The sequence below is a fragment of the Equus caballus genome, chromosome 15, assembly GCF_041296265.1.
Source record: "Equus caballus isolate H_3958 breed thoroughbred chromosome 15, TB-T2T, whole genome shotgun sequence".
NCBI lineage: Eukaryota > Metazoa > Chordata > Mammalia > Perissodactyla > Equidae > Equus > Equus caballus.
The window spans coordinates 59,047,428-59,191,606 of record NC_091698.1 but is presented as its reverse complement, the minus strand read 5'-3'; the positions used below and the strand labels follow the sequence as shown (position 1 = coordinate 59,191,606).

Below are 144,179 nucleotides of genomic sequence, written 5' to 3'. Positions count from 1 at the left end.
TATAGTTGTATGGAAAGTAGAAGTTGTGAGTGATGAACTTGGATATTTAGCTGAGGAGATCTCCAAGTAAAGCAACTGAAGATGTGGCCTAGTTTCTTCTTACTACTTATAATAAGATGTGAGAGGAAAGATAAAAACTGAAGGATGAACTGTTAAGCAAAAAGGAACCAGGACTTGATGATTGATCTGGGAAATTCTCAGATTATCCAGAGTTGAAAAAATGCTAATATTAGGGAATTTATTGTCAGGAATTCATGCTCTGGAGAGAAAGCCAGGAATATGGCTAGGCAACCTTTTGCTAGTAACTGCAAGGATTAAAAGATGAGAGTATTTAGTCACACTGAAGGTTTTTTGAAGAGATAAGGTACATGAATCATGAATTTCCTCAGTAATCTCAGCAGAAGCCAGGAGTAGTGATAGGACAGTCCAGAAAGATCTGAGGAGAAGCCTCATATCTAATAGAATGAATCTTCACGACATATGGGGGAGACCATCAAGGTTCTTGAGAATGTAATACCAGCAGAAATGCTTGGACTGAAAGGGACGGAAAGAGGAGATGTGACTGTAAAATCAGAGGTGAGATATGCAATTACAAGGAAAGGAGTGTCAACAGCCTCTGGAAGCTGGAAAAGGCAAAGAACAGATTCTCCCTGAGAGCCTCTAAAAGGAACGAAGCTTGCCAACATTTCTACGTTAGCCCAGTGAGACTGATTTTGTACTTCTGACCTTCACAACTGTAAAACAATGTGTGCTTGTGTGTTTAAATTACTCATCTTATTATAATTTGTTACAGCACCAATAGGAAACTGTTAGCGATTTTGATTCATTTTGGAATCATTGTTACACAGATAGACAAAGGAAAGCTTGAATGGGCCCTTAATAGTGGATTCCTGGTAGCTTTTCTGGGAAAAACATATTGCTAACAATTATTTTTACATAATGGCATCAGGTTCTTTTGCCAGGTTATTGTCAAGAACATTCAATCCTTATTAGCATGTAAACTCTATGGGGGGAAGGGCTCTGCCTTTCTTATTCTTACTTTTCTCCAGCACCCAAGAGTACCACTGTCTGGCCATGGTAGGCACTCAATAAATAGTCATTGACTGGGATATATGAATAGATGAATGAATGAATGAATGAACTAGTTATTGTATCTTAAAATTTTATTTCACTCTTTTGTCTTAGCATAAAACTTTCATTCTTGCTTACCCTCTAATGACCTCATATCTTAATAGAGTTCCATAATAATTAGTCCCCACAACTTCATTCCCCTCTATTCTATCCTCCTTCTAGATTAATCTTTCTAAATCAGAGCTCAGATATGCCACTCTCCTGAGCAGTAACCTGAAGACTTAATGACTTACCCATTAATCATAAACTTCTTAACTTGCCTTCTAATCTAAGGCCATCTGAGTCTAGCTTCACTATGTTTTTTCTAGCCTAAACTCACTGCCCCCTTATATATATTCTCTTCCAACTACTGCTTCCTTATCCTGCACTTCCCCACCTCTCCCTCTCATTTTCTTGGAATGCTTTTTCCTATCACTACCACCTCCACCTGTCAAAATCCTATCTAACCTTCAAGTATTTCCTTTAAGCTGCCTTTTTAATCCCCTCAAAAGACATCTTTCTCTTCTTTGAACTTCCAAGATGCTTTTTGTGCCTACGGTAATTTGTGTGTTATTTCTCCATATTGTCTTCTCTCCATTAGCTGTTAAGCTCCTTAAGAAAGGGAAGGATACCTTACTCATCTTGTTATCTTCCGAGGTACTTAGAATAGTGTGTTCCTAGATTTAAGAAAAAAGATAAGAAAAGAAAAGAAAAAAGTTCAATCCTGGCACATCCACTGATTTTAAGAGTCTAAATTCTGCCAATTTCTCAGCTTCTCAATTAGCCTATTAGTACTTATCCAACATGAGAATTACCTTTATTTTCCTGTCTTGGCGGGGGTGGGGTAGGGTGGGAAGCTATGGCAGAGGAGGTAACTCTCAGAATAATTGACAGCTTAAAATTTTTTTAAGCTTGGAATCAACATTTGATGAAGTGAGGCCTTCCACTTCGTGCTACTGTTTTATCATCATGAATTTCAAGCATTTTAGAAATTCGGGATTTAGCCATGTGGTCAACCAGATGTTGAGACATCATAGCACATTGCATGGAGTTAGTTCTAGAGCCTAACAAGACATAAGGTATTTTATCCAAAATCATAACCTGAGGTATTACATTGGATAGTCTTCATACAAATAAGGAAAATTTCCATACCCTTTAGACTATGGCAAATTAGATTGAAATTTAGAAAAAAATAATCCAAAGTGGGAATCTTAGTGTTATTGATTGGAAATCAAGACATTGAAATAATTTAGGTATATGGATTTTGACAAACTCTAGGGGTTATTTATTTTGAAATTTACAAAGTTATATTCAGTGGTTTCAAACCTATAATGTTCACATGGTCACTCACTCAATAAGAAAATCAAACGTCACACAAGTTTAGCATTAAGTAGTTTTTTCATTCTTTCTCAAACTACTTTGACAGCAGAGCCATTTGTAAGAATATCCTATAGATATTGACTTATTAATAGAGCATCTTATTGAAAAGTATGACTTTATATATAGAGGGATTTTTTAACGTAATTGAATTAGATCCTTATATCTTATAGTTAAAGGATACAGTTTTGTCCTGTCAGTTGGTCCTTAAAGCATATTTGATCAAAGACCCTATGCATAATAGTGAATACAGTTTAATAATAATAAAATGATTATCTCAATATGTTAAAGCAAATTTTCATTACATCAGATCTTATCAAATAATTTGGAATCAAATAATTTGTAATTTCGTTAGGTACTGTGTTGATATTTGCCTTATCTTGTGTTACCCATAAAAGGTGGTTATAAAAAGAATAGAAATCCAGTGTAGAATGAGAGGGAGCAATTTGATATATTAATTTGTTTTCAAGCACACGAAATAACATGGGAAATTCCCAGGCCCTTATAGTGAAAAATTACAAGTGGAATGTTGAGGTCTGACAGCATTTTGAGTGATGATTCTTTCTATTTCTCTAGTATAAGAAGGCTCCAACACAATAAATTACATACACAGGTTGTTCTACATTCTGACAAGTTTAAACTGTCAAATTATTGTGAATCAGCTGGGAATTTTAGCTTATTTATAATACTCCTGGATGCATCATTTTGTAAACACCAGCTTTTCTGCAGGTAGATTATAGGAGACAGCCTTTGTTTATGTCCCTTAAAAGCCTTTGTTAGGCCCCGTAAAAGCTCTTTGACCTTGACCAAACCCCATTATTTATCTGGGCTCACTTTCCTCATTTGTATTACATCTATTTCCTTCGAGATATGTAGTTGCACAACTTGAAGTAATCTAAAATTGTTTAGAGCTTTCCTGAATTCTAGTATTAATAATCAGAAACTGTGTACAGATTCTGTGTTCTTTAAATGTTTGTACCGTCTTGGGTACAGTTAACTTCCCTTTGAAAGAAATCGTAGTAGGGAAGAAAAAATTCCAAAACATTTGTAGTTACTTTGCCTCTGTCTTAATCCAGCAATAGGAGAGATGATAAACACAGAATAATGAGATGCTGTGATATGACCGGGTATACAATATCCCCGTGAGTTAGGGAAATGATATAACAAGCTGCTGACCACTAGTAAGTACCTACTTTTTCATTACTTTAACAACATATTCCCTCAAAAATGATTAGTATTTCTATGTGAGATAAATGCAAATAAAAATAACCGTAAGCAGAAAGGACCATATAAGATGGTACATGCTTTACAGGCAACAACCCTGTATAGCTTATTATTATGTATTATTATTCCTATTTGACAGATAAGGGAGTTAGGGTTGGGAGAACCCAAATGCGTTGCTCACATCACCCAGCTAGTAAGTGGCAAGTCTGTCTTATCTCAATGCCTGTGCTTTTATCACTATGTTACGACACTGCCCAAGAAATGTATTGGCATGAAAGAAAGTAAAATATTGTGTACTTTGGATGATGGATGGAGCATATTATTAAAGAGACAGACATATTCTGCATCTCCTTAGCACTTTCTGTAATAAATCTTTCCATTTTGTAATAAAGTTTCCATTGTCTCATGTTTTAAAATATGGCTTCTTTTCTAAGACTGAAATTTAAGAAAATATTGCCACCCTGAGTGATTTACCTGCTGAAAAAAATATATAGTGCAACTACAAAAGTCAATTATTCGTTTTTTAGGTTTTCAAAGCTCCCAAGATTCTCAGAAATCGTATTTTTCTCTGATGCTATTCAAAGATCACACATGAGAATATGTAGCAATCTCTTTAGTTTATTAGTTTAATTAATTAGGTAAAATGGAATATTCTGTTATTTGCCCACTCACTTTAGGAAATGGGTGGGCTGTAAGTTTTGTGCATCAGAGTTTGCTGTTTTACAGTTCAACTAACTAAAAAATTGGTATGATTAAACGAAACACATAAATAAAGGAAACATTGGTGTAGCCTAGGGAAGACTCCTTCACTGTTATTTTTCTTAGATTTTCACTGTTTTTTAAATAGTGAACTTACTTTTATGATATGATTCTACCCTTGAGACTAAGAAATGAAATATTTTCATTTTCCTATATTAAATCTGCTATCAGTTAAACCAATACTCAGCATTTATAGCTTTGAAATAGATGTTCTGCGTTAAAACTTTCCTGGTTTTTGTGAGTTAGTAAATCTCCCAAATTGTTATATTTGTATACTTTTATGGAGCCTATCATTATTATGCCTTTTGTGGATTCCATTTGGAAAACAGTTATTTACTTGTAAAAATACATATTACTCATATTTCAAACTGAAGTACCATGATAAAATGGACAATAGACCACAAGATTGTTTAGTCACTCACTCTTTACTAATGACCTAAATAATCAAACTGATGTTTGAGTGACCAATGGATCACTAATTGGGTAGATGATGAATATCGCTGGTTTACTTTTTCATGTAAGATTATAAAGCATATGTATACATTCATGGCAACTTTAAAAATAATGAAACAACAATTTTAAGCTTCTGTCAACAAAATCTCAATGCTCCCTCCTTTGTAGACAAGGATGGTTGTTCAGTAGCAAATGAGGTTATAGTGGAAGAGAAGTTTGACTTTGCTTTGGGGAAATGTCTTCCTGGTAACATATTCTACCTGTTATAGACAGCTTTCCATATCTTGCAGTTTGCAGAATATGTTCCCTAAATGAATAATGGAATATATCTGCTATGACAGAGAGTTTCTTATGAGTCACACATTGTTTATCAGTATTTTTCTTGCAGAAAAATGATTTTTTTTAAAGCCTGGCTGGAAAGGGAGTAGATTTTTGGATATTGTGTGTGGCTTTAATTTTATCCGTGTGGTCCAATCTGGGTAATAGTATAATAATAATGTGTAATAACTATACACTCATCTAGGTTCAGATTAAAGAGTGTAATGAGAAGGAGACGTGATGCCCAGGTGCTCTTCAAGGAAAGATTCTTGCCCCAGTAGCTATGAGTGCCTGCAGCCTCTTCTGGAACTGCCTCAGCTGCAGCGAGCTGCCTTGCCCGAGTTCATACCCTTCTAAGAGCAGGCCACAACCAATAACTGCTTGAGTCATGAGCGTTAAGTCTTTCGGTGATTTGGGCCCAATGCAGGACATTTCTGAAGATCCATTTCTGTACCACAGCTTCCCATGGGGTTGGTTGAAGCCACAGGGCCTGCACTGTAACATACTTCTCCCTTGGCCTAGTATTCATCACACACATTCAACTCTGCCTGAGATTCTGCTTCCCTGGAGAATCATTCAACCTGCAACACAGCGATCAGAGAGCTCAGGGAGCTCAGAGGAGACAAGAATCCTATTGTGGAACACACACACGCGTTATTAAAATTATTTATCTCTCCTTTATCCCCCAGCATTGCACATATATGTATGTATATGTGTGTGTGTGAATGTGTGTATGGTTTTAAGCAAGACTTTTAAAAATTTAACATTATATGTGAGCATTTTACGTGATCAATGAGGATTCTAGACAATTTTGTGTGATTTTTAGAATAGTCTCAATACATAGCTGTGCCAGTATTTATTCAACTACGTCATGTTGTTTGGCGCTGGCTTTTTTTCCTTCAGGTTTCCCTTATTATAAATCATGTTGCAATAAAATCCTCTTTGTAAACTTTGTGCATAAGAGTTTCCCTTTTACCCTCTTGTGACAATTCTGACTTTGACAAAATTGAATTTCTTTTGTAATTTTAAAAAGTGAAATAATTAAATACGTCTTTACTTGTAGACGGAAGAACTGCATTGTTTAATACAAGCTGGTGCGATGACGCATTAACGAAGAACAAACACTGGAGTCTGAATAAAATTTAATTTATTGCAGTAGGTTTTGTGAATTATTGTGGGTATTAAATTAATCATGAGCTTTTTATCTAGGCCTTTTGTTTTGGGAAAAGTATAGAATTTTATCAACTGAATCTTTCTTGCCTTCAATTATTTGTACTCCACTTTTTTTTTAATTGAAATTAATGTGCCTTGGAATCTATAAAATTAAGGCAATCCTTTTTTCAAACTGTTGAGTTAATTCTGCCCTATTAAAATTTTTCTTACAACTCATAATTGGCTTCACTAGATTTTATTGTCATCTGTAATACTCAAACAGTTTATAACTAAATGTAACGATGCTAATCTGCTTTTCTGGATGATGTGTACTGCCCGTGATTGCTGGTTATCTAACACCTGTTAGACAGAGTTACATATTTTTAGCCCCCGTACCTTCTAACCAGATGACATCACCTTGGTAGCAATTATGTAATACTGCCTTTTTTACTGCACCTAATAAGTTGCTGATGGAAAAGTCCAGGTAACTTAAATAGCTAAGTCCACAAATACAGGTGGATCATGAAAGTAAAGTTACTTCCAATAGATGCAGAAAACATACGCCTGTAAAGGAATCTCTAACTCAAATACCCCAAATATTCTTTCTTATTTTAATAGAGTATTTGCTATATGTGTACATTCAAACTGGAACAATGTGTAGAAATGTTTTGCCAGAAAGCATTTGTCTCATTTACAACAATCTTATTATCATAAGTGTTGAATTATATCATACACTAGTAAAGTAACTGCTAATGTGTTCTTTTTGTGCTTTTTAATTTTCTTAAAACAACCTACCCACCTCCTAGCAGATCTTGCATTTAAGCTGTGATCACTCAGCCGAATACCTGGGGGAAGGGTCTCAATCCTTAATTAGCAGTTAGAGGCCAGTGTGTCCGAGACGACTCGGAATCTCACACACCTGACAGGTAATTGTTTTCTACTTTCCTCAGGAAATGTTGATATATTCATAATCTTAGAGGAATACTGCCCAGTTTCTCACCCATTATATATACTCTACATTTTTAGAGCAGTTTTAGCCTCTCAGCAAAACTGAACAGAAGGTGCAGAGATTTCCCATACACACCCTGCCCCACACGTGCGTAACCTTCCCCATTATCCACAGCCCACACCACGGTGTTACATTTGTTACAATGAACGTATATTCGCATATCATCACCCACAATTTATGGTTTACATTAGGGTTCACTCTTTGTGTTGTATATTCCATGGGTTTTGACAAATGTATAATGACACATATCCACTATTATATTATCATAAGGAATATTTTCACTTCCCTAAAAACCCTCTGTGCTCCACCTATTCATCCATTCCTCCCCCCCAAACCCCTGGCAATCACTGACATTTTTACTGTCTCTATAGTTTTGCCTTTTCCAGAATGGCGTGTAGTTGGAATAGTACAGTACGTAGCCTTTTCAGATTGGCTTCTTTCACTTAATAACATGCATGTAAGGCTCTTCTAGGTTTTTTCATGGCTTGATAGCTCATTTATTTTTAGCATTGAATGATATTCCATTGTCTGGATGTACCACAGTTTATTCATTCACCTACTGACGGACATCATGATTGCGTCCATGCTTCGGGGATTATGAATAAAGCTGTTATAAACATCCATGTGCAGTTTTTTTTGTGGGCATAAGTTTTCAGCTCATTTGGTAAATACCAAGCAGTGTGTTTGCCGGATTGTAGCATAAGAATATGTGTAGTTTTGTAAGAAACTGCCAAACTTTCTTCCAAAGTAGCCATACTGTTTTGCATTCCCACCAGCAATGAATGAGAGTACCTGTTGGTCCACATCCTTGTCAGCATTTGGTGTTGTCAGTGTTCTGGATTTTGGCCTTTCTAAGAGGTGTGTAGGGGTATTTTGTTGTTTTAATTTGCAATTCCCTATTGACATATGATGTTGAAGATCTTTTCGTATGCTTTCTTACTATCTATACATCTTCTTTGAAGAGGGCCCCGTTCAGGACTTGGCTCATTTCATTTCTTAACTAGATTGTTTTCTTATTGTTAAGTTTTAAGAATTCTTTACAATTTTGGATAACAGTCATCTATCAGGTGTATCTTTTGCAAATATTTTCTCCCAGTCTGTTGCTTATCTTTTCATTTTTTTGGCATTCTTAAGTTTTTAATTTTAATAAAGCTCAACTTAGCAATTCTTTCTTTGATGGATCATGCCTTTGATGTTGTATTTAAAAAAATCATCATCAAATCTAATGTCATCCAGAGTTTCACCTCTGATTTGTCGGATTTTTGTAGGTGATATTTATTAACTTGAGAAGGCTCCCCTCTATTTCAAGTCTTTTGGTGGGGGGATTGTTATGAATAGATGTTGGAATTTGTCAAATACTTTTTTTCATCTATTGATATGATCATATGATTTTCCTACTTTCGTCTATTGAGGTAGTTGATTACATCGACTGTTTTTCAAACATTGGACCAGACTTGCATAACTAGAATAAATCTCACTTAATCACAGTGATGACTTTTATTTATTTACTTATTTGTTGGGTTTGATTCGCTAATATTTTGTTAAGAATATTTGCTTCTGTGTTTACAAGAGATATTAGTCTGTAGTATTTCTTTATTGTAATGTCTTTACCTGGTTTTGGTATCAGGATAATTCTTGCCTCATGAAATAAATTAAAAATTGTTCATTCTACTTCTGTTTTCTAGAAGAACTTGAAGAGAACTGATGTCATTTCTCCCGTAAATTCACCAGTGAAACTGTCTGAGCCTGATTTTTTCTGAAAAGTTATTGATTCAGTTCATTTAATAGATATAGGCTTATGCAGATTATCGATTTGTCTTTGTGTGAGTTTTGATAATTTGTGTATTTCAAAGAATTGGTACTTTTCCTCTAAGTTATCAAATTTGTGGGCATAGAGTTGTTTGCGGCTTATTGTTATTATCCTTTTAATGTATATGAGAGCATGAGTGATGACTGCTCCTTCGTTTCTGATATTGTTAATTGATGTCTTCTTTCTTTGTTTTCTTCATTATCTTTACTAGAGGTTTGTCAATCTTATTGATCTTTTCATAAACAAGATATTGATTTTCTCTATTGTTTTCCTGTTTTAAATTTTATTGATTTCTGCTTTAATTGTTATTACTTCTTTTTTTCTGCTTGCTTTAGGCTTAAAATACTCATTTGTTTAGTTTCCTTAGGTGGAAGTGCGGGTTAATAATTTTACTTCTTTCTTTTTTCTAACATATGCACTTAATGCTATAAATTTCCCTCTAAGCACTGCTGTCACTGAATTCCACAAAGTTTACTATGCTGCATTTTCATTTTCATCTAGTTCAAAATACTTCTAAAATTTCTCTTGAGACTTTTTTGATCCATTGTTATTTAAAAGCATTTTTAAATTTTTCAGATGTTTAAAATTTTTGAAAAATTTTATCCAGCTATTCTTTTGTTATTGATTTCTAGTTTAATTCTGTTGTGGGCTGCAAAATACTTTGTATGATTTCTATTATTTTACACTTGTTCAGGTGTATTTTTCAGCCGAGAATGTGATCTATCTTGGTAAATGTTCTTAATGAGCTTAAGAAGAATGTATAGCCTATTGTTGTTGGATGAAGTATTCTATAAATTTCAATTAGATCAAGTACATTGACAGTCACCTATATACTTACTGATTTTCTGGCTGCTCAATCTAAGTTACTGACAGAGATGTGTTGAAGTCTCTTTTACGGCATGGGATTTGTCCATTTCTCCTTGCAGTTTTACCAGCTTTTGCCTCATGTATGCTGATGATCTGTTGTTGGGTACATATGTGTTTAGGATTGTTGTGTCTTCTAAGATAATTGATACTTTATCATTATGTAATGATTCTGTTTATACTTGATAATTTCCCTTGTTCTGAAGTCTGTTTTGTCTGACATTAGATATTCTAGCTTTTTAAAATGTGTTTGGTGTTAGCATGATATATATTTCTCCATTTTCTAACTTTTATCCTATCTAAATATTTATACTTAAAGTGAGTGTCTTGTAGACAATATAATTGATTCTTATTTTTTATAATCCATTCTGGCAATATTTTTCTTTTAATTGCTGTATTTAAATGATTCACACTGAAGTGATTATTGATATATTTGGATTAACATCTATCTTGTTTTCTATTTGTTTCATTTGTTCCTTGGTCTCACCCTCTTCTCACTTGTTTTTTCTTTGGTATAAATTGAGCACTTCATATGTTTTCATTATATCTCCTCAATTAGCATTTAAATTGTACTTTTTATAAAAAAAATCAGTGGTTACCCTAGACTTTCTAATATACACTTATACTAACCTAAGCCTGTGCGCAAATGACACCAAGACTGCTTCCGGTGAACTGCAGGTACCTTGTATTATTTGCTGATTCTTTCCTCCCATCCCTTCTGACGTTGGTGCAATTCATTTCACTTTTCCAATAGTAATATTTTTATTGTTATTACTTTAAATAAATAAATACCTTTTAGATCAATTAATAATAAGAAAATGGAATGTTCCATTTGCCTTCATTATTCTTTCTACAATACTCCTCCTTTATGAGCATCAGTTTTTGATCCTTATCATTTTCCTTCTCTTTGAAGAACTTCTTTTAGCATTTGCCAGTGATAAATCCTCCCAAATTTTGGTTGCCTGAGAAAGTCTATTTCTGTATCACTTTTGAAGGATAATTTCACTGGATACAGATTCTATGTTGATGGTTTGCTTTTTTTAACACTTTAAATACTTTATTTCACTCACTTCTTGCTTGTGTGGTTTCTGACAAGAAGCCTGCTGCATCTCTTCCCCTCTTTCCTTGATGTGCATTTGTCTCCCAGGGCTGCCATAACAAATTACTGGTCTCTGAGGGGCTTAAAGCAAAAGAAATTTTTTCTCTCACAGTTGTGGAGGCTAAAAGTCTGAAATCAAGGAATCTGCAGGGTTAACTCTTTCTGGAAGCTCTGAAGTAGAAACCGTTCCATGTCTGCCTTCCAGCTTCTGCTGACTGCCAGCAATCTTTGAAATTCCTTGGCTTATAGCTGTCCTCATCTTCACATGGTGTTCTTTCCTCTGTGTGTCTGTAGCCAAATTTCCCTCTTTTTATAAGGACATCAGTCATTGGATTAGGTCTTACCCTAATCCATTATATCTTCACTTTAACCTGATTACATCTGCAAAATCCCTATTTGCAAATAAGGTGATGTTAATAGTACCAGGAGTTAGGTTTTCAGCATACATTTTTAAGGAACACAATTCAATCCACAATAGGTAAAATCTTCCCCCTTTAGCATTATTCAAAATGTTCTCTGTGAGTTTTGCTGTTTGAATATGATATGATCATGTATAGATGTTTGTTCTTTTTAAAATTTTTTTAAAATTGATCTTGCTTAGTGTTTTCTGAGCTTCCTAGATCTGTAGTTTAGTGTCTAAAATTAGTTTTAGAAAGTTCTTGGCCATTATTACTTCAAATATTTCTTTTGCTGTGTTCTCTATTTTCTTTCTGGTATTCCAATTATGTGTATGTTTTGAAAATTTTCCACAATTCTTGGATGTTCTGTTTTTTGAGATTTTCCTCATTGTCTTTGCATTTGAGTTTAGAAAGTTTCTATTGAGCTAGTCTACTCTTAGTATCCAGATAGTCATTAAAATTACCATTTAAATGTTCTTATTAGTTTATGGCTCCAATGACTTCTGCTTCAGACAAGCAGATCTCAGCTGTGACTTTCTCAATCCTTAAGTCTCTCTGGATATCATGGTGGTGGACAGTTTGCCCTGCAACTTCATCTCCCTAATGGGTCACAGAAAAGTCATTGATTTTTAGTTTAAGTTTCTTCTTGTTTTAAAGACAGATGTGTGACTTTCAAGCGTTTTACATAGTGGAGCTGAAGCTGGATGTCTCCACTGTTAATTTTTCCCCCCATAAAACATTTTACTATTTATTGAATCTCTTTGAGTACTCATTATTCTAACTAAATATGATTGTCATCTTGCTCTTACAACAATTCAGTACTCAACACGTACTGCACATATTAATCTTGTTTTTCTTCTTTTTTGTTCCCACATTCCCCTAAGTGTATTTGTAGTTCTGTATAAATTCATCAGTTTAAGTCAAACTCTTTAGAATGCTCAAGTTTTCAAACTAAAGTGAGCTGTGGAAATTGGAAAATAATTCATTATAACCAGCCATGAATTTTTCATTGATGTAAAGGACGAGAAATTCCCTCATCCAATTCTCCTCCTTTTGCAAGAGTTCCCCGCAAACCAACAGCAAAAAACATCATAGACACAAAATGATAAAGTCAAACCATTTAAGTCAGAAGTGTGATAGGAATGCTTACTAGCATAATTACTAATCGACATTTTGAGATTCTAACTAACACAATATGAAAATAAAATGAGGTCATAATTTTAAAAGTGTTAATATAATTAAATTATTACATTATAAAATATTAATTAAATAATTACATTCTCAGTAGACATTATGATTATGTAATAATACAATCCTTTAGAAGTTAATGAAAGTTAGTAGAATTAAACAGAAAAATTGATGTCAGGTGGAAATAAGATAAATACACAAAAAACAATGATATTTTTGCCCCTCTTTTTAAAATAATCAACTGGAAATGGAAAAATTACTTCAATCACAATAACAATAAAAGATATGAATATTTAAGTATAAAATAAACCAGATAGAGCTAAAAGGACTAAATGGTAAAATCTATACAATTTTATTAAAGGAAATGAGGCCTTAAACAGATAGAGCAATACAGTATTTTCCTACAAGGGAAGAATCAATATCATCGCAATATTATTAATCTCTAAATTAATACATATAATTAATGCAATTACAATTAAAATCCAATCAAGTGATGTGTTTAACAATACAGTTTTAAAGTACATATGTCAAAAAAAGTATAAATAAAAATAAGGAAAATGATAAAAATGAAAAGTTATGAAAAGGCCTGGTCATAGAAGACATTAAAGCTTAAATTAAGACTAGTATAATCCAAAGTTTGGCTCAAGAACTGTCAAATCTTTGTTCATTGCCAAGGGAACAAATGAGATAATCCATAATCTGTCTATGAAAATCTAATACAAGCATATATGGTATTCAAAGTTGTAAAAACATTCATTTAATGAATGTCATTGGAACAATCGGCTATCCAATTGAAAGAATAGAAAATTGGACTCTTAAAAATTTTAAATGAAAAGAATTAGAACATAACTTCTCTAGTAACCAAGAAAATCCTTGAGACTATGAAGTAAGTGATAGACATATCCCTCCCAAATGTGTGCATGACAGATGCTGCAATAAATAAATGGAAAACTGAGACTGGCAAAATATTTGCAGCATATGTGAAATCTTACAAATTGATAAGAAACACAATGAACAAAAGGGAAAATTTTATGAAAAGACAATTATCAGAAGAGTAAATATGTGTAAGAGAAGATGCTCACTTCTCCATTAGTCAGGGAAATGCAAATTAAATCTATAATTACATTCATAAAGCCACTAGACCGTCAACTGAACTAATGCTGATTGTTAGCAGGGGTGTGAAAAAAATGTATCATATACATTTCTGTCATGAACAAAAGTTCTTATTCTCTGGAAAAGAGGGAAAAATAATTCTATATGTTTTATGATAGTTCAATAGAAGAAAAGACATTGCTAATTTCTAAATCAGATTATTTTGTCACTTATTTGATTTTCTTGGCTTCAATCAGACCAAGACACCCCTAATCCACAATCTTTAGTGAAGAAGATGTCTAAAATAAGAGTCTCCATCCAAAGAATCTTAATGAGTAAATAAGAGTAAAGACTTGGCAAACCACTTCTGCAAGATACGTTAGACAATATGGATCTTGCCTGTTTGTAGAACTATAGTCTGGAAATTCATTATATAAAACTTTGTTGAGGACTAACAATATTGTTTAACCCAGAATTGCAACTCTAGAAATTATGTTCAGTTATAATGATATATGGTTGAAAGGATGGTAGGTTTAGCTCTAGCTATGATGGAAAACTTTTTTTTCCCCTAATATATACAATCAACCAAAGCAATGACAAAAACTGCCGTTCTGTGTGTTTTGAAATATACAATGGGATGCTCCAAAAGCTTGCATGCACATTTTCTAAAGATGATGGGCAAAATGGCTTTATGTTCTGTGGAACACGTAGCACAAAGTGAGTGAGCAGTGCAAGTATGAGTCTTATATGAGTCCCTTCTCTGTCTCCAGGGAGACACAGGGGAGTTGAATTAACTGACGAGTAAAATAAAATATAGCAGTTGGCAAGATATCATAAAGGAATATGGAAAGTAAGGATCAAAGAACTTGCTATCTACTAGGAAAGGGAAAATAAAAATAAGAAAAAAAAATTAAAGTCCAGGTCATATGATGGTACATACAACAGATAAAGAAATCCCTAGGGTTGTAAGCGAATGGATGATGGACGAATGGAAGACAGTTCAATGATCACTGCCTCCTGTACTCACGCTCTTATGCGACTCCCTCCCCTTGAGTGTGGGGTGGACATAGTGACTTGCTTCTAATGAATAGAATACAGAAAAACTGATTTTCCTGTTTCATGATTAAGTTAAAAATTTGTGACTTCCATCCTACTAGGACTGTCTCTTGTGTTGGTGCTCTTTCTCTGTCGCCTTCACAGCTTGCTCACTTTGATGAAGAGGGCTGCCATTCTGAAGCAGTCCACATGGCAGAGAATTTATGGCAGCTTACAGCCAACAACTAGCAAGGGACTGAAACCGCTCAGTCAGTCAACCCACAGGGATGGGAATCATGACAACAGCCAATCCTGAGTTAGCTTAGAAGAGGACTTTGCTGCAGTTGAATCTTGAGATGAGTGTGGACCTGGCTAAGGTGTTGACTGCAGGCTTGTAAGAGACCCTGAAGATGAAGACCCAGGTAAGCCATGCCTGGCTTTGTAACCCACAGAAAATATGGAGCTACAAATGTCTGTTGTTTAAGCCAATAAGATCTGAGTAATTTGTTATGCAGCAATAGGTAGGTGATACAATATGTGTTGTTAGTTAAATACAAGAGGAAGTATTGTGGCATAATATGATTTAAGAAAGCTGTGTGAAGAAAGGGAATGAGCTGAATCTTAAAGGGGGACTAATAATAGCTCGTTCTTTAAATTGCCATGACTAGCTAGAAACAAAACTGCGAAGAGTTGAAAGAAGACAAGCGTTAATTGGAATGAAATGGTTAAATGGGACTGAAAGCAAGAAAAGTCAATTGCTAGTGAAGAGCTAGAGCCATTAGAAAGATTTTTAAAAATGAGAGGGAGATGGGAGAGGGAGAGGAGAGGGAAGGAGGGAGAGAGGAAATGAGAAGGCAGGGGGAGGGAGAGAACATTTTGATGTGAATATCTTAGCTTCTATATGCATGGCTTTTAAGATATTTTGCAATTTAGCTGTGAAAATAGGTATTTGGGCTACTATGAATGGTGGGTGGTTTATTTGAAGTTAAACCTTGGTAATCAGCCTATCTAAAGTGTGCAGGTATGTGTGTGTGTGTCTGTGTGTCACAAATGCTATAATCGTTACGAAAATGTTAGGGCTATTTTGCACCAGAAATCTTGAGAGCTTGAGAAGGAATCCAGAAACATTTGTGAGTGGATACTCTATACTCCTTCCCACTATCATGTGTGAAAGACAATGCATGTGAACTCCTTCTGTGATTAGTGTAAAGCACTATGCTCTGTTTTCAGACAATAAAAAAATGTCTCTATGGTGGTTGACTGTGGTTAGCAGAGGCAGAGGAGACAGCGTCAGCTATCCCTATGTCAGTGGTGGGACACCAGAAAAACCAGACTCTGGGGATACAAAGGTGTGAAATTTATTGACTGAAGTTGTAAACGTCTATATTAATTCATCTATATTTTCCTGCTCAAGTGTTTTCAGGTTGCTACATAGTTAACAAAAAGAGGATCGCTGGTTGGTCGATAATGTCTACCCTAAATGGCTATGCTGGAAAGATCCACGAATCTTATCTCACTAATCTACCTGATTTTGTCGTCCCAGTGTATTCAAACTGTATATCAGGCAGCAATGGGCTTTGCCAGCTGTAGGTCTACTCTGCCTTCAGTTAGCATGGCAATTGTGTGGACCAGCGTCATCCACACTAGACAACGGTGAGAATCATTTGGGGCTATTTATTAATGTAATAATCCTGAGGCCTCTTTTCCAGATATTCTGATTCTGAAAATTGTTATGAGTACTCAGAATTTGCACAGTAGATGATACTTATAATTAGAAAAGTTTAAGCAACACTTAGGAAAATGACTAGGAAGAAGAAAAGAATAACAGAAATTGTCATCCGAAAAATGCGTATATCCTTTGGCTAAATCCTAGAAATGCAGAACATGAAATATTACAAATAAATAAGAATGAAAATAATTTTATAAAATTTTATGCTTCTTGAACTTTGAATTTTAAAGCAGAAGAGCATTTTAAAAACAGATCATTTTGTTGCTTTTATGATCTCTGAATGGAAATCTAAAAAACTGATGGTAAAGGTTAGAGTCTCTGAGTAATTTTTCAATAAACAGTAGAAGCAGAAACAAACAAATAAATAAAACAAAGAGTAAGCCAGATTGGAGACCAAAATATCACCTTTATTTTTGGTAGAGGCTAAGACAGAGCATGTAACTAAGTGGCCTGCGAATTGGGCACTGAGTGAGGGCAACCTCACCTGGGAAGAGCCACCTCTTCAGGAGTGCTTCAACTCATGCTTCAGCCAAGTGGAAGGTGGACCTGGATATATATGTATCATTCCCAGTTTGGCTTCTCAAATTTACAAATCAGATCAGTCACTGCATCTCCCTGGGGACAGAATGAGGAAAGGGGCAGGGAGAGCATGACTGGGCTTAGGAGCAATCCCTCCCGGGGGAGACCAGGAATAAGGGAAAAAATGTTCCCTTAAGAGTAAACACACGGAAACTAGTCAATATCTTTACTTCGACCACTGAATTATCCCTTTTAGGTGTGTTTTTTTTCAATCATGATTTCTTCAGCTCCTTATCTCGCTAATTATGAAACGCTAAATCCGAAATTTCAGCCAGTCATGAGGACATAATTATATACACAAAGTGAGCATAACCTGCTAATTAAGATAAAATTATGTGACTAGACTAACATTCCTATTATTATCTCAATTATCTAGACTGCTACTGTGTATTATTGCGTTTTACATTGTATGAATATGTATAGAAGACAGAGTCTTTAACGATTGAATCAGAGTCATCATCTCAAGGAGATGAGGAGATTTAGAAATTATCTTAGAGAGTCTACAGAAGAGACACTGTGCAGCCATTGCAGAGGAAGCATAGTGGAGGAAATTATTTAGTACTCACAACTCATGGAAGCCCTTGGAATATTCAGGGAATATAGAGTAGCTCTTTGACAGGGCATGGGGATGGAAGGGAGGTGTGGTAGGAGAATAACTTAAGAGGAGTTGAAGCAATGTATTGAGGACAGATGGCTGAGGTGTCTATGTCATACTTAGGAATGATTTATTCACCTTGTAGGCTAGTGGGCTTCAAATTTTTTTTCATGAACACTTCTTTGTAAAATTTTGAGACTATAATGCTAATTATATATACATCTATATGTTTATAGATATAGATATCAAATTACATACATGTAATATTGTCAAATGTTTAATTAATTGCTTTTAGTGAAGTTTAATATAGAACTTTGGATTTTCTGGTTTAGGGAAGTTGATACAAACTAATAGGCTAACAACAATGGACAGTTTGTAGAGAGTAAAATATTTGATTGTTATAATCTTTATCCTCGTCAAGAGAACATTCACTTTTACACATTATCTTCCATTTAGAAGTATGCAATGCATTTTTGAGATATTGTCATTATAAATGTTTAAATACTAACTTTGGCACTTAAATGAATAAAGTATCTAGATATATAGTTACAAAAATAGTTACTTTCCTCAATGATGATGGATAAATGATTTGTTTCTGTCCCTTTAATTCTCCCTTAGAACTCATATGCAATTGAATTGTAATAATTATTTATGACACACTCTTACCTTTGTCCATGCATGGTTCATTTTAATTTATCTTGTTAATTATTCAAAATATGATAATAAGCAACTTCAAACATGCCAACTAAAATTTAGCTCTTTTCTATGATTTTTGCCACTGAATAGCTTAATATTTATAATCTAAATGAATGGCTGAATGAGGTAGCTGACTGCTACCGAATAATTGTCATGCTTTAGAGGAAATTTTTCTTTACTTTTTCAGACCGGTAACACTTTCCTCTTAAAAACTGAACACTTAGCTGCTTAGTGCCCACATGCCTTCTTTGTAATTATTTTAAATCTACTACTATTTTCTAAAATTGAATGGTTATACCATGACAACATTAGAGAATTTAATTTTTTATTCATGGAGATTCATACATAATCACATTGATTACTTCTACTTAATGCATTATACAATCTGTTGACTGGCGTAAAGTCTTCAAATGCAGAACATGAAAAATGATCAAGTCAGATACTTTCCTAGTTAATGAGTTCAGAAAACCATCTGACTTGCTTCAATTCTTTGGCCTAATAAACCTACTGATAGATATAAGCTTCACTTAGCGCTTGTTTTGCCTTTTCAACTAAGACATCAAATGTCCGTGTTTTTCTCTAAAATATAGTAATGAAACTTTCCTCTTTTTCATTTTGTTTTATTATTAAAGAAGCTGAAAACTGACCATAAAATAAAGTATTGAAAGCAAAATACACTTCAAATAATCTATTCTTTGAAAATTATTTTTATCTTTCCCATCTCCAATTATTTTATCCTTGCTTTCCTTTTTTAAATTTTTTGTGGCCCTAGCAACAGCTCAATTTTAGAACCAATTTTATATCATACGTGTTAATATGAACTCAGATTAGAATCTGCTTTATACAAGAATAAGTTTGAATAAGCTAGTTGTAAATTGGGTAATATTCCAGACTCATTTAACCTTTTCCTACCCTTCTAACATTAACTGAGTCTGTGTCACCCAAGCCTATGACATAATGGATAGTGATCCAATCTAGTAGACAAGTTAGCCTGAAAAAGAAGATGGGGGGAATAGAAACCAAATGCTTATTTTCTGACATTCAGATATAGCTTCTGTTTCTGTGTATAACATTATATATGTAGTAATAATATTTCAATGAGCGTAAATAGATTTTACAAAGTTCTGAAGTCTTTATTTTGGTCTAATTACTAATTCCTCCTCTCTCTCAGTCATGAAGTAAACCTTTCAGGCTTATCCAGTACCTAATAGAGATATATACTAACTATGGGCAAACTAAAGGGGAGGAACTAATTTGGCCTTTAAAGGGAAGAGTCAGAAGAGATGTCCTAGAAGTTTAATACTCAAATTGGTTGTAAATGATGAGTATAAAGCTGATAGACTGAGGTAAGTAAAAACAAATGTGCCAAATTTTAGGGGAATAAAAAAGCATGGTATATTTGGGAAATTTCAAGAATTTCAGTAAAGCTTTATATGTTTCAGCTAGAAATACTACATGCCCACTCCAATGACCCTTCTGCTCCTGTAGAATGTCCCTAAATGATCAGTGGAATTGGGTTGACAGCTACTGCAGGCACTAACTGTGAAGGGAAACATCTCTTAAAGATGGATATCACACAATATGGAGTGTCAACGGCACCTGATGGCCCTCACTGGGACTAATTTGAATGATCTGCAGGTGAGACCAATAAGAGAAAGAACATTCTCGTGCAGATTCAGAAACTATAGTGAACATCCAAGGTAATGTTAAATTAAACCATCACCGCAACCTCCTGTTACATCTCAACTGGATACTGAAGAAAATTGTCAGGCCCTGGGATTTGAGTCTCCCTTCCTGTGTGCCAATAAGGTAGCCTATGGTTACTGTTTCATGGATGCTGTTAGAAGACCTGAGACTCCTGGGTCAGAGGTAAAGGACTTTATTACAGCAGCTTGAGCACCATGTTTGCATTGGTTCTCCTTTTTCCATCAGTCCAATGGAGCCAATGCAGAGGGCGCAGACAGATGCTGCTCATGCAGTGAGTTGCATTACAGGAGGAAAATACGGAGCATAGAGAATTTACCAACCTAAAGCAGGCAGTAAGCAAGTCTGCTCATTTTCCCAAAGGAGCATATTATCTCATCCCTCAAGATTTTTCACTGCAGACACAACCCTGAGAAATGGCCCAGGTAAAATACTATCAGTGCCTGGCATTCTTGTTATGCCACTGAGACTTGTAGGCATGTGAAAGATTAGGAGGACAGTCTCTCAACAAAAACATAGGTGAGAATGTTGAAGTAAGTTCACATCTGGAAGGTCACCCCATTTAAGACTGTCCTACTTTCATTCACTTATTCAGTTAGTTTGGGGGAAATAAAACTTCCCTAGATTTCTCAATGTTTCTGTAAAAATCCTTATCCTTCTAAGGCATGGAAACATTTTACTCTGCACATACCATGAGAATTAGCTATTTGTAGCTATTTGTAGCTATTTGTCTAGTAAATATTTCTGATTTAAAAGGATAATAAAACTTCATGTATTTCCCCAAAAGGACCAATGATTACAGCCTGGAATAGGTCCCTAGGTTAAACTGCAGGGTGCCAAGGACGTTGCAGAATTATCTCCCTAGGTATTGACATTTCAGAAGGAATAAAGCCCCAGACACAGGGGACTATCTGGTTCTTGGAGAGATTTTTATTTACACACCAAAGGACTGGAGGTCTTTTCAATGAAGACCCTTTCAAGAAGGGAGGGAGACAGCTGCCTCCTTCTCCTTTATAAGCAAAGAAAAAGCCTTTCAGTTTGTCTGTTACCAGCGGAGTATTGGGCCACTCAAGTAGGAAAAAATCCTATCAGGTCTCATCATGCTGCCTGAAGATAGGGAAAGAGGCGTCAATGCATTTACTATTTACTGTGAAGTAACAGGAAGGCTGTCTCTAACCCAGAGTAGTAATTCTATCCTAAATGCTCACAGGAAATATTCTGGGTTAGAGACAGATTCATCTCTATTAATTTTATTCCAAATGCTCATAAGAGATAAAGATGAATATTTAGAAAAAGAATAATAGTCAGTTTTCAACAAATATCTATTGAACATCCAGTATGTGCCAGGCCCAGCTGTAAGGTCGAAGATCGAGTAGAGCTAAAAGGAGCATATTCCCTAACACATGGGGCTTGTAGTATAGTCAAAAGACATCCACTGAGAAAAAATTACTCTAATAAATGCACTATCATATATTCTTATAAATGCTACAAAATTGAAAATGAAGATAAACTAGGTTATTATGAAGGGGAAGGGGGAAAATCCAATTTAGATTGGCATCAGACAAGGCTTCTCTTAGAAATTACTTCACTGCACTTAATGTTTATACAGGTAAAGGTAAAGATATACGCACTTGCATTCTTTTCTCTCCTCCCTCTTCTGGTTTGGCCACTACTTTATCCCAGTGCCTAGGACAAGGCTTTATTGATATTAGAAAGTCAAGAAATATTTGTTGAATGATGAATAAATGAGTGAATGTAAAGAAGGCATTTAGTCATTTAAACTGAGCCCTGAGTGTAGCAGTTAGCTAGGCTGAGAATGGAGACGAAAATATTCCAGACAGAGGAAAAGGCATGTTGAAAAACCTCAGGGAAGGAGCAAACAAGAGCATATTGGCCATGTTAAGAATTTTGTATTTATTTCAAGACTGATGATAATAACTTACACATCTTAACAAAGGTACAACAGGACTCACTTTATATTTTTTAAAAATTCATACTGGCTGTTGAGTGCAATTTCTGAGGGCAAGAGGAAGTAGGTAGCTGACTTCTCAGTACCCCATTAGGCCCTGGCTGACAGGAAAGGAAGATGGCAGTGGACAAGGAAATAAGTGACTAGACTGAAGATAAGACTCAGACATAGAATTACCGAGACTCACTGATGGGGTTGAGGGAGAGGCTGGCGTCACCAATGGAGGTATGGAAACCACTTGGGAGTCCACTAACTTTGAATGTGTGGGGTAGTTCTGTGAGCTTTGAAAGGACTACTCAAGAATATATTCAGCATTCAAATTAAATCTGTGGAAAATAAGTGAAATGTAAGAAGCAATGGAGAGAAAATTAATCACCAAAATATTTGGAGAATGCTTATTATTTATTGTAGCATGTGGCTCATTTTGTAGGTATCTTTTAAAATGCTGGAACTAAATTTCCAGACAACGGTTTGCAAGCTGGCAGTGGAAGTATTTTAAGGATCGTTAAGCATAAGGTCCTTGGTGAAAAACTTTGGATTATGCTAGAAATACATGCAGTCAAATATGTATGTTGAAATTTTAATTACTAAAAATAAAACCTATAATATCCAAACTGACAGATGAAGTTTAAAAAAAAAGAGTAAAATGAAAAGAGAGAGCTAAGATTCAAAGGACTTAGAAGTTTACAAGGCTAAATGGGAGGATAATTTTGTTCAAACAGGAAAATGATATATAGGAAGATGAGACAAGTCATAAGATTTAAAAGCACAATTTACTACTTTATCAAGGGCAATAAACATCAATGTGAATTATAAACTTCTCTTTTCAAAAGTGCCATCGATTAATTGAAAAAAAGAACATTAAGACATGGTGTTTTCACATATGTAAATTCTACTAATTTCTGACCACTGGCTTTTAATGGAATGTGAATAAAAAACAGTGGACAGGTTGGGATTTTGCTCTTAGGAAGGCATTTCCATCACATATGAAAGGCAACCTTGTACCTGCAGGGTGAAAGAGAAGAAGTGTTGTTTGCTTTCTCACCCTTCAAGAGGGAAGCCAACAAACCTGAGTTGGGAGAGACTTCACAACATCTGAACAAGAAATATTGCTCTACGGCTCCCCCTACAACCCCAGATACAATAAAGGAGATGATAACCTTGATAGATACACGTACTCTAATTGCAAACTAGACACTTACGCAGGTACAATAGGAACACATGCCATAGAAGAGGGCGTTGTTAATAACTCTATTACTACATTTAGCAGAAGGAGATAAGTCCTCGTGTCTTCATCATGACCTTATTCTTTTTCATGAATTCCTTCACCGAGTTATGGGTCCCAAACTTGTTTCAACCTCATCCCACACTTGAGCCTAATTAATTTAAATGATAATAACCAACTATTTATAATTGTATTGTGCTTTATATTATTTTGTAATGAATTTGTATTTTTCACACAATCCTAAGAGGAAAGTTGGTGAGTATAAGAACCCCATTTTCCAGATGAGAAAGCTATGACTTGGAAAGGGGAAATGGCTCTCTTATGTTTACAAATCCTGGGAGGGGAAAAAAATTGGGGCAGTTCTTAGATTCTATAAATTCAAGTTTGGTTCTATTCTTGTTAAAACAAAGTATGTTTTAGACAATATCATATAATAAATGTTAACTGTAAAGTTGGTTTGGTTCAACTGATTTATAAAATAAAGGACTCAGAGCGTAATTACATGATTATAGTTTTAAATTAATAAAACCACACTATGCAGAGTAGATTTGATTTAAAATCTGTACTTAGAGAGATACGCATTAATAAAATATTTTAACAATAAACATGAATTTCAAGAGCTGAGGGAGTGAAGTCAGCATATGGAGACAATTGTTCTTAGAAGCCTAGTTAGCTCTAAGGGTACTAAATCTTTCAAGTGGGTAGAGATCTGCTAGTAAAAACTAAAGCTTTCTTTCCTAGTCTTTCTTCTTCATGTAGTTTGGTTCTTAACCCCCTCAAAACGTGGATCAGAGTGTAAAACAAAGGAGTGAAAGAATCAGCAACTGCTGCTGTCACAAGACCTGGACCATGTGGGTACCTAAGCCTTAGGCATCTGCTGCCACGCCTCTCCTTTGCCTAGTCGCCAAGGGTTCACAGGAGAGAAGGTGACCCCGCTCACCTCTCATCCTTACACTCTCTCCTGTGGGTCAGGCTAATAAGGAGATTACAAAATTAGGACTAATTTTTCACACAATCTCTAGAGTTCTGATTTACAAACCTGATTGTAGCAGCAGTCTCTCCCCATGAGCTATTTGAAAATACAGATGTGTAGTCCTCACTCCTTGATATTTTGATTCTCTAGGATGTGATTTGGACATCTGTATTTGTTTAAAAACCTTCCAGGTGATTTGGTTCTCAGCATGGGAACAACTGTTGCACTTGTCAAATATCAGCTTATGGGGCTGCATACTTGCTTGCACCCTCTGCTAACTTCTGAATTCTCAGCCCACCACTTTAGGAACACTCCAATCCCAATAGAGAGATAGCAGCTTGTTTTGTTGAACAAGGCTCAGGACATTTACTGGTCACATTTTGTTGTTGTTGTTGTTGTTTGAGGAAGACTAGCCCTGAGCTAACTGCTGCCAATCCTCCTCTTTTCACCGAGGAAGACTGGCCCTAAGCTAACATCTGTGCCCATCTTCCTCTGCTTTGTATGTGAGACGCCTACCACAGCATGGCTTGCCAAGTGGTGCCATGTCCGCACCTGGGATCCGAACCAGCAAACCCCGGGGCCGCCAAAGTGGAACGTGTACACTTAACTGCTGTGCCACTGGCTGGCCCCCTGGGCCACATTTTTATGGTGGATGTGGTTACTGTTCCCTACGGGAGACACTCCATCATGGCCTTGTCTACCTACTGCCTGGAACACAGTCATGTTTTGCATTTTCTGAATTCTTTTGAGCTTATTGAGTGGCTCACTTGGACAGGGCCTACCTTCTGATTCCTATCTATATCTTTTTCTCTATATCGCAGAATGCTCAATGGTAAAAAAGCATCACTGCTAAATATGCTAACGGTTCTGAGTTTTTATATCTCTCTCCTTTTCTCTTTAGGATACATTCCCTCCTAGGCCCTTCCATCCTTAAGAATAGGATTCCTACAATTTAAAATTGGATTGGGAGGGGGTAGTGGTCTGCTTAAGCTTGAAGCCTAACCCATGAACCCAGTTTTAAAAGAGGGCCCTGATTTGAGAGTTGTGGGGTTCGTGAACAATGATACACAAAGACTTACTTTTGATTCTGTTGTTCTCACAATAACCACTAAAATCCCGAAAGAATTTCAATTTTCCACAAACCGGTAAAATATAGACAGTTGTGTATAAGAGATCTTTTCAAAACTTATACTCACCTTTAGTTTTGAAACATGTTTAATTTATTTTGTTGGGTTTCACAATGCTGCAGTTTATTTCATCGAGGATGCATTGATAATGTTCCTCCAAGGTGTTCTTGAGTACACTGAGATGTAAACGCCAGGGAGGCAGAGATTGTTGTCAGTTTTGTTTGTGTCTGCATGGCCAGTGCACACAACGCTGTGCCTGACACATCACGGATGCAAAGTAACTATTTGTGTTATGACTGAATTATGGCATCTAAACGAAAAGCTTTCAGCATCTCGGCAGTCATCCACATGGCTGCCCAATACTTCATATTATAGGGTACCTTTATCTTCAGCCATCTTAAATATTTTTTAATGTCTTTAAACTACTTTAATGTCTAAAACTACTGGAAATATTCAGAAATTTGTCTTTATTCTCCTCTATAGCCACCAAAATGAGATAACACCCGCTTTCCCTATCCAGTATTGGTTCTGTATTTGCACACCATCGAGGTTGCTCTGAATAATATGAATAGTATGTACATTATTCTGTAATTCACTGTGTCTTTTCACAGTAATTATTTTTTCTGACCTTTCCTCATTACTATGATGACAAAAGTGTAAGAATTACAAGGCTAAGCAGCTAGCAAATAAGGTTACATAAGCGTTTAGAGCAGAATTCTGCTAGTTCCATTAATGATCACCTCTAAGATGGCTATACTTCAGATACTCTCTTCGGAATTCCTTCCTCCCTGTATGCCTGGGAGTATCTTTAGCCCCTTCATTTTGCCTCTGCAATTTTATCTGGGCCCTATTGCCTATGTCATGCAGTGCCTTCCACTGTTAAGAGACATTGTCATCTTTCTATGGCACTGTTGGTCTTATATTCACCCCCATATGTCGTTCTCTCATGGCTCCTTCCCATCTTTCTCAGGTCAGACTTCTGGTGTTCCCCACTCTGGAGGACTCGAGTAGAGAAGCAATTCCCACTTCTGTAAATTTTGCTCATTTAGCCCACCATCTGTACTTAGCTCCCAAGAACTGAAATTTTCTAAGTTTACTGTAACTCATTCACTTTCAAGTACATGTGTTTGCCACCAGGTTAGCAAAGTTGAGACACGTGAAAAAAGAGGCACCACAAAATATGCTGTCAGTTTTGCAGTTTATTACAGTTTCTTTGTAATATTGGGACAAATCTTCTGAGGAATCCCTTCTGTGTCTCATCAGAATAAATGTTCTGTTGCAAACCTCTATATCTTCAGATATGACTGAGATTCTTGTCCTAAGAGTCTCCATAGTCCCCGGGGAGGTGGGGGCGGGGAGGATGGGAATAGATCTGGTGGATATCAAATTTGGTAATGATATCTCAGTTATGACTTATTTGAGTCCCTTGCTATCCCGTTCAGTCCCAAGCACTGTGTAAAGAATAATATGTATACATACTTTCTCTCTATATTATCTATGAATCTATCTAATCTGTTATCTGATCTATCTATACTTCCTCCTTATGAAGATTTGCCTTTATTAGCTTTCTGTTATTACTGACCCAGAATAATGTGAGCTACATTGGAGATTTACGTTTAACATAAATTCTGTAGAATTTCTTATCCAGGCTCTCCTTTAAAAATATCTTTTTTAAATGAGCTGCCCAATGTACTTAATCTAAACATCAAGAAATAAAGAATCAGGTTTAACCCATTTAGAGTCTGAAACACAGTTTTCTTATTTAATGTGCGAGTTTTAACATATCTCAAGCTTTCTTATTTGATTTCTTAATCTTTGTATTAGGAATTATTTTCATTGAAGTATTATTGGTATAAAAATAATCATGACAATGATAATATAGAGATTAATTGTATATATTCGCATTAGTTAGTATAAGTTAATAAAATAGAATTTCCATACAGTTGGTTTTTTTCAACTGTGTTCTTGAGTATGACCCAATAAATCTGATTTATAAGGCAATTATAAAAAACTCTTTTTATTATCATTTTGGATTAAGAGTACTTTAGGAAATAATCTAATAAAATGGTGATTAAGCCACAGAATCTCCACCAAGTGGGATCATGAGAGCTCTAGCCTTTTTTCATTCTTACACTGTGCCCCAAGCATAGAGCTACAATGAGGGCTGGAAAACTTTCCCAGCCCCAAATGACTCTATCTGTACTAAACATATTCCTTCACCAAGAAAAACGTCTAGTGGCTACCAAGACTTTGAAATCCATTCCAATCAGATTCCCTGATTTGATTCATTTGACATCTGACTTTTAGAAACCATGCGACATATGGACAACAGAGAATCCTGCAGAATTCTCCTCTGTTCTGAGTCTCGAATGAGGGTTTGGACAAATTTGCAGGTGTCACTCAAAGGCTGTCTAGCTAAGGAAAGTGGGATTGAGGTTTGTTTCCACTCAGTGCAAACCAACTCAACTAGCCATCTTCAAATTGTATCTTTTCCTCTGGAAGTTTCCAGTACAAATGGCTTGGTTGGCTTGTGAACAGATCTTTGGGGACCCCATGTTACTCAGGACTTTATGCATCTGAAACCTCCTTTTTGTTTGCATATATTTTAAGATAATTTTGAAAATGTATGTACACACACATATTTTAAGATGAGTCAAAACGCTTTATTAAAATTTTAACTAGTTGGAAAGGATATATAATTTGAAACAATATTATATCAATCTTTTAAAAAACATCCTGTGGCGTAAGAGTACCATAGTTTTTGAGGCCTACTATTACACATTTAAATGTGTATAAACAAAAGTTTTAACAATCAGATATTTTACACTGCTCTTTTTTCTTCTTTAATATATTTCCTTTGCACTTAGTCCACAGATGTTTACTCCAATCTAATGTATTTTGACCTTGAAAGTCATCCTTGATCATTTATCTATTCCTTTGCAACAAAAACATGCATACAAACTTGAATGTAATATATTAATTGTGTGAACAAAAAGTTTTAAATGATTTTCTTTTTTGTTTTTTTTGTTTTTTCCTAAAGATTGGCATCTAGGCTAACAACTGTTGCCAATCATCCTTTTTTTTTTTAAGGATTGGCACCAGGGCTAACAACTGTTGCCAATCTTTTTTTTTTTTTTTTCCTACTTTATTTCCCAACACCCTCCCCGGTACATAGTTGTATATCTTAGTTGCAGGTCCTTCTAGTTGTGGGATGTGGGACGCCGCCTCAATGTGGCCTGACGAGTGGTGCCATGTCCGCGCCCAGGATCCGAACCCTTGGCTGCCGTAGCGGAGTGCATGAACTTAACCGCTCGGCCACGGAGCCGGCCCCTTGGTTTTCTTATGAATTGTTTCATCATTGAATATTAAAGCACATCTCATCAAATAACAGAAATATGTTAAAATTTTTTAAATAATTATTTAACATAAAAGGGAAACTTTAGGGGAAATGCATCTCTTTATGAGGTGGATGGAGAGTGATAAAAAATTGATTACATGTATCTGTGGACAGATGTTAATTTTTAATTGAATATCACATGGCTAAATATTCATTTTTTATATTTCTTTCATTTTTATAAACTTTGAAAATCTTGTCAACATAAATTAGTAGATAAGAATGGAATGGAGTTACATGCCAAATATTACATAGTTATCAATCATCAAAAATGATTTTTAATGATCTGTGTGCCAGGAGCTCAATTTAAGTCCTGCATCAGTCTTGTTGAAAATAAAACATTGAAACAACGTGCCATGAAAAATGATTTGTTAATCATTAGAGTTATTCACTTTCTCAACACTAACAACAATACTTTTGATTATTTCTTTTTGGCATTTCACAAAATGCCATCGGAAAAAAGAACCCATACCATGCCCTGACAATAGACACATTCTCATGCAGAACAGGTTTAGGAAAGAGACATATGGGAGTTTAAATTTTTGAATTTAATTTCCTTAAAACTCTCCATTCCCTGGATCCCCTAGGACAGTCTTACATATACTCCAATGGGTGCCTTAATCACATTTAAAACCACTGAAGTAGAGAACTGGCCTGCAAGATTTTTCGGTTTCAGGCTTATAAACTCTGAATTAAGAGAGGGGTAGAAAAGTCCCCAGAGCCATGAGCACTGGCAAAAGATTCTATTTAGGTTTCAGCTATTCACATTTCTCTAAAACACTGTTGCTTTCTATGTTCTTTGAACCTAGGGAACATGTTGATTCATGACAACCCACTTCCTAGAACCCAGCTCGATCTTGTATATACAGTCTGCAGATCAATAAAAACACTACACAACTTTCCTTATGCATCTAGTTAAGCTCAGTGGTACTAAATTCCACATTTGGTTTTCCCTTTCCTTAGAAGAGGTAGGGGAGTAAAGAGTTGAAAATTAAAAGAGAGAGAGGAATAGGGAGTATTGTTTTCTCGTAGCCAGTGTAATTTTGGCCTCAAAATGGACACTATTTCATAAAGAAGTTCAGGAATTTTTATTCACTTTTGTTAACAGATTTTATTTTTTAGAGTATTTTTAGGTTCGCAGTTAAATTAAGTGGAAAGTACAGAGATTTTCCATACCTCTGCCCTCACACATGCATAACTTCCTGTATTATTTTTCAACACTTCCCATCACAGTGGTACATTAGTTGCAATCAATGAACCAATATTGACACCCAAAGTCCATGGTTTACATCAGGGTTCACTCTTGGTTTTGTACATTCTAAGGGTTTGGACAAATGTATAAGGACACGTATCCACCACAATAGTATCTAAAAGAGTAGTTTCACTGCCCTAAAAATTCTCCCTGCTTCACCTATTTATCCCTCCTTCCCCCCAATCTCTGGCAACCAGTGATCTTGCTACTGTCTCCAGACTTTTACCTTGTCCAGAATGTCACATACTTGGACTCATACAGTAGGTAGCCTTTTGAGATTGGTTTCTTTCACTTAATATTATGCATTTCTGGTTCCTCCATGTCTTTTCTTGACTTGAAAGTTCATCCCTTTTTAGTACTGAATAGTATTCCATCATCTAGATGTACTATAGTTTATCCGTTCACCTGCTGAAGGACATCTTGGTTGCTTCCAAATTTTATAAATTCTGAATAAAGCTGCTATAAACATCCTGTGTAGATTTCTGTGTGGACATAAGTTTTGAACTCCTTTGGGTAAATACCAAGGACGCCAATCATACAGTAAGAATATGTTTAGTTTTGCAAGAAATTGTCAAACTGTCTTCCAAAGTTGCTATAACCATCTTGCATTCCAGCAAGCAAGGAATGAGAGTTCCACTTGCTCCACATTCTCACCAGTATTTGGTCTTATCAGTATTCTGATTCAGGCCATTCTAGTAAGTGTGTAGCGGTATCTCATTGTTGTTTTAGTTTGCATTTCTCTGAACACATATTACATGGGCAATCTTTTCATATGCTTATTTGCTGTCTGTATATCTGCTTTGTTGAGATGTATGTTAAGGTCTTTGATCAATTTTTTAATCTCGTTGTTGGTTTTGCTTTTCATAAGTTTTGAGTTCTTTGTATATTCTGGATAACAGTCCTTTACCAGATATGTCTTTTACAAATATTTTCTTCCAGTCTGTGGCTTATCTGTTCATTCTCTTGCTAATGTCTTTTGCAGAGCAGAAATTTTCAAGTTTAATGAAGCCAACCTTATCAACTATTTCTTTCATGGATTATGCCCTTGATGTTGTATCTAAAAAGTCATCACCGTACCCAAGGTCGTCCATGTTTTCTTCTACATCATCTTCTTTTTTTGGGTGAGGAAGATTGACCTTGAGTAACATCTGTTGCTAATCTTCTTTTTGCTTGAGGAAGATTGATGTTGAGCTAACTTCTGTGCCAATCTTCCAGTATTTTATATGTGGGACACTGCCACAGCATGGCTTGATGAGTGATGTGTAGGTCTGCACCCAGGATCCAAACCTGTGGACCCCAGGCTGCCACAGCAGAGTGTGAAACTTAATCACTATGCTGCCAGGCTGGCCCCCATACATTATCTTTTAGGACTTTTATAGTTTTGCACTTTACGTTTAGCTCTGTGATCCATCTTGAGTAAATTTTTGTGAAGAGTATAAGGTCTGTGTTTAGATTTATTTGTTTTCTCATGTGGATGTCCACTTGTTCCAGTATCATTTGTTGACAAGACCACCTTTGCTCCATTGTACTATCTTTTCTCTTTTGACAGAAGGCAGTTGACTATATTTATGTGGGTCTATTTCTGGCCTTTCTATTTTGTTTTATTGATCTATTTGTCTATTCTTTTGCCAGCGCTCTAATGGCTTGAATAATATAGCTCCCCTATATTCCTAGTTTACTGAGAGTTTTTATCCTAAATGGGTGTTGGATTTTGTCAAGTGCTTTTTCTGCATCTATTGACATAATCATGTGATTTTTCTTCATTAGCCTGTTAATATGGTGGATTACAGTAATTGATTTTCAAATGTTGAACCAGCCTTGCATACCTGGGGTAAATCCCATTTGACTATGGTGTAAATTATTTTTATTTACTTTTGGGTTCTATTTGCTAATATTTTGTTGAGGATATTTGCATCTATTTTCATCAGAGATATAGGCCTATAGTTTTCTTTTCTTGTAATGTCTTCATCTGATTTTAACGTTAGGGTAACGCTGGTCTCATAGAATGAGTGAGGAAGTATTCCCTTTGCTTCTCTCCACTGAAAGAGATTGTAGAGAGCTAGTATATTTCTTCCTTAAATGTTTGGTAGAATTCACCAGTCAACCCATCTGGACCTGGCGGTTTCTGTTTTGGAAGGTGTTTACTTATTAATTCAATTTCTTCAATAGATATGGGCCTATTCATATTGTCTATTTATTCTTGTGCGAGTACTGGCAGATTGTGTCTTTCAAGGAATTAATCCATTTCATTTAGGTTATCAAATTTGTGGACCTAGAGATGTTCATAGTATTCCTTTATTATCCTTTTAATGGCCATGGGATATGTAGGGAGGTCTGCTTGTTCGTTTCTGATAGTGGTAATTTGTGTCCTCTCTCTTCTTTTCATAGTTAGCCTGACTAGAGCTTATCAATTTTATTGATCTTTTCAAAGAACAGCTTTTGATTTCATTGATTTGCTCTATTGATTTCAATTTTTTTCTTTTTTTTTTGAAGACTTGCACCTGAGCTAACATCTGTTGTCAATCTTTTTTTTTTTCCCTTCTTCTCCTCAAAGCCCCCCAGTACATAGTTGTATATTCTAGTTGTAGGTCTTTCTAGTTCTGCTATGTGGATCACTGCTTCAGCATGGCTTGGTGAGTGGTGCTAGGTCTGTGCCCAGAATTCGAACCAGCAAAACCCTGGGCAACTGAAGGGGAGCATGCAAACTCAACCACTCGCCAGGGGGCAGACCCCATATTTTTAATTTTATTGATTTCTGCTCTGCTTTTTATTATTTTGTTTCTTTTGCTTACTTTAAACCTAATTTGCTGCTCTTTTTCTAGTTTCCTAAGGTGATAGATTATTGCTTTTAGATTTTCTTTCCTAATACATGTATTGAATGCTATAAATTTCCCCCCTAAGCATTGCTTTCACTGCATCCTCAAAACTTTGATAAGTCATTTAGTTCAAAATACTTTTTTATTTTTATTTAGTTCAAAATATTTTTTTATTTCTCTTGAGATTTCTTCCTTAACCTGTGTGTTTTTAGAAGTATGTAACTTAATCTCCAAGTATATGTGATTTTTCAGTTACATTTTTGTTATTCAATTATAGTTCAATTCCACTGTATAATGTTTGAGAGTAAATATTGTATGATTCCTGTTCTTTTAAATTTATTAAAGTATGTTTTACGGTCCAGAATGTGTTGCATCTTTGTCAATGCGCCATGTAAGCTTGAAAATGTAAAGAAGGGTGTAAAATCTGCTGTTGTTGGATTAAGTAGTCTACAGATTTCAATTATATTCAGTGATTTGTAGGACTGGTGAGTTCAACCCCGTCCTTACTGCTTTTCTACCTGCTGCTATGTCCATTTCTGATAAAAGGATATTGAAGTCTCCAAATGTAGTAGTGGATTCATCTTTTTCTCCTTGAAATTCTATCACTTTTTGCCTCACATACTTTAGTGCTTTGTTTTTAGGCACATACATGTTAAGGATTTATATTTATTCTTGGAGAATTAGCTCCTTTATCATTATTTAATGCCTCTTATCTGTGATAACTTTCTTTTCTTTTAAATCTAGTCTGTCTAAAATTAACATAGCCACTCCTACTTCATTTAGATTAGCATTAGCATGGTATATCTTTCCCCATTTACATTTTATCTATAAGTCATTGTATATTTAAAGTGAGTTTCCTGTATACAACATACAGTTGGGTCTTGTTTTTTGATCCAGTCTAAGAATCTCTGTGTTCTAATTTGTGCATTTAGGTCATTGGCATTGAAAGTGATTATTGATATAGTTGGATTAATATCTGCCATATTTATTACTATTTTCTATTTGTTGCCCTTGTTCTTTGTTCCTATTGTGATCTTCTGCTCTTTGTTTGCCTTTTGTGGTTGTAATTGAGAATGTCATATGATTCATTTTCTCTCCTTTCTTAGCATATCTATTTCACTTCTTTTTCTACTTTTTTTTTAGTAGTCTCCCTAGAGTTTGCAATATACATTTACAACTAATCCAAGTCCACTTTCAAATATGTCCTTTGACCCTGGTTCCTGACACAGGGCTCCTAAATCCCTTGAATTTGGGTGATAGGAGTGTCTTTTGTTCTAATAAAATAACTCTGGGTGTGCTCCCGGATGACTCCTAAATGGGGGCTGTTCACCAAAAAGTCCACGCCACCATCAGAAGCTGGGAAGTTTTAGCTCCATCCTCCATCCTCCAGATAGGGAAGAGGGGTTGGAAATGAGTTAATGATAGATCATGCCTACGTGATGAAGCCTCCATAGAAACCCCAAAAGTTCAAGGTTAAGAGAGCTTCCAGGTTGGTGAGCATATCTGCATACCAGGAGGGTGGCACACCACAACTCCATGGGGACAGAAACTACTACACTCAGGACCTTTCCAGACCCCACTCTACGTATCTCTTATCTGGCTGTTCATCTATTTCTTTTATCGTATCCTTTAATAAACTGGCAAACCTAAGTAAGCATTTCCCTGAATTCTGTGAGCTCCTACCAAATTAATGGAACCCGAGGAAGGGGTCATGGGACCATCTAATTTACAACCAATCAGTCAACAGCACAGGTGACTAACTGGACTTGCGGTAGGCATCTGAAATAGGGGACAGTCTTGTGGGACTGAGCCCTTAACCTGTGGTATCTGACACTATCTCTAGATAGTGTCAGTATTGAGTGAAATTGTAGAACACACAGCTGGTGTCACAGAGAATTGCTTGGTGGGGGAACAAATCCCACACATTTGGTGAGCAGAAGTGAAGTGTTGTTTGTAAATAATAAAGGAGACACATAGGAAGGAAAACTGTTTTTTCCCTAAAACCTATATAAACATTCACAATTGAATACATTGTTGCTATTATTATTTTGAACAAACTGTTATCTGCTGGATCAATCAAGAATAAGAAAAAGAAAAGATTTTATTTTACCTTTACTTATTCCTTCTCCGATGGTCTTCCTTTTGTAGATCTAAATTTCTAACCTCTATCATTTCCTTTTCTGTAAAATTCATCTTTTAAGATTTCTTGCAAGGCGTCAACTGGCAACAAATTCCCTCAAGTTTTGTTTATCTGAAGAAGTCTTTATTTATTCTTCTCTTTTGAAGGATAATTTTGCAACCTATATTTATAAATATATATTTACTTTATATTTATATAAAATATATATATTTATTTATATTTATATATGTATATTTTCTGCCTCTGGCTTCTTTCGGGATTTTTTTCTTTGTCTTTGATTTTCTGTAAGGTGAATGTGATATGCCTGGGTGTAATTTTCTTTTGGCTTTTATCCTGCTGGTTACTCTTTGAGCCTCCTGGATATGTGGTTTGGTTTCTGACATTAATTTGGGGAGATTCTCAGTCATTATTTTTACATTTCTACTGCTTCTTTCTCTCTTTCTTGTTCTTCTGCTATTCCCATTACACGTATGTTCCATCTTTTGTAGTTGTCCCACAGTTCTTGCGTATTCTGTTCTGGATTTTTTCTGTCCTTGTTGTCTTTGCTTTTAGTTTTGGAGGTTTCTGTTGGGATATTCTCAAGCTCAGAGATTCTTTCCTCAGCTGTGTCCAATTTACTAGCAAGCTCCTCAAAAGCATTCTCCATTTCTTTACAGTGTTTTTTTTTTTTCTCTCTAGTATTTCTTTTTGTTTCTTTCTTAAAATTTCCGTCTCTGTACTTATATTCCTGCATGCTGTCTACTTTATCAATTAGAGCGCTTAGCATATTTATCATAGTTGTTTTAAAATCCTGGTTGTATAATTCCAACATCTCTGACGTATGTGAGTCTGGTTCTGATGCTTGCTCTGTCTCTTCAAACTGTTTTGTTTGGGGGGTTTTTTTGCCTTGTAGTATGCCTCATAATTTTTTCTTGATAGCTGGACATGATGTACCAGGTAGAGGGAGCTGCTGTAAATAGGCCTTTAGTAATATGGTCATGGTAAGGGGCGGGGGGAAGGGAAGAATTCTATCATCCTGTTATTGGGTCTCAGGCTTTTCATGAGCCTGTGCCTCCAGACTGTGAACTTCACAAGTGCTTCTCAGTTTCCCCAGCCCTCATGTAGGTGGGGCAGAATGGCTACAATAGGCTGGAGCTGAGTATTTGCTTTCCTCCACTTGAAAGGCTAGAGCCAGTTGGAGTTGGATATTTCCCTTTTGTGAGGTCAGTTAGGCTCTGCTAAAATCCCAGCAGGTTAGGCTCTAGTTAAAGAGTTTCTCCTGAGGGCAGACTTTGTTAAGAAGAACAGAATGTTCTGGTGTATTTCAAAATGGTTCCTTTTACCCTCCCTTTTCTGGAAACAGAAGGAGATTTTTCTCTGATATTCAGTGTGAGAACTTGCTAGAGCTCCAGGAAGTAGAACGTAGGAAAGTTTGCACACCCGTCTCCCAAAACCCCATGACGGGGTCCCTCTGGAGCTTTTACTTCAGACTTGCCCACACTGAGCCTCCAGCAACTCGTCAATTAGAGTTCAGGTTTCCCTGTTCCGGTGCTAGTTCCCAGGGAGGTCTTTCCTCATGGCTTTTTGCTCTGGTAAGTTGTGACTCTCTGTATTTGCTAGTTTGTCTCTCTAATTCTGGGGGCAGTTGTTGGCCCTATGACCTCACTTCTCTTACATATCTAGGAAGAGTTGTTGATTTTTCTGTTTGTGCAGAGTTTTACTTGTTGTTGGGATAGAGTGGTGTCTTCCAAGTTTCTTACATACTGGACTGGAAATTAGAAGTCCTTTTAATTCATTGTTCACTTTTAGGAAGAAAAACAAATTTGTGTCTAATTATGGATAAAAGATAAAATTTTATATTTCATTTTATTTTTTTAATTTTTTAATTTTTTTTCTGCTGTATCTCTCCAAACCCCCCCTGTACACAGTTGTATATCTTAGTTGCAGGTCCTTCTAGTTGTGGGAAAAATTTTATATTTTATATTTAGTATATATATATATGACACAGAAATTCTAATTAGAAAACAAATATGAAAATAAACACCATAGGAAATGTTAAATTTGGAGCTACTTCCTAAACACACTTCTGTCCCTTGAAGGGTAGAGCAAAGACATCTAACTAGCGCCACCTGTGCCATTTGGGATCTAACATCTGTTTCTTTATCATGAAGGTTCATCTCTAAAAGAAACCTAAAAGATAAAAGTGAGTAGTAAAGGATCATGCTTTATACCGACAATCTATTGCACAGATTTATTGTTAAAAGTGCTAGCAGGGTGGGCTGGCCCCGTGGCCGAGTGGTTAAGTTCGCGCGCTCCGCTGCAGGCGGCCCAGTGTTTCGTTGGTTCGAATCCTGGGCGCGGACATGGCACTGCTCATCAGACCACGCTGAGGCAGCGTCCCACATGCCACAACTAGAAGAACCTACAACGAAGAATACACAACTATGTACCAGGGGGCTTTGGGGAGAAAAAGGAAAAAATAAAATCTTTAAAAAAAAAAAAAAAAAGTGCTAGCAGGGCATAAGAAACTTGTAGATAACTCCAAGTGAAATGAATGATCTTTAGACACTTTGACCAAACCTATTTAAAGAGAGAATTGAGTTTGGCAGGATGGGGTATATGTCATTGCCCTTTTGAGCACAATTTATCTCATCTAATAGTACAGTCAAGTCTATAGCATTCTCTTAGCAATAATCAGTGCTGAGTATTCCAGAAATCCCCGTCTCCTGTGCATAATTCAGGAAAACAAACGGGTGCCTTTAGATTTCTTTAGTGTAAAATCTAAATCTGGACTCACTGCTTTATAAACTCAATGTCCCCATTTCACTGCTATGTAACAGATACATTTATTTACCACCAATTCAAAGCCTAGGTGCTTTATCTTTTTCTTGTGTGCTTTCTCATTCTGTAGTACTTCTTTTATAGAAATGCCAATGTTAAACATAGATGGACACTCTAGATTTTATACCAATAAGCAGATAGATGGACACTCTAGGTTTTATACCAACAAGCATATTTATCTAAGTACTTATTGACACATTTAAAGTGAGGTACATTAAATTTTCTCTTCTAACGTAGTGACAGTAAGTCTATCAATTTCTTCACTGTCAGAATAGCATTGTAGACATACAGTAGGAATAGGATTTATTAAATCTGTTTCAAGTGCTGCTTATTACTGTTTGTTTAATCTTGGACGAGTTCTCGGGATCTCACTGTCAATTACGTTTTTCAACTGGCTAATTTTAGCTCCTGTGCTATTTAGCCCATAGGCCGATCACGATTTTTAAATCCTTTGAAAAAAAGTCAAAGCCTTTGCATTTGATCCTGAGCTTTTATTACTCTGTGAATTTATCCTAAAAATCAGTACTCAATCCCATGGTTTTGTGGGTCACTAAGGGTGTGACTTTTGATCATGAGTACCACTGGTTGCCTTCCTCTGTCCCTGTCTTGATCCTCCCCAGTTCTCCACTCCGTAGATTAACTACTTACCATGCTGCTGCCAAAACCTTGTGTTTGGCACCTTCCCTCTCATAGTTCTCTCATCCCCACAACACTGTAAGATGCTTGAGGCCAAGACACCAGGTGGGATAACCAATCTTCAATTTCCATCTGGAGGTGGGATGTTTTTCTTGCACATTCCTCATTGTCAGTAATCCTCTTATGCCCAATGTCAGAATGTCCATCAGGATGATTGATCTTTTTTCACTCAGGAAGAGTAGTTCTTGACCTCAACGGAGCTTTAAAAGTGCTGATGTCCACTCCCAGATTCTGATTTCATTGATCTAAGGTGTGGCTTAGACATGATAATTTTGTAAAGTTCCCCAGAATATTCTAATGTGCTTATAAAGATTAACAACCACTAATCTAGAAGATTTTAGAAAGTCTAAAAAAAGAGAGAAATTGTGTTACTCTTCCTTAATGAAGCTAATTATATTTTTTACATTTGCATAAAAAGTTCCAGTTTTCAATCACAGAAAATTATTGGAAGATGCCTACTATTTTCTCCATGAATTCAAGTAGTTAGAAAATATTTCATATCTTAGAAACTGTTCACCTTCTGATTTCACTGTAATAATAGTAATTAATTATAACTGCTATATACAAGGCAGACAAATATGTTATATTTTGGCCTGCTGGGACTTTTTAAATCCCTACAGAGAAACACTATATGACAGAAAGTTATTTCATATGCTACTGAACATGTTAATAGCTCTTTTTTGAAACTAAGGTAATATGCGGTATAATGCATACGTATTTGTTAATAATAATATTCTTTGCTGATGTGTTTGTTGGATATGATCAAGGACTGAAGTCTGTGAACAGATTTGGATTGAATAGTTTTCACCTTAGTTTTCATTCTTGTGCTAAAATACATTCAGTTCCTCATTGGTGTGTATGGCACACACATGATGTCCTTAGATAACAGATGTAATTGCATATAGGGCATGTGGCTGACTGTATGATGAGTTTGAGGAATGACAATAGTATATGATGAGTTTGTCTGGTCCCGGATACCCTTACTGTCTTAAGAAAAAAAAAATCCTGATATTGGGGAATTTCTACTTAAAAAGACTTTTTTTCATAGAGTTTCAAGGAGCAGATATGTACCATGTGGCAACACTGATTAATAATATCAGTACCAATTGTGACGTCAAGTTACCTAGCTTTCACCTAGTGGAACACTGGGATATAAAGGAATAGGACATGGTATGGAAATATTTTGATAGGGAGTTTGGATATAAGAAAGGTCCAGAATATAGAACATGCTGAGAATAGAGTACTGGATGTTACCTGATAACCTGAGCAGGGCAGGTGGGAGTGGGAAGCATGTCAAGGAGATGGGTAGGAACTCAGGGATCTGAGCAATCAAATCTCAGAAAAAGCATTGGGGTATGGAGTTGGAGAGAAGGAAGGGAAGAATAACCTCCTATTTTATGTTTAAAGATAGTAATGCATTGGGAGGAAATAAAAAAGAATGTAAAAGCTCATGATCTAATAATGGCTCCTGGTATCCATTAATGCCTTTAATAGTAAGAAAGAATTTTATGGCAAAGAGAGACTGAGATTGAGAGGTATTTGGAACTTTTCAAGAATAGTTGACTTGGGGTTAGCCAAAAAATTAAACTTCCCCTCAATTCAAAAATGACTTTGTCTCTCTTTTAACCAACTCTGGCCTCTCCTCGCCTGCTTATCACTTCTTATCCTGATGTCTGTTCTGCACGATACTGCATCCCAGCTCTAGACTCTGCTCTCCTTGAGAGCTGTGGCTTCTCAATCATCTTGTACTTCCCTGTCTTTACACAGTCCCTGACATATAACAGGCTTTCAGTAAATACTGACATTAACTGAACTGAAGGCACCTATCTCCACCTTGATCTGGTTTTCTAAATTGAGTAAAATTAGGCATAATCATTGTTTCACTATAAAAGCACAGACAGCAGTACTTCAGAGCCTCAAGCAATGCACTATCGTTCCACAAGGAGACAGCATTTTGGTTACAAACTGCATTTACATCTATCAATTCAAGATGGCCTAATTAAAGTAGCAACTATTTTTGAAAGCATAGTGGAGTGTTAGCCATGAGTAAGTCTTTTGCTTCCTGTCATGTTGATAGAGAGAAAAGGAGAAAGCATTTTTTTTCCTGAGATAAAATGCTTGATCTCAGTGTCAGTGGTTTCATGTATTAAAAATATTAACATTAATATTGAGAAAAGAGCATCATTGAGTCTATTAATAATCTGGACCACAGGAGAACTTGAAACTTGCTGTTAAATACATGGAATGTTTTCATAATTATAATCAGCTAAACTACTTAAGTGAGTGATGCTATTTCAATTAGGAAATTAAAAGTTTGAATTATTTTTTCTGAAAATATGCTACTGCTTCTTAAGGAAGCTAAAAGCTTGTTGGATGCCAAAATTCTCCATAGCCACTGATTGTATGCTGTTTACAATCAATCTACAACTTGCTTAGCTGCTTCCAATAAAATATTCATGCAATCAAACCTACACTGTTTTCTTTCCCATTCATCTTCTTATCCTGGGTCAGACTATAAAGCTCTTTTATTAAAATGAGCCAAGCTGTTTAACTGCACGTATGTACGTTTGGAAATCTCATCCTAATGCATTCAAAAGATTTTTTTGAATTGGGACTTCATTGTCTCTAACTATGATTTTCAACAAAGTATTTATTTTTGATACTTTTATGTCCTAGCACAGTTGTAATAGGCAAGATGTAGATTACCAAGGGGTATAGGATAAAATCTCTGACACTGCAGTGTGATTTTGAAGACAATAATACATGTACAAAGAGTAAGAATACAATAAAACGTGTTCTCAAAAGAGTGCTATAGGCCATCATTTCTAAAGAGGAGTGGTTTTCATTGAGAGTCTGGGGTAGTGTCAGAATGCACAGGGGGAAGAGCATGGCAAGAAACGGAGGCAGTAATGTGTAAACACTCCTCTCCTCCAAGTGACTCTGATCCTGTCCCTTATTCAGCTTAAGAGGGAAATCTCATTTCTGTTGAAATGGCCACGTATCTGGTTAAAAAATTTTGTTTTACTTGAAGTTCTTAAGGCTGGAAATTGGACAGATGGAAAGCTAAAAGGCAAGGCCTTTCATTGAGCGGCAGAAAAAGGAAAACAAAAATAAAAACAAAACAAGATAACAACAAAAGAAGAACACAGTTTTGGGAATGATTATGACCTAGAATAAATTAGTAGGAGTAAGTGAAATAAAAATTATGAAAGTAGTCCTGCACAAATGGATTTAAAGCATTTTTGAAATTGAAAGATAAAAAGAGTTTTTGTCTCAAAAATAAATCCCATGAGGCCTAGATGGTGATGGTGGAGCTTTGATTCTCAGACATCACAGAGATTATACTGGGCCTACAACTTCTTATCCCTGGATGTGACTAGAACAATCCTAAACTTCCTTGATGGTCATCAGAGATTCCACATTTAGTAGCAAGAGAAGCCCAAAACTCACTTCTTACTGTGTCCTGCCATGTGTGATGACTCAATGGGGTTACTGACTTCACCGTTTTAAGCAGCTGATGGATGACGCCAGTTAAATAGCTTCTCACTTCATTTAAACAAATAGTGTGATAGATTCTGATGCAAAAACTAATGTCCTGCTAAACATGTTTTTGGTTTATGCCTCATGTCGAATCAAAATACAAAGACAACCATAAGTGAGTAAACAAAGTTGAGTTCAAAGATTGTTGGGCAAAGAAGAACCGCATCGCTTAAGAAACAAGTTTTGTGGTTCTCCCTGAGCAGAAATGTAAAGCGCTGGCTTAGGGTTTCTCAACAGGGGCGCTACTGACATTTTGGACTAGACAATTTTTTGTTGTGATTTTCTGTGTGTGTGGGTGTCCTATATATTATTAGGATGTTGAGCAGTATCTTTGGTCTCTGTCCACTAGCTGCATGTTACCCCACCCTGCCGGGGTGTGTCAATCAAAACCATCTCCAGACATTTGCAAATGTCCTCTTGTGGGAAAAGTCACCCGTGGTTGACAATCACTGGGCAAGGTAAAGGAATAAAAGAAGAATACCAATTTAGGCCATATTCTGAGTTTAAGTCTTTGGTTGACTTATGAATCAGGTTATAAACTCTTTTTTACAAATGGTCTTTATATGCTCTAAGTCTTGAAAGGAAGGGTCAGCTCTCAAAGAAGTCCAGGATGAGATAAATAAGGCTATAACAGGATTTGGATGTGCATGAGAGAGGCTTGAAAAATTTTTGTTTAACAGCCCACTTTATGGACCCCTTCTGTCCCTGAAAAAACAGAAGAGGACAGCATTGGGTTTCACATTAACACCCTCCAGGTCTGCACCACTGTAGACTTTATTGTAAGCAGATGTTCTACAAAGTGGACTCAGATGAATGTTCTAGGATTCGATCTGAGCAGAGCAGAAGCAGTTTATTTTCCTTTTGTTGAAGAATGAGTTTTTGTGCCGTCTGACATGAAAGCAGTTATGCAACATCATTTAAGACTCGAGAGACCAGACACCTGAAGACATGAGATGAATAAGAATAACTACAGTCATATAAGACGGGACTAGAAGGCATCTCAGAGCCAGCACTGAAGATCCCCAAGTCTTGACAAGGAGAACAGTTCCTAGAGGCCTCCAGGGTCTATTTTTAGCAACCAAAGTTGCTGTTCCCTTTAATTTGCATACAGATTATTCAACTATCTCTGTAGTATTTCTCCACGTGCAGCAGGAAATGTTCACAATAGCATATACTCTTCCTTGGCATACCAGTAGGAAGACCGGGCCAATCTATTATCCAAAGCACCTAGGCCAACGCACTCAGTCTAGTTTGTTGTACCTCTAGGGCTTATGCAGTGGTATTTATCACAAGCCAATATTACAGTAAATTTTGGATTGGTGATTTTCCTTTAATATCCTGTATTTTCCCATTCATGTATAACACCACCATCTTGATGAGATAAGGAAATATGATATAAAAATTAATATAATATGCAAAACTGACATTATGAATTTCTCTACTCTTTGAAATGATGTCATGATAAATCTCAATATTATAAAGGGATTTCTGGATGTGTCTGGTTTAAATGAAGTCTTTTTGTGAAAGGTGAAATGGCTTAGTGTAGGATATCATCTGAAAATCTGATTTAATCCCTGCCTACTTTTATATACGGACACAAATTTGCATATGCAATATATTTGCATATCTCCATAGACACTGTAGAAATGGTTAAAATGGATTGATCGACATATTCTTCCCTTCTTGCTAGTATATCTGTTATCTTTAACCTCCTTCCCAGTGTCCTGCATCCAGTCACCCATCTTGGCCAGCCTAACATAAGAACCACCATTGACATCTGTCTTCTCCCAAACTTCTACCTTTGTCGTGTTTACCTTCCTCCTTTTAAAGACATGCTACCCTCGTCTAAATTCCATTCAACCTAAGGATTTCTTTCTTCATGCTCAAACTCCCCTTACATCTTCCGTCTCTTCCTTAAGTGGCCCCTCACTTCACATTAACAGATACTTGACTTTCTCCCTTGAGGACATTTCCTATTGAGACTCTGGCAAGAGGAATCTCATTTACTTCTCTGAACTAATACAGAATTTTATTGTTACCCATCTAAGTTTCTGGTTTTGATATTAATTCATTTACACCATGCTTTCCACATTCTTATTGTAATCACACCCAAACTTCAATGAATAAATCTATTTTAACAATTTGTATGAAAAGGAAAAATGTTCTACCTTTTTTTATTATAAATTTAATAGAAGCAACAATTTGGAATTGCTACTTCCATAAAGCTAATTTGTTTGGAGATTGCAAAAATAGATAGAGATGTAGAGAAATAGGTAGATTTTGGTTCCCAATTTACTTTGCATTTCAATGTCTGAAGTTGTTCAAGCTCTGACAACTACATTTTAAAGAACAGATGTCAAAAGCTCAAGACTAGAGAGGAGGAGAGCCAGAATAGTGGATATGTGTGGAAAGTATGTCAAATAAGAAAGACGTTGTATTCAAGGGTTATGCTTTTTCTATTTAGTTATACTTCTATCTATTAGGTCTAGATATGTATTTCTCTGTGTATAAGTAGGAAAGAGAACTATGAATAGTCAGGAAGAAAGAAGAAACTGTATCAAGGTCAGGAAGGAATTAACAGGTAGCTAAGCATAGTAACCCGGTGGAAAAAGGGTCCAAGAAGGAGTTCCAATATGATGGATTGACCGCATGCAATAAAAGGAGACGTTATAACACAGATTCAGTGTCTCCTTTACTGAGAGATAAAGCCTCTGGATGACTGCCAGCAACAATGCATTGCTAATAAGTCACACTGACTCCGGGGCAACGTTCTGTGGACAATGCTTGCTGGATTTAGGGAGATTCTGGGGAGGCAGCAAGAAAGAAGTTGGAAGTGACGAGAAAAGTGAACGAAAGGCCTCCTAAATTTTGTGCTAATACTTGGAACCTTGTGGTTGTCTATTACTTACTTCAAATTACAGGTCATGTTGTAAAGCAAGTATTTTCAACAGAAGAGTTGAAGACATTAGCCTTGGTTAGCAATGAAAATAGAAGACATTAGTAGCCATCATCAAAACTAAAGGACTGACTTAAAGAACTGAGATTAGGGGCCGGCCCGGTGGCGCAGAGGTTAAGTGCACACATTCCGCTTTGGTGACCTGGGGTTCCCCGCTTCGGATCCCCGGTGCAGACATGGCATCACTTGGCAAGCCATGCTGTGGTACGCATCCCACATATAAAGTAGAGGAAGATGGGCACAGATGTTAGCTCAGGGCCAGTCTTCCTCAGCAAAAAGAGGAGGAATGGCAGCAGTTAGCTCAGGTCTAATCTTCCACAAAAAAAAAAAAAAAAAAAAGAAGTGAGATTAGAGCAACTGGTACCATCCTTAGACCCATTCAAGGGATTCCCCTGCTCTGCACCATGCGATACAGGACGCCCTGCATATCACACATGCACACAAAATAAATGTTCTAGAGAACACTCAGGTACCTCTGTCACTCAAACTCTGGCAGTCAGTGCTGGCACAGCTCAACCCATAACCCAAACATTTGTTCTTGTGACTAAGTCTTTCAGGCCTCTAGGAAATTCTTCACCACATTTCTTGCCCTCCATCTTTGAAACAAAAGGCAACTGTGTGTGAAGGTTTTGCAGGTTTGAATTGTGCTGCTAACCCCTTTGGAGGTCTCTGCTTTGAGCAAGAAGATGAATTTCCACAGTGGAAACATTTGCGTAAGAGGAGAAACAATATAACTTGTGAATCCTTCCTCTCCAATCACAAGAATGCAGTACAGTCTTGCAAAATGGAGTAGCTTTGGCTGTTTGTGGTAAGCATTTTTTTGCTTGCCTCTCTTTTTCCAATCTGTGTTTCTGGAGATAATCACCAAAATAAAGCAGTTAGATTTATTTTAGACAAGACATGAAATGCAATAGGAAAAAAAAGTGAAACAAGAGTGATCTTCAACAAGGAGGAAATCGTGGTCTTTGGCAGAAATTAAACAAGTGTGATTTGCATTATCCACATGACTTGGTATAAACTGTCATTTATTTTTAATAATATGAGTAAAAGCTTAGCAAAAAACAGTTAATGGATCTGACTGCAAAAATTGCAACACAAGTAGCATTCAAATAAAAAATAAGATAATTAGAACAAGGAAATGAACGCCATACCCATGACTGCGAAGAACAAGATTTATGTGCAAATAATCTCAACACTGATTTCTACAAGGAATAATATTTTCTGGCAAGTATGGACTGAAGTATGTGAAGAGAAATTGGAACAAATTGGGCACCATACTGCTATTTTCATTTTCTGCATAATATCCTAGCATTGAAAAATTTGAAACAAGAACACAAGCACTAATCTATGGAACTATATATTGCCTTACGAGATGGTGAAAATGGCAATCTGAGATAGCAATTTCTAAGGTGATTTTAAAATATTTTGTAATATTTTCTGTGATGATGTGACTTTACTACTTGCTACCCCATTACAATGTTTGAACATATTATTTAAAATCTATAATTTCTTTTTAAACCTTTCACTTTAAGAATTTTATTGACAATTCCAGTGGCTACTGTCTCAGTAGGCTACAATTTTCCTTACTGAAATTGTAAGATAACTAAGAACGATAATAACTCAATAAGAGCTGTTGGGGGCTGAGGGTGGTGGGAGGGAATTATCTAAAGAGCATGAGGGAACTTCTGGGAGTGATGGAAATATCAAATAACTTCATGGTTTGGGGGTTTTCATGACTTTAAATATTGGTAAAATTCATCAAGTGTACATCTAAAAAGGGTGAATATCATGATTTTTAAAGTATACTTCAATAAAATTGACTTTTAAAAAGGTTGCAACATCTGATCTTTGAGCTCTAATGCATAATATGTAATAATACACCACTATTTCAATAAATGATCTAAAAATCATTTGATTGTTTTTGAAAGTTGTCTAATTCGGTATTACTGTCAAGAAAACAAAAATACATTAAAATTGTGATTACAGCAACAATCAATGATGTTGCTAAAATGAAAGCTAAGATTGCATAGAACAAATAATAATTTATGAATTATGTCAGTCTTAATTTATTAATCATCCAAACATCACTGACACATTAATATTGAATATCCAGATAAACACAACGAAATTAATTTATTTACTGTTTACATTTAGCCATATTTTAGTCTACTAAAAATGGCATCTTAATGCATAAATTTCCATTTTTTTATTATGTAGTCATTTTTAAGAACAGGAAAATAGAAAATATTTTATGTATAAATTGTGCTAGTTTGATTGTAACTTTTAGACAAAGGGTATGTGATCCTCCATGTCCCAGGAGGTGCCACAAATGTTAGAAGGGGTTCTGAGGCCCCCTTAATCTATAAGGCTATTTATTAGGGAAGTAATTTCAGTTGTAACATAAAAAAGAACATGTTAGCCATTGGTGCTGCCCCAAACCAGAATGAGCCAACTCCTTAGGCTGTGTATGACCCGTAACTAAAAGGGTTCACGTTCAGGTTGAACAGCTGCCGGAGAAAGACACTGTAGACAAGATTTCTTGCATTAGAATAGAGTTGATAAATGACATAGTGAGGTATTTCAAACACTAAACTACCTTCTGAAGACATTACTATTTACTATTTATTGAGTACTAGATTCTGTTGTAAGCACTTCTTAGATCTCAACTCATATAAACTACAAATTTTAAGGTAGGTGCCATGTTCTCTGTTTCATAGATAAGGAAGCCCAGCCCGAGAGAAATTAAAGGATATTCTCAAGATCAGCCAGCCAGGATATTCAGTCTGCATTTGACTTCTGGTCTCTCAGCCCCCAGTGAGTCACCAGAAGTCAGTGTGATTATTCATTAGATGATACTGCTTTTCATTTATTTCTCATTTTTAAAAGGATGTTTCTTCTAGAAAATGTTGTAACATGTGTTGTCAATGCCTTACCATATCCTCTGAGCACTTAGTTATTCCCTGCATTTCAGCCTACCTTCCAGCACAGCTTCCAAAATCTAGCAGCTGCATCTTGTTGCCAGAGGACTTTCTCTGAGCCAGAAACTAGCCCTGCATACACGGCTGACAGATTAGAAACAGCACGGAACTAAGGGTCCCTGGGAACAGCTCCTGGCCAATGACAGATGGGAACTACACCGTAAAGACCCTACCCCTTTCCACTTCAACTGGGAAAACTCTGAGGTGTATGTCTCCAGTGCTCCCCAGTAGAATTGAGTTCCCTTCAATTTATTTGGAGAATGATACAATATTAGTTTATCTTATATAATAAAACATATTCTATAGAATGTATTACAAATATATAAATTTGATTTCATTATATAAAAGCATATTAATTAACTGGTCAATTCATATCATACGGTTTCCAGTTGGAAACCCAGGTAAAGCAGCAGTGCTTCAAGCTATTAATTTCTATTGTCAGTCTACAGGGTGTTCAGGACTATTCAATATAGAATCCCCAACAATTCAAGTTAAAGTTACTAAAGAAAATATTTTATAGTGTCATAAAAAAGTTAAAGGTAGCTTAAGTGAACAATGCTTAAAAATACAAAGTTGGGTATAATTGAAAATAAGTCTTCTGTCTAACTTTTCAGGCTTTGTCTGAAATCTAATAATAATTGAATGATATTCATTCTCCTGTATTATAGGTATTGCATTACAGGATTAAAGATTTTTATTTCTTCTATGGATAAAATCATTTACCTTTCAAATATTCAGTATTAACTAACTCTGCATGATTATCAAATAATCCTTAATTTTCTTTTTTTTTTTCGTGAAGAAGATGAGCCCTGAGTTAACATCTGTGGCCAATCCTCCTCTTTTTGCTTGAGGAAGATTGTTGCTGAGCTAACATCTGTGTCGATCTTCCTCTATTTTATATGGGATGCTGCCACATTGTGGCTTGATGAGCATGACTAGGTCCGTGCTCAGGGTCCAAACCCGTGACCCCAGTCTGCTGAATTGGAGCACATGAACTTAATGCTACCCCACCAGGCCAGCCCCAAGTTGTCCTTAAGTTGTAGAATAAATGAAATAGCTTGAAGTGCTATCATAGTGCTTGTTACAAGTGGGTGTTGAACAATCATTACCTCCTTTCCCCCATTTCTGCTGATTAGTTTAGTGCCAGTAAATGAAATTTTTTTTAGAAGAATCACACTTAGAAAATGTAATTATGTAATAAACCTTAATTGAATGAAATGATCTTTATATTTGTGTGCTCAGGGATTTCAAAAAGAGAGGTGCTGATAGAATCAGAGGATTAGAGGTTGTTGCAGTGGACCCAGTGATTTCTCTTTTTCCTAAAGGAGAAGATGCAAGGTTCGCAGCTCTCCGGAGGTCCAGACAATGGCATGGGGACCACAGGGGGCTCTATGGAAGCTGGATGTATTGGGAGAACTCCAGATGTTATGATCCTTCAATTCTCAGTGCTCACCAACACGCCTCCATGCTGAAAAACAGATGTGCCTCCTGGTTAAGACTAGTTATTTATTTACTTTTTGTTAGACATTTTAAAATGTATCCTTTTAATGGTATGCTTTTAATTGCTCGCATATTCATTTTTTATAAGTATGTTTGGAGCAATCACCTTGGGATTTAGCCCAGTATTTTATAAAGACTTATATACTGTGTTTTGGGGACTCTCATTCTGTGGTATGTGAATAGAATCACGAGAAACCAAAAGTTTCTATGGACACGTAAGTTAGGAAATGCTGTAATTAACCAATGTCAGTCAGTCTGTTATTTAGTAATTGTAATGTGTTGAGAGGAAGATATGAAACATCAGCAAAAGGGGGGGGGAACAAAAAAGAAAAAAAAAGAAAACAGGGCCAATATTGAACAGGAATATCACTCAAGACTTGGGCTCCACAGACCATACCTACATACGTGTACTAATGCTTCAGCATAAGCTTTAGGGTAGTGTGGTAATTACCTTGGTTTCCAACTTTTTACTAAAGAGGAAATGGAAGAGCAAAAAGAAAGAAAAGTATTCTTCCTACTGACTATATTTAGGGAAGGAATAACTAACAAAATTACAGGCTGTGTCTCCATGCCCTCAAAATTCTCCAAAACTGAGTTAGAAGGCCAAATCAGGACAATGTTCACAACAGTTCTGAACAGTACAGCGTGGAAACAGTGTCAGGATCAGGAGATGATAGAGTAAAAGCTTTCTGTAAAAATTAATCATCAGGCAAATATAAGCGGTGGCTACGGAATGTTAGGAATAAGAAAGCTAATATATCTTTAAATTAAAAGGAGAATAACTTAAAAATAACCATAGAACTACCTAGGGAAAAAATCTCACTACATAATGTGGTATTTACCCTAAGAAATTTATAGTTTTTAAGACATTTGCAGGATTTAAATGTTAATTGTTTTCATGAATGTTCCATGTCATGAATATTCATGTTTAAATAACTTTGGGAAGGAAATACAGGTAATAAAATCAGGCAGGGTATCATTTATCCTACCCCATATAATTCTGTGCTACCTGGTTGGAAGGGATTAGAAATGTATGTACTTATTCCTGTGGTATGAAGAACGCAGTCCCTTCCTCATGGTGAGTACTTTGTATACATCCTGGATTTGGGCTCCAGAGCAGCTAAAACCTCACTTTGGGGGAAAGTTATGTTGCTCTAAAGAAAATGAATTTCTCCATCTAATACTCCTTTTTATGAGTTTTTTTATTTCAAGTTTATAACAGTAAGCTACCTAAAACATCTCAAAGGATGTTACTTATGGTGGCTTTATTTTGCTTTTATTTTATGTTTTAAAGATTGGCACCTGAGCTAACAACTGTTGCCAATCTTCTTCTTCTTTTTTTTATTTTTCTTCTCCCCAAAGCTCCCCAGTTACATAGTGTATATTCTAGTTGTGAGTGCCTCTGGTTGTGCTGTGTGGGATGCCACCTCAGCATGGCCTGATGAGTGGTGCCATGTCCCCGCCTGGGATCCGAACGGGTGAAACCCTGAGCCACTGAAGTGGAGCGCACGAACTTAACCACTCGGTCACGGGGCCAGCCCTATTTTGCTTTTAGTTGTCACTCTACAAATGTTACTAAAATTGAATTGCAGTGGTAACTATTTTTAAAACAGGCTGACCTAATTTCAAAGGAGTAACACAAATGTTAATAACCACGAGAAATCGGAGTACTACACAAGCACTGGGAAAAAGTAGAAGGACGAGGTGCTTCTACCAAGTCTTTAATGATTAATTGGTATTATAATTAACACCTTAATCCATTCTTTCTTTGTAATGCTGGATATTTAACCCTTAGAATCTATTTCTCTACTCTAAACACAACACACATACACACACGCACATCTGCACCCTCCCCCACATTGAGAGAAAGGAAATATACATGCACCAAGATAATAAGAGAAAGTCTAGAATCTCTACAAGGCAATAGTTTTTGAAGCATTAAAAATATCAAACGGCCAAAAAGTTTATATCCACAGAAAATTATTTTGATTATATATGTGAATAAAACCAATGAATGAAGTTGGTTGAGTATTCTCTTTGAATTTTGTGAAAAATCTGCTTGAGTAGTAGTATAGACATGAAGATTAAGAAGCTGAGATAGAATCTGAAAAAGAACAGCAGAGCTGATCAATAAGAAAAAAAGTACAGGCACTTGAGAAGGGCACTGACTAGACTGAATTGAATTTTTTCTCAGCCTAATAGAGTAATAAAAAAAAGTCACTCCTACAGTGATTATTACTCCCATCACCACCACCGCTAACTGCAGTGAATGTAAACAGAATGAACGTGGAATCTCAGCACTAAATGATGCTTCTGCAAATCACAGTACCCTTAATTAAAGCAAGGAAGCAATTCTATATACTGAGTGCACCACGTAATTTGTCATTTAATCTGCACAACAACTTTGTTAGGCAGCCTTCTTATCTGCTTTCAAGTCATGAGAAACCTGAGGTGACTGGAGATTCCCAGTCTCCCATCATTTGCAGGATTGAAGGTGTGTGTTTATTTGCCTATTTGTGGTTGTACATTCAATGGATCGATGGAATCAGGAGGAGAAAGTTTCTGTTCCTCAATGACTTTTTATGGATGTGAGACCCAAAATGAAGTTGAGAGAAATGAGAAAGTACAAAATCCTAGTAGGATTAACATGTAAAATAGATAGACATATTTAATATTCCCAACAGCTCTTTCAGATTCGTACGGTTGTTATGCTCATTTTACAGATAGGAAAGCTGAAGTGGAGAATTAATAAGCCTAGAAATCAAGCAAGAATAGGGAAATTTAAGGAAAAAAATAGATGAACAACTTAAATATTCCAGAAGCGGATATTTAATCTATCAAACTGGCTTCTTCAAATTACAGATAACTTCAGGAACTTGTAAAATTCTGGAAAGCATCCTTATAATATTTTCCCAGAATTGGGAGAATGTCTCCTGGAAAGGCGGTCCTGGTTGCCACATGAAGGCCTTTGGTTTCAGCTAGCTCAATGTGGAGGAGCTATGCACTGCCCTGTAGACACCGCTATGAAGTTCTCTGACTTTGCATATGACAGTGAATGCTACACACGAAAAGATCACATGGGATCCAAAAGGCATTACTTTGCCTAAGATGAACTTTTCTTCTTTCTGGTTATTTTTCACTGAGCCATTTCTCAGGGTGGAGTTTGGATTATAGCTGTAGAAACGAGGGGATTTAGAATAGGGTGTTGTCACATCCTTCTCTGTTATTTAGAGGAAGATGTCAGAGCAACAGTCTATAACCAAAACTAAAATGAATGGTCTATTCCACTGGGCCTCTGTGTGTTCATATTCCATAGTGCTATATCAAAGCAACATACGACATTGTCATGTCCCCAGATTTTTCCTTTAACTTCCCAATTTCATCCCTGTGTATTCTTACCACAGGGAAAACAGGTAGAGTGCTATCCTAGAAAAGAATGGAAGAGAGAATTTAAAATAAAAGGATGTAATAATAATGCCCGAAAGCTGACGAAATTAAAGCAATTCAAAACTAGGAAATGTCCGTTAAACTTTAGTATGATGTCATTGGTGATTTTGAAGAATGTAAAATCAATAAACACAAAGACTAAGGAGAAAGCAAGAGATGAAGATGAAAAGATAGATACCAAGTATATATTCTTTAAAATAATTTTGTTGAGGGGGTGGGGTGAGATGGAGCCCTAGCTAAAAAGGATAAGAAGATTAAGTGTGGGGATTTTTTGTTTGCTTTTTGGTTTTTAATGTTGGAAGAAACTTAGGCATAGAAGTTGCAGAGCAAAGAGAGTGATGAAGACAGATAGCGAAAGGAGGGCGGTGGGGATGTGATCCACAGCAGAGTTGCGGGGTAAGTTTGGATGTGAGGAGGGGCATTTTCCAAGGACTCCAAAATGAAGCAGAGAAAGGCTGATTGGATGGAAATGTACAGGGATGTTTGTGAAAGTGACAGAATTTAAGGGACTTCACACCTACGGGACTCAGTAGTCATTAGGAAATAGGAGCCAAGGACATTTGCTGAACGTGAGAAGAAGGTGGGGTGGCAGGGCTGAAATGAGCAGCAGTGATATAAATTACCAATTGAAGGGAAAGATTTCTATGAAAATAGAGCATTCAACTAAGGCTAGAGATAGGAATGTGTAATGACTTCAGGATAAACAGTTGTGAATCTTTTGTCTAGGACTTAGCAATTAGGGTGTAGGGACTGGAGAGATGAGCAGTGAGATTTATACAAGGTTGTTCCTCTTCTGGATACAAGTGGGTAAGTGTTTTTAGATAATTTGTGCTAAATTTGATAAGGAAAATGAATGAAAAATATAAATTCAAAGTATCTGTAGCTTTGGTTTCTGCTGAAGGATTTTGGGTGAGGGGCTGTGTTGGTGGAGCGTTCCTAGCCTCTCTGAAGTCACACTTTGCACCTGTGTAACTAACAAGCCAGAATCACAGAGTGGTTACCTGCTTGGGCACTGTACTCAGAATGCTTGGTTTCGAGCCCTGCCTCTGGTACTTTCCAGCTGTGTAATACAGGGTCAGTTTCTAAATTGTTCGGTTTCCTTACTTTTAAAATGGAAATAAAAGTAATTGTACAAGCCTCACGAAGACTGATTAAGCTAATACCTAGAACAGCGTCTGCCTGGTCACATTAAGTATTCTATAAATGTTGGTACTAATTAGACTCTGTGGCAGTCCCTTCCTCAAATTCAATGCGATCTCCCAGTGATAAAAGCAGAAAGTTTAAAATATGCAAGGAGTGAAGCCAAGAAATGCTTATTTTATTTTTCTATTAATGTTATAAATAATATATGGAGTGTTCTATCTTTCAATTCCATTAACTACTGAAAAAGGATAAGGTTCAGGGTTAATTTTTAAAAAGAAGTTAGTTTGCTCCAGTAGTGACAGAACCTATTAACTTATTGCCACTTACTCCATTTCTTTACACATGAACGGAATCTTAATTCAACTCTGAATATAGCTGTTCCACAGGCTGCGAGTAGTTTTACCGCCAGATCGTTAGAAGATCACTCTGAAATTTCCTGCTGAAATATATTTTAATGGCAAAAGGTCGGCATATGCTAGATCGAGCAGGGTAGTGAAATTTGAAGAGAACGCTCTTTCTTCTCTACTCAGAGATAATGAGGTGCTTAATTAAGGATGATTGGCACATCCTTATACATCCATTCATACGGCAAGAGAGTAAACAATCAATTCCTAAATGCCTAGTATTCCCCTCTGTTTTATTTGATCACTAATCTTGGAAAAGTCTATGGGTCTAAGGCAGGTTGAGGTGAACTTGCACAGACACTATATTTGGCAGTTGTGCTCTGAGTAATTGCACCAGCAACCTCAGCAGGACCTGTAAGAAATGTAAAATCGCAGGCGCAATTTTAGACCTATCCAAACAGTCCTGCATTTCAACAAGATGCCCGGCAATCCACATGCACACTAAAGTTTGAGAAGTGCTGCCTAGTGAAGCAGCTCATATTCTCTGGGAAAATGAAGACTGATTTAAGATCTCAGTATTCTGCCCTTTTCCATTCCTTTGGTTTCTAACTAGAAAAACTGTTAAAGCAGATCTGGGAAATTTGAAAACAAACCAGGAAGGCTCCACCCTTCCCTGCCTCCACATCACCTCTCCTCTCCCACATCTGAGTGTAAAAGACTCTGTTCACATACCCCCCTGACCTTGATTCTCCTCATAAAGTGATGGATTTTTGGTTGAAGAAATAGGATGCTCGTGCTGTGGCTACCAGTACAGCTCATCAATTTCAGCAACTATAACTTTTGAAAACAAAATCATAAAACAACTGAACATACAGTTTGAAGACCAGGGATAAATTTTCCTATGACAAGAACATTTTTTTAAACCCACAAGATTGTCCTGGGTGATACGTGCTTTATCAGTGAAGACAGTTGTTGTGTCAAGTGGTCAGACTAAGTGGATTTAGGAGAACAAGGAAGGATGGGACAACACAGTACAAACACATTTGTTTAAGTTATGAATTAGGTATTCCTTGTTGTATTTGTTTCGCTGGCCTATATAATCTTAACTTTTAAGAGAGACGAGGAAACAATAAATTTGGTTCTCAGAACAAGATTTGAGATTAGAATTCAGTTTGAAGCTGCTCTAATCATCTCTGATGCCTTTTTAAATGATAAATGAACTCTTTATTTTGAAAGTATTTGATAAAACTAAAATCTCACAGTTGAGTGTGAATGAAATTTTTCTTCATAAAATCTAAGAAGCATATATCTGAAGTAATATTTAAATGGTATTTTCCCCCTGAGCAGTAGGGTCTTTAAACATAGCAAATTGTGTGTTTCCCATTACTATACCATATCAATTTCTAGAACAAAATTATGCTCTCTCTATTACTGTGCAGATGAATTGAACATTTTTTAGATGATAACCCATTTTTCTTGCCTTGATATATCTTCTATGGATTAATTTCCATCTCAAAATTTACTTTGAAGTTCAAGGTTAAGGAACAAGTTGAGAAAAACCAAGAAAGCCAAGGTGAATGATACAAAAAAAAATAAGCATGACTATGAATACTTCGTAGTAGTTAATCTACTATTTTGTTACCCTATCTATTGAGACTTTAAACAACAAGCAAACTTTAATTTAAACAGATAATCAAACTTTGGAGATTCAAGAAATATTTGAGATTTGAGGTTGAATGTTTACATTATAAGGTCATCCAAACACTATTTACATGGTGATTGGGAACAGTGCATCCCAACCCTGGGAGAAATGCAGCATCCAGGCGCACGCAGCCCATTGAGTCAGAATCATCTGGAAAGTGTGGCCTGTGCATCAGTATTAAAAACAAACAAACAACTCTCCAAACGATTCTAATTGCAGTTAGTGTTGGGATCTACTTCCATCTGTTAGAGGACACTCATGGACTTAGTATTTGATGTATATAAAATCCAATCCAAACTAAAAATTTCTAATAAGGAAACTTATACCTATTTATTATACATAATGTCTGGGTATGAATTTCAAGTGGGGAAAAGTCATCTTACAAGACTGTGATCACAAAATCCCCAGCTGAGTGAAATGCTCGTTTAACACATGAAAAATACATCCTGATGAAATATATGAACTCACTTCTTTTGGAGGAGATCACAGATGTCATTGTTTTTCACTCTTATTAGTGCAGCTGAGATTTTATTGTCTTTTAAACTTTATGCAGTGGAGAATACAGTCTTGTAAACATCCTTCTAAGAAAAATAGAATACAGCTTTCTTCTTGGATGGCTCCATCCACAACATAAAATATAACTAGAGTTCAGCATATGAAAAACGATTGTTTTGTTTTGTTTGAAGTGATGGCCATTAGCTAAAATATCATTATTTACTTTTTCTTATAATGCTCAGTTGTTAAAACATTTCAGCAAATTTTGTACTGAAGCATTTTGGATGGCACTGAGCTGAGCTATTATCGCTGTTAATGGCTTAGTGACTTATCCTATGTTCTTGAGGAGACACTGGACAAAATAGTTTACCAAATTTTTTTTGGAAGTGTAGCTTCTCTGAGAGGTAGGTTTTATTGATATTCATGGCAAAGGGAATATTAGAAAGTGTACATATTTGCAAATAGATATAGACCCCAAATGAGGAAAGTAATATACTCTTTTATACTTAAGAACTTTGCTTTGAGGATTTAGAAAGGCAAACAAAGAAATAAAAATCCCACTGGAACAAGTTTCCTTTTAAGGTTGTAGATTGTGTGTTCTACTTAAACTGAGTAAGATGTAATAGTTTCACTGGTTTTGAATGACTTGAAGGTGTTACCTAAAGTTAGGTAACAAGGATTATTATTATTTGTAAGTGGGTCACTGTAGACTCTAATGTCTCTCTTATAACTGAAAATACATAGGAAAAGAAAGCATTTTTAAAAAATGAAAAAAGAGGAATGGCTAAGATGCATACAGATGAAAAGATGTAAATATATATAATTGTAGAACATGTTTGCTTGCATCCATTCCAGGGTTACACATCCAGAGAAGAGGGACAGGCTGATGACCCTGGGGGAGAAGGAAGAAAATAAGATGTCTGGGGAAGTCTTTATTGGACAGGAAATGAAAGTGAGAGGCATTTGGAACTGAGGAGGTAGGTTTACAAGAGAGTGGAGACCAAGAGAAGGAAGATAGGCAGTGAGACACTGACATCTTGCCCCCTCATCAGTGGGTTGAAGTCTTGGAGTGAGGACTAGGAATGTCAGGTAGTTTGAAGGGAAGTATTTATCCCACTTCTTTGTATGATGCTAACATGGCTACAAGGGTCTAAGCTGGCTGCACTCTGTGGGCCTGGGAGGACTGCTCCTCAGAGCTTTCTAGCTCTCCCAAGGTATCCAGCAGTTCCCACGTGCCCTGTGGAGAGCTGCAGGAGGCGTCTGATGGTGTTGAGTGACTAGCTGGCAAAGGGTGTCACTGTGGCTCCAGGGAAAGGATCCTGTAGCTCAGCTCTACTGGGCAGCACATCTGGATTTGGGATGAAGAAGGTGTCCAGCCATTCTTCAGAGAAGCCAAGCCAGGGAGTGCTAAGGTGGGGCCTGCCTGAGCTGGGGAATCATTAACAGTTCACCAACTGCAGGGAAGCAGCAGATACTGTGAGAGCAAACGGTGACTAAGAAGGTGGGGGTACCACTATTACAGAAGCCAGGGAGGCCCCTGTAAGCTCTACCATACTCCAGAAGCCCTCGATGGAGGGAGAAGGGAAAGAGTCAAAAACCGGCACTTAAAATCAAGAAGCTGAGCTATAAAGAGTCTACCCAACCCACGGAAAACAAAACATGACTGCTTACCAAGTTTAATGTTTAGTTTAAAATTTAAATACCTACCTCCAGAGCAAGGACAGTTGGGAGTGAGGATTGCAAGGACAATAACAGTAGTTATAGGAAATAAAAATGCATGTCTGAGTATATATGGTGAGTGACTTCCCTGTATATTTGTAATAGCAGTTATTCTTCCACACTTCAGCTTCTGATAAAGTCTTAGTCATGAGAAAACTGCAAGGTAGCTGAATGTTGTTCCAATGTATTTCTTCTCTCTAATCATTTCACAATTGGACTTTATCATTTAATAGTAATCTTGACATATTTGCGTTTTATTGCTATGGCAACAGTGCTTCTCCTGAGACAAATCTGCTATGCCAAGGGCCATGTATTTTTGGTTCCCTGTTCTGAAATCATGTGTTTACCAACAGACACAGTTTTTTGATGGTGGTTTTCAACTTCATTGCCTCAAGCAATGTGCTGTGGGCACTGTGCTGTGCTGCCTGGATGTCCCCAACAGGATTGAAGAATATTTTCACCCAAATAATCTTCTTTCAAATAACCTTCAACAGTCAACCCTTTGGAAATTGCCCTCAATTTCCAAAGAAATTTTCTGAAGAAAGCCTCCTTGTTCAAGATCATGTCCCCATACCAGGCACAGCCTAAATCCAGTGACTGGTTAATACAGGGATTTAATATTTGGCTTATTATCCCAACTCAAGACAACTCTGAATATCCTTGCCGGCTTCAGAGCTTTCAAGGGGTCAGCCAGAGCCTCCTTCTTCCTCTGTCTAAGCCTGATTTCTTTCCATTCCACTCTGGTGTTAATTCTAAGAGCACTGCCTACTAAACCTCCTGCATGAAAATCTCCGTCTTACAGTCTGCTTCATGGGTAACTTGACCTACAAGAGTTACATCTAGTAATAACTAAGAGAGAAGATGGACTGGATCACTTGCTAGCTAGTTGACAATGAGGGCCAAATCACTGGTGGTAGATGGAACTTGGATAGCTTCTGTAACAAAGTACAGTCGTGTGCCAAGTATAAGTGTTCCAGCCAACAACAGATGGCATACATGATGGTGGTCCCATAACATTAGTACCATATAGCCTAGGTCTGTAGTAGGCTATATCATCTAGGTTTGTATAAGTACATTCTATAATGTTCACACAATGATGAAATTGCCTAATGATGCATTTCTCAGAATGTATCCCTATTGTTAAGCAATATATGACTATATCAGTGAAACTGTTAAAACTTTTATCATTGGTGAACTGAAGAAGTAACCTGGTGGACTGAAATGTACCAGTAGGTGTAATGTAGCAGGTGATTGAGAAATGGAGGAGAAATAGTATTTATAAGGATAGTGGAGTTGCATGACTATTGCTAGGGGTAAATGATGCTCTGGAGAAAGAAAATGAAAGTCTGGGGGTTATTAATTTTCCAATTAAATGCTAACTGTGAAAGCTAGAGGGACTGCTTGGAAGCATATAGCAGCTTTTATTCCACATACTAAAGACAGAAATCTGAGGAGCAGGACCAAATGCAGAGTAGCAAAGCTCCAGAGAAGGTTAAACACTCAACCTAGACAAATCTGCTATGCCAAGTTTAGAGCCTTTATCAGGAAAAAATGAAACCCTGAGATATGAGATGGAGTCATCTTGGTTTTGAAAATCTTGAAAAATTTCCAAAGCCCTTGAAAATCTTGATTCCTCAGACCCCTGGAAGTGACCCACTTCTCTCCACTAGAGGATATTGCTCCCGCTTGGTCTTGAAGAAAACCATTCTCTTGCAAGACATTGTGTCCTCCTCAGGATCTGAACGTCCCTCTCCTCTTAGAAATTAGGCCAACAGCTCTTCTTATGTCACCACAGTCTGGCCATGGAAGTGACAGGCTTGCAAAGGGAAAAAGGGACTATATCCCAAGGAGCTGCCAGACCAAGCCTACCAGTCTTGTAGAGAAACTGGAAAAATACATATGGAAGTGTATTCAGAAAGAATATACAGTCATATAAGGCAAAGTTTATTGATACAGGGGAATTGTTTTTGGAAAAAATTCCAGCAAAACATTCCCATAAATACTGAGAGATGGTGCTAGTATGTTTCTAGGATATTTCTTAGAAGCTTGGAGAAAATGGTGACCCCGAATAAGTGAAAGGATTGCTATGGCAAATGATAGTCAAATGAAAGTGGTCCTTTATCCAGTTGCCAAGTGTATAATTTTACTAAACATTCTTGGCAATTAGCACAAGCCCTACATTAGTTCCTTGGCCTATAATGTAAAATCTATCACAGTAGAAAAGGCAAAATGAAAGGCTCTGACACATGTCACACCACCCCCCCCAACATGAAGAAGATAGTGACAGTATTCCAGGTAAAATGACAGAGATTGGTACCACTTTAAAGATATAAAGGAGGCAGAGATGGCATCTGTATCATATCTGCATTTAGTTCACCACGCAGACCCTAAAAAAAACAAACAGATCACAGAAAATATTGTAGACTACCACAAACTCAACCAAGAAGTAGCAAAGGAAGAACAGAAATAGTTAATAATCATTCGGGATGGACAACAGAATTCATTTTCAGTTTTGCACCAAAACTCTGCTAACTCTCCTACTCTCTTAAACATGATCTGAAGAAACCCAGACCATGGGGACACCCTGTGGAACATCAAAGCAGTTCACTATATTGATGACATCATGCTGATAATCCTGTCTGCGCAGGAAATGACAAGAACAAAGGAAGCCTTCGTAGGACACGTGTGATCCAGAAGGTGGGAGCTAAGACCTATGATGATTCATGGGTTTGCTATCAGTGAATTTGTAGAAGACGGGTGGTCTGGAGCATGTTGGGACATTGCTTCTAAAATACAGGACAGGTTATTTCATCTCACTCCCGACCACAAAGAAGGAAGTTCAAACCCTGATAAATTGATAGGTTCACTTGGGTTTTGGAGGCAGCACATTCTAAACCTCTCGCCATATTCCATAGATAAATCATATATTCCCAGTGACGTGAAAAGCTCCCAATTTTGAATGAGACTCCTATAACCTAGTAGATTCTAAGCATAGGTAGGGTCTATAGTAGAAAAAGATATGTGGACTTTATGGCAATCCCCAAAATGAGAATTACGCTATAGACTAAGACAATTCTAAAGAAGGATCATGCCACCTGCGTCAGACTTTTAATACAAATTTTAATTTATACTAATTTTGATATAAATTTATTTAAATTATATATTTAAAAATAAAAACAGATCTAGACCTAAATATAGTTATAAATAGATATTTATACCTCTACTATACCAATATCCATATCTGTATTTCTATATCTAGCAGGCTGTATTTGGACCCCATCTACAGGTATAAAAATCCCCTGATTCAAATACAAAACCATTTGTTTTAGTTTACCATTGCTCCATCACTTGAGAACAGGTCTTCTGATGCAATTAGTTCAAAGCGCTCACTTGCATAAAGACTAATGATTAATTAGACAACCCAGAAATTTAGGTATATGAATACCTTGTGCATAAGATGACCATATGATCTATTAATGAGGGCTACTCAACCAGCTCCTACATATGCAAATTATCTCTCTCAGCGGTCCTTACAAGCAACATGTATGTCATTTCCGATGCAACAGCCCCACCTCTTGGACCGGTAGCTTGGCAAGCCAACCCTGAGATTCTGTATCTTATTTCTGCCTTTTCTTCTTAGTGTTCTATCTACATCTCCATTTTTCTCTTTATGCAAAAACCCTCTGTTCTTCATTCCCTTCATGGTCCTTCTGTCTGGTGCTGGATCTGGAACTTATATCATTACCATCAGAGAACTAGTTCTCTTTTTATTTTATTTTAAGTCAGAATGGGATCATTCCCCAGGAGCACAGTTTCTCCAAACCTGCTACTTTTAGGGTGAGGAGAATTTTCTTTCCATCGTGGGAAGCTGTCTCACCCCACAACCATGACCTTCCACAGTGAATTAAACAACTCCTAATACAGCAAAGAAAATGATCATAAAGCACAAGAAGTGTGATGATCACAATCAGTTACATTCTTCCTCCACAGAGCTGTTTGCATCACACAGAGATAACTCCAGTACGACATTCCAGAATTCTTCCTCAACCTTTAAACTTAGAATTCTCATTCCCTATCCAAAATGAAATCTTTCTTTCCAGACTACATTACAATAGGAGAAATAGAATCTTAGGCAGAGAAAATATTCCAGGTTAGTTTCCTGATAGCTCTGGAGAGCCTCCCTTTCCTCCAGAGCAAGTATTGTTTTCTAGCTCCCTTGGCATCAGACCTCCTCTCAGCGTGGTTTTTGCCAAACTAAGAGCTCAGATGAGGAGAAAAATCTCAAAGGCATTTAGCAAAGCCCTGGCTCTTATTTGTGTTACTGCTTCTGTGGATCTATTCTCCTAACAGATCTTCCTTTTATACCCTCTTTTAAAAAAAATTTTCCACAAGTAATCACTTTGTATTGCTATTATAAATAACAGTAATCTATTATTTGAATAGAAATAAACAGGAAATTATTTAAATTTATCTAGTAACAGAAAATTCCAATTCATGAAAAATGATAGAACTAGAAAGACTAGGAAGAGAAGGTGGTAGGGCACAGGCGATATAAAGGCCCAAGGCAGGGATGTCTGCTCACCCTGATCCTTTTCTTACCATGGAGCATGATCAGTTAGGGACTCACTCTTTTCAATAGCTGCTAGTATTAGTTTCCTTTCACTGTTTATAACAAATTCTACAAAATTCGTTGCTTAACACAACACAAATTTATGATCTTACAGTTTCGGAGTTCAGAAGTCTAAAACAATTCATGAGAACTGCATTCCTCTTGGCCTGCTCTTGGGGAGAATCTATTTCTTTGCCTTTTACATGTTCCAGAGGCCACCCTTATTCCCTGACTCATAGCCCCACATCACTCCAGCTTCTGCTTCCATGGTCACTCTGACACTCGTCCCTTTTAAAAGGACCCTTGTGATAATCTTGAGCCCACCTAGATAATCCAGGACAATCTCCCCATCTCAAAACCCTTAACTTAATTACATCTGCGATGTCTCTCTTACCATGTAAGGTAACACATTCATAGGCTTTGGAGATTAGTTTGTGAACATCTTCGGAGGCCACTAGGTCATTGCTCTGCCTGCTATCTCACCCCTATCTCCCATTCAGTATCTCAAAATGAGTAGTGTTCAGCCATGCCGAACATGAGAAAGAGCTGCAGAGTTTCAAAAATACCCATTCTGGATCCCATTCCAGAGGCTCTGGTTTACTTGGTTTAGAGATGAGGCCCAGGCGTCTATATTTTTTGAAAGATTCCTGATTGCCTTGTAAGTTAAGAACCATTTCCATTATTCGCCGTGGAATTATTCTCAAAGTCTCTGGCCTGGCTCTCATTCCCAAGAAGAAAGAATGTTCAAATATGGTTCAGTTTTCCCTCAACTACTTCTTTATTCTAATCATTCTCACAAAAGTTCTTTCCCCATTCAATGTCCCAAAATCAACTCAGCATTCCTATATGTCCTTGGTTAAAAATATTAATTTTCAAGCCTAGCTTGGTCCCACCTTCTCTGCAAAACTTTGTAGAATCTTTTGAAAATGTCTTCTTCTCCCAAATTTCTACTTCCTTATTGTTTGTACCTATTATTTCAGCTTACCTCACTTGAAAGAAGTTGCCAACACCCCTTCTTTGGCCCCTTACAAAGACTGATTTGTATCTTGGATTGCTTTTCTGTGCTTCCCAGACAAAGGCAACTGTAATCCTGGGTGTGGGTCTTTGCTGCCATAATATGTGGTTCCCTTTCTCGAAATATAAGCTTGCATTATTTAGGAGGAATATTAACGGTCACAATAAATTTCTCAAAATATTAATAAAATTAAAATTATTTAAAATAAAATTAGCATTACATCAAAAACAAAAGGAGTAGTGATATGAATGCATTTTTTTTTCAGACTCTATGGTGATCCTGATTCATCCTATTCGATCTATATAAAAATCTTTTGAAGAAAATCTGAGGTTCGGAAAGGGAACTTCTATTCCTAAGTTGTGGGATAACAGGCTTAAGCGGCAGTGTCTCGAGAGACCATGCAGAGTAGCAGACAGGAACTTTGGTAAAACAGAACTGTGAAATATTCACCTTTTCCTACAGGTCAGAGACTTAGTGGGCCCTTCAGGAGAGTGGAGGACAGCTGTTCTCAACTCTTAGACACCTGCCTGCCTGTTTCTCTCCCCCTTACCTCCTCTTCTTTTTTTCCTCTGTGCTCCTTCACTTCTTCCTTCTCTTGACTGAAAATACCTTTCCCTTCCCCCTATCCTCTCAAGGAACTCAGATATTCTTAAAAGCCATGAAAATCATTTGTTTCCAGGCAATTTCTGCTTTCATCCTCGCAGCCAAACTCTCCTTGGGGAAAAACAAAACAGAACAAGATGATGGCTACATTCTTGGTAAAGGGAGAGAAAAATGTACACAAATTAAAGTCTCAGTAAACTTTGTGGCTACACATTATAAAACACTTCTTCTCAATAATACTCTCGGGTAAGTATCATTATGAAATACAAGCTGCTTGGTCCCCAAACATTTAGTGAGTGTAAATATAAATGGACGCTTATGGAAAAGCTAGCTTCGTGACCTGGGGTCACTTCTCTGAGCCTCAGATTTCTCATTTATAAAATGAGGATGTTAGACCAGGTGAGCTCTAAGGACCCTTCCAAGCCCCAAATCTGCCTCTAAGTTATTGAAACGGTATGAAGAAAAACAGCTCAGTGGGACAGCAGCTTATAAAAAATTTAACATATTCCAGCCAGAGAGTCTTCATCTTAGCGGGCTTTATATCACGATGGGAACAGATGTTGTTTGACTTTGTAATTTGAGTTTAATTGATTTACAGGCTTACGGTGCCCTGCAGTGCAGTGGCTTCTCCAAGTAGGAGAGAATTGCTAGTCTAGAAGATCTTTAAATTCTCTGATATGAAAATATGCTTATGTTTCACAGTGAAATCACAGTTGGCTTTCTGACTTTCCCAAGGACCTGCCCTTGGCCTGCCTTTCCTCTATTCATTCTCTCTTGTCATGCCTGTTCATGGCATCCTCTATCACCTTCTTCTAGAAAACTCTGAAATATGTCTCTCCACACTCTTTTCCTGAGTTCATCCTGCATTTTCATCTGCTTCCTGGGCATCTCCACATTTATGATCCATAAAGACCAAAACATAACTTGTCAAAAACAGGCTCACTTTGTCTCCCTTCATTCTCCTATGTCATTTTTCTGTGATTATCCTTTGCATCTTCTCAGTCTCTAAGGCTGGAAATCTTCTGCTATCGTGTGAAAAGTCTTGCCTTTCTCATGCCTCCCTGTCAGTAAATGGGGTTCTAGAATGGTACAATTGCTGAGATCACCAGCTTTGGAGTGAGACGGCCTGGGTTCAAATCTCAGCTCCCCTGCTCCACAACTGTGTGGTCTTGGGCCTCAGTTTCCTCTCTCCAAAGTGGAGCAATAGCCCTTCTCCTGGGCTTGTCATGAGAATAAGATTAAATAATGTACGTGGAGTTCTTGGCAAAGAGTTATCACCTCAAAAATCATAATGATATTCTAGTTGTGGTCCAAACTCCTCAATTTGTTTTTGCAGTGAAAGATTCACCCTGAGCTAAGATCTGTTGCCAATCTTCCTTCCCCCCCACCTCCCCAAAGCCCTCATGTATCATTACACATCCTAGTTGTAATTCCTCTGTGTGAGCCACTGCAACAGCATGGCAACTGACAGACAGGCGGTGTGCTTCCACAGCAGGAAACAAACCTTGGCCACCGAAGCAGGGAGAGCACTAAACTTTAACTACTAGGCCATCAGGGCTGGCTCAATATTTTTCTCAAATCTCCATTCTCACTTGCACTAAGATGAAATGGACTTTCTTCGCCTCACACATAACCTTCTCACTGGTTCCCTTTTTTGTCATTTTAACCCTTTATTTATCGTATCAGTCTCTGGCCTCCCATTTCCTACAGAATAGCTTCCCACTTCTGATTTCCTCCTGTTGAACAAAATCAAAATTCTTTGGTGTAGCCTTCAACAACACTCACGATCTGCAGCCAGTGTTGTTTTCCAAATCTTTTTGCTACAGTTCCATTACATGTAACTTAAATCCATACAAATTTAAATGGTTACTTTCTTCGCACCATACTGTGTAATTTGCCCATACTCTTATATTTATTCTTGCATGTTCTCCCTGCCAATACCTTCACACCCGTGAAGGAGCTCAGATGCCACTTAGATCTTTACATCCCTCATCATCGGGGAGTTTTTCCCTCCTCTAGTTTCCCATCCTTGACCCGTCCTTCACTTACAGTACTCATCTCCTTTCTCATTTTCATGAACGTTACTCACACACCTAACTCATCTTCCTTATTTAACTGCAAACTGCTTCAGGGAAGGAAGCATTTCATTTCATATTTGTATACTCCAAATAGCTGTTCCATTGGAAATGTAAGTGGACAACATTTTTAAAGAATGGAGGGAAGAAAGAAAGAATGACATAAATAAATAAATAATGAATGTATAAATGAAGGAATGAGCTATCAGACAATATTTATTTAGCATGTCCTTTATAAATGGGCAGAAAATTGGCAAAGCACCAAAAGAATATTTGGGTAGGAGAAATAAAAACAAGTGAAAATTAGCTAAAGAAATCATAATGCGAATGTTACCACTGATAGCGTGAGACGAACAGTGAGAGAAAGTCAGCCAGAGTAATTAATGTGGAAGGACTAAGCTTTCCATCTACACCACCAGGTTGTTGTCTTCGTCACCTACATATATATATATGCAATTTTACCCTAATATAAAATATTTTGAATTCGACCATGGACCAGTCTAATTAAATGTTAATAATATGCTAATTCCACATAGTACCCTGCTTTATAGTTTCCAAGTAGTTTTATGCACATTGCCTCATTTTTAGTCTTCACAATGATGTGGTATCAGTATTTTCTTTATTCAACAAAGGAATTTGAATATCAAAAATAATTAAGTTCCCCACCTACTTAGTAATATAAAATCTAGGACTCAAATCCAGAGCTTCCAAATTGAAATCCAGATTCTTTCATTCTTTCATTCCTGCAACCCACATAGGGTGGATGGTATTGTAACCAAGCAAAAAGGGGCTCGTTATGCTCGCCACAGTCTGGTGCCAATCAATTGCAAACAAGCCGGTGTTTGAGAAAGGAAACCTTATACGATTAGCCAGCATGATCAGAAGATGGTGGACCAGTGTCCTGAAGAAGCATCTTAAATTCACACAGACTCTTGAGGCAGTCATACAGGAGAAAAGGGCAGGGAAGGAGGGGGCTTAGGGATGTCAACTATCCAGTGTGATGAACTTCAAGGCACCACATTATCTCTTTCTTTTGTCACTTATGATGGGTACCAATGCAGGTTTTCTTTCTGGAGGTCGTCATGTTCCTGGGGAGCTCAGAGAACAAAGATGTCTTGTCACAGCTGGGAGATGTACGTAAGCAAGAGTCACAGAACTAGCGGATCATGTATTTTATAAAAGCGAGAGATGCTTAATCATCTAGGCTACATGCAGGCTGAAATGTATTCACAGAGACTAGAGAATCAAGGTCATAGTTACAATATTGTTTCTTTTCCCTAAATTGGCTTCCCTCGTGGTAACTTAAGATCTAGCTGTTACACTATGTATTCAAATTCAGCAAAACAAAGTGACAAAGCTGTTTATTACCCCTCTAAAAATCCACTCCTACTCTGGTCAATGCTATTTTTGAACAAAATAGTAAGTTCAATTTGTCAGGGTTGAATATCAACCTTTTACATGCTGCTCATGCTGCCCCTGACAGGGAGTAATAGCCCCTCTACAGATTTCTCACCACAATGTAGCAAGCCTGGAATATAGAATCCATGTTGCCAACCTGCTCTGAGGAACTGTGTTGTTCCCCTATAATTTGTTTACTTTCTCCCTGGAGTCCATTATCTCTGGATGATTTTAGTCCTGAAAAGAAGCCAGAGGTAGCAGCAAGCATATGAATGTTTGCTGACAAATGCTGCTTTATTGTTCTGGAACACAAAAAAATAATACATGGAAGAGCTGCATATTGCAATACTATGAAAAGAGTCATTCTTTTTTAAAAAGCAAAGAATACTAAGAAATAAAAGCAAAATTGATTAAGGGTTTCTCAGTCTGTGTAAGACAGACAATAATTTACTAAGGAATTTGATCTGCTATATTTAAAATTATTTATTTTATTTGGTTACTAAAAGAGCTGAAGTTTAAGTTAAAACCGTATTTATAAAATTTTTCTCTGTTCTAAATGTAGGAGATAAAACTAACTTACGTTAATTTGATATTAATAATATATAATTTATTCATATATTATCATGGAAAGCATCTAATCAAAATTAAACGTAAAATTGAGCATGCTAAATTAATAATTTGGGACTCTCAAAAACGGGAGCAAATTCCAAATTCTTCAAAAAGCCTGCCCATTAAAATACCTATAATGGACAGAAAAGGACAAAATCGCAAAAGAGTAGGGGGAAAATCAACCTGAAGGTATTAGCAAACAGTTAACCAAGGAGGAGATGTATGGTACTGAATTTAAAATCACAGTCAGTGAGAAACACTTGTCTTTTTCCCCGAGAGGACTCAAAATTGGCAAAATTGGAGAAGTCTTTCTGGGAAACTCAGAGCTTCCTCCACCTTCTGTCTCCCAACTTATAGTCTTAGAATCATCCGTGAAAAGAGAACTGAGCAACCATCCCTCTCTTTCATTTTCATCCAGTAAGGACAATATTTTGTCTCTGCCTCCACACGTCACATCCCATCAGTATCTCTCCATCGGTGTTCATAGGTAGATTGCAACACATACATACACACACACACACGCGCGTTAGAAATTAAATACAGACTTGTGGTGTTACTTATATTTTGGGAGTTGAAGGACGTGAAATGCTGATTTTTAAAAGTTTCTTAGTTTGGGAAGAACACAGAAATGGAACTAAGAGTAGTGCATGATGGGAAATGTAGTTTTTGTTTGTGCAATCTGGGCAGTTTTTCAGTGATGGCATCTAGAAAACAACTTGACTGAAATTAGCAAATGTACTCTAGTTGAAGTCTATTTAATAATACGCACTGGTTTTGAAGTGTATCATATCAATAATTCTTCTATATTTTAAGCTGAATTGGGAATAATTCCAATAAACAAGTTAACAGTGACCTAGGCTTAAGGGAAACCCAGTTCTTCCCTTGATGGTAGACATGGATCTGGGATAGAACTCAGATTTTTCAACAATAAGTAAACAATAAGCAAAATCATACAGAATGAGACATATGAAAAATACTTCAGCACAAGGAAACATATAATATCATCCTAAATAGCTCAAAGAATAAAAATACCACTGAAAATTATTTCTCAATAAGAAACCAAAGAAAAAAATTAGAATCCGTTTGATATTCTCAAAACATAGCAATTATACATGAACCACAAGTAACACCTGCTTATAACTGTGCCTGGAACATAGTAAGCATTCAGCAAATTTTAACTATTGTTACTAGAGACAAAAAGGATGTTATTTTATTTAATGTTAAAAGGATCAATTCATCATGAAGGTGTAATTATCGTGAGCATGTATGCACCTATATATAACCAATTAGACATAGCAGAGATCTATAGAACAATCCCCCCAAAAAATCAGAATATAATTCTTCTTAAGTTCCCATGGAACATTCTCCAGAATAGATAAGATCTTACGCCACAAAAAATGTTCAGTAAATTTACAAGTATTGAAATACTACAGTATATTCTCTGACCACAATGGTGTGAAATGAACCAAAAACAGAAGGAAATTTTGGAAATTTACAAATATATGGAAATTAAATCACACACTAAATAACTTACCTAACGTCATGGGTCAAAGAAGAATCGAGGAAGGAATTAATTTTAGAAGGAAAAGAAATAAAATAAGAAATAGAAACAATAGAGAAAAATCAATGAAACCAAAAGTTTGGTTCTTTGAAAGATCAACGAAATTGCCAAATCTTTACCTATACTAATGAGAGAGAAAGAGGAGACTCAAATGACTAAAATGAGTAGTAAAAGAAGGGACATGACTACTAATCTTACAGAAATAAAAAGAACTACAAGGGAATAAAATGATTAATTTTCCTCTAATAAATTAGATAACCTAGATGAAATAAAGAAGTTACTAGAAAGACACAACTACTGAAATTGATTTAAAAAAATAGAAAATCCCAATTGACCTATAAGAGCTAAGGAGAATAAATTATTAATCAGAAAACATCCCACAAGAAAAGCCTAGGATCAGACTTCACTGCTGAATTATACCAAGTGTTTACAGAATCACACCAATCTTTCTCAAACTCTTCCAAAAAGCAAAAGAAGAGGGAAGACTTCCCAACTCATTTCATAAGGTCAGAATTATTATGAAGCAAAAGCCAAAGACATCCCAAGAAAAGAAAACTACAGAATACCCCTTATGAATGTAGACACAAAAATTCTCATAAAATACTAACCAAATTGAGCAGCATATAAATAAGATTGTACACCATGACCAGGTAGGATTTATACCAGAAATAACAGGCTGTTTCAACGTATGAAAACCAATCAATGTAAAATACCGTATTAACAGAATTAAGGAAAAAGATCCACAGGAGCATCTCATTAGACACGCAAAATCATTTGGTAAAAATATAACACCCTTTCATGTGATAAAAACTGTAAGCTAACTAGGAATAGAAGTGAATTTCCTCAACCTGACAAAGTGTGTCTATTAAATATCTAAAGATAATATCATATTTAGTGGTGAAAGAATGTCAGCTTCCTCCCTTAGATCAGGAACAAGACAAAGATATCTTCTCCTGCCTGCTATGCTTGGCATAGTATTAGAGGTTCTAGTCAGGGGAATTAGACAAGTAAAGGAAATAAAAGGAATCCAAATTAGGATGGAAAATTAAAACTATCTCTATTTTCAGATGGCATGATCTTGTATCTTGAAAGTTCCAGTGCATCCACATCAAACACCGTAGAGATAATAAAAATATTTGCAAGGTTGCAAGATACTAGATCAACACGCAAAAATCAGTCGTGTTTCTCCACATCAGCAGCCAACAATTTGAAACCGAAATTTCACAAAAACCTATAGACAATAGCATTAAAAATAATAAAGTCCTAAGAAATAATTTTAACAAATAAGTTCAAAAGTTGTACACTGAAAACCACAGAACATTGTCCAAATAAATTAAAGAACACCTAAATATAGAAAGATAACTCATGTTTATGGATTGGAAGATTTGATATTTTAAGATGTCAATACTCCCAATATTGATCTAGAGATCCAGTGCCATCCCTGTCAAAATTCCAAAATCCTTTTCTGTAGAAATTAGCAGGCTGATCCTAAAATTCACATGGAAATGCTAGGGACTCAGAATAGCCAAGACTCTTGAAAAGAAATAACAAAGTTGGAAGATTCATACTTCCCAAATTTCAAACTTATTAAAAAGTGACTGTAATTATGATAGTATGGTACTGATATAAGAATGGACATATAGATAAATGGAATATAGTTTGGAGTTCAGAAATAAGCCTTTACATTTATGGCCAATTGATTTTTGCCAGTGGTGCCAAGATCATTCTATGGGGAATGAGTCTTCTCAACAAATGACACTGGGAAAACTGGATAGCCAAACACAAAAGAATGAATTTTGATCCCTATGTCACATGATGTACAAAAACTAACTCACGAAAGAAATTGAAGAAAATATAAATAATTAAAAAGATACCCCCTGTTCCTCGATCAGAAGAATTAATATCATTAAAATGTCCCTACTATGCAAATCCATGAATAAATTCAATGCAATCCCTTAAAAAAAGGCATTTTTCACAGAAATAGAAAAAACAATCCTAAAATTCAGATGGAAGCAGAAAAGCCCCTGCATAGCCATAGCAATGTTGAGGAAGATGAAAAACCTGGAGGTATCACACTTTCTAATTTCAAACTATATCACAAAGTTATAGTAATCAAAATAGTATGGTGCTGGCCTGAAAACAGGTACATAGTCTGATGAAACAGAACAGAGAGCCCAGCAATAACTGCACGCATATATGGTCAACCAATCTTTGATCCTGCCATGTGGGATAACATGGATAAAGCTTGAGGGCATTATGGGAAGAGAAGTAATTTAGACAGAGAAAGACAAATACTCTATGATCTCACTTATTTTTGCAATCTAAAAATGCCTAACTCATAGAAACAGATAGTAGACTTGTGGTTGCCAGGGGCTGAGTTGGGGAAATGGGGAGATGTTGGTCAAAGGTTACAGACTTCTAGTTTTAAGTTGAATACGTTCTGGAGATCTAATGTACAGCAGGGTGACTATACTGCTAACAAATACTGTATTTTATACTTGAAATTTGCTAAGTGAATAAATCTTAAATATTCTTACCACAAAAAAAAAGAAGTAACTGTGTGAGGTGATGGATGTGTTAACTATCCTTATTATGGTAGTCATTTCACAATATGTATTTATGTCAAATCATCGTATTGTACACCGTGAACTTACACAATGTTACAGGTCAATTATACCTTAGTAAGGCTGGAGAAAAATTTCATTACTAGTTTTTACTTTTTCCATTTACTCAATAATGCTAGAAATCTTAGAACATTTCATTCTCTTTACACTCCTCTTGAATAATGTATTATTTTTTATCATGTATTTTAATTCTTATACTTTAAACCATAAAATATATTATTTTCTTCATTCAATATTCATTTCTGTATGCAGGTTTTCCCTACTATCAGAAAGTAGTGCATTCTTATGAAATCTTTCCTAAGCTGAAATGGCATAAAGTGAAGAAACAATTACCATTAATTTATACGAGAAAAATTTTTGAGCATTCCCAGACTCAAAAGATAACCCACCACTTCATAACAAATAACACATAAACTCTAAAAAAACACTGACGTAGTAAAATCAGGAATGATATGATAAATGCACAGCCTGTATAAAGTAGACATAATGTATGTACAGTGTAACTTCACAGCGAGCCAAACAAACACTGAACACTACTTTCAGTTCTTACCTTTTTTCTTAAAAGTGAAAATCCTCTTCAGATTTCTTTCAGTTAGTGAAAACAGGTACTAATGTAGGTCTTCCACAAAAGCAAAGCGGCATAAAGTGACCCTTTGGATAGCAGGGGAAACTTGTACCCAAATATTTACCATTTCTGTGACTCCATTTCTCCCAGTATTTATACTGAAAAATTCACTTTAGTACTCATTGTTTCAAAGCATCTTTATGTCAAAATCATATTTTAATATAATTATGGTTAATTTTTTATTGCGTGAATAAACACAATACATATCCATTCTAATACTTACATACGCTTGGATAATTTCCAACTGTGTGCTAAGATAAAGAGAGACTTCTGAGTCCCTGAAAAAGCCTATACCATTCTAGTGGAAATAGAACCCAGGCTGAAGATGATAAAGGAACCCAGTCTGTCTCCACATCAAGAATTCATCTAACTGAGGGTAAGCAGGTTATATTATAGTTCAGGATATATTTTGGGCTTTAGCCGCTAGTAAGTTTAACTCATAAATGGAAGATAATGTGGTTTCACAATTTGGTTCAAATACTAATGTCTTTAGACAATAATTTTCAAGAGAATTTAATTTTTGGATGTTAATATATAACAAGAACTTCATAATGGGAAAGGATTTATAATAATATTTAAGGCATATCTTCATTGTTGCCATTCTTATGGATGTGTCTAAATTTGATTTTTTGAAGTGTGTTTATTTAATATATTGCATAACTTCAGTTGAGCTATAATGGACTACATGTTTGAACCGAATTTGGGGAGTGAAAAAGAATATGGGATTGAATTTTAAGCCTTGTGTATAAAGTGCCCTTGGACATAATGTAATCAAAGTACTGCTCTATTACATGTAAGAGATATCCAGGGAACTCTAAAATCTCCACTACGTACTAGTGGTCCCAAAAAGATGCATAAAGCAACTACAGCTGGCAATGGGAAAGTGGGTTAACAGAATGCAAGCCACTCATGATTTCCTGTTCTGAGATAGACAAGACTGCTTTGATTAAGAATGAGTTTAATGGTTAAGCCCACTGAGAAATGAACCACATGCTACAAAATGTTGACTAGGGAGGGAATCTCTTTCCTTCAATGTCATGATATCTTCCGAAGAGAGCCACATAGAGTAACAATTTTAGCCTTTTACTCTTGTATTCACTCTTCTCGGTGATGAATTTGGTGAGATATGTTAGACATAATAATGCCCTCTAAAGATGTCCACACTCGAATCCCTGGAGCCTGTGAATATGTTGCCTTAGATGTCAGAAGGCACTTTCTAGATGTGGTGAAGTTAAGGATCTTGAGATGGGGAGACTATCCTGGATCATCTGGGTGAGTCCAATGTAATCACAAGGGAGACAAGAAGATCAAAGAGGAAGAAGACAACATGATAAGAGAGGGAGAGGTTGGAGGGATGAACTTTGGAAGATGGAGGAAAGGGGCCCTAAGCCAAAGAATGCAGGATGCTTGAAGAAGCTATAAAAGGCAAGGACATGTATTCTCTCTCTAGAGCCGCCACAAGGAATGTAGCTTTGCCAACACCTTAATTTTTAGGACCGTTGAACTCCAGAACTGTAAGACCATGAATACATGGTATTTAAGCTAATAAGTTTATAGTAATTTTACAGAAATAAGAAACTAATAGGAAGATTGTATCGTGTTTGCCCACTCCCTCCTCTTTCTCGTTCTTTTTTCCTCTTTGTGATCTGCCTGCCTGCAGAAGACATACTTTCTGTTCTGCTCTTTTATGACCTATATTTTTCAGGCAGATGACCCCAGAAACTATTGATCTTTAAATCCCACCACGGACAGTGACTGGACAAGTGTGTCCAATTTAGTGCTAACATATTAGCAACCCTACTTGTCTAGCAGATTTAATGCCATGTTGTTCAACAAAGCATTATAAGTAACAAGTTGATCTTTTTGTATACATCCACTTGATTCCAATATCTATTTCTCACTTTGTCAGAATGGTGAAAAATTGGTGCTATATATTAGCTCTCTCAAATTCCTGCAATAACCTCATAGGTTAGCCAACTATTTACATAAATGGTGACCATGGGCATGCCACTCAATACATCTGATTCTCTTTGTCCTTATCTCTAAAATGTGACTAATAATAATACTTGCCTTTTAGGGTTGTTATAAGGATTAAATACATTAATGTTTGTAAAGTGCTTAAATCAGTGTCTGCCATATAATAAGTACCCTATCAATGTTAACTACCTCTTCTTTTAGATTGTAAACTCTTAAAGAGCTTAGTTAGTAACTACCTTTCAGTGCTTACACCATAACACACGAGCTAAGGACTCAGTAAACAAGGCTGAAAGATGAGTTCTTTTAGCATCAAATATTTCTAAATAGCTAAATCTCTTGGAAATGCTTTCACGTTATAAAATTTTTCAAATAGATCTTTTCCCACCTGCCAATTTAGCTCACTTGAGGAGAAAAGGAAACTCAAAAAGTATCAAGCCTGAAGGAGTACTCTGCAATTTTTGCTTCCTCTTCACTGTCATAAATGTTCAGTCTGCCTTGAAAATAGTGATTCATTTGGAAGCATGGTCACTTTCAACTTTGAGTATGCAAAAAATGAAAAAGGAGCAACAAAAGCTAAACCTAGCTAAGAAATCACACCAGGAGAAAATATTTTGGAAAAAGAACCAGCCGAAGTTTTTCCTATAGCCGTGAGCTCCTATATGTCCTAAAATATTGAATAATACATTTTAAAGATCAGCTATCTGCTTCAATGAAAGAAATGTTTATTTTTCTCTTTCTACCTTATGTTTACTGACATAGCAATTTGAAAATCATGAGGTAGAGGTAATATCTTAATCATTGGTATTACGATTTTAAAGTGTTATTTCAATACTGTGTTCACACAGTGTGACAAATATAATGTTTATGTCCAGCAAATCTTGCTAAAACTGTTAAAGAGCGGGTTGCCTTAAAACGGTGTAATTGTTCTGGATAGCTGTCTCTTTGCATATAAATCATAGATGTTTATCAACCTTCTCTGTCCTTGTCATGCTGACATTACTGATGGCATAATATTAATATACACATCTAGGTCTTAGGGTTGCTTGAGAGTGAATTACAGACCTGGAAGGACTTAGGGTCATCTTAAGTACAGCTGTTATTTTATTTTGTCTATAGATCTTGCCTTAGGAAAAAACTTTCCAAATGACTTATATTTCTCCTGTTTGCATTCGGTACTTGATAAAAGGTCAGGAAATCAGCACAGTGTTCTCTCCACACATCTATAAACATGACTCCGGATCCTATTTTAAAACTAAGAATTTAAATAATCTTGACAGCTTTTTCAATATAAGTGCAAGAATTTAGTTTATTAGATGCTCTAGAAATGATGCCATTATCCAGTCATTGTTTTCCATAATGTTTTTTAGGATTTATTTCAGTACAGCAAATTTTAAGAGACTGGCCACATTCGAGATGGTGCTGGAATTTTCTGTTCCACTGAAAATTCATTTCAATAGGGGACGATGTGTGTGTGTGTGTATGTACATATATTTTTTTCTCAAAAAATGGTACAGTACCAATATTTACTAAAGCAGAAATTAAACTAAAATACTTAAGATGAAACTTCTTCTCAGTGATACAAAGTAACAAAAACAATGTAACGATGTTGGTGATAGTTGACTATGACTGACAGCCTCTATAGCTGGGCAATTGAAGTGAATGTGGATGGATGGGATTAAATTAAAGATAAATGGCAATCCATTTCCTCTTTTGGGTGACTCAAATCCTCTTCCTTATTGTTGAGCAGTTGCAAAACACATTAGAACATCTCTTTTTTCTCCTTTTCTCATCTATCAACTTCACTCACACATCTAATGTTTGAGAATTGCAGCAATTCCCAATGTATCTGTGAAGTCAAGGTCATGTCAACATCCATGATGAACTGGACAGGTGAGTTGTGAGCAGTTCTCTGCAGAATATAAGGTGGTATATCTCTTTGTTGAAATAAACTGGCACTTACTTCTGGTGAATTCTACTCTGATTAAAATTGTTATGTTTAACTGAGGGTAAGAAATATATAATGGCTCAAATGAGATATGCTATCCAAAGTACTATTTTTCCCTATTTGGCTCTACTTTTCTCTCTGGTCAACATGTGTTTGAAATAAAGACTCAGGCCCTTTCATTTGGAGTCAGTTTGCTGCAACTGGTGTTAAGAGCTTTTCAAAGTTTCTATAATTTTTCAAAGTTTTTTTATAATTTAGCTTCAATTGGCATGGGATAGTTTATCAGCAAACTTCAAAGGCGCAGCAAACTTTAACTTCAGTCAAGATTTGTTGACTCAGCAGAGTCAGGAAGCAATTCTGAAGGCAGGTCTTGCGTTTAGCAGGGAAGTTTCTTTCAGGTATGGTTTCATTGTTTCAATCTAGCACTTTTGCATAGCAAATCCCACTCTTGCTACGACGGGCTTAGACAATGAGGAGTTTTAGAGAAAGCTATTGGAAAGTGTTTTCACTACAGTTTAACTAAACATTCCAAATCTCTGCATATATGACTGAGCAGAAAAATAATACTAGCTAACTCATTAGCTAACTCAATAGCTAATAAAGACTGGATCTGTGTAATTGCAGAATTTGCAAATAAGAAATCTCACTTTCATGTACAGACTCCAGTTCCCCCAGACTGTGATTCCTAATTCAGTCTTCCTCTTCACCCTAATGTCTGCCTCCTTATTGCCATATGTGTCCCTATCAGATGCTATTTCCAATGTCTTAGACTCTAACATCCTTCACTAAATTTCCTCAATATATTTGAGGTGGCATGGTACAACTTGAACTTTAGGATCATCTAGAATGACTATCCTCACTCTGTGACACAGCCTCTCCTAACTCTCCTTTCTGTATATTTGCTATAGCTACTCTTCCACGTCCTTGAGTCCCCTAATCTATCCCTTTTCCTCTGTCTCATGCTCATCCCTTCTTATCAGCCCATTTTCTTCCTGCTGGCTTCACACATTGACCTCTCTATCCAGTTTCCATAGGGAATCCTTCAACCCAGTATAGTCTACTCTTTTGTTCTCTTGGGTTTTATGCAGGACTCACTTTACAACTTACCAAACCCAAAACAGACAACCAGTCTGTATTTCAATATTCACACTGTGAAAAATCTCTAATCTAGCCCTTAGTCAAACTACACCCATGAGTTCTGGACCAATATTTTCATTTACCTACTGAACACTCCCATCTTTATGTTTCACAGACATCTCAAAATCAACATATTCAAAACTTTTCCCCTCCATGCCTTCTTCTCATTCTATATTTCCACCTTTGGTTAAAAGAAGGAAGCATCCTCAGTTATAAACGACCACAAAATATTGCCTATCACGGGAAGCCCTTATTAAAGAAATAGCATTTTAAAGTCTCTGTTTACGCTTTTATGTGTAGTTTATTCCATTTGAATCCTCTATTGAAGCCCTTAAAATGCTTGTGCCATTATGAAAATATTCTAAAATGTACGTCATCATATATTTCCAGTGAATAATGGCAATAATTTTAAAGCAATTTAATATTATGTATGTCTTAGAAGTAAGAATAAGGAATAGCATTTAAATAAGAATGTCAGTTATATTAAGGAGTCTCCCAAATCATTAGCATCTACTTGATTTTACATAACATATTCATCACAGATACTATTTACATTTTTTCTTTTCTAACACAATTTTATATGAGAGACTTTACACTAAACACATTTATTTTCTATAAAAAGCATATAGTAGTCTTGATAAACCAGTCTGAGACATGTTCAGAATTTTACATAACAAATAATAAATAACTTTTTCAAGCATGTTATAACAAATACATCTCCTAAACCTCACTTCCTTTGCTTATCATTAGTCTTCTAGATGAGAAATGATACTCCCCCCTGAAATAATCATTTTTAACTTTTAGTCTACTTTATATTTTGATTAATAGTCCCATAAGTGAAGAAAAAGTTGTTTGAAAGGAATCAGCCTTTATCTTTAAAAAGAAAAAATCATAGTGTTAATGTATATACCAAATATAATTATTAACTGTTGTCATATCAAACAGAAAAATTTTTAATTCTTATTCTGTTAATAGAAATATAGGACATAATTAAAACTCTCAAGCACTTTTAATTTTTGCTTTTTAATTTTCCTTACCTTCTGTGACTTTACAAGTCCTACAGAGTTTTATGAAAGAATTGTGTCCCGTAAATCATTTTTCAGATGATTTATTTCTGAAGAAAAGATTCATAGCTTTATTGAAGGAGAACTTAGACGCATGCTAACTCAGATCATGGGCAGTGAAGGTAAAGCAGTAATATTTGTTAATTTCCATATATATGTTAGACACATAGCGCTTAAGATACATGATTCTGATTCCTTTTAGTTCTTGAATTCTGCATCATTCATTGAAACAACATAACACTGACTTGTGCAACACTTCAATCTAAAAAGAAATAGCCTGTTTTCTCTTTATGATGGATGCTTTCCTTCAAATACAATTTCTGAGCTTCAAACAGGAAACATAATACTGCCCCCAATGTTCTCTTGCTTTCTAGAAATAGCATATGATGCTCTATCCATGTCCAGAAATGGTGCAGCCTTATGACTTCATTTAAGGACTCTGTATTCTGTCAGCCAGTTGGTTTTGCTATTCACTAACTGAGTGGCCTTAAGCAAGTTGTTTAACTTCTCGATATAAAATTGGGACAATAGTGCCTATTTCATAGTCTTTGTAAGGATTAATGTGTTAATATATGTAAAGTGCTTAGAATAGTGCAGAGCACAAAAGTGCTCAATAATTATTAGTTCATATTAAGTAAAAAGATTCTATATAAAGAAAAAATATGAGCCATAGACATATTCCAACTTCCATAATTTCTCATCTGCCCCAATCCAAGAAGGAATTTTAAATCAGATGATTCAGTTCAAAATACTTCTTTCCAAAATATGTAAATTGTAGGCAATGAATCTATTCTTCACCTTTATTTCCTTAAGGACGAGCTTTGTTTCCACATTCTTGTCTAGCTTACAGACAAACCAGTTGGGAGTGAGGAGAAGGGAGGTGGAATAATTGCTCACAGATCAAACCAGGCATAGTATTAGAAGTTGTCTGTGAATAGGCTGTCTAAACTACCACAGAAAACTTACAGCTCAGTTCTTCGTCCTAGGTACAGATGGCAACATGCTGAGGGGCTAGAAAAGGAGATTATGTACTGCAAATTGTGGCAGCAGTAAAGCTAGGAGTGAAATACAGAGTGGGCAATGGAAGGCAGTTCAAGGTGTGAATCAGCAAGAATAAGTGGCGCAGCAGGAATGAGACTTAACGGTGCCATTTAAGTCTCCACACATTTTACTCTTTGCTAAATTAACTCCTTTATTGCATTAGGCCTTAGAAATTAAAGTGATTATCTCCTATATGACAAAACATATAATCAGAAGCTCATCAAGTTAAACCGTAAAATCTGCGACTGTCAAAGTAAAAACAGGATCCTAGCGAAAGTGATAGCACAGTGCATGATAATGTGAAGTAATTAAACAAGGAGGCCATTAGGCTGAGGTAGCTCCAATGCCTTGGTAGCTTATTTAAGCAAACCAAGATGTAAGCCAGTCAATACACTTGAATCCAAGAAAGTGAAACTTAAGAACAACCAATCACAGACAGCCAACTAGGTTTTCCCAAATAAGGCACACATTTGAGCTATAACTAATTAAATCATTGCTTTGCTTTGCTTCTGCATCTTCTCTATAAAAACATTACAGTTAGCTGCTGTCGCTGGAGTGCTTCTAACCACTTCTGGTTTGGCACTGTCCAATCGGAATCAATGTTTCCTCAAATAAACTCTTCCAAATTTTAATGTGCCAAAGTTTATCTTTTAACAGTAACCACTAGTAACTCAATAATGATTGCCTGCTATTATTAGTAAAGCTGTTATGCTCAAAAATTTTGCTCTTAAGAAGACCAAAACTCTAAATAGCTTGCCATTGGAAATAATAGGGAAGTTGACCGACTAAAAAGTTATACTTGAGATTCTAGCTTCAAATATTAGTGGCAAATTATTATTTCTCTCTTTCCTTTGGCGCATGTGTGTGAATTCAGAGTTGAAATTCATTGAGACTGTGCTGTAGGCAAAAGTTTTCATTAAGTCAAGTAGGCTTGATCCAGTGAAGCCTTGCCAAATATGGAAGTTGTTTCTCAAAATGAGTCTAACTGATTTCTTCTACAAGTGAAGTGTATAAAAGAGAGCATAATTGGATGTATATTAATAGTACGTTCTTCACTCATTTTTGCCTGTTTAATTTTAAAATAATATTTTTTATGAATCTGTGCAGCCAAGAATATTTCCATTAAACTTCCAGTAGATTATTTCGTATGTTGAACTGGATTTCAAATTGACTAGATTTTGAGTCTACTGTAACAGCTTTATTGAGATATAATTCACATGCAATATAATTTACCCATTTAAATTGTATAATCCAGTGATTGTTAATATATTCACAGGTATGCACAAATGGTATCACAGTTAATTTTAGAACATCGTAATCACCTAAAAACCCCCAAATCCGTATCATGTAGCTACTACTCCTTCTCCGCTTATCCTGTCATACCACCTAAACCTGTCATACCACCTAAACCTGTCATACCACCTAAACCTGTCATACCACCTAAACCTCAGCAACCACTAATCTATTTTCTTTCTCTGTAGGTGTGCCTCTTCTAGGTGTTTCATATAAATGGAATGATATGACATGTGAACTTCCGTGACTGGATTCTTTCACTGAGTATAATGTCTTCAAAGTTCATCCATGTTATACCATGTATGAGTGGTCCATTGCTTTTTCATGGCCAAAAAATATTCCACTGTATGAATCTACTTTTTTAAAATATCGATCAATTAATGGGTATTTGGTTTGTTTACATCTTTTGGCTATTAGAAATAACGTTGCTATAAACATTCATGTACATGTTCTTGGGTGGAATAAGTTTTCATATCTCTTGGGTCTATACATTTATTATATTTACATATATTTAATTTTGGGATAGTATGTTAATTTTATGTTTAAGCATTTGAGGAACTGCCAGACTGTTTTCCAAAGTGGCTGCACTGTTTTATATTCTAACCAGCAGTGCCTGAGGGTTCCAATTTCTCTACATCCTCACCAACATTGGTTATTATTGGACTTTTTGATTTTAGCCATCCTAGCGAGTGTCAAGAGGTATCTCATTGTGGATTTGATTTGCACTTCTCTGATGACTAATGATGTCAAGCATTCTTCATATGCCCAATGTGTTCTTTGAGAGATGTCTATTCAGATTCTTTGCTAATTTTTAAATTGAATTGTTTGTATTTTTTACACCTAGTTGCAAGCATTCTTTATATATTCTAGTTGAAAGTCCTTTATCAGATAAATGATTGCAAATAGTTTCTCCCATTCTGTAGGTGGTCTTCAAATTTTCACAATAGTGTCCATTGAAGCAAAAAGTTTTTAATTTTAATGAAGTCCAACTTATCTTTTTTTGCTGTTGTTCTTTAAGAACCAATTGCTATATATAAGCTCAAAAAGATTTACCCTTATGTTTTCTTCTAAGAGTTATATAGTTTTAGCCCTCACTTTTGGGTCTTTGATCCACTTTGAGTTAATTTTTGTGTATGGTATAAGTTAGGGGTTTGACTTCATTCTTTTGCATGTGGTTATCCAGTTGTCCCGTTACCATTTTTTGAAAAGATTATTCTTTTCCCATTGAATTGCCTTAGGAGTCATAGATGCATAAGTTTATTTCTGAGCTCTCAATTCTATTTTATTGATCTTGAAGTCTATTCTTATACCAGTACCACATTGGCAAATATTACTCTCTTGATTAATATTGCTTTGTAGTAAGTTTTGAAATTGGAAAATGTGAGTTCTATTTTGTTCTTCATCAAGATTGTTTTGGCTATTCTGGGTCTCTTGTAATTCCATGTGAATTTTAAAACCAGATGATCAGTTTCCATAGGGAATCCAGCTGACTGGTTAGATTACTTTAGGGAAGTCTATTTCTCCCGGCAGTTTGAAGCCTTTGATATTGTTTCTCAGGGGGCGGAGCCTGGGATATGCCCACAGTCACCTTGGGATAACATTGCCTTCAGCAAATCTCTCTTTCCCTATGAACACCCATCTGTCAAACTCCACTCATTACTAGCTGGTTGCCTACTGTTTACAGGAATAATCTGGGACATAACTTGCTTACAGACTGATCTAATCAAATCCAGACTCCTTTCAAGAGATAGTTCCTATGGTTAGTGTTTGATATTTGTCTTCACCCAGAAAAGTTCCTCCCTGATCTTTCCTCATTTCTGTTTTGCAAATGAGCCTGCCTACAGTTTACCCTATATAGTCAATGAATCTATCTCATCTCACTTCTCTTTCACGACATTCTCCACTGTTTTTTGAGTGTTCTTAGATTTAAACGTCTCCAATCTCTGTTGCAAATTAAGTAACCGCCTTTGAAAACAAATTACGAACTCTCTGTACTATGGCCTGCTTCTCTGGGCAAAATCTTTGAGCCATATCTCTGGTGTCGGGGGTGGGACAATGATGCTACTCTCTGAGTGACCTCCCCGATTTAGGAACTGAATATTTAGTTGGAGTGGGAGGGCAACAGCCCCAGGCCTCCTTGGCTCTTGGCTTCCCACTCCTGGTATGCAATCCTTGCTCCACACACCAAGGCAGGAAGCAATAAGGCCCCGGTATTGTCAGCGCTGTCGTGCCCAGGGTAGAGCTTTCATCTCATGAGTGGGGACTGGGTGGGAGAAGGCACCCCTCAATCTCACTGTTCCACAGTCCCAAATCTTAACCTCAGTAGCAAGTAGTTGGGGGAAACATGAGGCATTCCAATGATGTCCAGCCTCTCCTGGGAAGACAGCCCTCTGACTAGGAGCTAAAGGTGGTGAGGGGGCCTTGTGTACTTGGCTGTGCCAGTCTGGAGTTGGAGTTTCCAGCTCATGACTTAAGAGAGGGGAGAGATGGAGTGAGTCTTGGTTCAAAAATTAGACTCTTATTGTTCTTACCGAATTTTAGTAGATTTTCTTGAGTAAATGTTTCTTCATTTGCTGTATGCCCTTAAGACCATTTCCAGAGATTTTAATGGTTGGGATTTTGTTTTTAATAATTTTCACCAGTTTTGCTGGAGAGCATGTCCACAGAACCCCTCACACTGTCACCCTAGAAATTCTTTTAAGTTTTGAGTTTTGTACTAACAGAAAGTCTATAAGGAATGCATTGAAAATATTGCTTGCAATTTGAGACATTATGCAAATTAATACTCTGAAAACATGATTTAGGTAACTTTTTTCTCTGAAAACATCTTAAAATAGTTGTTACATTTTCCTTTATTGTGAATTTAATTTCAATATCATAATTGAACATGACCCAAGAGATGTTCTGTCACGTTTATTGTCTACTGTTAAAGTAATAGCATGAAGTAGTTACTACTAAATTTTGAGTATAGTATTCAATTTCAAAACATATATTAATGCTCTTCATAAAAATAGTGAAAGTTACCTGGATACTTAAAAATAAAATACATTTTTTCTCTCTGCCTTCTTTTTTTTTTTTTAAGATTTTATTTTTTCCTTTTTCTCCCCAAAGCCCCCCGGTACATAGTTGTGTATTCTTCGTTGTGGGTACTTCTAGTTGTGGCATGTGGGACGCTGCCTCAGCGTGGTCTGATGAGCAGTGCTGTGTCCACGCCCAGGATTCGAACTAAGGAAACACTGGGCCGCCTGCAGCAGAGCGCACGAACTTAACCACTCGGCCACGGGGCCAGCCCCTCTGCCTTCTTTTTAAAATCAACCCAACTAGTTCAGCATTTCTCAAACTGAAATCCTATTAAGGTCACTGAACGATTTCTAATGTTTCAAAATCAATTTAGCTGCATAAAACAGCATCAGGTTTCTTTGTTTTGGAATGAAATTATTTTAATTAAGTTCAAGCACAGAAGTTATCAAATACTGAAAAAAGGTCTGCTTAGCTATTAAAAATATTATTCAAATTTCCAGAATTTATTTTGTGTGGTAGGGAATGGTAGGGAGAGAAATATTTGTCTGGTTTATCACCCTAATTTTCTCCTATTGTTTTCTCCTATTTTTAAAAAATATATATTTATACATGAAGAATGCAGTTTTTTTAGTTACTCTGTTGCCTGACATTTAACTTTGCAAAATATCTTTTTTTTAATGCAACTAATATTTATTGAGAAATTTGGCCCTAAGGGGTCAAGAGAGGGACAGGAATATTTTTTTACTATAACCACGTTAAAATAAAATTTCTAGCACCATTTGTTTTTCTTTTCAAAGAAGACAGTATGGAGAAAAAGTTTGGGAAGTCTTCTTCAGGAGATGGTTGCATTTTTTTCCTGCTAATTTTAATTTTAAGTGGGAATTATGTTAGCATTCTTTGAGAAAAAATGATGGGCAGGATCTGAAATGATTAACTGACGTATTCTGATGTTGAAAGGGGAATCGAAATCAGACGATTTTTATTTTAAAATAATCCGAAGAAGCAGATATTTATCAGCTCCGTGCTCCTGGAAATCCAGATGTGTCCATTTTTGACACCGAGTTCTCCTAATCTATTTTAAGCGATATGTTTGGTGGATTCATTTTTCTCCCTTTTTTATACAAGAAATGATAATTTTTACATTTCACTCATCTGTATTATGACATTAAAATTATAATTAATTTTGATAGGAAAGATGATGATTAATTACTATTTTTTTCAGTGTCCCATCATCATTTTAAATCATTTTACCATGTGATACCAAATGACTTGCACTTGTGTACTTGAGAAGAGCTTACATTCTGGAGATTTAGTTGTTCCGTCGTAGTCTAAATTAATATCAACATTAATTGAGAATAAGCATGGGAAATTACTTACAATTAATAAAATTCATATTACCATTTTATTCAATTAAGTCCTTACCATTTCTTGAAATAAATGACCCTAACTTAGTTGCTATATATATCTATGGTGTACATGTGTACACACACACACACCCCCACATCTCATCACATTTATGGAAATATTCCAAAGCCATAGAATTGAAAAAAGTTACCATACCACTTTCAGAGTGCCCTGAAATTAAATATATGAACTTTCAGGATTACTTTCTTTGATGTATGAACACCCCTGGAAATTTATATGAATATTAATATCCTGGTATTAAAATATTTGCTATCTTCAGTTACACCCGGTAGAACTATAATGACTGTCAATCATTTGGGGAGTGATATAATTCAGAGGAGATCCAGCTTCCAAAGAGATGAACCTTGAGGAAAAATGTTTCAGTAGCAGTGAGAAGGGCCTGCTGGAGTGTGAGCAGTCATCACAGCTGTTAACACTACCATGGCTGACGATTCATTTACAAACAGAAAGTTACTTTTAAAAAGTAATCTCCTCAGTTGTATCAGGTTCTCAGTTGCAGGGCTTTCTCCTATGTTCTCCTGCATTCTAAATACACTGTGTGCCTACATTTAGCCTAAATGTAGTGCTTCCAAGGTAATCATTCCCCAAAGAAGCATGCGCCGTGCTATGTGATGGGGGCTAGAGTGTATGCTGATTTAAGGGGGCTAGTCTGTTCTGAGTGAGCTTCCATGACTGTTAGAGACACAGGCTGCATAAATCACAGTTAGTGAGAAAAAGGCAGTGCCAATAACAACGCTATTAATAGTAAAAGCTATCATTTATGTGGTACATTCTAAATATTCACAGAGAATGTTAAACAAAATTCAATAACACATTTAAGCATATATTATACTTCCCATTCTATTACGGAGAAAACCAGAGCTCAGAAAGATGAAAATAAACGACCTAAATTCACACAGCTAGTAAATTGCAGAACCTGGACTCCAATGCAGTGTACTTCTCTATTTATACACTATGATTAAGAATTGAGTCTTCTGGTTTCTCCATTCTTTTTTTTTTTTTATAATTCCCTTACTATTCCTGATAATATTACTGCTTTTTTGAAAAGTATAATGTCACATGGAGGTGATCACTATAAAATATCTTCCCTGTCTTTTCCCTTTCCCAGTAGGTTGATCATTTTTGCTTGGTATGTTTCCTTCAAATTTCATGCACTTCCCCAATTTATTTTCCACTGAATGCTAGTGATGCCTTCTTAGGACTCTTAATAGAGAGATTGTAAGGACATGTTAGAGCTTCAAGTTAAATGATTTATAACCAGAGATCAGAAGCCTTTGGCTGTCTTAAAACACGTTGATCACGTGCTCCAAAATTTGTTTCAGAAAACAAAATTACCATTTCCATGTGTCTATCCCCGCACCTTTGGTCTTGTTTCCTACTGCTTTTCACATTAGCCCCTTCCTTCATGTTTCTATTGCCACCACCTGTTTTAGTCTGTCATGGTGACAATTGCTATGCAACTAGATTCTATTCATTTCTAGTTTCTCCTCAATGTAATCCACCCTGAACACACTGCCCTCAGTAATCTTCCTAATCCAGTCACTTTAGGTGATCAACAATGTCTTTTGCTTTGTATTACTTCCAGCATAGAGTCTAACCTCTTTCACTTGTTAGCAGACAAAAATTCAAATTTTCAATTAACATAAAAGAAAAAAGTTAATGACTATTCTCATCTCAAAAGAGATGAAAGGGAGTAGAAAAAAGTTCTGGCTGGAAAAAATATTTGTGCCATATTTTTGAAGCATAATAGGCAAAATTTAGCAAATAATTAAATATGCAAAACATTTGATCAAGATTGTTATAGACTAAATTGTGTCCGTCTCCTCCAAATTCATATGTTGAAGTCCTAACCTCCAGTATCTCAGACTATTATTTCAAGATAGGGTCTTTAAAGAGGTAATTAAATTAAAATGAGGTCATTAGGGTGGACCCTAATTCAGTATGATTAGTATTCTTATGAAACGAGGAGATTAGGACCCAAACATACATAGAGGGAAGACCATGTGAAGACACAGGGAAAAGATGGCCATTTGCAAGCCAAAGAGAGAGGCCTCAGAAGAATTCAACTGTGGCGACATCTTGATCTTGGACCTCTGGCCTCCAAAATTGTGAGAAATACGTTTCTTTTGTTTCAGGTACCTGTCTGAAATTCAGCTACCCATCTGAAAATTCAGTCTGTGATTGCTTGTTACAGCAGCCCTAGCAAACTAATACTAATATTCTCCTTCAAGGAATTTATCATATAGAAATAGTCATAAAAATGAGGGAAGATAAATGTGCCAACTGAGTACTGCGTGTAATATTTTAAAAATAGAAATTCTCCAAATATAGTATATTTAAGATATACATCAAATTGCTGGCATAAATAGACAAAACGGAATTTATGGAGAGGGGTTCTTGTTAATACAAGAAACAAGCTTCAGAATAACATGTAAAAGATAATCTTAATTGCATCCATTATAATAATAAAACCCCTTCTGAGATGTTTCTTCTTATTTTATTTGCATGTTCTCATGGATATCATAATTTCTAACAGCACCATAGCTTACAATTCATTTCAAAATAGAAATTTACTTTTTAAAAATAATTTTTCCAGTTGAATTGGTTCTCTTTTTAGCCTCTAGAAAGTTGTTTTTATTTGTTCCTGCTAGTTATAAATTTTTATTGTACATAACATTTTAAATGACCTTATATAAATATTTCATCATTTTATATCTTTTCCAAATATTTCACTCCTCTACTCTTAAGCTTTTTTTTTTGACTAAGATTAACTTATTTTGCTCTTAATTCTGAAATCACTCTGCTTCTTCTACTGGTAGGGTGTTAACGAGAAAGTCAACATAACCTGGGGAAAACCGGAAGCACAGGTCTGTTTTATTGCGTCATCGGCACTATGGGTGACTTTTGAGTCACTAATGCAATCAAAATGGGTTCAGTAACCTGTTTCCTTCCTTGAGCCTAAACTGCACACTGTGTGCTCCCTGAGGACAAAGGCCCTACTAGTCTTTACCACTCTAACCCTAGCACCTCAAACAATGCCAGGCACAGGATTGGTTAAGTGAAGAAAGAAAGAAACATTGTAGCTGTTTTTCAAAATGTCCCCAAATTTTGCTAATTTAGTAAAGACTAACATAGTTGATGCTGGAATATTTTTAAAGCAATTTTTATAATTTTAAGATAAATAATTTGCTGTCTCAAGTGGAAGATATTTTTAATGGATATGAAACAATAGGTGAAAATCACAAAAGGAAAATCTATGTTGTTCAGGCTCTTAATAAATGCTGAAGGATCTTGGTATTTTACTGTGGTTCGTGGGCCAGTAACATCAGCATGACTTAAGAGGTTGTTAGAAATGCAGGTCCTATTGCAGAGCTATGGAAATGTTATTTGTATTTTCATAAGATTCTCAGGTGATTTTTATACACATTATGCATTTTTTTTTTTTAAGGAAGATTGACCCTGAGTTAATATCTGTTGCTAATCTTCCTCTTTTTATTTTTCTCTCCAAAGTCCCGGTACCTAGTTGTATATGCTAGATGTAGGTCATTCTAGTTCTTCTATGTGGGATGCCACCACAGCATGGCTTGATAAGCAGTGTCTAGGTCCACGCCCATGATCTGAACCCATGAATCCCAGGCCATGGAAGTGGAGCACGTGAACTTAACCACTCAGACACAGGATCAGCCCCCACAATATGCACTCTTGACAGATATCAAATAATGTAAACATTCAAAAGGGGCCAGAGGGAGTCAGGAAAGACCTCACATGGAAGGCGCTTGGTGAAGTCATGTAACTATATAATCACAAGAATAATAGACATGCTCCTGAACTCTAAGAATTTTCTAAACACAAACTGAAATTGTACAAAATTGGTGGGTTTTCCTGTATTCAATTTACATTAACTAGACAGTTTATTTATATTCTTTGGAAATAAAAGAAAAATATTATCCGTGTTCCATGTTCCTAATTCATAAATCATTTATTCTAGCATCCAGAATACTCCCTTATCTGAAACTTTTCAATTGATGTTAACAGCAATTAGACATCATTTAAGAGTCTATCAACTGAATAGTGTAATTAGTTCATGTGATTTAATGAAGAAGCAACAGAGACAATATACAAGGAGAGGATTGATGGCCTTAGGGTTGGCACAGGTAAGTTAGGAGCTCCAAGTCCCTTGAAACTATTAATTGCCCATTAATCTTCCGTGAACATATTCTAGATGCAAATAGTATTACTTTCCTATTTGTTCATCTTTTGAGGCACTTGAATCAACAATTTGAAACAGCCATAAAATATCAAATCATAGCAGTTCAGTGTAACTTTTGGGCTGTTCTTATTTCTCTATTTGTATTGTCTTCTAACACATTCAATATTTTCACAAATGACCTTAATGCTAATGGCCATTTAAGATACCTAGTTTCACTAGTTTAACAACAGCACAAATTGTTAAAAATAATTTAACCAATTACTAGTTAAATAGAATCGATGCTATTTTTGTTACATATTGTGATGGCTTAGCTCTTCATAAAGCCAATATCAACTACATATGTTAATTGTGGAGAATATTGAACAGGTAACACAAAATCAAGAATAATCTGAAATCCCTTCATTGTTGTCATTGAAATGCAGTGAATGATTTTCAAATCTGACTTACCTTTCCAATTAGCTTTTGTAAAGTAGGAGTAAAATGAAAATTTAATTTCTAATTGATACAAGGTCACATGATAGTTGGGTGGTTACTGGAAATATATAACGAATACCTGACTACATAGAATGGAAAAATTAATTTAGGATAGAAATTTTTGATCATTATAATAACAATCATAATACTTTTATTATTATATTAAGTTTATGTATGTTTATAGATTTAAAATAATCTCTAATATAAGATTTTGACTGACAGGAATCACACTGAGATTCTGCAAGGATGTTAATCTTAGACAGGATGCTCTAATTCCTGCATATGCGTTAAACTTGGGAAGAAAATTATTCATAATAAAGACATTTTTAAACAAGGTGTCTCAAGCACTCCACAGCTAATGTTTCATGTCTCCTTATTTACTGTATCAGCTTTTCTTCAGAATATAGTTTTACAGCTTAACTATTGCCATTATAAATGGAGATGGTCTCGATCTATGAGTTTATAACAGATAATGCTGGAATTTGGAGCGTTTCACATATGTTCTGGTTTTCTGCTCTCAATCTTTGCATTATACAATTAATATTACTTCTTAATTAGTTATCTTACATTGAAATAGAACTGTACTTAACCTCTGGCATTTAACTCTCTGCTACAATGTTATCTTGAAAGAGCTAGTATTAACTTTCTAAGAGTTCACCAAGCAATCTTCCTTCATTTAGTTGATATGAAATTGCATTATAATGTCATGATAGCAGAAATATGTTAATAATTAACCATGAAATATCTCATTAAGAAACTAAGTCAAAAAGCAATCTCATTTTAACATGAATTTTTTTAAGCAAAACTTGAAATGAGGGACTGACCCTGTGGTGTAGTGGGTAAGTCTGATGCGCTCCGCTTCAGCAGCTCAGTTTCGCTGGTTCGGATCCCGGGCACAGACTTACACCATTCGCCAGTCATGCTGTGGCAGTGACACACATACAAAACAGAGGAAGACTGGCACAGATGTTGGCTCAGGGCTGATGTTCCAAAAGTAAAACAAATAAAAAAGAGGAAGATTGGCAACAGATGTTAGCTCAGAGTGAATCTTCCTCAACAACAATAATAAAAAACTTGAAATGAAAAACATAGCGAACAAAGCATTACAAATTATCTTGCCTTGCCCCTTTGTTCAATATTTATAAATTTAAAATTCAATGATTTTTTATTTTGAAAAACTAGCATGGGCCTTCCCACATAACCCAATCCTGGTGATGCTACAGAAGTAAGAGGAAGACTGGTATCCCAGAATTTAATTTCAATTAAAACAAAGAACAAAAGAAAAAGGAATCTCCTTAGGAAGCAGAATGTGTGGAAGGTAAGTGGTAGCTTAGAAAAGGAGAAGATGTTACTGATGGAAATGGAGATGCGTACACTTTCCTTTCCTCCCCGTTGTTTTGTTCCTCCTTGCCTACTTCATTGCCTAATTACAGGCTAGGAAAGCAGCAATGCCAGCCTGACAGGACAGCCAGGTTGGCAGGAAACCATCAGGGCATTCTGGGACCCCAGCATCACTATAGCATGTGTGGGTGAGCTGGCCTATACCTGAGAATTTGCTCTTCTACCTCCTCCAAGTTTGAAACCAAATGTGATCTGTATCATTTGCCTGAAGCTTTTCTGTCACCCCATTTCCTAAGCACCAGGAAGAGAAACGAGGTAGGTCATAGGGCTTAGCACCTTCCCAGAGGTGACACTATTGGCCATAAAATCTGTTAATTGCAAGAAAATTGAGGTGAAGATGGAAAATAATGTATGACCAGTGAAATTTCAAGCACTATGGAAGACAAACAAGAAACTAAGCAACATACAAGAGAATCCCCTAGAAAACAGAGCTTGGGGCAAAACTTTTGCTCTAACGATACTGCAAAGTGCAATAATCCCAGTGCAATGCAAGGAATGGGAAGGGGAAGTGAGGCAGCGAAGTGTAGGAAGCAAATGCGATGGGATGCATTATCATGCTGGCCATGATGGTTTATCCACTTACCCTCCATAAGCTTCAGCTCTACTCAGAGGATGCAAATGTCATTTCACGTCTCTGATTTCAGAGTCAGCTAAGACCTCGTACCAAACAGTCCTCAAAATGTTTTCATACTCTGTCAGATGGCTGCAGATATTGATGGAAGTACCAGAGCGTGCATTTTCAATGGGTAGGATAGCACCCTGAAGGGGCAAAAATTGGATCTTGGTGGTGGAGGAGAAGGGGTTACAAAATATTCTTATGCTTAAGTAAGAAGTATATGTATCAAGAACAAATATACATACAATTAGGGCCAGGTACATAATTTGCAATGCCCTGTGTAAAATGAAAATGCAGGGTGCCTCATTTAAAAAGCAGGAGAAAAGTGCCACTAAAGATACTAACATATATGGCTTTTTCCTTTCTTCTGCTGTCTAGCTCTCTACTTGTGACAGTGTTTATTTGCTATTTAACGCCATTCAAAATCAAGAAAAATTACAATTTTAAATTTTGCGTTGAATTTTTTCATCCATCTTTTATTGTGTAATCACAGTTTTAAATGCAAATATAAGCTCATTTAACTCCTCGTATGTGGAATCACTAAAATTACACAATTTGTATTTCATAGCTCGTACATACATATGTATTTTGGTTTTTTGTCAGCACACTAGAAACACTGTGTAAAACTGTCTTCCAAAGTGGCCGTACCATTTCTCATTCTCACCAGCAATGAATGAGTTCTCGTTGGTCCACATCCACTCTAGCAGCTGGGGTTATCAGTATTCCAGATTTTGGCCATTCTAATAGGTGTGATCTCTCAAAACCTTACCTTCCATCTGGGCCTCATTTGAATTAACCACTTGTGAAAGCCAAAGGAATTGTGATGTCACTGAATGTCAGGTTACTATCCCATTTACCAGGGAAGTGAGGTCCCTATTGCTTTCACATGAGTAGGTAATGGGGCTCTGACATCTCAGCTTGAGATTCTGTTTTCTAGAAACACTTCTAATTGTCTTAGCCCAGGCTTCCAGAGCCTGAAGGAAGATTTAATGTGCTAATGTCTTACTGGGGAGTACAATCTCACTGAAGTAAGAACTAAGAATAACAAACTGTTAGACTAAAATAGATGTGAAATGAGGATCCAGAAAGGAGAGCTGAGTACTAATGCTACACTTTTCCTGAGAGCTTTTGCCCAAACTTTTTATATTGAATGAAATTTCAGACTCACAGGGCATGAGTAATGGACCCTCGGAAACCTGCGATACTGTAGACTGCTGGAAAGTGGGAATACTTTTATCACTTCTGGTCAATTTTTTTGGTCATTATCTCTTTTTTTGTTTTGAGGAAGATTAGCCATGACCTCACATCTGCCACCAATCTTCCTCTTTTTGCTGGGTAAGATTGGCCGTGAGTTAACATCTGTGCCCATTTTCCTATATTTTATAGGTGGGACACCTGTGACAGCGTGGCTTGGTAAGTGGTGCTGAGGTCCACATCTGGGGTCTGAACCAGAGAACCCTGGGTGGCTGAAGCAGAGCACGTGAACTTAACTTCTACACCACCAGGCCGGCCCCTAGTCATTATCACTTTTTATGTAAGTTTTCCATTTTTAATTTTGTTACTAATTTCTGGTTTTATTTCATTGTTTAGTTTATTTGTACTATTTGGAACTTATTAAGGTTTTTTGTGTGAATACATTGTCTACTTTCATGAATGTTCCATGTGCTTTTATTGTAATACTTTTTTTTACTGAGGAAGCTTCATGTTGAGCTAACATCTGTGCCAATCTTCCTCTATCTTGTATATGGGTCACCACCACAGCATGGCTGCTGACAAGTGGTGTCAGTCTGCGCCCAGGAACTGCACCCAGGCTGCCAAAGTGGACTGCTCCGAACTCAACCACTAGGCCATGGGGCCAGCCCCCTGTGTGCTTTTAAAAAGAGAGTTTATTCTCTATCATTGGTGCACAAAGTTGGATATATTTCTTTAAATATGTTGTTTTAACATACCTTTAAATTATATTGTTTAGAACTCCTTTAACTTTTTTGGGGGAGGGATGAAGAATGGTATTCCCAAATCCCCCTTTTTTTAATTGATATTTTTATAAATTTATTGTAAATTTTAGCCTTTACAATTATAAAACTGTACTTATTTGTCTTGTTTACTGATGCTTTGCTTAAATTAACCTTGCCAGGTATTACGTTTGCCACCTTGCATTTTTCTTTTTTTCTTTTTGGTTTGCATTTGTCTAGTATTTCTTTGTCATCCTGTAACGTTATCTTTTTTGAATGCCTCTGTTTTAGGTGTGTCCCTTTTGTGTAGCAGAGGGCTGAATATTGCTTCAAGTGCCATCAGAATATCTTTTTTCTTTTAAAAGGTGAGATAAGTACATTTACATGTTTTGAAGAAATTGATTTGCTTGGTTTCTGTTCTGTCAGATTATTTTATTTTTGTATTATGTTATATTTGCTGTTTATCTTCCACTATGCTTTCTTTGAATTTAAATTGATTGTTTTGTATATATAATTTGTGTGTGTACATATATACACACACAGAAATATGTATGTTAGTTCTAGTGAGCACACTTGTATTATTAATACCTATATAAATTTCCACAATCCCAGTCTGCCTCACTTAAGATTCTACTAATGGTGTGTCCACCTACAATCTTGTTCATTACTCTCATTTCTTGCTTGTGTGCTAATCAAGAATCAATTCTACTTTTCTTTTCATTTTCCTCTTTCTTCTCACTTTTTAAATTGTGTTATTTCCACTTTGTCAGAGCATGTAGCATATGTGTATTATTACACTTTTATACTCACCTTTGTTACACTTTTAGACCTGCAATTTTTCCCCCATTCACCTTAGGGGTGAGTGAAATTTGGTGTTAACAAGATTATTAAAGAAAGGTTCATCAACAAAAAATTACTTAAAACTGGATGTTCCAAACAGATTTTTTCGTAGTCTTTCTTCTTGAAGGAAATTTTGGTTTGATATGAAAAAGAGCACAAACAATATTACCAAGTAAACTTAAATTTAATAATTATGCATGTTATAATTTTATATGTAGCTATGGGATAATAAAAGCGGAATGTGTAATTTCCATGCAAATAAAGACTTAAAAATGTAGTGATTGAACTAATTAGTCTAAAATAAGGCAAGAAGTAAAAAAAGGAATCAAGGAATTGGTCAAGGGAACTAAAAATTACGGGATTATGGTAGAGCTGTAAACCAAATATATTTTGATAATTTTGTGAACTCCATTGCATGTAATTATTCTAAATGATCTGCTTAAAAGACAAAAGTCATCAGACTTGACTATAAAGATCTAGTTTTTTATAATAACTTTATCTAAAACATTCAAAAGTAAGAGAAATGATAAAGTATCAAATGAAACTACTGTAAAAAAGATGACATCTCTACATCAATTATTGTAAAATGGTCTTCAGACAAAAAGTACCTGTAGGAATACATAAGGCCATTCCATAATGATAAAAAGTTTATTTCATCAGGAAAACAACATATTCTGAAAGTGTATGTCTTTAATTATGTGATCTCAATATGAAAAAAAGTAAAAATTACTAGAAGAAAAAAACTAATAATTATACTGGGAAATATTAGCACACACTTCTCAGTAATTGATAGAAAAGTTAGTTAAAAATCACCAAGGATAGACTATTTTAAATAAAGTTGAGATTTATGTAGAATGCTGCATCTATAAGTTTCAGACTGTACATCTTTGTTTCACACTCACATGGAGAATTTACAAAGATTCATCGTATACTGCTGGGCCACAAAAAGTGTCAATACATTTCAAAGTTTTGAATTCATACAGAACATGTTTTCTGACCTCGTGAGAATTAAGCTAGAACTCAATAAGAACAACAAAAATATGAAAAGACCTCAATGTCTGAAAATTAACTGAGAAGAGCCTTTCAGGAATTGAAGGTTCTGATGTGCCCCAAACAGAGTATCTTTTTAACTCGATTTGGTATAAGTGAGAAAGGGCAGGAGAGGGTGAGGAGAGAGACAGAGACAGAGAAGAAAGGAAAACAAGGCATACATCTCTCAAAGTGGTTACATGGTGAGAAATATAAATTAAGATGAAGGATAAATGCTTGCCAATTTTTTTTTTTCTATTTCTGATTTTGTTCTTTCATTTCTTTGCCTCTCCCCACCTTTGGCTTCCATGATTTTTAAAATCTCTATAGGCAAAGATACTCTCCTCAAACAAGCAGCTCTGAGTGATTCAGCAATGGTCTAGCCTTTGCCTGTGTGAAGGCCAGCTATAGCTATGAGAGATGTCATCTTACTTGACTGGTAGGTTTTTCATGGGCGTTGATGCCCACTCCCATGGCAGGTATCAAGTGAAGACTCCTTCTCTCCTCTGAGATTTTTCAAATTGGGACCTTGTACCTACAGGTCTCTTATGTGCTCCAGGCCCCCTCAGCCAATCAGTTGTGATTTCTCTTAGACTCCAGATCTCTACAGCTTACCATCCCCAGACAATCTGTTTCCTCCCAGTAAGTGCCTTTTTTGGTGGACTCTCTTCCAAAATGACTAATAGTGGCTCCCTAAATAGAAGCCACATCTAGCAGAAGAGAGACAGGCCTCTGACCTCTCCTATTAGTAAAAATAAAATAAAATTTATTTTCATACTATTTTTACTCTGCCATTAGAGGTTGCATTTAGCCACATGCATCAGAGGTTGCATTTGCCTTTAGACAATTTTAGATGTAAGTCAGGTGTATTCACTATGGGTTCCAAACTCTGGTGACATTTGTTAAACTTTTCAGATGCTTCTCTAAAGTCTCCTTCACTTGGCTTGGTTGAAGAGAGAGGAAGTGCCTCAGCTTTCTAATAACTCTCACTGTATAAATCCTCTCTAATCCTCTCTTGACCCCTGACCAGGAGCCCTTGTGGTCTAGTGGTTAAGATTCATTGCTCTCCTCCCTATGGCCTGGGTTCATTTCTGGTCAGAGAACCACACCACCCATCTGTCAGTTGTCATACTGTGGCAGCTGCATGTTGCTGTGATGCTGAAAGCTATGCCACCAGTATTTCAAATACCAGTAGGGTCACCCATGGTGGACAGGTTTCAGTGGAGCGTACAGTCTCAGACAGACTGGGAAGAAGGACCTGGGCACCCACTTCCGAAAAAATTGGCCATGAAAACCCTATGAATAGCAGCAGAGCATTGTCTGAGTTGTAGGAAGATGAGAGGATGGCACAAAAAAGGCTGTGCAGGGTTCAGTTCTGCCTTACACAGGGTCGCTAGGAGTCGGTATCAACTGGACGCCATTAACAACAAGCTGACCCATCTCCACGACTCTGGAAACACCCAAAATGAGGAGACAAGCCATATGCTTACCAAACTGGTTTTCCAATTTGTCACCATGTCATAAATAGATGATTTAGCAACCTAAAATCCAAGCATTTAGGAAATCTGAAATTCTGAGACAACAGGAAAATAAGTTAACTTACAGTTAAAAATATTGATATACGCACATAAATGTTTACATACTATTACATATAAATAGTAATGCTATTACATCTACATAAACACGTTTTATAGGCTACTACATACATACATGCAAACACACATGCACGTACAACCCACATATAATTAGTAAGCCAGTATAATATTTGGGTATTTTATCTCACAAGCTGTTGAATCAATTTATTATACATTAATTAATTAGCTATTTTCATTATAGAAATGGAAACCAGTTATCTTGTTATTCTGCTTGACCCGTGAATTGGGGAGAACAGAGTCTAAAATTTGAAAATATGCAAATATACAAAGGGTCATTTATTAAGTACGATGTTAATTTTAGAACATCAATATTGATAGGCGAGAGAGTACACAGTTTAACAAAGTTGGATTCAGTCATCATAAAATTGGGATGGTTACTTTGATTGCAATATATTTTAATTGGAACAAATTTAGCCCACCATTCAACCACCGGGTATATGTCAATTTAGGTATATAGTCTCTGACTATTTAAAACTATATATGGACCAGAAGCCCCAAACTCTAAAATTATATGTAGGATAGTATGCACAGATAGAATAAAGAAGTCCCAGCATTTTCTAAATTCTTTAACTAGTTTTCCCTGAACTTTTCATTAATATCTGAGAAAGGATCATGTTAATAAACAAAGAAAAAGATAAAGCTGAAATAATTTAACGAGGATTCTTCAGCAAAAGAAAAAATACATAATGGATACCATATGTGAAAAATGTTCAACATCACTAGAAACTGGAAAAAAAATTAAAGCATAGTGAGATGCCCTCTTTCCCCTACAAATTAGCAATCAGACTAAAGGTTGGCTGAGATGGGCACTTTGATACATTGCTTAACGGAGTGTAAATTGCTATAACTCGTCTGAATAGCAATTTGACAATCAAGGACTTGAGAATGCTTCATTGTCTTTGCCCCAGCAATTTTACATCCAACATGAGGAAATAACTCTAAATAAAACCTCACGAATAAAGGCATCTGTTGTGAAGTTATTTATAATAGTGAAAATAGTAAAAATGTCCAACAAAAAGAGAATGCTTAATTAAATTGTTATACTCACATTATGAATGTTAAGCAACCATTGAAAATTATGTTTGTGCAGAGGTAGTTATAAGAAAGTACTTGTGATGAAATTAATAATAACTGACAAAATTTTTATAAAAACATGCCCCTTAACTCCAAATACCAAACCTCTTTGCAGGAAAGTATCTTCAGCTCAGACTCCTTCGTGCTCCCACAAGTGAATTCAACAAAATATGAACTAAAAAAGAATTACAAAACACAGGAGCTAACCAGCAATTATGAGTGAGAATATTTCAGATATAATAACTTCCATATATAAAAGGTGAAAATTATCTTTAGTATCTGCAAAGAAACACAGAGGAAAGAAACGATGACCAACAAATAAGAAACCATTAAAAATGATACGAAAATTTTGATAAAGAATCAAATAGAACCTCTTGAGTAAAAATATATAACATATGACATAATAATACATAATGCAAAATAAAACTGAATGCATATTTAAATACTGCTGAAGAATTAATGAGCTACATGATAGAGCTGAACTTTACATGGCATATTTTCTCAAGGTGGCCTTTTATTTCCAACAATCTACATTATTCATACTTGCACTTGAAAGTAGAGAAATGGATTTTGCAAACATTGACTTAAATAGGATTGACTACATTTGGATTCATATGAAGATATTTTGAAATACTCCTTTCTTTGTCCTGATGATCTTATTTTAAGTTTTCTCTTCCTTTTGGGCTAGGGGCAGAACCCATATGAGAAGCTGTTCTGTTTATGTTAGTGACCTGCACTAATGTATTCTCATTGCCTGGGGCCGTATTTGAGCCAAAGTGGATGTCAAAATAGATTCTGTCAAAGAATGCCTTTAGGGAGTTATCATGGCCTCCACATGGAATGTGAAAGGTCATAATATTGTCCATGCAAACTCCTAAAATTGTAGGCTTGGAATATAAGGAATAATTCTGTAGTGTGAGCAATAAACTCTGATCCAGTTAGCCCTTTAATTTTGAAATGCAGATTTCTGAACTACAATGTGCCATGTTGGTAACAAGCGTGTCTTCAGTTTTTTATATGCTCAATAGAAGCCTTGGATGAAATATTCAAATGGCCTAGACAAGTCCTGACACATGGTATTAGCTTCTCAGAAATAATGAACAGCACCTTCTGAGCCTAAACACAACATTAATTCAGACTTCTGTAATGGAAAAACATGTAAAAGGAGGAAAAAACCTAACATTTCTTGAGTGTAAAACCTGTGTGCTCAGAACTGTGACAGATGTTTTACAAATGTTATTTCGTTTTACCTCCACAGTGACCTTAAACGTTATATTATTTTACACATTAGAAAACCAAGACTTGGAGGCTAAGTACTGAATATGTCACAGATGGAGCTTGAGTCTGTGACGCCAATCCAGGACTGTATGACTATAAACTCTATGCCTCTTTTTATAGAATACACTTTCTCACAATTTAAATACAATTTACAAGCCCTTTATAATCATTTTTTTAAAAACTTAACTATATAGTATATTTCATTTTTTCCATGATCTGCTTTTTATATTTTAAGATCAAATTTAATTTGCTTTTATGTTTTGTTTTATTTTTACAATTGAATTGTAGCAAATTTTCTAAAGAAAAAACCATTGCAAAATAATACAAGATCTTCAGATATTAGAAGAGTAAATTTCTTCTCAACTAATTTGACAATATCAGTATAACATTTGTACCAAAACCAGTGACTAGAATAAGATAGAGTCACGCATCAATCTCATGCATAAAATAGATAGAAAATTCTAAACAAAAATATAGCACTGTATAAAAAATAAACCCAGATCAAGTTGAATTTATCTGAGAAATTCAAGGATAGTTTTACATTAGCAAAACTGAAAAGCCATATCATCATCTAGATAGCTGTACAAAACATTTAATAAATGTCAACTTTAATTTGGGACAAAAATTCAAAGCAATCTAAGCAAATGATGAAATTTCCTTAAATTGTTAAAATGATATCTAGAAAAACAGCCTAGAGTAAGCATTATTCTTACTAGAAAATAACACAGTGTTACCTTTAAAATCAGGAACCAGTAAAGGCATCCAATAGCACCACTCTTATTACATATTGTACTGAATATTCTAGACATCATATTAAGGCAAAAAAGTAATTAAAATCATAACTATTGGAAAAGAAGAAATGAAATTATCATTACCCACAGATAATGTGTTTTTAAAATATCAAAGTCTTTGAATAAGGAATTCTACTGCAAGAATTCTATTATTTAGGAACACTTGCATATCTGCACATAAACATATGATTAACGATGATCATTTTAGCATTATTTATAGTAATGAAAAATTGAGAAACACATAAATGTTAGTTAACAGAGCATTTGGCAACCTACATTAGGTTTTCTATTGGGCCAGTAAAAACAAGTGAAGAGATTAAATGAGCAGGTTCATTGCAAAATAATACAAAGAGTACCATCTCTATCGAATGCATTTGTGTGTGTGTTCGTGTGTGCCCTCATGTGTATATGTATATGCAGGGAAATTAATATAAAACATGCTAAGAAGATGCACATCAAACAGTTGATAGAAGGTAACTCTGGAAAGTCTACGTATATGGAGAGAGGCAGGAATTAAATAGAGACTACTCTCTTTTGCTCAGTACAATTCAATGTACAAATAGTATGTGTTCAAATATTTACTTTTTTTGATAAAGGGGGATATAAAATAAAGAAAAGCATGATAATCAAAAAAGGTAAATGACAATATAAAAAAGAAAAAATAACTTACAAGGCCAATAGCCATATTAAAAGATGAGTAACTTCACTAGTAATCAGAAACATACAAATTAAAAGTGTTAATATATGATGTTCATCTAAGACATTTTCACCCACAGCAGTAAAGGGATTGCTAATATCCTCTGTGGGTAAGGAAGAAGAAGAAAAATAGATGAGCTAAATCAATGTTTGCAGAGGTGTAAACTGGTGCAATTTTCCTTGAAAAATTCTTTGGTAGTATCCATAAAAATTAAAAAGCGTATACTATTTGAGCAACAAATACATTTCTAGAAAGCTTTCCTACACATATGCAGTAAGACACATGTAAATAGATACTCGTAGTATCACCATTGGTAAGGGTGAAAATAAAATGCTTATAAGTTAGAGAATAGTTAAATACATTGAGCAACATTTAGCAGCAATTACGAAAAAAAGGAAAGTATGACGTAGTTCCAAATACACTAACATAAAAGATTATCCAGATACTTAAGTTAGAAAGAAAAAATCACAAAAATATAAAGCATGACCCAAACTGTATTAAAAATGTTAACTAACATTGTATATATTCACATGTGCTCCTATTGATGATTATGCATAGGGAAACACTATCATTAGCAGTGTTTATTGCTGAAGGGGTAAATTGAGTTGTAAGAATGAAGTAGTTCTCTAACTCTTTTCAGTATCAAATTTTGTATCTTTTATTTTTATTCATTAGCATTTATTCTTATATGATTTGGGGAATTAAAAATAATTAATCAGAATAAAATTGCAGTATAATCTTATAAACAATAAAATAACATTCATTGGGAAGTCGCTGAGTTTTTATTGCTTTCTGAGTGCAAATGTATACTGTTAAGCATCTTTTTTTGCATGAATCCAAATAGTTCATCTCCATTTTCTTAATATACGATCTATTGATTTTAATCTGTTTTGCCTACAATTTGGCACTTCCATCTGGCACTAATCTCCTCTATGTATGTCCTTCTTCAGCCTAAGAGTTTACAAGGAGACAGAGAGGAAAGAAAGTGACAGGCAAGTATTAAGACTTGTGCAGAGTCTGAGATTTTTAACCTGCTAGAAGCCATGATATTCCTGGGTCAGAAGCAAAGGACTTTATTACTCACAACAGCAATAGCAAGCATATTAGTATTTGAGACGAAGGACAATGCACTCCTAGTAGAAACAGTCAAATATAAAAAAATATTGTAAGACAATACCCCTAACTAAAAAATATAGAGATATTTGGAAAGAATGAGCTATACCCTGTGTTTTATGAGACTACTCTAAGTAAATTGAGAAGGAAAGGGTTAAAAGTATTTTTTTTTTTTTTTTTGGAATGAAGATTGGCCCTGAGCTAACATCTGTGTCAGTCTTCCTTTATTTTGTATGTGGGATGCTGCCACAGCATGGCTCAATGAGTGGTGTGTAGGTCCCCACCTGGCATCTGAACCTGCAAACCCTTGACTGCTGAAGCAGAGCAGGGAAACTTAAACACTATGCAATGGGTTGGCTCCAAAAGTAAATTTTTTAACTCATTTTTCCCTTCTCCTGGAAAATTAGTTGATCCCAGGGCTGCATTTAAGAAAAGATACATATTTTCAGTGGAGAAACCTGGAAGATGCCATCTCAGCCAAGTGGTCAAGGTTAACATCACCAGCATATCACTACTTATTGACATCATGTGCTTCAATCGATGCATTGAAAAGGACACAACATCCCTTCTGTGATATACTTGCCAAAAATGCATATGTTTAACCCAATCATGAAAAAGCATCAGGCAAATCCAGACCAGGAGACATTTCACAGAATACTGACCAGCACCCTTTAAAAGTTTCAAGTTCATGACGGACAAGGAAAGGTTAAAGAACAGTCACAGATTGGAGAAAACTAAGGAGATGTAATAATATGGAATCCTGGATTGGATCCTGAAAGAAAAAAATGATATTAGTAGGAAAATTAATGAATCTTGAGTAAAGCCTGCATTTTAGTTAATAATATTGCTAATAATATTATTAGCATAATAATATTAACTATGATTAAATGTTAGTTTTGTTAGTTGTGCTATGGTTGTGTAAGATGGCAATAATAGAGGAAATAAATGAAAAGTATATGGGACCTCTCTGTACTATTTTTTTGCTTCTTCTGTAAGTCTAAACTTATCTCAAAAAAAATTTAAAAGGTATACTAAACCAAGAAAATGAGAAAAATAAGCCATGATTTTATTTATACTAGGGCATGATAGTAGATTGTTAAAATGATAGCCACCAATGAATCATATCTCCCAGGATCCACACCTTCACATGTTGATGCAGGCCTTGGTCATGTGATTTGGCTTAGCAATTGCAAATCAGCAAACATGAGGAAAGCAGAGGCTTGATAAGTGCTTGAACACTCAGATTTGCCCTCCGAGAAGGCCACTACTGCCATGTACTCCAGCAGGCTATTCTACTGGAGAGGCCAAATGGAGGAGAATGAGGCACCCCAGATAGCTGGTGCAGCTAACTGCCAGATATGTGAGTGAGACTCTCTTGGACAATCCAGCCTCAGTCAAGCTACCAGGTGACAAGAGCTATAAGAGAAACTGGACAAAACCAGCAGAAGTAGCACCCAGCTGATTCCAGCCCAAATTGCAGCATTATTGGCAAATAACTTGTCTTCATCTTAAGCTATAGATATAGATATTTATTGTGGCAACTACTCAACCATTTGCATAACTTGTGTCATTTATGTTGAATAAAATGAATATGACAAGAAATACCTTTTTTTAAAAAAAATGAGTACGCATCAGTTGTAGTTTAACACAACTGAGGTCAGAATAATGGTCACGGTCTCTTAGATGTACTGTATATATGGGAATTTTCTGTCCTCTACTTCTGAACAGTGAAGGTGAACAGCATCTCTAAGCAACGGACCTCGTCTTGTAGATGTCTGTAATCAGTAGGTGTAGGAAGAAAGAGCGCATCTCTGTGAATGGGAAAAAAATGCCTGTTTGGCTATTGTATACTTGAACTGATAGCTACTCTACTTTACTCAGTGCAAAGCCCTTGCTGTAAAAGCCACGGTAATTTAATGGAATATTTAGAGTTATTGCTTAAAGATTTGGCCTCTTGACTGTAACAACAACAAAAACTGGTTCAGTCAAATTTGCATACTTTGGTCAATATTTTTCTCTGGATTTACAAAATCTCTGAGATAAATACACTGCATGCAAGTATTTCTAATGGTGCAGTCTCTCCTTACAATAACTTTGCAAGGTTTTTCTGATAGGCTCTGATTCAGGGGGATAAATGAGGTGGGTTTCTTTCAAGACACCCAGACAGCCCATAGCCTCTGAGCACAGCCTTCAGGTATTTGGAGTGTTGCTCTTTTACCCCTGTTCCTCTCTTGGTCAATATCAGTCTTCATCAAATTTTCTTTGAGGGGAAACTGTTGGATTCCCCTGAAGCCCGGAGCTCAGAAAGAAGACCTCAGGTTCTTCTGTCATCAGTCATCCCGTCTTCTTCTAAAGGTACAAAGCGCTATGCACTGGCTGCTTCCTTCAGGCCTTCCTAAGATAGATTTCTTCATTACCAGCTATTCTTTTTCTTTTCATTTTAAATGTGCTTTTGATTTGAGAAATGCTACCATGCTGATACAGAAATAATGAAAGAGGAAAATAAATTGTAAGGCATTTTTTTTTTCTAGATGGAATTTCAAAGGCTGCAGTCTTTCGATGAAGAAATTTTGTTTGATGAAATGTATTAAGGAGCAGAAATGAAATATAAACCCATCATTTTTGCAGATTATGTGATACTCTACATTAAAGATCCCAAGTATCTATAGATACATCACTATAATTAAGAAGAGAATTTAACAAAGTTGTAGGATACAATGTCAATATACAAAAAAGTCAACAATATTGACTATCAACTAGCAATAAAATACTTGAAAATCAAATACTAAATGATACCTTTTATACTAACTTCAAAAATTATCAAATGCAAAACCACAATGAAATACTAGTATACGTTACAATTTAAAACAAATAAAAACATCAAATGTTTCTGAGAATTTGAACAATTAGAACTCTCACACATTGTTGGTTGATAGATAATAGACATGTCGATACAGATATACTCTCATAGGGAAATAAACAATTTTCTTGGAAGTTCAGAGATACCTATGTTATCACTGACTTACTTTCTATTCACAAACACATATGGAAAATAACAACAAAAAAAGAAATCAGTTTTATTGTTATTTTGTAACAAATGCCATCGAAGAAAATCTAATATGTTGTTAGAATATGATGATGTTGAGGCAAATTGTTTTTACAATTCCTTTATATTCATTCACATTCGAAAATGAATGGAAACATTATTTGCTGCAAAATGGCAAATAAGAGAGCATGCCTGCATGTAAGGAAATTGCACTCTAATGGATTTTAATAGATAAGTTTATTCAAGTATCAAGTAAGAAAAAATGTGTTAGTGGTAACACAAGTGTTTTTCCTTCATTCATATGCATTTTGTACGTATTTGCGAACAAATGTGCTTCTCCATGTATGTCAATCGACATCAGTTCCCATGAACCCTAATGTTTTTGCCAATTTCTCTAGAAAATAGTTTTTCAAGAAAAATGTATACAAAATTGTTAGGACTCTAAATACCTGGTGGCTACTGGAAACCTCTCCAAAATTTGGTTCATGAATCTAATTAGAATCTTTTTTAAGCAATCACTTGCTTTATCATCGTTTACTATAAAATTTAATGTGGTAGTCATATCGATTACTGAATATAATATGAACAATTATCAAATATTCCTATAATAGTACCTAACACACTGGAGGAAACCAACAAGAATTTGCTGAATTATTGAGTAAATGTTAATAAGGAAACTATGCAATTATTTTAAGCAAGAACAAAGTAGAAGAACTCAGGAAATGAAAACTATTTTTTTTTCAGTTCCTTTAGCGCATCATTTTATTTGCATTTGGAGAGATGCTTTGTCTTTCAGTATTCGACTTTCTGCTTCTGACATAGTCCAGAAATTGTGTATCATAATGTAGACATTTTTAAATATTTCTAATTTGGCAAAAATATGAAACTCAGTTCACATGGCTGAGGTGTTTTTCCATATTCTCTCCCCTAAGTTAGACTCAAACCTTTGCTCCCTTGTTTCATAGAAGCATCCTCTTTTATAGGCCTTGGAGGATGTAAAACTGCATCTATGTCCTGTTAATATAAAGTTAGAGACGTCACAAGATCTTGCTTATAATTCATGCTTCTCTTTATTACTCTATCCTTGCTTTGCCTTCTGGCTCTTAGTTTTGTTTGTTTCGTTTACTTTTGTTTTGCTTTTTAATTTTTTTTTTCAGTTGGCAAATTCCCCGGTAGGTTTTTCCATGAGAAATAAAATTATATTCTCGGTACTAACATCTTCATGCACGTACCTCTTTAATATTAAAATATTTGTTTTGGTTACATTAAAGAAATCACCCAGTTTGATGCATTACAGAGTCTCCTAGATATTCTATATTATGGAGATCCTGAAATTATTCTCAGTCCTTTCCAAAAAAATATGCAGGGAAATGGTTTCTCAATAATACTCTTATTTTCTCTTTGGCTTATAATATTTAAACAGATTTTAATTAATACATATTTCTAAAGTATAAAATAGGTTATAAAATTAGAATTTCATGTTAATTTATGTGATATAATACTTTTATGCTAGAGCTGTCAAATATTCCTGATTCATTAATCTGTCACTCATATGCCTCCAAATTCTGGCAACAACTGACTTCTTTCATGTGTTCGTGTATTCATGCATTCATTCATTCATTTGTTCATAGAGCAAGTGATTATTAGCTAATTACAATGTTCTAGACTCTGAGCTAGTTTCCAGAGATAAAATAGCAAACAATATAGTGCTTAACATTACATTTCAGTTTTTCATTTGTGAGCTTCCTCTAAGCCTTAATTGAAATATTAAAGAGAATAAGCTTGCATAATTGCTCAAGGCATCCAGGAAGCAACTAACATTTTGCAGAAATTCTCATGTTATTTTCTTCTATTATTGTAATATATGTAATTTCTATCTGAGAACAGAGTGGCCTTGGGATAGAAGAAAAGAGATACATGTTTCTAATAATAAAAATGATTTACTTCAGCCTTTATGATTTTTCAAAAGATCCATCCACTTTTCACCAAAAATTACAATGCACGCAAAAAGGTAACACACTGCCATGAGACGGAGCAAGCAAGAAAAACACACTCAGGTGTGATGCAGATGTTGTAATTACCTCACTGGGACTTTTAGATACCTATGGTAAATATGTTAAAGGACATTAAGGAAGATACTAGAAAAAGGTGGATGATATACAAAATCAGGTGTGTGATTTCAGCAGATTGATGCAAACTACATGAAAAAACTCTAATCAAAAGGTAGAAATAAAAAAACACAGTAAAAAGTGATAAAGCATGTATTCAGCAGGCTCATCAGCAGATGCAACACGAGTGAGTGAGGGATCAATAAAATGTTGCCCTTACAACAGGAACAAGGGAGGAATGACTTCTCTCACTAGTTTTGAAAGTCCTAGTCAGTGAAATAAGACAAGAAAAAGAAAAGTCATGCAGAATGAAAATGATGATTCCACATATAAGTGAAATTATACTGTATCCTTCTTTCTCTATCTGACTTACTTCACTTTTCATTATACCCTCTAGGTCCATTTATGTTGTCACAAATGGCAAGATCTCACTCTTTTTTATGGCTGGCTTATATTCCATTGTATGTGTATGTAGACCTATATATCTATATCTATCTATCTACCTATCTATCTTTCCATCTATCTATCTGTATCACATCTTCTTTATCCTTGCATCTACCAATGGACACTTAGATTCCTTCCATATCTTTGCTATTGCAAATAATGCTGCAATGAACATAGGGGTGCATATTTCTTTTAAAATTAGTTTTTTCATTTTCTTTGGATAAATACCCAGAAGTGGTATTGCTGGATCATATGGTAGTTCTATTTTTGTTTTTTGAGAAACCTCCATACTGTTTTCCATAATTTCCACCAATTTACACTCCCACCAACAGTGCACGAAGTTTCCCTTCTCTCCACATCCTCGCCAACACTTGTTATTTCTTGTCTTTTTGATGATAGCCACCTGACGAGTGTGAGACGATAGCTCACTGTGATTTTGATTTGCATTTCCCTGATGATTAGTGCTGTTGAGCACCTTTCATGTACCTGTTGGCCATCTGCATGTCTTCTTTGGAAAAAACAAAACAAATGAACAAACAAAACAGAAAAAGACTCAGAATCAGAGAACAAATTAGTGGTTGCTAGAGGGGAGGGGAGAGGGTGGAAGAGTGAAATAGGTGAAGGGGATAAGAAGTACACACTTCCACTCATAAAATAAATAAGTCATGGGGATGTAATGTACAGCACAGGAAATACAGCCAAGAATATGGTAATAATTTTGTACGATGACAAGTGGTTACTAGTCTTGTCAGGGTGATCATTTTGTAATGTAAATAAATGTCAAGTCACGAGGTTGTATAGCTGAAAGTAATACAAAATTGTATGTCAAGTATATTCAATAAAAAAAGGGAATGATGAAATAAATCTCTGTGGATTTAAGACCTGATATTAACATATGAATTCCCCCCAAAAATCTATAAAAAGCCCATAGATCTGATAAATTATTTCAGGAATGCCCCAGGGTACTAAGTGAATATGAAAAATTCAATTACATTTATGAATAATGCCTGTGAACAATTGAAAGTTGATTTTTTAAAGTAACATTTACAATAGCATCAGGGGAAAAGAGATATTTAAGTGTAAAGTTAACCAAATACATATATCTTCACGTTGATAACTACAAACATGGAATAAGAAATCAAGAATGTCCTAATAAATGAGAAAATATATTGAGATAGTGGATTGGAATAACTAACACTTTATGATGTTAACATTATCCAAATTGATCTATAGAGTGAATGTGAAATGAAATTAATTCCTTGTAGATATTTTTATAGTACCTTGTGCTAAATTTATATAGAAAGCGACTGTAACTAGAATTACCCAAACAAGTGGAAAAAGAAAAACAAATTTGGAAGACTCATACTTCCTGATTTCAAGGTTCACTAAAAAGTTGCTGTAATCAAGATATTGTGTTATGGGCAAAAGGAAAAACACAGAACCAATTGAACACTCTAGAAATAGACCACAAAATATAATCAGCTGTTTATTTACAAAGACACAAAGGCAAGTAAATAGAGAAAATTTTATTTATTCAACAAATGGGGCTGATCCAATAAATACTTCAAAACCTATGCAAAAAAATAAATATGAAGCATAAATACCACATCTTCTTTATCCATTTGTCCCTTGATGGGCACCCAGGTTGCTTCCAAGTCTTGGCTATTGTGTATAACGCTGCAATGAACATATGGGTGCAAGTATCTTTATGCCTTTGCATTTTCAATTTCTTTGAATAAATACCCAGCAGTGGGACAGCTAGATCATATGGTAGATGATGATGAAATCCGGCCACTTGTGACAACATGGATGGACCTTGAGGGTACTATGCTGAGTGAAATAAGTCAGAGGGAGAAAGTCAAATACCATATGATTTCACTCATAAGCAGAAGATAAGAGCAACGAGAAACAAACACATAGCATTGGAGGTTGGATTGGTGTCTACCATAGGGGAAGGGGGGAGGGCAAAAGGGGTGATTAGGTTCACATTTGAGGGGATGGACTATAATTAGTTTTTGGGTGGTGTACATGATGTACACAGAATTTGAAATATGTTATGATGTGCATCTGAAAAAATAATAGTAAAATTAAAGAAAAATAAATAAATATGGAGCATAGACTAAAATTTAAAACTGTAACTCATCAAGAAGAATATACAGAGGAAAATCTTTGTAGTCATGGCTTAAAAAAAGGATTTCTTTTATGCCATATTACCAGTATAATCTCTAAAAGAAAAAATATTGATAAATGAGACTTTATCAAAATTAGAAGCTTTTCTTGCATGAATAAGTGAAGGAAACTTTGTTCAGTGAATGAAGAGACAAGACATGCATTCTCTCAAAAAAGGAATCAAGGATTCTTGGAGAAGTGGTTGATTCTAAGGTGAGTTTGGAGCATGTTGTGGTGCTTGAAAGTAAGGAAATATTCAAAAATTATGGAGACTTGTTGAAGTGGCACAGAAAACAATCTGAAAAAGCTCTCAAAGACTAAACCTAGAAAATCTTGAGCAAAAAAATAAATAATGAAAGTATTGGATTATGATCCAGAAAATAAAATAAATATTCATGAACCCATACTGATATAAATAAAAAAGTAAATAAATAAATGGGGGAGAATCAGCAGCTTTTCCTCACAAAAGAATTCCTTTAATATGTGTAAAAGGAATAATGGGAATAGAAAATCACCACTCAAATATCAGTGTAATAATTTTTGCAGTCAAGATCCAATCTGGATGCTAAAATTAGTGGGCAGAATTAAAGGAGAAACAAGATATTTTCATCATCTCCATGTTTCTCCATCAAGATATTTGTTAAGGACAAAAGGAAAAATAATAACTTTAAAGTGAAGACATTGGAAAAGCACTATCTTACCCAAGCGATCAAGGTTAACATTATTAGTAATGATGTAGTGTCATTATGTAACTCCTGCTATGAAGCATTGAGAAGGGCATACTTGTTTATTGGTTTTCTTCCCAAAAACCCATAACTTTGTTCTAATGGTAAGAAAACATTAGACAAACCTAAATTGAAGGATATTCTACAAAATAACTGACCAATACTTTTCCAAAATATCAAGGTCATGTAAGACAGAGAAAGATTTAGGAATAATCATAGATTGAAGGCATCTATGAAATCTAAGGAGAAATGAAGAATAAATGCATTATGGGATTTTTCTACTTGATCCTGGAACAGAGAAAAGCATTAGTTGAAAAGGTGGTGAAATCTGAGTAAAGTCTGTGGTTAATAAAAGAAGTGCAACAACGTTAATTTTTTGGTTATGTTTATTCTAACATACTTATGCAAAATGTTAATATTAAGGAAGTAGGGTATAGAGTGTATAGGAACTTTCTGTACTCTTTTTGCAACTTTTCTGTAAGTCTAATGTTTCGAAATTTAAAAATTTAAAAAACAGGGGCCAGCCCTGTAGCTGAGTGGTTGAGTTCACTCACTCCACTGCAGTGGCCCAGGGTTTCCCAGTTCGAATCCTGGGCGCAGACGTAGCACCGCTCATCAGGCCTTGCTGAGGCAGCATCCCATATGCCACAACTAGAAGGACCCACAACTAAGAATACACAACTGTGTACTGGGGGGCTTTGGGGAGAAAACGGAAAAAAATAAAATCTTTAAAAATTTAAAAAACAATGGACACGCACATACAAAAGCAAAAACTGAGGAATATATGTACCACACAAACAGTAAACGTAAGAAAGCTGGTGTGGATATCAGATTAGATAGATTTCAGTAGAGGGAGTATTACCAGTGATAAAGAAAAGCATTTCTTTTCAAGTGTGTCAACTTCATCAATTTTTGTAAATGTTTCTCATCTACTTGAAAAGAATGTTTTGCAATTATTTATGTGTAAAGACACACCACCAAGAACCCATTAAGGTGTCTAGAGTTAAAAAGACTGACAATATCAACATGGACAATACCAAATATTGGCAAGGATATGCAGCAGTTGGAAGTTGCATACAATGCTGGTGGGAAAGCTAAAGTAAACTTTACAGCCACATTGGAATACAGTTTTTCATTCCTCATAAAGTAAAACTTATACATAGTATGCAAGGGAGTAATTTCATGACTAGCTACGTACAGAAGAGAGATGAATACAAGCGTACCCCCAAAGACTGATATGTAAATGGGCATAGAAATTTTATGCATAATAGACAAAAATTGAAAATGGGCCAAATGCCCATTAACAAAGGGATGGATAAACAAATCGTGGATATCTGTATAATGGACTATTACTCAGGAGTCAAAAAATGGACAATCAACAGACACACCATTGAAAACAATTGGAGGTAAGGGAGGCATGATGCCATCATCCTTCTATCATCACCAGAGCCACTGATAAAACAAAGATATATGGCATAGAATGTAAGGAAACAAAACATAACCAATGAGTCATGGTGCCTGTTTCCTGCTCCAACTGGAACAATTAGCAGCGTCTAACCCAAGACTAGATCTGGATTATTCAAGCCCTGTAGTTAAAAGAAATAGAAGCTGATGGAGTAGATTAATATTAACTAATTTTTAAAAATAATTTCCTGTAGAAATAGAAGAAAGAACATAGTTTTAATTATGTTCCACAGCACTCAAATGACATATTTACTATGTCTATTCAAGTATTATTAATTGAGACTCTATTATACCTCTGGTATTTTGTAAATTTTTGAGAATGTCAGAGTAAATAAGATACAGTTTTTTATATTTGCAAGCTTCCCATCTAATTAGGGAGACATTTTAACAGTTTCTCTCTCTCTTTCTGTCTCTTTCTCTCACACGCACATATACATGCACAAGGGGGTATAATTTTTAAATTTCTCCTTTTAATTTGATGTATTCCAGACATCAACCAAAGTCTTATTTTTGAAATACAACTTTGATCCCACATCTATCGAACTTTCTCAGGTTCCTACATGCCCTATAATGATGGACGAATAGAAATGAAACACACAGCTCCCCCTTCACTGCCAAATGAAGTCAACATTTCCAACAACAAGAGTTTTTGAGGAAAAGATATCAGGTGCAGCTATAGGTCCATTTCAGGGCAGGCTGTTCATTTAAACGCTAAGGATGAACCCTCAAACTCAACACTGGGAGCGAGAACTGATTTATGTTACTTCATCAAAAGACAAGGTGAGATTTTCTTCATTAAGGAGACATAGGTTTAATCTCTTTAACTTGAGCTGCAAAATATTTCTAGGTCTAAATGAAGCTATTTAATGATATTTTGAGAGTTTCAAATGTATTTGATCTACTAAGATCTAAGTTAAAGAAAGCCTCACTTGAAAATATGATTTTCTGAAATCCTTCAATTTCTGGAATTTAGATCTTAGCTGCTATAAATCTGTGAGTGTGTGTGCACAAGTAATGAAGAATAAGCTAACCTTCTAACTCTTTTGAGATTTTCTTCTGCCAGCAAAGAGAAAGCTGACAGGCAACCTCCTCTCTTCATCTACTGTTGGCTAATACTGAGCTTTCTGCTTCCCTGTAAGATCAAAACTATTTTTAGATTCCTACATTGGGTTACATATTTTTACAAAGTAACCACAGAGCCACAATAGGAAAACAAGAATGCTCTGCATTTTATGAGGACACAGGTTTATAAGATAATCAGGCCCAGCATTAAAACATCTTGTGAGTAGTAATTAAGACTACAACTTTCTTGGTCTTTACCTAAAATATGCCTGATTGGTAGCACCTTAGCAGAACATACGTCTTTTAACTTAATGTACAATTTAACCTGATATTTGAAAATTTTCAATTTCTCCAAATTATTAGTGAGATAAATAATGTACTAACAAGGAGTTCGATATGAATATATAAAGCTGATCAAATATTATAAAATATATTTGAGAATCTTACAGAGGTTAATCTGGATTTGTCACTCAATGTAAGATTTCCTTCTGCACAATTTTTCAGGATGGCTTCCCATCTATGTAAGCTCCTTACCCACTCTTGCCTTTCAGAGTAGCTTTTAGGTTGGGTATCCGTCCCAGATATTTGGGATGATCTATCTCCTACCTCTCTGATATGCAATCACTTGCTTTGATCTGGTCTTATTCATTTCCATCCTTGTGCCACGCATCTGGATTCTGCCTCTCTACCAATTCTTTTCAGGATGATATCTTATTTAGTCTCTCTGCATGCCTTTGATTTTAAATCAACACTAAACTTGCTTCTTGTATCACACTCAGTTTCATGCTCTGTAGCTTGAGCATGAGTCTACTTCCCAACTGCAGGTCCTCAAGATGCCAAAAATAATCACTCAGCCTCTTCTTGGCTTTTAAATTTTTGTTTAATTAGCTATTGCATCTTCATTTAGTCCTTTCTTCTACAGTCAAAACATCCACAGTAACTTCAACGATTACTCATAAGCCACACAATGTAATGCAATGGTTTTAAACTCTAAGCAATGGATGTCTAGAAATCATGCATATCCCTCATCATCAAGGAGTGAGTTGGTAGGGGCCTGGCAGAAAGCCAGAATATATGTGGCTTTGGGCCTCACATCTCTACTTCAAGCACAGGTTGAGTACCTCCAGTAGCATTTGTTTTACATACAATGAATCTATTAGGCACCTTTGAAGATTTTATTAAACAAATAATTTCACCATAAGGCATTCCTAAAACTATCAGTATAATTGTTAAGAAAAAAAAGATTTTATATTCCAATTGACCTGAATTTAAAATTCAGCTCAATACATATTAACCACATTAACTTTTATTATTTCAGATAGTTTAAGCCTACAGACACTCAAGATCTTGAAATGTAAAATAAAGAAAGTAATCTGTAATTCATATTTTGGAGGAAATAGGGAAGGAAGTTATGTTACTAAAACACTGAATAAAACCTTCCTTCATATAACAAATGCTTGAAAAATGGTTATGGAATTTCAACTTTGGCCATAACAGAGAAATGAGTGTCAGATTTATCCTCATAAAAATTTATATAATTGGACAAGATACATGAAGCAACATTTTTCAAGCTTTGGACAACATATGCTTTGATATTTGAACAACAGTGCTTTGATCATTCAAAGAAGTGAAATACATTAGGAGAGCTACACATTTACCCCTGTTTTCTACCTGGGGAATTTTCCAAACCTCAAGAAGGAATGGAGCCCAAATAAAGAGCACTGATTTCACTAGCTCGAGGAAAAAGAAATCAGTGTTCATAACTGCTGAGATGGCTAGAATTTGCAGTTAAAGGTATTAGAATGGATATTCACAGAGAAAGAGCTCCAGATGTGTGTTTCTACTTCTCCTTGACTCTTTGGCCAAATACTAATCTAACAGAACAAGAGTTGATAGCAAAGAACACAACAGAAAGGCTAGAGCTGAGCAGAGACCACAGAGCTTGCAAAATTCTAGGAGTCTTCGGACTTATGACAAGAGTGAGTGGAGTTGATTTTGAGACTGAAGTTGATTTGAAGAAGACCAAAAGATAACACAGATGTTGGAATTAATAAGCAAGGGATTTAAGCAATGATTGCATAAGAAATTCAAGAAAAATGGAAATAAATCATTGAACATGTGGAAAATATTGGGAGAAAAATGGAAGCTATAATAAAGACAAAAAGGAAAATTATAAATGAAGAAATACAGTATCTAAAATAAAACATCGACTGGATATCCTAACATCAGATTGTATGGTGTCAGTTAACCTAAGTACAGGGCAATAGAGACCATCCTAACTATAACATGGAGAGGAAAAAGATTTTAAAGAAATCCAGATGGCCTCATTGACTTACAGGAACATATTTACTAGTAAAATATACACAATTGTAGTTCCAACAGCAAAAAGATGTTGCAGCAAGAAAAAATTGAATTTCTAAGTTTAACAAGAAATATCAACCCATATATTTAAAATGCTAAACAAATCGTAAGTAGCATAAATACATACACATACATACAAAGGCAAATACAAGCAGGTACATCATAGTCAAATTATAGAAAACTAAACATAAAGAGAAAATTATAAAAGAAGAGAAAATGAAACATGATTTAGATTTACATTTAGATATGAATGAGAACAGTAGATAAGAATAACTGCTTACTTCTCATCAGAAACAACAGAAGCTGTAAAGAAATGAAAAGGTACATTGAAAGTGCCGAAAGAACATGCCGATTGGAATTCTATATCCAGCAGAACTATCTTTCAAAAATGGAGGGGAAATAAAGGGTTTAAAATGGAATAATAGCTGACAGAAGTTATTGCCAGAAGCCCTGACATCCATGAAATACTGAAGGACATCCTTTAGGCTGATGGGAAATTACGCCCAATGGGAATGTAGTTCCCATGATGCAAAGAACACTAGAAACAACAAATAAATTAGTACCTAGAAGACTTTTTTCTTCTTAATTTATTTAAAAGACAGTTGGTTGTTTATAGCAAAGTATGACAATGTATGATATGGTTTATAGAATACATTGAAGTAAAATACGTGACAATGGAACAAAAGTTGGGAGTTGCATAAATGAATGCATGCTATTGTAAAGTTCTTAAATTGTACGTGAAGTGTTATAATAACTCAAAGTTAGATAGTAATACATTAATGATGTACTTTATTAATGTTTTGAGCTAATAATAAACACAAAAGAAATAGAAGTTTGACTGAAACGTTAGTAAAGGAGACAGAATAGTAACAAATATTTGATTTATGGAAAAGGAGACAAGAAATATTTAACAGAAAGCCAAAGATCACATTGAACAAATGAAAAAAACAAAAATATAGTACACTTATAACAATAATATAAATAACTGTATGAAATGTAAATGAACTAAAAACCCCCTCTCCAAAAAAAAAAAAGGCAGAGATTGTCAGGTTGGATAAAAAAGCAAGACCCAACTATATGCTGTTTACAAGAAATGAGCTGTAAATATCAAGGACCTAATAGATTTAAAAAGTATAGAAGATATATTATGCAAATTCTAATAGTATAAAAAGAATATTAGCTAAAATAATATCAAACCATTTACATTTTAAGGCAAAAAGAATCACTATAAAGACATTTTATAAAAGGATCAATTACTCCAGAAGATACAACTCTCCTAAACGTGCACAAACCTAATAACAAAGGAATAAATTATATAATGCAAAAACTGAAAGAGCAAAAAGGAGAATTAGACAAAACTACAATAATAGTGGTAAATTTTAACATATTCTGTCAGTAATTGACAGAAGTTATTTTTATAAAATTTAATATATAGTATACATATTAATATAAAGATCTGTATGTATATAGAAGCTTAGATTAACATTCTCAACCAATTTAACCTAATCAACCCTTATAGAATATTAGATCTATGATACCAGAACACACTCTTTTTTCAGTATACATACATTATTCACCAAGACAGGTCATATGCTGGGCTATAAATTCAATACATTTTAAAGGAATGAAAATATACAGTGAATGTTCTTTGAGGAAAAAATGGAATTGAATTGGAAACCAATAAAAAATAAGATACCCAAAAAATTCTCCAATAATTGGAAATTAAACAATACACTTGTATATAACCCATGTCAGAAAATATCTACCCCTACCTCACACCATGTGCAAAAATTAATTTGATGTAGCTCATAGAGTTAAATGTAAAGGCTAAGACTACAAAACTTCTAGGGAAAAATAAATAGGGTCAGTAGAAATTTCTTTTACAGGATGGGAAAAGGAATATCCGTAGAAGAAACTATTTATAAATTTGACATCATTGAAATTCAAAGCTTCTTCTCGGGAAAGATACCATTAAGAAAACGAAAAGGCAAGACATAGAACGGGAAAAATATTTTCAATACATATGTCTGACAAAAGACTTGTATTGACATTTTTAGGTATCAAGGAAATGCAAATTTAAACTATAAAGAGATATCATTGTATCATTATATACCCACTACACATGCACTAGAATGCCTAAAATGTAAAGACTGACAGGGCCAAATGCTGACAGTGATATGGAACAAAGGGAACTCTTGTACATTGCTTATGAGAGAGCAAAATATTGTAGTTATTTGGGAAAACAGCTTGCCAGTGACTTGTACATTTAAATATATGCCTACTGTATACCTATGATGAAGCAATTTCGTTACTAGATATTAAGCTAGGAAATTAAAAGAAAATATATTCCATAAAAAGACTTTTACAAAAATCTTCATAGCACTTCTATTTATCATAGACTCAAACTGGAAACAGTCCATCAAGTAGAAAATGTGTAAACATTGTCATATAATGAATGATGACGTATTACTCAACAATGAATAGAATAAAGAGAAATGAACTAGTGGAATATTAATAAGAATTAAAATATATCATAGTAATATCACAGATACTATACTGAATCTAAAAAGCCAGACACAAAGGAGTACATACGGTATGAAACATTTACATAAAGTTATGGAACAGACAAAACTAATCTAAGGTGATGGAAAAGGAACAGGGGTTGATTTCAAGAGTGTCAGATATAAGTTTGTGAAGAGGTAGGAGGTTACTATTTTGAGTGATAGAAGTGCTCCATACCCTGATAGATTTCTGGGTGACACAAGTGTTTGGGTTTCTCAAAACTTATCAAACAGTATACTTAAACTATGTGCATTTCATTCTATGACTATTATACAACGATGATGATGATAAACGGTTGTCCTTCCTTCTCTCTCTCTCCTCACCTTCAATTTCCTGGTTCCCTCCCTCCAAACCTTCCTTCTCACGAACACTATTATATTTTTGTGCTTTTTCAAATGTGACCCAGAACCTAGTAGCTTTTAAAATATTAATCATTCCTCTTTCTCCCAGAAACATGATTATGGGTTTAGAATTGTTACTTATATATTTATTTGCTTGATTAGTACGCCATTTTATTTTGTTTTAAGAAATATAAGGATTTATACAAATGGATATGTTTCTTTGATTTTAATCAGAATGTTTCGCTCTTATTCCAGTTTTAATATTTTGTTCAAAGTGTTTTTAAAAAAATTAATAAAACAATTGACATTCTGTTTGGCTCGTCTTTTGAACTCACAAGAGAAAGTAAGTCTCATAACACACAGGTAATATGTTAGTCTTAACAGAAAATGCTATTGTGGTATTAGAGTGCCATATTATTCACCAGTAGTTGTAAATGATTGGTTTATTTGTTTGTTTTCTAATGTCCATCAATCAAGTCCACTCTAAAAGTGGGAAGATTCTCTGTACCAACCGTGTTCAGATGACTAGACCAGGAGGCCAGGAGGCCAGGAGGCCAGGAGTTGAGCCCCTGCTGTGTTATGGAGAGAGAGACAGAGATTATAAGTCTTTCATACATACGTGGAGATGCACAAACACTATTAAAAAAGGTATAATTTATAAAGCTAAATGTAGATAACAAATGAACTGTTGAAAGCAGAAATACAAAAACATGATAACTGAATTTATTTCAAATATATTATATTTACAAGTTTGTCAAGTATCTTTCAGATTAGGTTCAAAAAGGTGCAACTCAACAAAGTATTATATAAAGTATTATATAAAAGATATGCACCTAAAATAATCTCTCCCTCTCATAAGGAAAAACACAAATTAAAAATGAGAAAAATAAATTTTAATTTTTCCTGGTGAAAAAAAGAGACAGAGACTCTCTCCCATCCTATTTCTTAGAGCACTTGCTTTAGAAAACTTGTAATTGTGTATTCTTTCTCTGTCCCTTTGGGCTATCTGCATGTATTTTTAAAAGCTAAGTAAACATTTTGTCAGCTTTACAACCCAGGGATATTTTTCTCAAGGATTTGGAAACTATTTCTTTAAAATGTAATCATCAAGGAAGATAGCGCGTCTACCTCCCAGTTTCTGTGGGCGAGCAGGAACCCAACCTCAGCAGGCAGCTGGCTCCAAACCCACCTCCTTTCATAGATGTAAGAAATTTATTTTTCCTTTGGATAAAGGCAATTAGCAAACACACGTGGCTACCCCAATTACCAGGTGAATTTAGGATGAACTATGTGTGACAAATGATGCTGTAAAGACCTCTGACTTGAGGACTAATTATTGTTTATCTTGAAAAATATATGCAATGAGTCGTATCTGCTTGACTGTATAGAAAGGTAAGATTTCCTTTTGTTTTTGCAATCTCGTTAGTAGATTGCCTGTGATGAGCATCACATTCTGCTTATTTAATGCTTCTTGTGCTTAATGCTTTTAATGCTTATTCAATAAGAAAATTGTTTTCTTCCACTGCTATTTTTGCAGAGAGGTTTTCTGGTTTGGCAAGAGATTTTGCTTTTAATTATATTTTCCCAACTCTCTCCACTCCAGGTTTTGTACTTCTTACAGACTTGATGGACTAAGATTATTCCACAGAGCTGGAGTTTATGCGTATAACGTCCAGAGGCAAGTAGACATTTCCTGTAAACCTTGCAGTTCCAACCCAGATTCCCAGAAAAGGTCTGCTGCCTCACGAAATGTGTTCATTACATGATTATTCTCTTGATTTTTACAAAGAAAAAAGAAATTAAGGGGGTCAAGCCCGTGGCCTGGTGGTTAATGTTCCCTGCTCTCCGCTTCCAAGGCCTGGGTTCATGGGTTCGGATCCCAGGTGCAGACTTACTCCGCTTGTCAGCTATGCTGTGGAGGCATCCCAAATTCAAGGTAGAGGAAAGATTGACGCAGATATTAATTCAGGGCCAATCTTCCTCAAGCAATTAAAAAAAAAAAGAGGAAGATTGGCAATGGATGTTAGCTCAGGGCAAATCCTCCTCAACAACAACAAAAAAATTACATTTCAGGATAGTTGAACATCTTAAAGCAGAATTAAATATATACAATTAGTTAACAATACTATGGATACTTTGGAACTTCATGGAAACAGAATCAAATACTGAACTTACACAGCCTCTATATTTTAAAACTGTTTGACACAAATCCATTAAGCATTTTTAAAAGTTTTATATAAAATCAGTTTAATGTATCTATAAATGCTATGATTCTTTATTGAACCAAATATGATTATTTGCTTATAATTATAATTACAGATTCTTTCAATGTGCCACATATTAATTTAATCATCAAAAGACCTTCATCAAATTTATTGAAACAATTGTCTCCAATGTTGGTTTACAAAATATTTTTCTGTATTATCTCTTGCAAGATTTTTTGAGGTTTTATAACTGGAAATATCTTCCAACTAAGGAGTATAATTTGTATCCATAGGTGGCAAAATCACATAGCAAAAATATCAGTGAACTTGAGTTCAGAAAAGTCATGGCCACGTTCTGCCTTTACAGCTAAGAATTACTGTGTCCCTGTGAAGGTAATTTCATCTTATGTACCTTTGTTACTTCATGCGTAAAATAAAAGCGTTGTGCCAGAAGTATTTTCCAACTGACGTTTTTAAAGTATTCTTGAGACACCGTTCCAAATTAATAAAAGATCAATGAGGGAGAAATAACATCTTATAGCAATTGGGGATATTAATACAAACTGTAATGTGATGATTCTTTGTTCAGGTAACATTCCTTGCTAATTAAAGGAAAGCAAATTTTCCTTATGATTGCTTTTGTTTTGTTGTACCCATTCAGATGTTAATCTAAGAAAGTTATTACGAGTCTGTATTTTTATTTTTCTTTCATATATTTGACCTTTGATATGTTTCTTTTTTCTTAATTTTTCTAAAGAGAAAGTCACTGAATTTACAAATTAACATGAGGACATGTGCAATTGAATGTGCTTTTCCATTTTCAGTGACCTTTTCCTGGTGAGTGCATTAAAGTGCACTGTCTGTCACACCCAGGAGCTGCTCAGGAGAGTTAGGGCATCCAGGAATTTCTGAACGGTCTTAGTTTTTATTGCTATTCATTTCACAGCTTTTTTTTTCTTATTTTTGTTGATGAAAATAATCCATAACCAATCTATAAATAAAAATTTGGGTGAGTTTATCCTGAGCTAAAATGTGAGGACCATGGCCTGGGGCCTTTCTTCCCAAAGGAAGAAAGGGCACCAAAGAAGTGAGGTATACAGAGTGGTTATATACCCCGAAACAGGATTTTTCACATATGATTGAAATGTCAGTCCCACAATACTCACAAGATTGCCCTGTTGGCACAGCGTTTGATGGACACAGCAGGTAGTGGGTCTGCTATCTTGGAGGGTGTAGCAGGAGGCAAGTCTATTGTCTCCAGCTGGGCGGTCACAGGTGAGCTCAGCAATCAGTTCCTAGCCTAAGGAAAGATGCTTAATCCTTAAGGAAATGCCAAGGTTAGGAGGGGGAGGGAAGTTGCACCTTTATCTCAAGGGCCTTTGTTCTTGCCATAGGGAATATCTAAAGCAGATATACAATGCACGCTCAATGGCCACAGTCAGGCCCTTTTGGAAAGACAAGGTCAGGCCAAATTAGGTTTACACCAAATGGCTTCCTCATATACTCCAATATATCCTATTACTTGCCATTTTTATTTGTCGCTTTGAATCTGCTTCATAAAACTCGTTGTTAGTAGATGATTAATTTATAAGTGTGGATCTTCAGATCCAATTATTTACCATTGTAATTGAAATCATCCTACTATTGAAATCACTTTGAAAAATTATATTTCATGTTAAGGATAATAATTCCAGTAAGGGGAGACGTGTCCAGAGGATGCCAAAAGCTTGAAACAAATCAACTATACTCTAAGTGGATCTAATCCTTTTTCTATTTTGCCTAACATGATCTCAAGGTACTAATATGACTGTCCTTTTTTTCTAATTAAATCAACTGCTTGGTTGGGTTATCTATAATTTTTAAGCTAAATATATAGTGGTCTAGTGAATAAAATATGTATCCAGATCAACTTTTTCTGGATTGTAAAGCAAATTCACATTTATTTTAAGATCTAGAAAGTGATCTAGCTTAACTTTCTGTACACTCTGTCATGAGTTTCTTGAAAGTAGTTGAATACTTTAGTTTAGTTCACCAAACTTGCAACTCTCAACACTCTTTTTACAATTTAAAACTAAAAAGATGAAATAATTGTATCATTTATAGTGGTGTCAAAGTTAATAAACCCCCCTTAAATTTATGGCCAAAAAGGTATTTTTTTATTGAGTCAGTATTGAAATTTAGGAATCATATTTCATTTTAAATGCTTATTTTAAGCATCCTATAGCTACATTTAGTAAGCACCTTCATTAATAGTGCCCAATTTACAATTTTGAATCTTCATTAGTTGTGCTAATTAGAGCTTGAATTCCTTAGAGATATTGTAAGAATGCCTGCGGGCATGTCTTTTGGATCAGAGGTTTGTCTCTGCTGACCTTTTCCTGTAACTTCTAAAAGTCCACAGAGGACTTATTTCCTTAAAACAGTTCATTCAAGGAATCAAAAGAGAGTAGTAAATCTCTCTCCAAAAAATTCATTTAATTTAGATTCAATAGCTCTGTTAAAATAAATTTTAACAGACCAAAAGATCTTAATGATCAATTTATTGAGAAAATTTCTGTTGAAAAGATCTCTTTCATTTTTTCCCCACATCAGTATTATCAATAATAAAAATAGTTAAAGCTAATTAATTGTTTACAATATTCTGGGCTCATATATCTATACGTACGTAAATATGTATATTTAAATATAACAACAGTCTATAAAGTACATAAACTTATCATAACTTATTTGATCTAAGATCTACCATCGATTGCAAGACTGAAGATATACCATTTCTATGTGCCACTAAGAAAGCAAACAAAGCTGATAAATAAACTATTAAATTGATTTGTAAGATACAATGAAAACACTAGGTAATGAGAAAAGTCCTTTTTACAATCAGTGAGGGTATTTATCATGCCCGTTTTACATGTAAAGTAAGTGCATGAGGAACAGCAGACTTGTATAACTCGCCTAATATCACAGAGCTGATGAATGGCAGAGCTGCACTCTAGCTTCCGGGTCCTCAGACATTAACTACTACCCTACACTGTCTCTGACAAAAAAAGAACATAATTTAAACCCATATCAAGAGTCTGGAAGAGAACAATGAGGCCAAATCTGGCTGTGCTATAATAGAAATGGTTCTAGTAACTGGCATTTTCTTTTTCAGGAAGATTGGCCCTGAGCTAACATCTGCTGCCAATCCTCCTCTTTTTGTTGAGGAAGATTGGCCCTGAGCTAACATCCATGCCCATCTTCCTCTGTTTTATATGTGGGATGTGCCTGCCACAGCATGGTTTGATAAGCGGTGCTAGGTCGGTGCCCAGATCGAAACCAGAGAACCCCAGTGCTGTCAAAGCAGAGCGAGCAAACTTAACCACTACGCACCAAGCGGCCCCTGGCACTTTAAAATCATAAGGAAAATCTTCTGCAGGAGGAGTTAAAAAATTATCACATTGTGTATGGTTTTTAGGTCAAATTATCTGTCAAAAAGATATTTTAGGTAAATTAAAAATTTCTGAATACAATTGATGAGATGACATTTTATTTAAATGGAATGGTGGAAATTATTGACCAAAACCAGCAGGTGGTAAGACAGGATGTATATTTATGACCTAATTTTGGTAAAAATACACATATATGCATATATATGTGCAGAGAAAGCTCTAGAAGGGTTTTTATAGTAGTGTGCTAATGAATCTGCTGGGACAGGCAGTGGAAGCCTTGATTCACGGCACTTGCTGATTATCATGGTGTAAATACTCCCACTATAGCAATTAGTCATTTGGTAATCAACACAGTACCGATGGGATGTCACTGAATACACAGTTGGGAAAAGGTGTGCACAATTAGGTGTGACAGACAGTAGCAGCTGGTCCAGCACATCTCTGGTTGTGCACTAAAGTGTTAAATATGATGATCTCTTAGTAGGATAAATATGAAGATTTGATTTTTTGTTTTTATTTTGCTTATCTATAATTTCATTTACTTTACAGTGCAAATACACTACTACTGTTTATGCATATGTATGTGTGTGCGTGCATGTGCACACATGTGTGTCAACTAGGCAAGAACTTTGTCTCCTTAACTCTCCTTACTCTAGAGAGTGTGATGGCATGCATTACCTTATAAGTCAAGGAGTTGGAATCCATGGGTCTGAAGGAATATTGTTTTAATGCAGCAGGGGGTTTTAGTCCTAAAAATCTTTCCTAAAAATACTATTCAAAATGGATCAAAAAAGCAATCTGGAAAGAAGTCAAAAGAGTATTATTTTGTGGTCTGTCTTTAAGAAATACATTAAGGAGTTTATTCCTGGGCATTGAAAGATTCCTGCCTCCTGCATTCTATGTATTCATAAAGCACTTTTTAAAGGTACATCTAATCTTTATCTTTGAATGATACACTAAAGTAACAAAAATTTCCAAAAGGAATATGGATTGAGATAGTGTTTTTCATGATTTATCTTCATTGGTGAAAATTCTTCATTGTTGAGGCTGGCTTGGTGGCCAAGTGGTTAACGTTCTGCATGCTCCACTTTGGCAGCATGGGTTCACGAGTTCGGACCCCAGGGGGGGACCTACTCCACTCAGCCATGCTGTGGAGGCATCCCACATACAAAGTAGAGAAAGATTGGCACAGATGCTCCAGGCTAATCTTCCTCAAGCCAAAAAGCAGAAGGATTGGTGACAGATGTTAGCTCAGGGCAAATCTTCCTCTCACACACACGTACACACATACACACATACACACACACACACAACTTCACTGTTTCAAAATATATGCAGTCCACCAAGCCATTCATGGGGAAAAAGGTCTACTAAACAGTGAAAAAATGTAAAACATGTATGGCTCACAGTCCCCTGGTGTATTCCCCAGGACCTTAGAATCTTTCTTTTTTCTTTTTTTCTTTTGTTTTGCTGAAGAAGATTCGCCCTGAGGTAACATCTGTGCCAATCGTCCTCTATGGTTTTGTATGTGGGACACTGCCACAGAATGACTGGTGAGGGCAGTAGGTCTGCACCTGGAATCTTAACCCGCAAACCCAGGCCAGCAAAGGGAAGCATGCGGAACTTTAACCATTTGGCCACAGGGCCTGGCCCCTTGATAATCTTATTTTTGAAAAAGCCTTGAAAATTAGCATGAGGCTTAGCCATAAGACTAAAATGTAATTTCATTGACGTAAATCAACTTTTTTCCAAGTGAGTATTTTAAATCCACATGGAAAATGATCTCTACAGCCTTGAGTTCATCACCAATGGAAGAGTTATTGCTGTGACAGTGGATCACTCTCAAAAACTCATTGGTTAAAAACAGTCTATCTTTAGTATCGTTTTACTAAACAGGTATTTCTCCCTAAATCTCTGCAGTGTACAAATAAAAGAACATCTGTGTGTTTAGCACTTACATGTGAAAAGCCTTTTCCATTTTTGTAGGCTTTTGACAAATTAAAGGCAGAATTCAGAAACTATGTGTATTATTTGTTCCTATCATGGACATGTGCATATATCTGCACTGTCTTCCCATCATAAATATGGAGATGAATTAAGTGTACTTAAAGATATGAAATCTCAAAAAAATATGCTTCAGGAACTTTGAAGATTAGGATTCTCTCATGATTGCATTTATTTCCAGGGAAAAGATTTTACATGTATAATCTAGAAGAAAATGGGAATATATACAAATTATCCACCCTAAATAACGCTTTTTAGAAGAAGGAAGAACAATAAATATTTAATAAAAATGCAAATATGAAGCCAGGCAAGGTGCCGTTTCAGCAATAATTTTCAACTATACTGTTTACCTCAAGAATTAGCCCTTTAGCAATTCACCCTCCCATCAGAAATGATGGTGGAAGCAGAGGAGGTTTTAGGAGTGGGGAGGGGAAAAATAGATAAAAACGACATTTATTTCTGAAAAGTGAGTTACTTTCTGCATATCATCCTTTCTGAATAGTCTTGTTGGTTAAATTTTTGTTGTTTTATTCCAGAAGCACAATGCCTGACAATTTTCATTGTATATGAAGCACAATGTTACAATGAACCTTACATTATTTAGCCAATTACTCCTGTCATGAACAAGGATAGAATGCTAATTATCTCTTTATTGAAACAGACCTTTTGAAATGAAAGTAGCAATCTTAGCTTAGCTCAGAGTGAATGGGGTGATAGAAGAGATCCCGAGTTGCATTTTAAGACAATGGTACAATGACCAAGAGAGCACAATGTCTAAGATACAGGGGGTAAGTTTTGTTTCTGTTTTGGTTTTGGTTTAATACAACTAGACCATTCAATTGGTACTCTATACTGATGAATGGACTAGATGCAGATTAAACGTTTACACATGAATAAGTTTCATGGCCTAATATGTAAAATATCTGGTCCTGTAGAAAATACCAATTATTTCTTTTTCAATGAATTTAAAACAAATTTTAAGTTGATATTTCTTGCACACCTTCATACTCTGAGCATCACACATAAGTGTGCTTTAGAACTGCTTTGGGTCCAAGTGCAACCTTGCAAACTTGACTTCTTCAGGCTCTGCTTTCCCATTTGTCACCAGTACTTTCTCTTCCTCATACCTTGATCTCTCTCTCCCGCTCTCTCTCTCTTCTCTCTTTCTTTCTCTCTGTCTGTCCCCACACCCCTTCTACATACCATGCTTTATCTTCAACGCAGACATTATACATATTTGCTAAAAAGTATTATTGTTAGTTATTAATATTTTAAAAATTACTTTGATGGAAAATTTTAAAATCCCAAAAGGCAACATGATCAGAAGAAATATTCTCTAGTGGTAAAGGTGGAATTTAGGGGGACATTTGATTACCAACGTTTTCATAGAGAAAATAATCTTTAATAGAGAAAGTAAATAATATTTTTAATTTTTGTTCATAAATCATTTTTGATGAAATATTGGTAAATTACACTGTGATTTGACTTGTGATTATACTGATCTTTTAATGAATTCCTTGTATGGAAGAGTATTAATTAACTAGTGCAGAAAATGTGAGTACACATTTTTGCTTAATGGTAGTGTAACCATGAATTTTTGTGAGTTTATTTGAAATTGGATGATCACAAATATTTCAACATAACCTGCTTCAGTCAGTGGTAAGCTAAATAAGTATATAGAGGAGAAAAGTCCCTCATTTATTAAATTCATATCATTTAAGTAGAAAAAGAAAAATATAATTCTGATTAAGGAGCTTTTGCAGATTAGCTGAATTCTGAATGATATTCTTTAAGACCTAGACAACTACAGTTCTTTAGATTTTCCATTTTTCTCTACATTTGGTAAAATTAATGAAAGTTATTGACTAAAAAAAGAAAAGCTTTGTTAATCACTCAATACAAAGGAATGCTTAATTATTTATGGTTTAATTATTATTTAAGAATGTTATAAAAAAGGTACTATTTTCCTCTTAGTATAAAAAAGCTATCATCATTGAAAGTGTGCAGTTACAAAGAAAATGTAAGAGATTCAAAATTAGTTATTATAGAAGTCTTTTAAGTCTTTCTTATTTATCTTTTCCAAATATCTCATTACTTTCTGTTTGTAATAAAATTTATCAAAAATTAAATTAAATTATTATGCAAACCTTACATCCTTTCATTTTTGTAAAATTGCCTTCTTGGTCAATATATTCTCATTTAGAGAACATATAAATAGAATTATTTATATGTCAATAATTTCATTGCAAAAATTCAGAATAATTCTATTGCCTTTTTAAAAATGAAAATTGATCTTGGTGTTGTTTTTGATATATGAAAGTATTTTTAAAAGGCTTTGATATGATTTTGTGGGCTGTTTAATAAGATTTCACTAGTGATAATAATTATTGGATTTCATTATTATAATAAATCAACAAGTGCAATAGATATCAAAACTAATACAGTAGTAGTCCTTATATCCTCCCAGTATGGTAGGTTTTACAATCTGCATTTTATGGGAAAGAAGACAAAAACATGACAGTTAAGATAATGGACCATGGTGTACCTAAGATCTAAAGAAAGATTGATCTTAATCCAAAACCAGTATCAATAACCAAACCATCAAACATACCACTTCTTAGTGTTTACTGTTTTTCTCATAGACCTGTGAGCTCCAGTAAAAAGTTGGCCTTGAATCAGCAGCTCCAAACCTAGCAGAAGATAGGGACAAAGGCATGGAACTGGATACAGAGACATTAAGTAAGATGAATGGAGAGGCACTGCTCTATTTACCATCACTCAGTTCCTGAACTCCTCTCTGGATGACAGCTCCCAGAAGTTCTCTGGATAACTGAGCAGCTCGAGACCAGACTTATAGCAATTGACCTCACAGTCTCTCAATGAATTGTGAGGTGCCCATCCTATCACCAGACAGAGAAGCCTATGGGTCAACAAAGCTTTGGATGGGTGCTCTCCTCCCTCTGTCTGGGCCCTGTTCCCAGGCTGACTGCCCTACCTCATCCCCACCTCCCACCACATGGATGCCTCTTCATCCACTTGGGCTCTAATACGCTAGGGGAGGCTATTGTGCAGCTGTCTTTCTTACTCTGCTGAGGCTCTGACACTCAACTCTGACTTTCATCCCTTGCCGGGCCACCATGGTCCCTCCTCCCTCAACACAGATGTCTGCCTTGTTTTATCCCAGTTAATAGTTTGAGGACTGAAATGTTTAGTAAAAGGAAGGGAAGGGAAAGGAAGAAAGGAGAAAAAGAAGAGGGAGAAGAAGAGGAATAGTATATCACCTTTAACAACTTTGTTGAACAAGCTCATATCATGACAAAATCAAAATGCAACTTTACTTTTGTCTCCTGCTTACTCATTAAAATTTATTCAGTAGGGGAATATTTCTCTCTTAATTTAGGTAAAAACTTAAAGAGATCAACACATAAATTTTCTTTGACTCATGGAACAGGGTTTTTTTATGGACTGAATGTTTGTGTCCCTCCAAATTCATATGTTGAAATCAAATCCCAATGTGATGGTACTTGGAGGTGGGGCCTTTGGGAGGACTGCACCCTCATGAATGGGATTAAGGCTTTTATAAGAAGAGGCCAGAGAACTAGCTCACTCTCTTTCTGCCCTGTGAGGATATAACAAGAATTTGGCAGTCTGCAAACGAGGTGACGGCTCACACCAAAACCCAGCCATGCTGGCACCCTGATCTCTTCTCGGTCTCTAGAAACTGTAAGAAATAAATTTCTGTTGTTCATAAGCCACCCAGTAATTTGTTATAGCCGTCCCAACTGGCTAAGACACTTGCGGTTCTTTTAATTCACAAAATAAGTAAACACAGAAAAAAATCTCAATTTGTTCACTAGGATACCCAGTTCTTTGTAGTAGCGTGGTAATTGAATTTCAAACTTGATTTACTGTTAGATCTTCTCTCTTAGTTAGACTTGTGACTGTAGAGAATAATGACTTACAGTTGACTTCCTTGGGGTATCTGTGTCTCGTGTATCTTCTTCACCCTCTCTGAATCCCTGCCCACTCAGCTTCAGATCTCTCTAGGATCAGGCTAGTAGAAGAGAGAAGAGGTAAAGGGCAGGAGAGGCCACCCTGGGTGCTTTGTGCATTGACTTCACCCTCTCTGAGCCAGTAGGTTTTGAAATTGGACCTGTGGGGGTTCTTGGGAGAGGTGGGAAGTTCATGAATTGAGAAGACTGGATAAAAGTTTAAATCATTGGAGAGAATGAATCAGTTGCAGAAATATCATAGAATTGCTGGGAAGTATTGAGGACCAACTGATATTCACTATCAAAAATGGTTATAAAACTCTAAATTAGGGGGGCCGGCCCTGTGGCCGAGTGGTTACATTTGTGCGCTCCACTTCAGCTGCCCAGGGTTTTGCCAGTTCGAATCCTGGGTGCAGACATGGAACCACTCACCAAGACATGCTGAGGCGGCATCCCGCATGCCACGACTAGAAGGACTCACAACTGGAAATATACAACGAGGTACTGGGGGGCTTGGAATTGCCCATTTTTATTGCTCATTATTGCTACTGCCCCCTTTCATGCCTTTGTTACTGGTAAATCTAACTAAAGAAGCCATTACAAACATTAAGACAAAAGGAATCCCAAATCACTGAGTTATGATTTTTTATTATACTGAAATGTATTTTTATCCTTTGCGATTGGAAATTAGTAGGTAATATATTTTAAAAGTTCATTATTCTTGATCTATTTAGGTATAGTAAGCTTTTTGCAGAGAATATCCTATGAGTATTGAATCCACATAAGAATTTAATATAGTTAATCCTTAAGTGAGGGAGAAAATTGAACTACAGCACTAAAGTAACATGAAGTGTCAATGATTCAGCTTACTTTCAAGAAAACGTCCTTGGATTTCAAGCCTAATCCTGGCTGTAAATCCAAAAATAGTAGGCAAAGGGCTTGGACATAAAAACACTGTGAGACCTGAAACTTGCTCCTCTTGGTGGGAATGACTAGAGTATTTAGTGCTCCCCATGGCTAGCAGTAACTACTTTGTGCTACGTAGTAATTTTCAAGAAAGTGATACATATGATATTCTGGTCTGTCAGTCTAAAAGAAGCCTATGATGATAACACTTGGTATCATTATCAAAGCTAGGGTAGAGTAAACGGATTGCCTTGTACCGTAAGGAGCTTAATAGCTCCTCTCCATTCCACTCCCCTCCTACTCTACTTATGGGTTTTGATAATAGTCCATTACTTTCATAATCTTCAAATTTAATGAATAAAGAGATTCTGGATGAAATCACTGTGCAGGTTGTCTCTCTCTTTAAGTTTTCCTTTTTGAGCATTCTCTATCTCTTTTTCTTCTTCTCTTCCATGCAACTGAAATTGAAGGATGGGTGGGAAGGCAGGCAACCTCCCACCAGGAAGGAATATGGTAGGCTTCCCCAACCACATCCAAGTCAAGCTTTAGGAATAAACTGTTTGGCTCTTCTGAGACCATTATTTGGGTATGTTGATCAAGGAAGTATGTCAAGAAGCCAATCAGACTTCTGTGGTTTAAATCTCAGACACATTTCATTAAAAAAAAAAAAGGCTTTGTGGATCCTGTAAAGTATTGTAGGTCAGCAGGTCTACTGTTTAATATGGAGGTTTGGGAAACAAATCCAACATTAACCCCCATCTTAGTATTAAGGTGTTTCTCTGTTTGTCTATGTCCTCTGTATAGATAGAAGATAGACAGGTAGAGATAGACATATAAATATAGATTTTTTTTTTTGCCCTTGGAGAACTTTCAAGGCTTTTGAAGTCATAGCAATGAGTTGAAAATTTGAGGCTTTATCATGAGTACTGTATAGTTGCCTTTAGTTAGTGAATTAATTAATGTGATATTTGTTTCATTACTCTTAGCTATTTTACTGCTAAAGTGTGGGAAAGCCAAATTATATAGTAACATTTTTCAGTAGATAAAATGGGAACTGCATAAAGTTTTGCACATTGTAAAGTGTGTTACAAGGATTGATATTATGGTCTTGAAAATGAGGAAAAATCAGGCTGAAGAGGGAGAGAGGAATCAGGCATCACAAGGCTTTGGATTTTAAACCATTTCAAGCAGTTATATCTTTATCCTAAAAGAAATGTTAAGTAATTATAGTTCTGCTTTTAGAACATCATTCAAATAGAGATGTGGAGAATAGATTAGATATGGGGTAAGAGGGCAATTAGAAAAGTTATTTGACTTACAGAAGTCAAATAAGTAAAAATCATAGCTTGGACTAGAATGGTAATAAGAGAAAGAATTGACTGTAGTTAAAAAAGTTTTTCATTCTTCTGACAAGTCTATTTTAAGTCAATTTTTAATTACACAATTATACGCAAATATTTTCTTCTTATAAAAAAATGGCTAGGCAGTTAGCCTTCCTCCCTCCAATTCTAGAATCTTCCTCCTTATTCAAAATTTACCAGTGGTATTTATGCCTCTGGAATATTTTCTGCAGTTTTAATTCCATAAATATATGCCCCTCACCCCCTAAAATCTAAAAATATTTTAAAAATAAGTATCATTTCACTATATCAATTGTTCTTGCCTTCTTTTTTCACTTGGTGTCTCAAAGATATTTTTGTATTAATACATATAGAGGTTCCTTATTCCTTTCAACTACTGGAGGATATCCTATTGTATGCTGTACTGAACATTTGTCAGGTTTTAGTCACCAAACATATCATCCTTCTTTCCTATAGTACTCTGATTTTACTTAAAGGAATTGCTCCCTATCCTCTTTATAGAAAATTTTGACTAATAATAAATATAACTGCCTTGTTCTTGCTATGAAAGATGAGAGGGCCATATTCCACCCAACTCCACCTTATTTACTTGCATATCTGAGGAGGTGTGGTGTTGGCAGACCAATAAATTTGGCCAATATGACATTTATTTCCAGGAATTTACATCTTGAAAGTTCATTTCTATGGCAGAACTGCCCTGACCAGACTGGTCTCACAATAAGACTGGATTAGTAGGTATTGCTTCCTAGCTCAGAGATTCTCAGCTTCTTGCATTTTTTCCATACAAAATGTGGCTTTCTTGTCAATTCCGTGAGCTTTAGGAATCTTCCCAACAAATATCACTGTGCTATCTAGAGGTAATCACTTTACTTTTGATTGAATAAAGTGAAATACTGAAAAAAAATGGCACGAGAGAAAAAAGAGAGAGATTGAATCCACGGATCCTCAGGAAATGTGAGATATGGTGACAATACTTCTCTGTTTTGCATTGGGGAAATGGTAGTAAATGTTCTGTTTATATTCTGAAATAGTACCCTAGCCTTCTATGACATTCAATAGTGAGACAGTTAATTAAAATAATATCTGTGATCAACTCGAACAATGGTTGTACCCAATTCCAGAATTTTAAAAACTGTCATTTTAAAGGGTTTATATAATTCAACGAACCTAAAATAGCCAAGAAAATCATGAAGAAAAAAAGAAAAGTTGGAGAATTTACACTATGAGATGTTAATACTTTAAATAAAATGAACATAATGAACATAATTAAGACAGAGTAGTGTTAGTGTGAGGATAGATAAATAGACCAATGGAATAGAGTAGAGACCCCGCTCATATATTAACCTGACTGAGGAGCAATGTGCCACAGTTATTCAGTAAGGAAAAGATGGCTTTTTAAATAAATAATACTGAAAAAAATTGGATATCTATATTAAGAGAAAGGAGAGTATTGACCCTTAATTCACATCATTCTCTAAAATCTTACGCCTAAATGTTAAAGTGAAAATACTCAATAATATAAACGAAAAATTAGCAGAATATTTTCATGAATTTTGAATAGGCAAAGATTTCTTAAGTAATTTATGAAAAGCTTTAATCATAAAAAATTGATAAATTGAACTTCCTTAAAATTAAGAAGTGTGGTAATAAACTTACATCATTAAACTGGTGAAAGACATATAAAATATATATCTTATATATGCAACAAAAGACTCATATTCAGAATTAAACAAAGAACATTTATCAATCAAATAATAAAAAAAGAAAACATTAAAAAATGGACAGAAGACTTTAGCAGGTATTTCATAAAAGAAGATATTGAAATAGCAGATAAGCATTAAAAAGTTATCAAGGCTTTGCTAAACTCAAAGTAAAACTATATTCAGTTACCACTACACGGACACTAGTGTGTATAGCAAAAATATGCAGTAACTGGAGGCCTATGTATTGCTGGTGAGAGTTTAAAGCAATAAAACTTTTTTGGAAAACTGTCAGTATACTCCAAATAGGAAACTAAATATATGACTTCCATATGACTCACTAATTCTACTTTCAACTATATACCCAGGAGAAGTAAAAGCAATGTCTAGCAAAACACCATGCAAGAATGTTCTTGGAAGCATTAATCACAGAAGCCAAAAACTGCAGCTTGTTCAAAAGCCTTTCAACAGTTGAATGAATAGACATAAAACTGCATATTCATACAGAAGAATGCTACCTAGCAATAAAAATGAACAAATATTTGCTATGTGCAACAATATGCAATAATCTCATTGATAGTGAAAGGAGGCAGAGACAACAGAGAGCATTTTCTATGATCCCATTTATATAAGTTTCAAGAATAGACGAAACTATGTTTAAACTCTGTTACTTGAAGTCAAGACAAATGATTATTTCTGGGTGGGAGTGGGAGATTATGGACTACGAAAGGGCATAAGGAAGGCTTCTAGAGAGATGAAAATGTTCTAGATCTTGCTCTGAGTGATGGCTACACATGTGTAACACATGTGCACTTTATTATAACTCAGAAATGTAACTTTTTATTTTTAAGATGTTATTTTTTCAGAGAAGTTTTAGGTTCACAGCAAAATTACAAGGAAGGTGCAGAGATTTCCCATACATCCCCTGCCTCCGTACATGCACAGCTTTCCCCATTACCAACATCCTCTATCAGAGTAGTAGTTTACTACCTACATTGACATACCATAAACATCCAAAGTTCATAGTTTACTGAGGGTTCATTCCTGGTGTTGTCTATTCTGTGAGTTTTGAAAAATGTGTAATGACATGGATCCATCATTATAGTATCCTACACGGTATTTTCACTGGTCTAAAAATCCTCTGTGGTCCACCTATCCATCCCTCCCCCTCCCCCAACCCCTGGCAACCACACATCCTTTTATTGTCTCCATAGCTTTGCCCTTTCTAGAATGTCATATAGTTTGAATCATACAGTATGTATCCTTTTCAAATTGGCTTCTTTCACCTAATAATATACATTTAAGTTTCCACCATGTCTTTTCATGGCTTGATAGCTCATTTCTTTTTAGTGCTGAATCATATTCCATTGTCTGTATGTACCAATGTTTTGGCAGTTATGAATAGAGCTGCTATAAACATCCATATACAGGTTTTTCTGTGGACAGAAGTCTTCACGAGGAGAATGATTGCTGGATCATATGATAAGCATATGGGTATCTCAGCATCTAGAGCATTTTGCGTTCCTACCAGTAAGGAATCAGAGTTCCTGTTGCTCTACGCCCTCATCAGCATTGGTTATCGTCAGTGTTCTTAATTTTGGCCATTCTGCTGGGTGTGTAGTGGTATCTTATTGTTGTTTTAATTTACATTTTCCTAATGACATATGGTGTGAAGTATCTTTTAATATGGTTATTTGCCATCTGTATATCTTCTTTGGTGAGTTGTCTATTAAAGTCTTTGGTCTGTTTTCTAATTGGGTTGTTCATTTTGTTATTATTGAGTTTTAAGAGTTCTTTATATATTTATATTGGGGTAACAGTCCTATATAGATACGTCTTTTGCAAAAAATGTAATATTTTTTAAAATAACAAATAATTGAAAATTTCTACATTGGATCAGGTCTCATACCTGAAGAGGATTTCATGGCCACATTACAAGTGAGTCAGACTCTTGTCTCCTGTAATCTTTTGGCTCAATGATAATCAGGTTGAAATTCTTTATGGTATCTATGGTAATCCCTGATAAGAGACTTTATTTAGAAATCATCTAATGTTTTATAACAAAGCTGTGCCCTCTTCAATAAGTAAATCATCACCCTCTGAATATCAACACATATCTTTACACTGGGCAATAGTGAAGACTAACTGTCTGACCGTGGGATACTAACTGACTAGCCCCTTACTGTAAGTTGGGCATGAGCAGATCCATCTGTCATATCATTGAAGATGCCCAGAGGCACTCCCTGTGCTGTATCCATGAAAAATCTGAGGAGGCCCTGATGGCACAATCAAGTTGGCCATGGTTTTAGCATGATAACAGTTATCATACAACTGATACTCTTTATGCCCTCATTGAGAATTCCCTACATAGTGTTAACTGATAACAAAAACATGTCTTGTTTACAGATGACACTGCACAACATGATAGCGCCAGCCAAGAGTGAATCTTTTTAGGAGTATTTTGTAATCACAAACGCCCTGAAGAAAACTGAAGGTCCCTCTAATCAAGAGGACAAGATGGTCTTCCCTGTAAACATCAGGCATTCTTCTTTACCAGTTACATCTCTAATTAATCAATGGCAAGTTGGCAGATCAGGTTAGCTTTGCATGGGCTCAACAGCATGAACTTTCCCATCACCAAGATAACATGTCTAATGCCTCTGCCGAGAGCCCAATTTGACAGCAGTAGTAAATACTGAATTTGAATTATGCTACCATGCTCAAAAGGATTACAAGATTACTAAATATCTCAAATACCATTATTATATTTCACAAATATTTCTTCTGACTAAGGGAATCACTTTTCGGGGAAAGAATAAGTCAGAGATCCACAAAGTATGCTTTATTCTTATCACTTACCCCATCATCCAGAGCAGATATTGAACACTCTGTTATGGAGCTGGGGATGAGACAATGCTTTTCAAGGTTAGGGCATTGATTCAGGATATTGTATGTGTTATTTAGCTGCTTTTTCTTCCATAGTCATATTACAAGGGCTCAGGACTTCAGGGAAGAAAGCATGAGAGCAGCTACTACTACTTACAGAGTTATTTATTAGCAAAAATTTTCCTTGTCATCTTTTGCTTTGGGCTGTACTTTTATAGGAGTTAGCATTAAAAAAAAAAAAAGAAAGAAAGAAAGAAGTAGAAGTCTACCAGAGAACAAAGTAGCTCCACTGAATTGAAAGCTGAGATTCGCAGCTATTTCACTTAATATTTTTTGTGCTTCATGACATAGGGTGAAACTGTTAGAAAAGGGGTTTTTTTGTTGGTTTACAGTGATTTGCAGCACTATCAAGATGAAACAGAGTTATGGGTGCTTAACAGGAGAATAAAAGAATAGAGTACCAGCCCAGGAAATTCTACCGTGAAAGCCCATATTCAGTACTAAGGATAAATAAAGGTTCAGTTCTCTCAATAATTAAGATTTGACTCATTGCTATGAGCAAAGATCTCTGAAAAAACTGAGGTGCTGGACAAAGGCAAAACAAACACCAAAAAGGTATTTCAGGAGGATAATCGTAAATACACAAAGAAGGCCACTTACAGAATGCCACTTCCATAAATAGTTTCAGAAACAAGCTCTGCAGGCAATCCTTATATTTATTTTCTTGCTGGAATTTGCAAATGTCTAGCTGTTTTAAGGAATTTTCCTTTAATTTCCTTATTCCTCCCCCCAAATCTAATAGATAATATCTACTCGTGTAAATATTGAAAAATAAAGGATGAAGAAAATTTGTTTCAGTTCATAAATTTAAGCATGTTGTCAGGTAGCATAGAACTAGAGGAAAATGGCTCTCACTTGGAATTTCCTCCCTTTGCAGACTGGATGAGTAGCTTTTAAGCTACATGCACAGTCACTACACTGTATTATACAAGAGATATTTTTAAAAGTGTTAACGAGGAAATATGACTTGTGGACATTAGGTTATCAAAGACAAGGACTGGTGTTGGTGCTGGTTTTTCAGCTACTTAGCACGTAGTTCTTAATCCTAACTGCACCTCAGTTTCCTGTTATGGAATTACTTCTGCATCTTTCCAAGTGCTTCATGCCAGCTCATTGTTTACATGGAAAACAAACTATCTTAATCTTTACTTCATCTTTAAATACTTATTTGTCAATCTTCCTGGAATCTCTGGCGGCTATTACAATCTCTAGTATAAAATGTTTGTTGAACAAAACTATATTCAATCATCCACATGATGGAACTGTAATTGAGCTCAGTGGGTTCGTCTCTTGGTGAATGTGGAGCCAAAAAGCACAACCAAGGCAGAAGCAGGTGAAGAAGAGGTTTATTGCTCTCACAAGCAATAGAGAACACTGAGGATATCGCCTAAATCAGTCTCCCCAAGCTCAGTGCCAGTGGAGACTGTATACACAAGAGAGCAGAAGGTAGTAGGTTTATTTGTAACAACTGTGTTATTTCCGTTATTAGTTATCTACACAGGTACATCGTGACTTTACATTCCTTCATAGTTTTACTTTAAATTCTATCTCATCTGACATGAAACACCAAGGAAAATGCCATTTGTAACAGATTTTCAAAATTATTCTCAGCTGCTTAGCTACTTGGTCCATGAATCACTGAAAATTTTCGCTTCTACTAACGTTATTTGAGCTGTACTTCTTGCGTCTAAGTTCTTAGTGAAGTTCTTCCTGAATTAATTGGTATTCAAATCATCTTAATTCTCTGAAATTATTTGTTTTATGGTTAGTTGTTTTATTTCTCTTACATCTTTTGACAAATAACATGCTTTTTTACTTGATAGCTCTCTTACTACAATAAGATCTCTCTCTTTCCTTAAGCATTTGACTATGCATTTATCATAATAGTTGACTCTTCATTGAGTTATCCAGGCCTCTTTATGCTGCACATTTTCAACCTTTCTATTTCCCTCTCCTCCTCCTGAGAAAATTTACCTTACATGTAAAAGGAATGCTCCCTTTTGTTTTGCAGAATGGCAATCCAAATTTCACCCTAACAGAAATTTTCTTGCCCCTTACCACATGATTTATGTAATAAAGAAAATAGGAAGTGTTTCAAAGATAAGTGCTAAACGGAAAAGTGAAAAAAATGTAAATAAATGCTAATCCTATTTGTATAAAATTATCAATGCCTTTTCTTCTTTATCCTGTGCACTGCACTCTTTTTCTGACTTTGTGCTATTTATATCCCATTCCTCACCTTCAGTCAATTTAAAGTTGCACAGACTTATTCATCAGACAGACAAATTAAAACATCTCACTCCTGCAAGTCCCTAGCTTCTTTCTGCTCATTATGTTAAAATCTGCTTTCCCCATATCTCTGAGCTTTTCCTTTAGACAACCAAGTCCTAGTCCCACTACTCTAACTTATGGTTGTAGATATAGAGATACAGATAGAGATGTATTTAAAGAAGCCTCAATTCACAGGCTAATGTTGATGAGTCAACTTCCAAAGGCCAACTGGTCACCTAAGAAGATCCCTAAGTGTGGCATTCATTTGATGCATCCCAGTGGTCCAATATCTGGTCCTCCATAAAATGTCCAATTATTCTTTCAATAAACATTTATTAAAGACCTTCTATGTGACAGGAAAAGTATTAGACATTGAAGATAAAAAGACAGCAAGTTGAACAACAATTCTGATCCAACAGAGAACATAGTTTTGGGATCCAATTTCCAGCCAAAATGCCATTCAAATGAGAGCGAGAAAAGACATACAATGACCCTACCAAAAATATTATGAAAAGGATGGCACAGGAAGGGGAATAAAGTTTAAAACCAAGCAAAAAATGAGGTTAAAATATGGTATTAGGTTGAAATTATAACTGTTTATATAAAATAAAAGTAAAAATCTGGATATAAAAAGCCCAGATAAATGGAAGTTGCCAAGGAACAAGGGAAATGTAAACAAGTCCTGGTTCCTTTCATATTCCAGGAATAATTTAGGTACTGAATATAAATATCCAATTGTGGATATTGATATAAATGTATGTACCTAAATGTGATCAAGAATAATAGAAATGGCAAATAAATACATATCAAAATGCTTGCATTTATGACTTGTGGTTTTTGGTTCTGCACGTAAGGAGCTTGGATGTTGCCATTCAACCTAAGACAAGTAGAGGAGTAAAAAGCTGCACAGACTGAAAAGTTAACAACTATTTTTGGATCTGTAAGAGAGATGAAATATAGGGTAAACTGTCGCTCCCAAGATTGGAGAAACAGACAGGCAAACACATGGAGCGATGTTTTCCTGGAGCAGAGACTCACAAGTGGAAACCACTGCAAGAATCAGTACCTGGGTAGGAAAATCTGACTAATTGACACATTCCTGGAGGCTCCGTGTGGAAAACTCTTAACAGTTAAAACCTCCAGAGAGACTCAGGCATGGAGGGGGCCCCCAAACTTTTATGAGTTTTATCTCCAGAGGCCCAACCAGGTTCCCAAAGTAAATATTGAAAAGAAAAATCCCTTTGTGCTTCTGGCAGGGGAAAGAGAAAAGGACCTATTTTGAAATACACCAAAGCGCTCTATTCTTCCTAACAAGACTTGTCCTCAGGTGAAACTAATTAATCACATCCTAACCTGCTGGGGTATTATCAGAGCCTAACCCTCCTGGGAGAAGGGAAAAGCCCACCTCCAGTCACCTCCGGCCTTCCATGGGGAAGAAGGGAAATACCCAACTCCAGCCCACTCTAGCCATCCTGTCTCACCAAAGACGGGAGGTGGGGATTGGTAAACACTTGTGAAGTTCACAGTCTAGGGGATTAGGCTCAGGGAAAGACTGAGACCTGTTCACAGGACTACAGAATGCTCCCCCTACCCCACACCTTACCACCACATTAAAAGCCTATTTATAACAGTTCCATTTACTTGGTACATTACGTCTGGCTATCAAGAAAAAACTACAAGGCATGCTCAAAGGCCAAAAGCATAATTTGAAGAGGCAGAGAGTGCATCAGACTAGACATGTCAGGGATGTTGGAATTACCAGACTGGAAATGTAAAACAATTATGATTCTATGCTAAGCACAATAATGCATGAAGTAGACAGCATGCAAGAACAGATGGGCACTGTAGGAAGAGAGATGGAAACACTAAGACATAACCAAAAGGAAATGCTGGATATCAAACACAATGTAACAGAAATGAAGAAGGCCTTTGATGGACTGATTAGTAAACTGGTGGTGGCTAAGGAAAGAATCTCTAAGCTTGAGGATATCCCAATAGAGACCTCCAAAACTGAAAAGTGAAGAGAACAAAGACTAAACAAAACAGAACAGACTATCTAAGAATTGTGAACTGCTAAAGATATAACATACATGTAATGGGAATACCAGGAGGAGAAGAAAATGAGAAAAGAATAGGGGAAACTGTTCAACTTCCAAATGAAGCTCTACCAAGAGCTTTCCTGAGGACTTTACTCAAGGTGAGCTTGCTCCCGATGAGGGATATCTTGAAAAATTGCAAGAAATGGACTGCTATCAAATATTGAAGACCTAGAATTGTACATACATGTCTAAATCAAAGTTGACTACACGGGTAAAATAATTATAAGTAAATGTTATATGTTCCATGTGAAATAGAAATAATAAAATTTAAAAAAAGAGAAGATAAGGGTAAGAGAAGGGGGAAAGTAGAATGAACTTATGAAGGCTGCAGAGATAGTGGTATACTGGAGTGGACTCAGAGAGGTTTGCAAGAAATGATTGTGCAATTCCATTAATATCTTCCTGACTTTGCATTTAGTTGGTAGCTTGACATTGACCTTATTGGGAGTATTTTCATCATGGAAATCAGCAAACTGGGGCCTTCCCCCTCCCAATCCCTGCAGAGACCAGTTAAGTGTTTAGCAGCAAATCACTGTGCATGGGTAATAAATAAGTTACAAACAAACAAATAAATAAATAGTATATTTAAAGTTGATAAACCAAATAACCAAAGACCAAAAAAAAATGACTGATAATATAAAATCATTAATGTAAAAGTAACCACTAAATAACCACTAGTTAAAACTACAAACCTTCCTAATACTAAATGAAATATCCAACATAACAAAGACAGAAAATTGTAAGAAATATAACAAAATGTACATAGTTATATAACGTAAATCTGAGCCCAAACATAAGAGTCATACCAGTAATTCAAATAGACTTATCAGATATACTAACAGAGAAAATGTTTTCCAATCTGAATACAAAACAAAGCCAAATTCAATGCTATTGATGCCATAGGCAAATAAATAAATGGATTCAAAAAGACTTAAAAAAATGTGGAGGCAGGGGTTAAGTTCTTATGCTCTGCTTTGGCGGCCTAGGGTTTGCCAGTTCAGACCCCAGGTGAGGAACTACGCACAGCTTATCAAGCCATGCTGTGGCAGATATCCCATATATAAAGTAGAGGAAGATGGGCACAGATGTTAGCTCAGGGCCAATCTTTCTTAGCAAAAAAAAGAGGGGGATTGGCAGTGGATGTTAGCTCAGGGTTAATCTTCTTAAAAAAATATGTGGAGGGATGAGGTGAAGAAAGTGTACCAGGAAAATGGAAACATTAAGGAAACAGTGGTTGTAATCTTTATAGAGAGAAGGTGAAATTGAAGACAAAAAAAAAACATGAAATGAGGCAACAAATGACACAATAATGCTTAAGGTTGCACTTCACAATGGATATATATGACTCAATATTTATCTATTTCTATGCAGCAAATCACATAGCAACACCAAGATAAGGTGAAATCC

At 35.6% G+C, this 144,179-nt stretch overlaps 1 long non-coding RNA gene across 1 annotated transcript; it reads left to right on the top strand.

The window, feature by feature from the left end:
• The first annotated feature begins 36,436 nt into the window (after nt 1-36,436).
• On the top strand, nt 36,437-121,706 carry LOC138917748 (uncharacterized). Its single transcript, XR_011426193.1, has 4 exons — nt 36,437-36,658; nt 94,537-94,684; nt 95,394-95,467; nt 121,465-121,706. It is a non-coding gene; the product is annotated as an uncharacterized lncRNA (long non-coding RNA).
• The last annotated feature ends 22,473 nt before the right edge of the window (nt 121,707-144,179 follow it).